The following is a 144179-nucleotide window of genomic DNA, read 5'->3' as shown; positions in this document are numbered from 1 at the left end:
TTATTGAATGTCAAAGGGTGTGGACTTTCCCCAGGGAAGGGGAGTAGCCTTACACAAGACAGCCCCATTCTGTGGAGGGACATTTCTGAGAAGGAGCTGAGCCCGGAGCTTTCAGCAAGCAACATTCCTAGAAGTTGGGAAAATGCAAGCCTTGGGCCTGAACATGGGGATCTGGGCAGCACGCCACAGCAGCCACCACAAGGGAACATAATACAATAGCATGAACGGCAGTGTGACATTATGGTGCTGTAACGAAGGTACAGATACAGTAGAATAAGCATTCAGAAGGTGGAGGGACTGCATCTGATAGGGAGCAAGGAAAGCCTCCTGTGGAGGTTGAGGTCCCTAATATGCACAAGCCTTCCACTCCTACCCCTCCCCGGGAGAAGAGCTAAGGTAATTAAATCACACATTCCCAGCTGATGGGGAAGGAGGATGGAGCAGATGGGAGAAAATGAGATGCCTGCAATTATCTCCTTCCCTAGCACTTCCAGAGTCACAGCCCCAACTGGCAATCACTTCTGACTGCCACAGTTAAAGATTTCCTCAGGTCAGCAACCCCTTATAATGTGGGTAGAGTGATGGCCACAACGGGCCTTCAGATGTGTCCGCTGACTGCCCAGGTAACTGACTGGCTTACCTGATGGATCAAGCTGTGTTTGGTCCAGGAACAAACCGACCCAAGGTCATCCCAGAATCTACAATGCCTCCCATTTTCAAAATTATTTCTTCCTATCAAGTGAGGTTATTCATTCCTTTTTCAAGAGTGACTGTCGAGACTTGTGAAACTAGAGTCACCCTTCTGGGATCAGGGTGGATGAAAGCTCAGGATGTGAGGAAGTACATGAGGCTCCACTCTCTGGCAAAGCAAAAACATTTTTTAGAATCAGTTTTAAGATTTATCCTTCTGTTTGGGATGCCTCCAGGCTAAAGGAAACAGATATTCCATGGATTTACCCCTAGAGAGCAACATGTCCCCTGTCCTAGTTTATATTTCTGCTCAAAAAGCTGCTGTTTAACAGCCGAATAATGATTTCCCTTCTCAGCACTCTGTATACACTTGCACACTGCAACATACAGCTGTCTATGCCAAGGTTCAAAGGCATTGCTTCAAGTAAACAAAATTAAACAAAGCAAAGCACTTTGGCCCTATTCAGATAGAGCCTCATTTTCCTACATGTGAAATAGAGACTGGTCCTACTCAACAATCTTTGATTGCCAGGCCATTCTATGCTAAGAGTCACTGAATTACATTGACCTGAAACAGCTAAACTGAGACTCACTGGAAGGTATAATAGTTATATATTGCTGTGTAATGAATTACCCCTACATTTAGTAGCTTAAAACAACCAACATGTGGCTGGGTGCGGTGGCATGCCTGCAATCCCAGCACTTTGGGAAGCCGAGGTGGATGGATCACTTGAGGCCAGGAGTTCAAGAGCAGCCTGGTCAATATGGGAAATCCTGTGTCTAGTAAAAATGGAAAAATTAGCAGGGTGTGTTGGTGCACACCTGTAATCCCAGCTACTCAGGTGGCTGAGGCATGAGAATTGCTTGAATCCGGGAGGTGGACATTGTAGTGAGCCAAGATCCCACCACTGCACTCCAACCTGGTAAGGCTCAAAAACAAACAAACAACAAACACAACCAACATGTATATGTCACAGTTTCTTTAGGTCAGAAATGAGAGCAGCTCCACTGGGTGGCTCTGCTTACAGTGTCTCATGAAGTTGCAGTTAGGATGTTGACAGGGGCTGCAAACATTTAAGGCTTGGCGGGGTTTGCGGATCCACTTCTAAGATGCTTCAACTTACACAGCTGTTGGAAGGATGCCTCAGTTCTATGCCACATGGCCTTTTTTTCTGTGATATGGTATCTGGCTAGCAATGGAGCAAGTCCTAACTGGAGCAATCAGGCGTGAGAAAGAAAAGGCATCAAAATAGTAAGAGAGAAAGTCAAACTATCTCTGTTTGCAGATGATAAGATTCTATACCTAGAAAATCTACATCTGATAAACAACTTCAGCAAGTTTCAGGATGCAAAATCAAGGTTCAATAATCAGTAGCATTTCTTTACTCCAACAGCAACCAATCTCCAAGCCAAATCAAGAATGCAGTTCCATTCAAAATAGGCACAAAATGACTAAAACACCTAGGAATACAGCTAATCAGGGAGGTGAAAGAGTCCTACAAGAAGAATTACAAAACACAGCTCAAAAAAATCAGGGATGACACAAACAAATGGAAAAACATTTCATGCTCATGGATAGGAAGTATCAATATTTTTAAAAAGGCCATACTGCCAAAAGCAATTTATGGAGTCAATGCTATTCTTATCAAACTACCAATGACATTCTTCAGATAACTAGAAAAAAAACTATTTTAAAACTGATATGGAGCAAAAAAAGAGCCTGAATAGCCAAGACAATTCGAAGCAAAAAGAACAAGGCTGAAGGCATCACGTTACCCAACTTCAAACTATACTACAAGGCTACAGTAACCAAAACAGCATGGTACTGCTACAAAAACAGACAGATTGACCAATGGTACAGAATAGAGAGCCTAGAAATAAAGCTACACACTTACAACCAACTGATCTTCCACAAAGTTAACAAAAACAAGCAGTGGGGAAAGGACTTTCTAGTCAATAAATGGTGCTGGGATAATTGATAGCTACATGCAGAACACTGAATCCGGACCTCTTACTTTTGCCATACACACAAATCAACTCAAGATGTATTAAAGACTTAAGTGTACAACCTAAAACTACAAAATCTGGATGATAACCTAGGAAATAATACTGTGTGCATGGGACCTGGCAAAGATTTCATGATGAAGACACCAAAAGCAATAGCAACAAAAGCAAAAATTGACAAATGGGACCTAATTAAATTAAAGAACTTCTGTACAGCAAAAGAAACTATCAACAGAATAAACAGACAACCTATAGAATGGGAGAAAATATGGGCCTCCCATAGAGAAAACTATGCCTCTGACAAAGGTCTAATGTCCAGAATCTATAAGTAACTTAAATTTATAAGAGAAAAACAACCTCATTAGAAAGTGGGTAAAGGACATGAACAGAAAGTTTTCAAAAGAAGACATACACGTGGCCAACAAGCATATGAAAAAATGGTCAACATCACTAACCATTGGAGAAATACAAATCAAAATCACAATGAGATACCATCTCACACCAGTCAGATTGGCTATTATTTAAAAGTCTAACAAAACAGATGCCGACGAGGTTGAGGAGAAAAGAGAATGCTATTACATGGCTGGCGGGAATGTAAATTAGTTCAGCCATTGTGGGTGGGGTAATTTCTAAAGGAAGTACCATTCAACCCAGCAATCCCATTATTGGGCTTATAACCCAATAATCCCATAATTGGGCTTATATCCCAATAATCCCATTATGGGGTTATATACCCCAAGTAATATAAATTGTCACTTTAATATAATTTATGTATTTAATACAAAATAATAATTATGTAATATGTAATTATGTAATTTATATTTTAATATAATTTATATTTAATACAATTTTTATATAATATAAATTGTTACATAAAGATTTTTATATAATATAAACTGTTACATAATAATATAAATTTTTACATAAAGACACATGCACACGTATGTTAATCACCGTGCTATTCACAATAGCAAAGACATGGAATCAACCTAAATGCCCATCAACAGTGGACTGGATAAAGAAAATGTGCATATACACTATGGAATACTACACAGCCATGACAAAGAATGAGATCATGTCCTTTGCAGCAACATGGAAGAAGCTGGAGGCCATATCCTAAATGAACTAACACAGGAACAGAAAACCAAATACTGCATGTTCTCACTTACAAGTAGGAGCTAAACACTGAGTACATATGAACACAAAGAAGGGAGCAGCAGACATCAGGGACTACTTGAAGGTGGAGGATGGGAGAAGACAGAGGATCAAAACACTACCTATCAGGTATTATGCTTATTACCTGGGCAAAAAATAATCTGTATAACAAACCCTTGCTACATTCAATTTATGTGTATAATAAACCTGCACATGTACCCCTGAACTTAAAATAAAAGTTGAAAAAAAGATAAAATTCAAAAAAGTAAAAATACAAAAAAAGAGAAAAAAAGATGAAGTATTTAAGGCTATAGAAAATAAAATAAAATAAATACCCAACATGCTGCACTTCCCCAAGGCTGTTATGATCCCTTCTAACCTCTGTGATAGGATAAGTACGAAGCCTAGTGATGGCTCACCTCAGAGAAGTCCTTCCTATCAGCCTCTGCATTGGGACCACAAACCCTAGAGAGATACTTTGAGCCCCTAGTGGGTAAGCACAGTTTTGCTCCCTGAGCCCCTGTCTCTTCTCCCATGTTTCATCTATTGAGCTGAACCACATCCCGTCCCCCAGTGGAAAGCAGACTCAACCCCGTTTCTTGGAGTCTTTCTGGGCTGGGTTTTGGAGGCTGCTCCTCCTAGGCCACCATTAGTCACTGTATTCTCTGGGGACCTACCCAACCAGGCCTGGATTCAGCAGGAACATGGACAGCTGGACCTGTAGCTGATTGGCAGTTTGCAGATTGAGCATCAGTGGTTGGTTGCAAACACCAGATAATAGGAAAAGCCCTGTTGATGTTTTTAGGTACCCAAAGAGTTCTCTCTCTTCAACTCCACCCTTGCAATAAACCTTCTTACTTGTATTAAGGCCCAGTTGAGAGCTTCTCTCAGCTTGCCCTCTCACTTTCAAGGGCAATCTAGCACCTAGGCTTAGCAACATGAGGGCTAAGGGCTAGATTTCTTCCTCCATCTTTTGCTTCCTGTCTGGCCCTTACCATGCACAGATCTGGGCTCTAATGTTCTCTAGTCAGACAATTGCAAAGGCCTTTCTACTGTCTTCCAGGTTCTGCTTGGCACACTTCAAACTATACATTACTGATGGCATGCCCCCTCCAGTCATGTGCCACAACAACTTTCAGTGGCTCTTTAATGTGTCTCCCAAATGAAGGATGCATTCTACTCCGTAGGTCTTCCAGCCTCATTCCTACCACTTGTCTTCCTCCCTAGATGGGGTTATCCAGCCAAATTAAACTCTAGGTGAGTTTCCAAACAGATTCTGACATTTTCCCACCTTTGCTTATGTTGTTCTCTCACCTGTAATGTCTCCCTTCCTTACTCTCATTTCTTTTTTTGAGACAGGGTCTTGCTCTGTCACCTTGCTCTGTCACCCACGCACAGTGGCGTGATCTCCACTCACTGTAACTTCTACCTCCTAGGCTGAAGTAATTCTCCTGCCCCAGCCTCCCAAGTAGCTGGGATTACACGCATGCACCACCACACACAGCTAATTTTTTTGTATTTTTAGTAGAGATGGGGTTTCAGCAAGTTGGCCAGGCTTATCTCAAACTACTGATGTCAAATGATCCACCTGCCTTGGCCTCCCATATTGCTGGGATCACAGGCATGAGCCACCGTGCCCAGTCTCTACTTCCATTTCTTTGTCCTTCAAATTTCTCATCGCTTTCACTTCAAGCTATGTCCCTCATGTGCATGTATAAACAATTCTGTCCAAAATTTTAGCAAATCAACATTTGCTAAAAAGACAACACAGTTATAAAAGGACAACACATCATGGTCAAATAGGGTGTATCCCAGAATGTAAGGTTGGTATACCATTAAGAAATCAATGTAATTCACTGCATTCATTTTCTTTTCTTTTTGTTTTTTTTTTTGAGACAGAGTCTTGCTCCGTTGCCCAGGCTGGAGTGCAGTGGCACAATCTCATTTCACTGCAACTTCCATCTCCCTGGTTCAAGCGATTCTCCTGCCTCAGCCTCCCAAGTAGCTGGGATAACAGGTGCTCACCACCACACCTGGTTAATTTTTTGTGTTTTTTGTAGAGATGGGGTTTCACCATGTTGGCCAGGATGGTCTTGAACTCCTGACCTCAAGAAATCCACCCGCCTTGGCCTCCCAAAGTGCTGGGATTACAGGAGTGAGCCACTGCACCTGACCCATTGTGTTCATTTTCTGTTGCTATGTAAAAAATTGCCATTTAGCAATTCAAAATGACTCAAATTTGTTAAGTTTCTGTAGATCAGAAGTTGAGGCCAAATTCTCTGCTCAACATCTTAACAGGCTGAAATCAGAGTTGACCATAGCTGTGGTTCTCATGTGGGGCTCAAGTTTCCTGTCCAAGTTTGGAATTTCCATAGCCTTTTATTATACCTCTTTATATAGCCTATTTCATTTCAGAAATGCTTGTGTTTTTGTCTTATCCCCACCACATTCCCTGTACTGAAGGCTGAAACTGTCCTCTTATTCTCAGTTTTGTGGACCTGAACTAAGAAGTTCAAATGTACTGGTGCTTTCCTTTTTTGCTTGAGCATTTTATAACAGTGAATAAAGAGAGAGTCATCTTCGGTTACATATTTCTACCATTTTGCCACAGTCCTTGTCTGCATTCTTCCCATTTGGCAGTACTTTCCCCCAGTCTGGTAGTCAGCATTTCTGACAGCTGTTTGGCATGGCTTTCAATTAGAGACAGCCATCTGTAAAAGGTACATTGCCATACAGCCCATTATGGCTCTAGAGCTGGCGATGGCAGCAACAATTACAATTATTTATAATCTAGTGGGCCAAAGTATTTTTTTTTTAGAGCTCTTACCTGAACATGGCTCTGCCATTTCTGGATAAAACTTTCATTTTAAGAAATTGCATCAAGTATATTGAACTAGACAAAGACATACCTGCGAAACTGGAACAAATGCCCACACTCCCAACTAAGGGGTTATCCTTTGGCACACAGGTCCAAGTGGTGCTATACTTCTTTCCTCATTTTGGCTGTACTTACTGCTTTTTACTTCCCAGTAATGGGTGCGGGCAGAGAATTCCACTATGTGAGCAGGCAGGGATTCTACCTCCCTTCTCCCACAGAGATCTCCAGCGGGAGGAAGTAAGCCAGTCAAGGAGGGTCAGGTACACAATACTAGTTAACAGCTCAGGCTTTGGAGCCCAGCTGTCTGGGTTTGAATCCCAGGAACCATTTCTTAATATTTTGTACCTCAGTTTACTCACCTGTAAAATGGGAACAATAATAATACTTATCTGAGGCCAGGTGTGGTGGCTCATACCTATAATCCCAAGACTTGGGGAAGCCAAGGCAGGTGGACACTTGAGGTCAGGAGTTCAAGACCAGCCTGGCCAACATGGTGAAACCCTGTCTCTACTAAAAATACAAAAATTAGCCAGGCGTGGTGGCATGTGCCTGTAATCCCAGCTACTTGGGAGGCTGAGGTGGGAGAATAGTTTGAACCCAGGAGGCAGAGGTTGCAGTGAGCCGCGATCACGTCATTTCACTCCAGCCTGGGAGACAGCGAGACTCCATCTCAAAAAAACCAAAACCAAACAAACAACAAGAAAAACCCCAAACTTATCTGATAAGCTTATTCCAAAGACTAAATGACTAAATGAGTTAATTCATTGAAAACAATGACTGACACATAGTAAGTGCTTAGTAGTAAAGGTTAACTACTGTTATTATCTGTAGAACTCTTGTTCGCAACCTGGGTTCTATGTTCAAATTAACTGATTTGAAAGATTTTGAAAAATGCTGAGGCTCAGAACTCCATCCTAGTTCAGGGCTTCTCAGCTGTGGTACCACTGACATTTTGAGCTAGGGAATTCTTTGTTGTGGGGAACTTTCCTGAGGATTGTGAAATGTTTAGCAGTATTCCTGGTCTTTACCCATTAGATGTCAGTAACAAGCCCTCATCCCCAAGTTGTGATAACTAAAAATGTTTCCAGACATTGTGAAATCTTCATTCCCCGGTGGGAGTGCGGGGCGCGGGTAACTGGGAGATCCATCCCCTGAATGGATATCAGGTAGGTTGACCCTAACTGCGATCCACTGCCCTAGATCAATTAATCATCATCTCTGGAGATGGGGGGGGTGCTTGGGCATGGGTCTTCCCAAGGGCAGATCTAAGTTGTGTGGGGCTTGACGCTGATAAAATTTTGTAATTTTTCTGTAAGAAAAATAACAAAGATTATAAATACAAATTTAAGTATGGAAGTGAATAGAATATTAGAATATTTAGAATGAGCAAAAAAAAGACAATAATTATTATTTATATGGAGATTTATATCCCTTTTATTTGAGATCACTGTGGGCAGTTTACCAGCAGAAATTCTTCTTGATCACAACGTGGCTTTCTCTCTCCACCTAGGTCACGTACAAGTTTCAGCACGCACTGGGGCCTGTGTGATTGAGGTATCCTGAAGTCTAAATGTTCTGAGCAAGCTTCATGGTGAATCTACCTCTGGGCCTTCTCCTGCTGCAGCACACTAGCTCTGGATGGAATCCCAGACCAGCAGAACAGGCACGAGGCCCACGAGGCGCAGCCATCTTAATCACAATTTCAGAAAACTTGGCATTGGAACATAGGTTGGAGGTGGGCAGGGAGCACAGCAAGAGGGAATTGAGATTGCAGCCAAAACCCAAAGCCTGGAGTACCCCCCAAGCCTGGAGTGGCTCCAAATTAGAAAAAAACAGCTCCAGCCACTCTGCTGAGCTTTGATTTTCAGCATCAGCACTGACATCCTGGACAGGGTAACTGGGAGGAATTTAGGACTGGGGTGGTGGAAGCCAGGCAGCGAGGAGAGGTATGCCTCACAGGTCGACATGATCACCTTCCATTTTCCTCAGGAACATTAAGTTCTAGGTTCTCCCAGAAACCAAATGAACCAAGCAACGAAGAGACAGGCCACACAGGCACCCAACAGGCATAAACAGGGAGTCAGACTTCAGGTCTTAGATTATAAACTTACTTCTCAGCTCCATGAGATGACATTGTGGGGGACACTAAGCCTGTGATATACTGAACTTCCCACCTAGTCAGGATGGGATCAAGAACTGTATGAGGAGAAGTGGCTAGGACTGTGTGTAGAGGTCCAGAGTGAATGCAACTGGAAATGGCAGAGGATGAGATAACGAGGCCAGAGCTGATCTGGGGTAATAGCTACTAAACAGAGGCTCTCTTTTCCCTGTGGATGGAGCATGGAGCTAGGTAGTTCCCGCAAGCTCTTCATGACACCAGCAGGGGCTGCTCATGGAAGCATCATGGAACTTGCTTGATGTTGATAAAGGGTTGAGGGATTTTTTAGACCCTTGAAATCAAGAGTTGGACCCAACCACCACCAATCCAGTCACCCCACCACCATCTGCATTGGCCAGATACTCATTTTATCAGAACTGGAGATGAGAACTATTTGACTGTGAGCTTTGCTCCTCAAGGTTAGATGGGCAAGCCAAGGATCACATAGGCTATTTCTGTTAATTGCCATCTTTAACACAGTTAATAGAGGGTGTCTATGTTATCAACGTTGTTACTGCTATTGTTTCAGTAACCAAGATTCCTGACAAGTACTGGATGTTCATTCTAACAAGAACAGACTCCTTTCTTCTGGAATTCCCCACAGTGTAGACTTTTGGGTAAGGTTTTTGGGGAGATTGATTATAGCACATGTGATGGAATCCGGCACAAGGCAAAGAGGGACTTTTCTGGTCTCCTCCCCCGCGTAACTGTATTCATCTCCTCATCCCACTTGTGTTGCAGTTATCCCTAGGTATGGTTGCATGTGCTCTAATCTTTATATTATAAACCTTTAGGGAAGAGGCAAACTGCAGATTAAGGTGTGTGTAGTTGATACCCTAGTCAAGCAAGCTATGCCAATGAACCAACAGATTCCCCACTGTGGCTTCAAGTGTTTGTCTAATCACGGGTGTTTGAATCACTCGGCTAACTAGAAAATTAATTTTAAGCAGTGATTTCATCCACTTTGCCATTCTTTTATCAAATATTTAACCGAAATTTATTTATGGGGCCAGGCGTGGTGGCTCACGCCTGTAATCTGAGCACTTTGGGAGGCTGAGGCGGGTAGATCACCTGAGGTCGGGCATTTGAGACCAGCCTGGCCAACATGGTGAAATACCGTCTCTACTACAAAAACAAAAATTAGCCAGGCGTGGTGGCATGTGCCTGTGATGCCAGCTAATCAGGAGGCTGAGGCAGGAGAATCGCTTGAACCTGGGAGGTGGAGGTTGCTGTGAGCCAAGATCGCACCACTGCACTCCAGCCTGGGTGACAGAGTGAGATTCTGTCTGAAAAAAGAAAAAACAGAAAAGAAAAGAAAAGAAAAGAAATTCTTTACGGACATGGGTCCATTTTCTTTTCCCTTTCCTTGCCCACCCACTAGTAATCCTGAAAATAGTTAATAAAGTGGTCCAAGGCCGGGCGCAGTGGCTCAAGCCTGTAATCCCAGCACTTTGGGAGGCCAAGACGGGTGGATCACGAGGTCAGGAGATCGAGACCATCCTGGCTAACAAGGTGAAACCCCGTCTCTACTAAAAAATGCAAAAAACTAGCCGGGTGAGGTGGTGGGCGCCTGTAATCCCAGCTACTCGGGATGCTGAGGCAGGAGAATGGCGTAAACCCGGGAGGCAGAGCTTGCAGTGAGCCAAGATCCGGCCACTGCACTCCAGCCTGGGCGAGAGAGCGAGACTCCGTTTCAAAAAAAAAAAGTGGTCCAAAGAAGGCCGTGGTAGAAAGAAAAGCAACAAGTTTGAATAATTTTCAAGCTGAAACTTCAAACCACACCTTAAGCAATGAGGACAAGTTGCATAACATTAGAAGTATGCTTTTCCTCCCCAAATAACCAAAGTTTTCCCTGTCATATTCCTAATTCTAGGAACTCATGTTTGCTATAGAAAGTTGCTGTCTTATTCTTTCAGGTTTGTTATTTGCAAAGATTAACATTCAGAGGCCAGGTGCAGGGGCTCATGCCTGTAATTCCAGCACTTTGCAAGGCCGAGGTGGGTGGATCTCCTGAGGTCAGGAGTTCGAGACCAGCCTAGCCAACATGATGAAACTCCGTCTCTACTAAAAATACAAAAATTAGCTGAGTGTGGTGGTGCACACCTGTAAACCCAACTACTCGGGAGGCTGAAGCAGAAGAATTGCTTGAACCTGGGAGGCAGAGATTGCAGTGAGCCAGTATTACACCACTGCACTCCAGCCTGGGTGACAGAGCAAGACTCCATCTCAAAAAAGAATAGTGTTTAGATCTTTCTTTGAATTATGTTTATTCTCTAACACTGCCTCTTTCTATACTTTTGCTTTTGACTGTTCCAATACATTTTAGAGACCAGAGGTTTCACCCTACTCCCCAACAAACAAGCTGCTGTATCCACAGCACACTAAATGAAGATTACAAAAGAGTTAGAGAATTGTGCCCCTCATGGGATCGCTTCCATTACTATTTTCCCAACTATGTTGGAGTCAGATCCCAAGTCTGTCAGAGCTAGGCCTGTCTGGCTTTGATATCCACACTCCATCCACTCTCTCCCACTGCCCATTTTCACAGAAGGAACAGGAGGAGAAACAGATGCTAATGATGATTTACTTTTTAGGAAATTCAGTATCGGCTTTTCATACTTTTGAATGTAACTATATATCAAGATATTATTAATAGTTAATACAGTAATATCCCATAAATGCCTGTAATAGCTACCTCCCCAGGGTACAGTGAAGAATAAATATAATGTATATAAAGTGCCTGACACATCAGTGATATTTATTAAATAGTAATTATTATTGATATTATGAATTTACTCCAACTCTGGAGATAGAATGGATTTGAGTCCTAGCCCTGGTTGTGTGATACTGAGCAACTTATTGAAAGTTACAAAGTCTCAATTTCCTCATCTATAGATAGCAGGAAATAGTGCCTACTTCATAGTATTGTGGTAAGATTAAATATGATAATGCTATGATAAGGTAATGAGCATTGTGCCTGTTACATAGTAAATGATAAACATTAGTTATATTAATGTTATTATGAGGCACTTATCATTCTGTTTTTTTCTGATTTGTCCCTAACAGCATCACACGTACTACTTTCTTGTTAATGACTCCACATTCCTTTTTTTTCCATTTGACATACCTATGCTTTTGAAATTCTGAAATCAACTTGGAAGAAATCCATTGGATTCCTTTCTTCTTCTGATCTTTATTGTTATAAGGAAGGCATAGTAATTGTTAGGAATGTTGGTTACTGAAACAACAGCAGTAATAATGTTGATAATATAGACACTGTCTATTAAGCATGCTAGAGATGGTAATTAGCAGAAAGAGCCCACATGATCCTTGGTGCACCATCTAACCTTGAGGAGCAAAAGTCATAGTCAAGTAGTCCTCATCTCCAGTTCTGATAAAATGAGTGTCTACCCAACCCAAATTGTGGTGGGGTGACTGTAGAATCCAACTTTTGATTTCATGGGTCTAGACAACCCCTCATTTCAAGCCTTTACCTTGTATAACTAAGACCAAGTGAGAATTTGAAGAGAGTATAATATGTAATATCTATCTGCTCAGGCAGTATGGATATGAGAGAACTTCAAAACCGGGATTGGGAAGGAATACTGAGCACATACGTAAAAAAAAAAAAAATAAAATAACTCTTTTAGTAGCACATTTGTTAAAAAAAAAAAAACCATTTTAAAAACGTGTTCTCTCTAATTATAATTGCAGTATTAGAGTTAGCATTAGCATTCTGATACTGTGTGTTTGACGGCAAATAAAATAAATAAATAATTATGAAGTTTTACAATTTTTTTTTTTTTTTTTTTTGAGACGGAGTCTCGCTCTGTCACCCAGGCTGGAGTGCAGTGGCCGGATCTCAGCTCACTGCAAGCTCTGCCCCCCGGGTTTACGCCATTCTCCTGCCTCAGCCTCCCAAGTAGCTGGGACTACAGGTGCCCGCCACCTCGCCCAGCTAGTTTTTTGTATTTTTTAGTAGAGGTGGGGTTTCACCGTATTAGCCAGGATGGTCTCGATCTCCTGACCTCGTGATCCGCCCGTCTCGGCCTCCCAAAGTGCTGGGATTACAGGCTTGAGCCACCGCGTCCGGCCACAATTTTTTTTTTTTAGACAAAGTCTTGCTCTGTCACCCAGGCTAGGGTACAGTGGCATGATCTTGGCTCACTGCAACCTCCACCTCCACCAAGCCCAGCTAATTTTTGTATTTTTAGTAGAGACGGGGTTTTATCATGTTGATCATTCTAGTCTTGAACTCCTGACCTCAAGTGATCTGCCCACCTTGGCCTCCCAAAGTGCTGGGGTTACAGGTGTGAGTCACTGTGCCTGGCCAAAGTTTTCTAATTCTATCATCCCATGTGTCCTTAGGAACTGAGATTCTTGGTATGGAATAAAGATGTAATGTAAAAAATGTTATAAATAAAAGAGAGAAACAAACTAAACAACAGCAACAACAACAACCCTATATCCCTAAATCTGAATGAAAGTATCATAAGGCCTAGAACCCTAGAAACAATTACCAATCAAGTAAAAATGAGCACTTCTAGAACCCAGAAAACAGTCTTAAGATACAATTTCACTAAAAGAAAGCAGGCTTTTTGAGGGAAATGGCTGATTCTAGGTCTGAGGCAGGAGATTTACAAAATGAGCCTGGATAGCAAGGAAGCTATTAAAGATTACTAGAGTCATGTCAAAAGGACTTGGGAACTGACTTGAGTCTCTCTCTCAATGGCTAAAGACAGGATGATTGGAGCTTCAAAAAAGTTCATATGGGAACTTCTGGTTTTCAGTCTGGTATGTAGGGAGCTTAGAAGTTGCTACCTTGTCCTAACAACTAGTCAAAAGCTTAAAAAACTGAAAAATCAGCCACTCTTCTTAGATCCATCAGAGAAGTGAGCTTAGAGGGCAAACGACTGCCCCCAAGAATAGAGAGAATGACAGACAGATACAGAAAATCATAACTGGCCAGAGACTCATGAGCAGAAAACACTATGGGAACCAGTGGCTGGGTAGGAAAATCCAAACTGTAATTGATGAATTGCTGGAAGCTCAGTGTGGATAAGCCTGAGAGATAACAATTCCAGGGGGACCCAATAATGCAGAGATTGAGGGTTGGGGGGAGAGACAATATTGTGAGATTTACCTCCTGAAGCTCTACTGAATTCTCACAGTGAGTATCTCAGAAAAATTCCCTTGGGCTTCTGGTAGGGAGAGGGGAGAAAAAAACCACTACAAAATATGCCAGAAGATTCTGTTTCTCCTAACAAAGTCTACCCTCAGGAGAAACTATTTTACCAGAGTCTAACCTGCTGGGGTTTTACCAGTGCTGAACCAATCTGGAGGAAGGGAAGTAGCCACTTCCAGCTCTCCCTAGCCTTCCACATGGTGGAAGAGAAATACCCAACTCCCGTCCCCTCTAGCAATCCTGTCCCATCTAAGGAGGGAAAGAACAAAACAAAACTGAGGCGCACTGGTAAAGTTGATGTTCCAGGGGCACAGGATCACCAAAGACTGAGACCTAATCATAGGACTGTAGGACACTTTCCCTCCTCCCACACCTTACCATTACTTTACTAAAGGCCTGTATAGCACAGTTCCTTTTACTCAGCACATCATGTCTACCCTTCAACAAAAAAATGCAAGTATACGAAATAGCAAAAAACACAGTTGAAGAGACTAAACAAGTGTCAGAGTCAGATGTGGCAGAATGTTGGAATTATCAGACTAGGATTTATTTTAAAACTGTGATTAATATGCTAAGGGCTTTGGTGAAAAAAGTAGACAAAATGCAAAAAAAAAAAAAAAAGATGGATAATGTAAGCAGAGAGATTGAAAGTCTAAGAAAGAATAACAAATTATAGAGATAAAAAGCACTGCGGCCGGGCGCCGTGGCTCAAGCCTGTAATCCCAGCACTTTGGGAGGCCAAAAGACGGGCGGATCACGAGGTCAGGAGATCGAGACCATCCTGGCTAACCCGGTGAAACCCTGTCTCTACTAAAAAATACAAAAAACTAGCCGGGCGAGGTGGCAGGCGCCTATAGTCCCAGCTACTCAGGAGGCTGAGGCAGAAGAATGGCGTGAACCCAGGAGGCGGAGCTTGCAGTGAGCTGAGATCTGGCCACTGCACTCCAGCCTGGGCGACAGAGCGAGACTCCGTCTCAAAAAAAAAACAAAAAAAACAAAAACAAAAAACCACTGCAACATAAATGAAGAATGCCTTTGATGGGCTTATTAGTAGACTGGACACAGCCAAGGTAAGAATCACTGAGCTTGAATATATTACAATAGAAATTGCTAAATCTGAAAAGCAAAGAGAAAAAAAAGACTGAAGAAAAAGACTAAGAACCATGGTACAGGTACACAGGGTGTGACATACATGTAATGTGAATATCAGAAGGAGTAAGAAAAGACAGAGATGAACAGAAGCAATATTGAAAGTGAAAGCATTAATAACAGAATTTCCCCCAAATTAGTGTCGCACAACAAACCAAAGAACCCGGAAGTTCAGAGAACACCAAGTAGAATAAATGCAAAAAATCCCACTGTATCTAGGCATATCATAGTCAAACTTCAGAAATCCAAAGATAAATAAAAAAATAAAGATGTTCTCAGACAAGAAATTGAGGGAATTTGTTGCTAATACGCTTACCTTGCAAGAAATGTTGCAAGAAGTTCTTCAGACGAAAGGAAAATGATACAGGTCAGAAAGAGATTTACATAAAGAAAGGAAGAATGCCAGAGAATAAACAAAAGTAAAGTAAAAACCTTTATTTTTCTTATTCTTAACTGATCTAGCAGATAAGTTTGTTCAAAGTAATAATAACAATAATGTACTTGGGGTTCTTGGTATTTGAATATATAGGCACATCCTTACATAAAAGTGAAATGAATGACAGCAATGATGCAAAGGTGGACAGGAGGAATTAGGATTATTTTGTTATTACTTGCACTACTTGTGAAGTGGTATATTGTTATCTGAAAGTGAACTTGGGCCAGGTGTGGTGGCTCATGCCTGCAATTCCAGCACTTTAGGGGACCAAGGTGGGAGGATCGCTTGAGGCCAGAAGTTTGAGGCCAGCTTGGGCAACATAGTGAGAGCCCCATCTCTACAAAAACACTAAAAACATTAGCCAGGTGTGGTGATGTGCACCTGTGGTCCTAGCTACTCAGAAAGCTGAGGTGGGAAGATCACTCGGGCCCAGGAGGTTCAAGACTGCAATGTGCAGTGAGCCATTATTGTGCCACTGCAATCCAGGCTTGGAGAAAGATATACAATGATAACACCAACTAATAAAAAATGGGAGTAGCTATACTAATTTCAGGCAGAGCAGATGTCAGAGCAAAGGAAATTATCAGAAATAATGTGCACTATTACAAAATGATAAGAGGGTCAAAATAGACAATCTGAATTGGCCTGTTATCTATTACATAAATTGAATCAATAATTAATAACTTTCAACCAAAGTACCAGGCCCAGATGAGTTCATTGGTGAATTCTACCAAACACTTAAGGAAAAAAAATTATACAATTTTTTTTTACACTACTCCAGGATGACATAACAATCCTTAATGGGGATGCACCTAACAACAGAGTGTCAAAATATATGAGGCAAAAACTAGTAGAACTGCATTAAAAAGTAGAGAAATCTACTATTATAGGTGGAAATTTTAACATCTATCAGAAGTGGGTAGATCTAGAAAGCAGAAGTCAGTAAGGACAAAGTTGGACTCAACAGTGTTATCAGTCAGCTGGATATAACTGACACCTGAGAAATGCTTCATCTAATAACAGCAACTACACATTCTTCTTAAGCTAACATAGAACATTCACTAAGATAGATCATATTCTGGGCCATAAAATGCATCTTAACAAATTTAAAAGAATAGAAATCATGCAATGTAAGCTCTCAAACTACAATGGAATTAAACTAGATATCAGTAACAGAAAGTTAGGTGAAAAATCCAAAAATACTTGGAGATTAAACAGTAGACTTCCAAATAACACATGGCTCCAGGAAGAAATATCAAGAAATTAAAAAAATACTTAAATCAAATGAAAATGGGCCGGGCGCGGTGGCTCAAGCCTGTAATCCCAGCACTTTGGGAGGCCGAGACGGGTGGATCACGAGGTCAGGAGATCGAGACCATCCTGGCTAACACGGTGAAACCCCGTCTTACTAAAAATACAAAAACTAGCCGGGCGAGGTGGCGGGCGCCTGTAGTCCCAGCTACTCAGGAGGCTGAGGCAGGAGAATGGCGTAAACCGGGAGGCGGAGCTTGCAGTGAGCTGAGATCTGGCCACTGCACTCCAGTCCGGGCGACAGAGTGAGACTCCGCCTCAAAAAAAAAAAAAAAAAAAAAAAAAATCAAATGAAAATGAAAATACAACTTATCAACATTTGTGGCATGTAAGAAAAGCAGCGCTTAGGCCGGGCGCGGTGGCTCAAGCCTGTAATCCCAGCACTTTGGGAGGCCGAGACGGGCGGATTGCGAGGTCAGGAGATCGAGACCATCCTGGCTAACACGGCAAAACCCCGTCTCTACTAAAAAAATACAAAAAACTAGCCGGGCGAGTTGGCGGGCGCCTGTAGTCCCAGCTACTGGGGAGGCTGAGGCAGGAGAATGGCGTAAACCCGGGAGGCGGAGCTTGCAGTGAGCTGAGATCCGGCCACTGCACTCCAGCCTGGGCGACAGAGTGAGACTCCGTGTCAAAAAAAAAAAAAAAAAAAGAAAAGCAGCGCTTAGAGGGAAATATCTAGCACTGAATACATGTATTAAGAATAAAAGATTAAAAGTCAATAATCTAAGCTAAAAGATTATTTCTAGAAGTAAACCAGAAAAAGAAGAGCAAATTATATCCAAAAACACGGCAAAGAAATAATAAAAATTACCTGGGCACAGTGGCTCATGCCTGTAATCCCAGCTACTTGGGAGCCTGAGGTGGGAGGATTGCCTGAGGCCAGGAATTCGAAACCAGTCTGGGTGACAGAGCAAGGTCCCACTTTAAAAAAGAAAAAGAAAAGAAATAATAAAAATTAGAACAAAAATCAATGGAATTGGAAACAAAATTAATAGAGAAAAATCAACAAACCAGGGACTGTTTGTTTGAAAAGATCAATAAAATCAATAAGCCTCTAGCTAATAGAAAAAGGGACAAGACACAGATTACGTACATCAGAAGTGAAAGGGGGGACATTACTAAAGATCCCATGGACATTCAAAGGATAATAAAGGAATATTGTGAATGACTGTCCCATAATTGACAACCTAGATGAAATGGACCAATTCCTTGAAAGACATGATCTACTAAAACTCACACAAGAAAAAATAGACAATCTGAATTGGCCTGTATCTATTACATAAATTGAATCAATAATTAATAACTTTCAACACAAAGTACCAGGCCCAGATGAGTTCATTGGTGAATTCTACCAACATTTAAGGAAAAAAAATTATATAATTTTGTATAATTGTATAATTATACAATTTTTTTTACAATCTCTTTCAAAACATAGAGGAGGGAATGCTTCTTAACACACTCTATGAGGTCAGCATTGCATTAATACCAAAACCAAACAAAGACAACACAAGGAAAGAAAACTACAGGCCAATATTTCTCATTAATATAAATGTAAAAATCCTCAACAAAATATTAGCAAAATAAATTGAACAATATGTAAAAAGAACTGTAAACCAAGACCAAGTGGAAAGTATCACAAGTGTGCAAACTTGATTCAACTTTTGGAAAGCATTTAAGAGAAATCACATGGCCAGGTGTGGCGGCTCATGCCTGTAATCCCAGCACTTTGGGAGGCCAAGGTGGGCAGGTCACTTGAGGTCCGGAGTTCAAGACTAGAATGGCCAGCATGGTAAAAACCCATCTCTACTAAAAATACAAAAAAAAAAAATTAATCTGGTGTGGTGGCACACACCTGTAATCCCAGCTACTTGGGAGACTGAGGTGAGAGAATCGCTTGAGCCCAGGAGGCAGAGGTTACAGTGAGCTAAGATCATGACACTGCCCTCCAGCCTGGGTAATGGAGTGAGATTCCGTCTCAAAAATATATATATAAAATAAGAAAATCACATGATTATATCAATAGATGCAGAAAAAACATTTGACAAAATCCAACACCCACTCATGCTAAAAAACTCAGGAAACTAAGGATAGATGAAAACTTTCTCAACTTGATAAAGAACATCTACAAAAATTTATAGCTAACATCATGCTAATGGCAAGAAACCCAAAGTTTTCCTGCTAAGATCAGGAATAAGATAAAGGTAAGGATGTCCCCCTCACAACTGCTTTTCTTTTCTTTCTCTTTTCTTGTTTCTGTGGGGTTTTTTTTTTTTTTTTTGATGGAGTCCCACTCTGTAGCGCAGGCTGGAGTGCAGTGGCTCAATCTTGGCTAATTGCAACCTCCGCCTTCCTGGTTCAAGCAATTCTCCTACCTCAGCCTCCCAAGTAGCTGGGACTACAGGTACGTGCCACTATGCCCAGCTAATTTTTGTATTTTTTGGTAGAGACAAGGTTTCACCATGTTGGTCAGGCAAGTCTTGAACTTCTGACCTCAAGTGATTCACCTGCCTCAGCCTCCCAAAATGTTGGGATTACAGGCATGATCCACTGCACCCAGCACAACTGCTTTTCAACACCATACTGGAAGTCCTAGCTAATGTAATAAGAATAGGAAAGGAAATAAAGATATATGGATTGAGAAGGAAGAAGTAAAACTGTCTTTGTAGATGGCATGATCATCTATGTAGAAAATCAAAAGAATTGACAAAATTACCCTCTTGGGTCTAATAAACAATTATAGCAAGGTTGCAGGACACAAGGTGAGTATACAAAAGTGCATCAGTCTTCTTTTTTTTTTTTTTTTGAGATGGAGTCTTGCTTTGTCACCCAGGCTGGAGTGAAGTGGTATGATCTCAGCTCACTGCAACCTCTGTCTCCCAGGTTCAAGCGATTCTTCTGCCTCAGCCTCCCAAGTAGCTGGGATTACAGGCAAGTGCCACCACGCCCAGCTAATTTTTGTATTTTTAGTAGAGACAGGGTTTAGCCATATTTGCCAGGCTGGTCTTGAGCTCCTGACCTCAGGTGATCCACCTACCTTGGCCTCCCAAAGTGCTGGGATTACAGGCCTGAGCCACCATGCCTGGGCTCAGTTTTCTGTATACTAGCAATAAACAATGGAATTTAAAATTAAAAACATATTTATATTAGCATCCTCAAAAATGAAATAGTTAGGTATAAATCTAGCAAAATATGTACATCTATATGAGGAAAACTACAAAACTCTGATTAAAGATATCAAAAAGGAACTAAATAAATGGAGACATATTCCATATTCCTGATTGGAAAGACCCAATATTGTTAAAATGTCAGTTCTTCCCAACTTGATCTATAGATTCAACACAATCCCAAGCAAAATCCCAGAAGTTACCTTGTGAGTATCTCTTATAGAAAGAGACAAAAGACTCAGAATAGTCAACACAATATTGAAGGAGAAGAACAAAGTTGGAGGACTGACACTACCCAACTTCAGGACTTACTATAAAGTTATGGCAATCAAGACAGGGTGGGCCGGGCATGGTGGCTCATACCTGTAATCCCAGCACTTTGGGAGGCCGAGGTGGGCAAATCATGAGGTCAGGAGTTTGAGACATGCCTGACCAACATTGAGAATTGCTTGAATCCAGGAGGTGGAGGTTGCAGTGATCAGGGATCGCGCCACTGCACTCCAGCCTGGGCGACAGAGCAAGACTCCTTTAAAAAACAAAGACAATGTGGTATTGGCAAAGGAGCAAAGGAAGAGACAAATCAATAGAAGAGAATAGAGAGCCTAGTAATAGATCCACTTAAATATAGTCAAAGACAAAGCAGCAAAGGCAACATAATGGAGCAAAGACAGTCATTAATCTAGTTGTCCTGGAACAACTAGACAACCACATGCCAAAAAACAAAAAGCAAAACAAACAGAAAGAAAACCAAAATAACCTAGACACAGACTTACAGCTTTCACAAAAATTAACTCAAAATTGACCAGAGACCTAAATGCAAAACTATAAAATTCCTAGAAGGTAACATAGAAGAAAATCTAAGTGACCTTGGGTTTGGTAATGACTTCTTATATACAATACCAAAGGTACAATACCTGAAAGGAATAATTGATAAGCTGGGCCTCATTAAAATTAAAAGCTTCTGCTTTGCTAAAGATATTTCCAAAGGAACAAGAAGACAAGCCACATACTGGGAGAAAGTATTTGCAAGAGACATGTCTGATAAAGGTATTCTTTGCATATTTTAAGTAAATACTTACTTAAATATTTACTTAAAATAGGCCAGCTGCAGTGGCTCACACCTGTAATCCCAGCAGTTTGGGAGGCCAAGGCAGGTGGATCTCTTGAGGTCAGGAGTTTGAGACCAGCCTGGCCAACATGGTGAAACCTTGTCTCTACTAAAAGTACAAAAATTCAGCTGGGTGCAGTGGCTCACACCTGTAATCCCAGCACTTTGGGAGGCCGAGGCGGGCAGATCATGAGGTCAGGAGATTGAGACCATCTGGCTAACATGGTGAAACCCTGTCTCTACTAAAAAAAAAAATACAAAAAATTATCCAGGCATGGTGGTGGTCACCTGTAGTCCCAGTTACTTGGGAGGCTGAGGCAAGAGAATGGTGTGAACCTGGGAGGCGGAGCTTGCAGTGAGCCGAAATCAAGCCACTACACTCCAACCTGGGCAACAGAGCAAGACTCCATCTCAAAATAAATAAATAAATAAAAATAAAAATACAAAAATTAGTCAGGTGTGGTGGTGTGCGCCTGTAGTACCAGCTATTTGGGAGGCTGAGGCAGGAGAATCACTTGAACCCTGAAGGCGGAGGTTGCAGTGAGCTGAGATCACACCACTGCATTCCAGCCTGGGTGACAGAGTGAGATTCTGTCTCAAAAAAAACCAAAAACAAATATTTACTATTTACTTAAAATGTATTAAGAACTCTTAAAATTTAACAATAAGAAAACAACCTCATTAAAAAATGGGTGAAAGATCTGAACTGACACCTTATTAAAGAAGATATACAGATGGTAAGTAATCCTATGAAAAGGTGTTCAACATCATATGTCATTAGGGAATTGCAAATTAAAGCCACACATCATTAGAATGGCCAAAATCCCAAACACTGACAACACCAAATGCTGGTGAGAATGTGGAATAACAGGAACTCTCATTCATTGCTGGTAGGAATGCAAAGTGGTATAGTCACTTTGAAAGACAGTTTGTCAATTTCTTACAAAATGAAGCATGCTTTTACCATACATTCAATCGATCATGCTCCTTAGTATTTGCCCAAATGAACTGAAAACTTATGTCTGCACAAAAACCTGTAGACAGATGTTAATAGCAGGTTTATTTATAACAGCCAAAGCTGAAAAGCAACCAAGATGTCTCTTGGTAGGTGAATGGATAAGCTATGGTACATCCAGACAATGGAATACTACTCAGTACTAAAAAGAAATAAGCTATCAAGCCCAGAAAAGACAGAGAGGAAACATAAATGCATATTAGTACAAAAAAAAAAGCCGGTGTGAAAAGTTTACATACTGTACTAACTACAATCATGCATTGCTTAGTCACAGGGATACATTCTGAGAAATGCTTCATTAGGAGATTTCATCGTTGTGCAAACATCATAAGTTGTACTTACACAACCTAGATGGTATAGAAAATTGCTCCTAGGCTACCAACCTGTACATCATGTTACTGTATTGAATACTGTAGACAATTGTAACACAATGATAAGTATGTGTGACCAGAATGTCATTAATCCAGCCCATGACTATATATGACATTCCTGAAAAGGCAAAACCACAGAGACAGTGAAAAGATGAGTGGTTGCCAAGGGATAAGGGAAAGGGAAGGATGAACAGGTGGAGCATGGAGGATTTTGAAGGCAGTGAAATTACCCTGTATGATACTATAATGGTGGATACATGTCATTATACATTTGTTCAAACCCACAGAATACACACAAAGAATGAACCTTCATGTAAACTGCGGACTTTGAGTGATAATAATGTGTCTATGTAAATTCATTGTAACAAATGTTCCACTTTGGTATGGGATGTTTATAGTGGGGGAATATGTGAATACGTGTGGACAGGGGATATATGCAAACTCTCTGTATCTCCTGCTCAATTTTGATGTGTCCCTAAAACTGCTCTAAAAACTAAAATGTATTAAATAAGTAAGGGTGATATGTACATGTGAGAGTACATATAACATTTTCCCAACCTTTCTCCCCATCTGCCCCGTCACTCTTCCCTCCTGGCCTGGCCTCTCTTCTCCTGGTCCCACCCCTCACTTCTCATCGCCTTCCCATCCTTTCTCGTGCTTTTCTGTTTCTCCTCCCACCTGCTCCCTCCCTTCATCCTCCTGGTCCCTACCACCCGCTTTGCCCCCACCTCCATCCTCTCTTTTGCTACTTCCCCTTCCACCTGCCCCTTTTTTTCTCCCCTCCAGCCCCTACCCACCCGCTTCTCACCTCCTCCATTCTCTTTAGTCTCCTCCTCGTCCCCCCAACACCAGCCTCCTTCCTTCTTCCCCTGGTCCTGCCCCTCACTTTCCCAAGCCCTGCCATCATTTCTACCTCCTTGCCCCCTTGCTGCTGTCTGGCGGGGCCTGCACCCTTTATTTCCTTCAGTTTCAAATTCTTCAATCCTATCTTGTAAAAAAAAAAAAAAAAGAGAGAGAGAGAATGAGAGTACACATAACACTAATTAGTCTTTAATATACCACCTGCTTTGAAATTGTCTCTTTTTTCCTAATACATAGTGTTGAAATATTGGAACATTAAAAAATACAGAAATAAAATCTAATTTTGAGGCCCCCTTTGAGATCTTAAGGCTCAAACCTAAGGGTCTTGAAACTGACCCAATAGTCCCATAGACAGTTTTTTTGTATAAACGTGGAAATTGACCATTCTGGTCTTAAAGCTGAAACTTCACATTCTTTTATCTGAGTTCCTTCCTCAGGAAAGGGCCCCCAGGTCTCTCAGAAAATATTAAAGAACTGAAACTCACCAGATCATCTCATCCAGACAGTGAGATGCCAGACCCCTCATACATCATGAGTGCTTCCTTACCCCTCCCCATTCCTACCCATAGTTACATTTCTGCCCTGCTACATAAGCCCCTAATTTTAGTTGGTTGGGGAGATGGATTTGAGACTGATCTCCCATCTGTTCAGCTGCAGCACCCAATTAAGGCCTTCTTCTTTGGCAATAATCGTTTGGCAATAATTATTGTCTCTTTCTGTGTGGTGCGCAGCAGGACCTAGATGGAACCCCTGGTATTTTGCTAACAGTCTTCCAAACATCACATGCAAACTCCAGGCCTCCTTTACCCTGTTTAGCTATTGGGGGCTATTCATAACGCTAATTTCAAAAGCTGAAAGTGTTTTCCAATCAAGTCTAGCTTTTCTAAGAACACATTTTAAATCCAAATATTTTTCATTCTGGGAAAAGATAAATAAAGTGTTAAAATTTATCCCACTTGGTACATTCTTACTATATAGTCATGAAAATAAATGTGTTAGAAATGTGTATTTAGACATTGTGTATTAGATAAGTGTAATTGAAATGCTCGATCTTGAAAACGTCACGGTTAGTGACAATGCCAAGTGGTCCAGTATTATGTATAGCATACTATTTTTGCATTTATTGATTTTTTAATGACATTATTTACATAAGGTATAAAAACAACAGGAACTTATGGGGAAGGAAGAAGGAGAGTAGGTGGGATGTAAATGGAAACATAAGGACTTCAACTCTATTTTCAAAGTTTTCAAAATAATATATTATGAAATTTCTTCTGATTTTCTCAAAGGGCCCTAAGTGGTAAAAATTCCTTACCATTGGTAGGGAAAGGAAGTGGAATCCTTTAGTTTAACTTGAACAGGACGGGCATTCTTTGCTCATCCATATTGTCCTTCTGTTGCCCAGACTTCAGGATTAATTCCTTCCTCAAGTAGGGGACAACAAACGGGTGTTCCTTCTCCTATGTTCAGGTGTATAATGGCCCTTGCTTTTGCTAGACTGTCTCTCCCTGACAACAGAGTGGGGCTTTCGGCATAATTAGAAAAGCATGTGAAAAGAGTAAAGTCTCCCAGTCACAACTTAGTGGCTGAGAGAAGTATCTATAGTGACTGGCTGTCCTAGGACCTCTCAGATAATGACAGATCTGGAGGACAGTTGTCTGGGACAGGAGAGTAAGATGGAGAAGGCCATGCCAGTGTCTAGGAAACAGTTAACCTCCTGGCCCTCAATGGTCAAGCATACCTGGGGCTCTGTGAGTGTGATGGCATGGGCTGGCGCTTACCCTGGGCACCCTCAGTCCTGCTGCTGGATCATCTGGCTAGTGGCTTCTGACTCAGAGTACCTTCATCCTCTGGGTCAGTGGGCCTTCCAGTGATTCCCTTGACATAAGGGGCATGGATGAAGGGGCGGCTTACTTCTACTTGGACCATCTTTTTAAAAATGTCCTTGTAGGCCGGGCGCAGTGGCTCAAGTCTGTAATCCCAGCACTTTGGGAGGCCGAGACGGGCGGATCACAAGGTCAGGAGATCGAGACCATCCTGGCTAATACGGTGAAACCCCGTCTCTACTAAAGAATACAAAAAACTAGCCCGGCGACGAGGCGGGCGCCTGTAGTCCCAGCTACTTGGGAGGCGGAGGCAGGAGAATGGCGTGAACCTGGGAGGCAGAGCTTGCAGTGAGCTGAGATCCGGCCACCGCACTCCAGCCTGGGCGACAGAGCCAGACTCCGTCTCAAAAAAAATACATATATATATGTCCTTGTAGACCGCACTGGAAGCAAGCCCTATTAGGCATTCGATTTGCCCAGCTTTTCCCTTTTCCAGAGCTTCCAAAGTCCGCTTGCCTGAGGGCCATGACAAAAGCAGTGGCCTTTTTTAATCCCATTTGTCCTGTTCCGCCTGCTCCTCCTGATCTCTGTTATAAAAAACTGAGGTTGCCAAGTTCAATAGGGTTTCTAAGTTTTGCTCCGGGCCTAAGGCAGACTTTTGATGTTTGTTTTCTAATGTCTGCAGCTGACTGAGTGATAAACTTATCCTTTAGGATTAGTTGGCCTTCAATAGAGTCAGGTGGCAGGGAGGTATGCTTCCTCAATGCCTCCCTTAGTCTCTCCAGAAAGGCAGTAGGATTTCCTTCCTTTCCCTGTGTTATAGTGGACATCATTGAATAATTCATAGGCTTAGGCCCAACAAGGACTCCAAAAGATTGTTAAGGACCTAAAAGCCCAAGACCTAGTAAAACCATGCAACAGCCCCTGCAATACTTCAATTTTAGGAGTACAGAAACCCAAAGGACAGTGGAAGCTAGTGCAAGATCTTAGGATTATCAATGAGGCCGTTGTCCTTCTATACCCAGTTGTCCCTAACCCTTATATTCTGCTTTCCCAAATACCAGAGGAAGCAGAGTGGTTTACAGTCCTGGACCTTAAGGACACCTTTTTCTGCATCCCTGTACATCCTGACTCTCAATTCTTGTTTGCCGTTGAAGATCCTTCGGACCCAACATCTCAACTCACCTGGACTGTTTTACCCCAAGGGTTCAGGGATAGCCCTCTTCTATTTGTCCAGGAATTAGCCTAAGACTTGAATCAGTTCTCATACCTTGACACTCTTGTCCTTTGGTACGTGGATGATTTACTTTTAGCCGCCCATTCAGAAACTTTGTACCATCAAGCCACCCAAGCACTCTTTAATTTCCTCACCACCTGTGGCTACAGGTTTCCAAACCAAAGACTCAGCTCTGCTCACAGTAGTTTAAATACTTAGGGCAAAAATTATCCAAAGGCACCAGGGCCCTCAGTGAGGAACATATCCAGCCCATAGTGGCTTATCCTCATCCCAAAACCCTACTAACTGTTGGATGTGTCTCCCCCTGCACTTCAGGCCATACATTTCAATCCCTGTACCTGAACAATGGAACAACTCCAGCACAAAAATAAACACTACTTCCGTTTTAGTAGGACCTCTTGTTTCCAATCTGGAAATAACCCATACCTCAAACCTCCCCTGTGTAACATTTAGCAATATTATAGGCACAACCAACTCTCAGTGCATCAGGTGGGTAACTCCTCCCACACGAATAGTCTGCCTACCCTCAGGAATATTGTTTTTTTCCGTGGTACCTCAGCCTGTCGTTGTGTGAATGGCTCTTCAGAATCTGTGTGCTTCCTCTCATTCTTAGTGCCCCCATGACCATCTACTCTGAACAAGATTTATACAATCATGTCGTACCTAAGCCCCACAACAAAAGAGTACCCATTCTTCCTTTTGTTATCGGAGCAGGAGTGGTAGACAGTCTAGGTACTGGAATTAGCAGTATCACAACCTCTACTCAGTTCAACTACAAACTATCTCAAGAATTAAATGGTGACATGAAATGGGTCGCTGACTCCCTGGTCACCTTGCAAGATCAACTTAACTCCCTAGCAGCAGTAGTCCTTCAAAATTGAGGAGTTTTAGACTTACTAACTGCCGAAAGAGGGGGAACCTGTTTATTTTTAGGGGAAGAATGCTGTTATTATGTTAATCAATCTGGAATCGTCACCGAAAAAGTTTAAGAAATTCAAGATCGAATACAACATAGAGCAGAGGAACTTCAAAACGCTGGACCCTGGGGCCTCCTCAGTCAATGGATGCCCTGGATTCTCCCCTTCTTAGGACCTCTAGCAGCTATAATATTGCTACTCCTTTTTGGACCCTGTATCTTTAACCTCCTTGTTAAATTTGTCTCTTCCAGAATCAAAGCTGTGAAACTACAAACGGTTCTTCAAATGGAGCCCCAGATGCAGTCCACGACTAAGATCTACTTCGGACTCCTGGACCAGCCTGCTAGTTAATGACGTCGAAGGCACCCCTCCTGAGGAAATCTCAACTGCACAACCTCTACTACACCCCAATTCAGCAGGAAGCAGTTAGAGTGGTCAGCCAACCTCCCCAACAGCACTTGGGTTTTCCTGTTGAGAGGCGGAACGGAGAGACAGGACTAGCTGGATTTCCTAGGCCGACTAAGAATCCCCAAGCCTAGCTGGGAAGGTGACTGCTTCCACCTTTAAACATGGAGCTTGCAACTTAGCTCATACCCGACCAACCAGATAGTAAAGGGAGCTTACTAACCGGAGATAAAGAAATAGCCAATCATCTATTACCTGAGAGCACAGCGGGAGGATAACGATAGGGACATAAGCCCAGGCATTTGAGCTGGCAATGGCTACCCTCTTTGGGTCCCCTCCCTTTGTATGAGAGCTATGTTTTCACTCTATTAAATCTTGCAACTGCAAAAAAAAAAAAAAAAAAAGTTCCTTACCATTTCCCGACCATTTAGTAAGGTAATATTTTCATCTGACTTTAAGCTGCATTTCTATTTCGTCTGACTTTAGATTGCATGCCCTAATTATGGAACTCTGAAGTTTGTGAATTTAATTTTTTCACTTTATCCTTACCACTGCGATTTTATAGGATGTAGCCAGAAAGAGTTTATTCAGAGTTCATCAGACCTAGGGTTAAATCCTAGTTGTATCAGTTGTTAGCTGTTTGGTGTTAAGCAAATTATTTAGTTCTGTTCTTTTGTCTGCAAAATGGTGGTAGCAAAAACATTCCTCTCTGGTTGGTGTGAGGTACTATGTAATAGTGATATGGAAGTGCTGGGAAGGGAAGATTGTGGTCCCTTTAAAGGATACGGAATGGGGGTGGGGGAAGGGAAGCGCTGGGTAGAGGGCATGGTCCCTGGCTAGGGCTCTACTCCAATGGACCTAGGTGAGGACAGGTATTTCCTGCCCAAATGTTGCATTTCCCAAGACCACCCTGGCCTGCCACAACCCCATCCTGTGCCTATAAAAACTCCCAAGACCCTAGCAGACAGACACAGGCGCCGGCACGTCAAGAGGAGCCCATCAGCGGAATAAGACAGGAGTGGCTGGATGGTGAAAAGATGTCAAGGGGAGCACACTGGCAGAAGAGCACATCAATAGATGCTGGCATGCTGATAGGCCATCAACAGGCAGGATGAGGCGGAGGTTTGCCCAGGGCAGTTGGAGGAGATGTGGGGCTGCCCAGCGGCCCGACTCCAGGGGAAAACCATCTCCCTTCTGGCTCCCCCATCAGCTGAGAGCTACTTCCATTCAATAAAACCTTGCACTCATTCTCCAAGCCCACGTGTGATCCAATTCTTCCAATGCACCAAGGCAGGAACCCAGGATACAGAAAGCCCTCTGTCCTTGAGACAAGTTAGAGGGTCTAATTGAGCTGGTTAACACAAGCGGCCTATAGGTGGCAAAACTAAAAGAGCGCCCTGTAACACACACCCACTGGGGCTTCAGCTGTAAACATTCACTCCTAGACGCTGCCTTGAGGTTGGAGCCCCACAGCCTGCCCGTCTGTATGCTCCCTTAGGAGTTTGTGCAGTGGGGCAGTGAAGAAGTGAGCCACACCCCCATCACAAGCCCTGCAAGGGGGACAAGGGAACTTTTCCCGTTTCAACAGTGGCTGGCATAAATCTAGTACTCAATAAATGCTAGCTTCTTTAAGACTGAAATCATATTCTTCTTCAGTCTTTGAACTTTTTCAGATAAATAAATGACTGAATTCCAAGAGAAATATATAGTCTGCAACGTAGTAGGTACACTGAGGCAGCTGGCTAAAAATTTTACAGGGAAGTTTAAGTGATATGATAAAAATTATAGTTCATGGATAAGTATATTTTAGGGATTAAGTGAATATTTCCAAACACATCATTGAAGAGGAAGCTTGCATATTGTAAAATGTGTGATGTAAGTAATTAAGTGGTTTCTACTAGCTTCAAAATGCATCAACTGATTTAGTTATGTCATATGACACATCCTATAGATTACCTGTATTAACTGGGAAATAAATGTTATGATCCAGAGTTACTAAGAATGAAATGGTTGGGGGGAAAGGTGGGAAACTGCCTAAGTTATTAATAAATATGAAGGTGTGTTGTGGTTTTCAATGTAATAGCAGTTGTGGTTAATATGTGATCATATTCTAAAGTAATTAGGCAATAGTTAAATAAGCCCCTTAACAAATTACAATCAATCAGAACATTCAGGAGAGAAGTCTTGTTTTTTTTTTTTTACTATTTTATATTCTGAGGCTTCTTAGAGCAGAAAGTGGCTAGTCAAATATCTCTCGAAGTAGTCAAATATTTCTTAAGTGTGGTCTGTCTCTCCAAGAAGAAGCAAGTGGATATCAAGTGTCTCCAGAGACAACACTTTGAAAAGGACATATCATTTATGTACGATTCCAGTCAGAAATGCATAACCTGAATCTAATCAACAGACAACATCAGCCAAACACACAATAAAAGATGGTATATAAAAGAATTGGTTTTTATTCTTTAAAATATGCCAATGTCATAAAGAACAAAGATAGACTGAGGCACTATTCCAGACTGAAGGAGAAAAAAGGAATGTCATTCTAAATATAAGATGTGATCCTGGATTGAATCCTGTATGGGAAAAAAAAAGTAGCTATAAAAGACATTATTGAGACAATCAATAAAATTGTAATATGTGTTATATATTAGATAAAAGTATTTTATTAATGTTAAATTCACTGAATTTAATAACTGAACAGTGGTTGTGTAAAGAGAATATCCTTATTCTTAGGAAATATACACTGAAGTTTTAAAGGCTATAGAGATGATATGTAACCTACTCTCAATAATTTAGGAAAACTTTTTTTATATATATAATATATATATAATTTAGGAAAACATTTTATATAAATATAATATTTGATATATATATATAGAGAAAAAGATTGATAAAGCAAATACAGCAAAATATTTAAAACTGATTAATCTTGGTAAAGCATATGTGAAAAATTTGGGGTTGTTTTTCCAACTTTTCTGTAAATTTGAGATTATATCAAAATTAAAAGTTAGTTTTAACAAGTATCCCCGAATCACCTGAATCAGAATACTGGAGTATTTGCTACAGATGCAGATTCATGGGACCTGCCACTGACTACTGAATCAGAAATTCAGGGAGTGTGGACAGGAGAGGTTAGAGCCTGGAAATTCTCATTTACAGAACATTCTTGGTGATTGTAATGTATACTGAAGTTTGAAAAATATTGGGGGTGTACTTCAATTAAAAATCGGTTATGACCAGGAGTGGTGGCTCACACTTGTAATCCCAACACTTTGGGAGGCTGAGGTGGGCAGATCACCTGAGGTCAGGAGTCCAAGACCAGCCTAGCCAATATGGTGAAACCCCATCTCTACCAAAAATACAAAAAATAACTGGGTGTGGTGACACACACCTGTAGTTTCAGCTATTTGGGAGGCTGAGGCAGGAGAATTGCTTAAGCCTGGGAGGCAGAGGCTTCAGAGAGCTGAGATCACACCACTGCACTCCAGCCTGGGCCACACAGCGAGATTCTGTCTAAAAAAAAAAAAAAAAAGTTATAATGTACCTGGGTACAGTGGCTCATGCCTGTAATCCCAGCACTTTGGGAGGCTGAGGAAGGAGGATCCCTTGAGCCCAGGAGTTCAAGACCAACCTGGGCAACACAGAGAGACCCTGTCTCAAAAACAAACAAAAGAATCATAATTATAATGCTTTCATTGGCCAACGCATTTTCTTTTCTTCTTAAAAAAATTTTAAAACTCGAAACCTTTTAATCTTTATTCCATCTCTTATTTTTTAAATTTTTTTATTTTAAAAAGAAAAAAATTAAATTCTCTTTTTTTTTTTTTTTTTTTTTTTTTTTGAGACGGAGTCTCGCTCTGCCACCCAGGCTGGAGTGCAATGGCCGGATCTCAGCTCACTGCAAGCTCCGCCTCCCGGGTTTACGCTATTCTCCTGCCTCAGCCTCCCGAGTAGCTGGGACTACAGGCGCCCGCTACCTCGCCCGGCTAGTTTTTTTGTATTCTTTTAGTAGAGACGAGGTTTCACCGTGTTAGCCAGGATGGTCTCGATCTCCTGACCTCGTGATCCGCCCGTCTCGGCCTCCCAAAGTGCTGGGATTACAGGCTTGAGCCACCGCGCCCGGCCAAAAAATTAAATTTTCTAATTGTCCACCTACCCTCCTTCAAGCCAATGCATTTTCTTTTTTTTTTTTTTTTTTTTTTTTTTTTTTTGAGACGGAGTCTTGCTCTGTCACCGGGGCTGGAGTGCAGTGGCCGGATCTCAGCTCACTGCAAGCTCCGCCTCCCGGGTTCACGCCATTCTCCTGCCTCAGCCTCCCGAGTAGCTGGGACTACAGACGCCCGCCACCTCGCCCGGCTAGTTTTTTGTATTTTTTTTTTTTAGTAGAGACGGGGTTTCACAGTGTTCGCCAGGATGGTCTCGATCTCCTGACCTCGTGATCCGCCCGTCTCGGCCTCCCAAAGTGCTGGGATTACAGGCTTGAGCCACTGCGCCCGGCCGCCAATGCATTTTCTTAGCTTAATCAACTAAACGCCTTGAAGGATACTACCAATAGCTAAAATGTATCATGTGTTTATCATGTGGTAAGCACGATACATATTTCATTCAATTCTCACAATAATTCCTACGAATTACTATAATTATACTCCTTACAGATAAGGGAATGGGGTTACATAAATTGCCAAGGTGGTATAGCTATTAAGGGATAAATCCAGGATTGGAACCCAAGGACAATCTGACTCTAGGGCCATACTTTTGCCACTCTGCTTTTGAGCCTTGCTAGGAAACCACATGGTAAGGTTATTGGTTTTGGCTATTATAAAATTGACATGTTATTTATCTCTTTTAAAGTTAGCCTTTAATTGCATATTAAAGAAGGAAGCAGTGGTGCAGCTAATACAATGGATGTTATGATAAGGCATAGAATTCCCCCCCTCTGCGCCCCCCCCACTAATCTTCCATCCTGGTGACAAAGCCTTGGCTCTGTGATTAAGATAAGGCTATACAGCCTGTTGTTTCTTCCTGAGCACTACTATGATTTTCTCATCACAGAGCCTTAGATACTCTTCAGCCTGCAAGTACTAGGCTGGGTGAGATCTGGGTATACCTTCTTTAGAGATCCACCCTTGGCATTGGAGGATTTCTTCAATGAAGTAGAACATCATCACAGTTTTAAACTAGGAAAGGAATTGTCCCCAATGAAACCCAGGAAGTGACTTGACTAAAATAAAAAGTAAGCATTGCCCCAGGGCCTCTTCTGGTACCTCCATTCTTCTGAGTTACAGTTCTCTGCAACAGTCATTCCACAGAGAAAAGCCTGAGGTAGCTCACCGGACTCTCAACAATAAGCCTGTGAACTGAGTTGGGTGAGCATTAGTCTCACTGATAATATGGATAGAGCTGGATTGAAAAACAGCCTCCCAATTCCAGAGGCCAAGCTCTTCCATAAACCACAATGCCTCCTGAATAAAAGAGATCAATACTGAAAGTTTGTTAGAATCATGGTCTCATGTGTTTGTGCAGATTGATAAGTGCAACTCTTGCAGTAAAAAGTAAAAAATATGTTTTTTCAGCTGTGGCCAGCTGAAATGTAATATGTAAAGAGTTAGTAATAATTTTTGTTAGGGGATTCATCTTTTCTAATGAGAAAAAAGAAAAGCTTTCAGCAAAAAACACATCACTATTTTGAAAAGATTGATGAAGCACCCCCAGCTCAGCCCCACCACAGCACAGTTGTTGTAATCCTCCATAAGAACCTTCAGGTTGCAGGTGACATAATCTTATATAAAAAAATCCTAAGAAATCCACTTAAAAACCATAAGAACTGATAAATGAGTTCAGCAAAGTTGAAGGATACAAGATTAATATACAGAAATTATTTATATTTCCATATGCTTGCTATGAAAACTGTGAAAATGAAATTAGGAATTCTATATAATTCTATATATAACAGCATCAAGAAGAATAAAATACTTAGGAATAAATTTAATAAAAGATGTATAAAACCTGTATTCTGAAAACTACAAAATATTGTTGAAAGAAATTAAATAAGACAAAAAAATGAAACGATTTAACATTGTTAAGATGGCAATACTCCCCAGAGCACTATAGATATAACACAATCCTTACCGTAATTCTGTCTGGCCTCTTTACAGAAATCAACCAGCTGATCCTAAAATTAATATGGTAATTCAAGGGACCCAGAATAGCCAAACAATTTTGAAGAAGAAGAATAAAGTTGGAGGACTCACATATTGTGATTTTAAAACTTACTATGAAGCTACAGTAATCAAAACAGTATGGTACTGGCATAAGGAGAGACAGTTCATACAGATTAATGGATAGAATTGAGAGACCACAAATAAGTCCTCACATCTATGGTCAATGAATTTTGACAAGGGTTTTAAGACCATCCAACGGAGAAAAGGTAGTATTTTTAACAAGTGGTATTGGGAAAACTAAATATCCAATGGAGAAAAGGTAGTATTTTTAACAAGTGGTATTGGGAAAACTAAATATCCATATGCAAAAGAATAAAGTTGGATACCCCCCTATCTTGTACCACATATAAAAATTTACTCAAAATGTAGGACTAAAACTGAAAGTCTTAGAAAACGTAGGTGTAAATCTTTGTGATCTTGAATTAAGCAATGCTTTCCTAGATATGACACCAAAAGCACAAACAACAACAAAATATAAATTGGATGTCATTAAAATTAGAAGTTTTGTGCTTTACCCCCAAAAAAGTGAAAAGAAGCCAGGAGTGGTGGCTCATGCCTGTAATCCCAGCACTTTGGGAGGTCAAGGCTAGACGGTCACTTGAGTCCAGGAGTTCGAAACCAGCCTGAGTAACATAGCAAGACCTCATCTCTACCAAAAAAAAAAAGGTAGCCCAGTGTGGTGGTGTGCACTTGTGGTCCTACCCACTCAGGAGGCTGAGGTAGGAGGATAGCTTGAGCCCAGGAGGTTGAGGGTGCACTGAGCTGTGATTGTGCCACTGCATTCCAGCCTGAGTGATAGAGCAAGACTCTGTCTCAAAAAAAAAAAAAAAAAAAAAAAAAAAAAAAAAAGAAAAAGAAAGAAAGAAAGAAAAGAATGTGAAAAGAAAATCCGCAGAATGGGAGAAAATATTTGCCATATATACCTGATAAAGAAATTGCATTTAGAATACGTAGGATATTACAACTCAGCAGTAAAAAGATAATCCAATTAAAACAAAGCATCTCAATAGAGATTTCTCCAAATAAAATATACAAGGCCAGATGCAGTGGCTCACGCCTGTAATCCCAGCACTTTGGGAGGCCTAGGTGGGCAGATCATGAGGTCAGGAGTTCGAGATCAGCCTGGCCAGCATAGTGAAACCCCGTCTCTACTAAAAATACAAAAATTAGCCAGGCATGGTAGGGTGCACCTGTAGTCCCAGCTACTCAGAAGGCTGAGGCAGGAGAATCTCTTGAACCTGGGAGGTGGAGGTTGTGGTGAGCTGAGATCATGCCACTACACTCCAGCCTGGGCAACAAGGTAAGACTCTGTCTCAAAAAACAAAAAAATAGTAATGCAAAATGGGGACATATTAGACCATTCTTACATTGCTATAAATAAATATCTGGGACTAGGTAATTTATAAAGAAAAGAAGTTTAACTGGCTCATGTTTCTAAAGGCTTTACAGAAAGCATGGTGCTGGCATCTGCCTGGCTTCTAGGGAAGCCTCAGGAAGCCTACAATCATGGTGAAGGTGAAGGGGGAGCAGGCATGTCACATGGCAAAAGCAGGAGCAGGCAAGGTGGGGAAGGGTGCCACGCACTTTTAAAGACCAGATCTCTTGTGAACATAGTGTGAGAGCTCACTTATCACCAAGGAGATGGCCCAAGCCATTCATGAGAGATCCACTCTAGTGATCCAAACACCTCCCATAAGGCCCCACCTCCGATACTGGGGATTATATCTTAACATGAAATTTGGGTGGGGACAAATATCTAAATTCTTTTTTTTTTTTGAGACAGAATCTTGCTCTATTGCCCCGGCTGGAGTGCAGTTGTGCCATCTCAGCTCACAGCAACCTTCACCTCCCAGGTTCAAGCAATTCTGCTTTGGCCTCCCAAAGTGCTGGGATTACAGGCATGAGCCATCGTGTGTGGCCAAACTCTATCAGAGGAAATTCCTAGTAACTTTTTTGCTTAATGCGTCTTAAGATGCATGAATTACAACCTATCTAGTTGATCAAAAACTCATAAAGGTGGTTGAAAACAGCTTTCCAGTTGGGGGTCAGAAGACAAGTCCTTTTGTTGAGAGTGAGGAGAGAAAATTTAGATTGAAGTTTAAAGTAAAGAAGACATTGTATTTGAAATGAAACAAATAGGATGGGAAGCTGATCAAGGAGCTATAAAAGGCTTTCCAAGTCACTCAGGGCCTAATCGAGTTTGGAAGCCATATTGTATTGTGTTGCCCTTCTGTACAGAGTTGTGTGATTTTTTTCAACTGAGCCCAACATCCCCTATATGAGTATGACAAAAAAAGAAAATGGATTCAGGGCCATCCCTCATATTGTAGGGCAAGTGTAATATAAAGACTAGGGGAGACTGGGTGCAGTGGTTCACGCCTGTAATCCCAGCACTTTAGGAGACTGAGATGGGTGGATCATTTGAGATCAGGAGTTTGAGACCAGCCTGGCCAACATGTTGAAACCCCATCTCTACTAAAAATACAAAAAGTTAGCCGGGTGTGGTGGCGGGCGCCTGCAATGCCAGTTACTCAGGAGGCTGAGGCAGGAGAATCTCTTGAACTCAGGAGGCAGAGGTTGCAGTAAGCTGAGATCATGGCACTGCACTCCAACCTGGGCAACAGAACAAGACTCTGTCTCAAAAAAAATAGACTAGGGAACAGGTAAGTTAAAGGAAATAGCGAGTTATTAAAGTAACAAGTGAGGTAATAAAAGCCCAGGGGAGAGATAGGGAGTGGGAGAAAGAAGGGTGGGGTGTTTAAGGTAGCAGCAGTGAGGGAGTGAGAAATAGAAGACCAGGAGTCTGTGGTCAGAGGCCTGAATAATGGAGCTTAAGATTTCATAATCAAAGCAGTTCTGGGTGGTGACCAGGTCCAAGGTGACCCTGAGAGTGGATGCTATATAATTCCTAAATCTGTTTCTTTGGAGCCCCTAGATGGTGGGGCGTCCTTTTAGCTTTTTGACTTAATCAATTATGCCAGAGCTGGAGGTTGGATTTATCACCACCTTTTAAAAGTGAGAGAAACATATCTGCCCTTGTCATATATGCAAGTAATCTAAATGTATACTGGTCACAATCATAAGATTTTCAGAATAATTTCATTCATATTATTTTTCATGTCTTTTACAATAAAGTTAATTCAAGCTAAAGTGACTAAATGCTGCAGGATGAAATTGGGCTATTTTATAGTAATACATAATAACATTAAGATGTGCTAATTATTATGTTGCAAAGAAAACATATATGTATTTCACTGATGTAAACAGTGCAAAGAAGTACTCCTGTGGGCTTATTACGGATTAAATATATTAAATTAAATATAGATTAAATAAATATAAATGGAGAAAAAGAAAGCAAAAAAGTAATTTAAGTGTAAATTTTTATTCTACACAAAGCTTTTTTATTATTGTTTGCTTGGCTCAGCCTCTTAATGGTAAAGCCACTAATTAGTTTTATGGTGCAAAAAAGAGTGCTGCAATTAAAAAAGTATTCAAAAGGTCTTCCAAAAGTTCACGAAAAATGCGTATTATGAAAAACTATGCGTGTATTTCAAACCTTTTTTTCACTGAAACAAACTTGTCCTAACTTGTTTGTGCCTGAACAGGATCGAATTTGAGGCACTAAGAAGGCTAACACATCAGTTTGATTTTCTCAAAATCCCAGTGAAAAAATGAAAACAAAAAAATCAGTTTGAAGAGAGCCCCTAGTGGAGCACATTCTGCTAAAATGAAGTAAAAGGGAACATCAAATTTATGGTGAAGCTTGAGTGGAAGAATGTTGAAATCATTGATGCCTTATCAAAAGTTTATGGTGACAGTGCCCCAAAGAAATCAGCAATTTACAAGTGGATAGCTCATGTTATGAATAAGAAGGGTTGAGACGATGTTGAAGACAAAGCCCACAGTGGCAGACCATCCATGTCAACTTTCAAGGAAAAAATAATCTTGTTCACGCTGTAATTGAAAAGGACCGATGATTAACAGCACAAACAATAGCCAACACCATAGACATCGCAACTGGTCTGGCTTACATAATTCTGGCTGAACAATTAAAGATGGCCAGGTGTGGTGGCTCATGATTATAATCCCATACTCTGGGAGGCCAAGGTGGGTGGATCACCTGAGGTCAGGAGTTTGAGACCAGCCTGATCAATATGGTGAAACTCCGTCTCTACTAAAAATACAAAAAGTAGCCGGGCATGGTGGTATGTGCCTGTATTCCCAGCTTCTGGGGAGGCTGAGACAGGAGAATTGCTGGAACCTGGGAGGCAGAGGTTGCAGTGAGCCGAGATCACACCACTGTACTCCAGCCTGGGTGACAGCAGGACTCCATCAAAAAAAAAAAAAAAATTAAAGTTGAGCAAACTTTCCACTCAATGGATGCCAAAACTGTTGTGCTCAGATCAGCTGCAGACAAGAGCAGAGCTTTAGACGGAAATTTTAAATAAGTGGGATCAATATCCTGAAGGATTTCTTTGAAAAATTGTAACCGGAGATGAAACATGGCTTTACTAGTATGACCTTGAAGACAAAGCACAATCAAAGCAATGGCTGCTAAGAGGTTAAAGTGGTCCAGTCAAAGCAAGAGCAGATTAGTCAAGAGTAAAGGTTAGGCCGGGCACAGTGGCTCACGCCTGTAATCCCAGTACTTTGTGGGGCTGAGGCAGGTGGATCACGAAGTCAGGAGTTCAAGACCAGCCTGGCCAAGGTGGTGAAACCCCTGTCTCCATTAAAAAAAAAAAAAAAAAAAATTAGCTAGGCATGGTGGCAGGTGCCTGTAATCCCAGCTACTCGGGAGGTTGAGGCAAAGAATTGCTTGAACCTGGGAGGTGGAGGTTGCAGTGAGCCGAGATTGCCCCACTGTACTCCAGCCTGGGCTACACAGTGAGACTCAATCTCAAAAAAAAAAAAAAAGAGTAAAGGTCATGGCAACAGTTTCCTGGGATCCTCAATGCATTTTGCTTGTTGACTTCCTGAGGGGCCAAAAGAATGACAATGTTTATTTATTATGAGAATGTTTAGAGATAGCTAAAGCTTTAGTAGAAAAATGCCTGGGAAAGCTTCACCAGAGAGTACTTCTCTACCACAACAATGTTTCCACTCATTCCATTCATCAAACATGGGCAATTTTGTGAGAGTTTTGATGGGAAATCTTTAGACATCCACTTTACAGTCCTGATTTGGCTCCTTCTGACTTGCTTTTGTTTCCTAATCTTTAACAATCTTAGGGCACCCATTTTCTTCAGTTAATAATGTAAAAAGACCGCATTGACATGGTTAAGTTCCCAGGACCCTCAGTTCTTTAGAGGTGGACGAAATGGCTGGTATCATCACTGATAAAAGTGTCTTGAATGTGATGGAGCTTATGTTGAGAAATAGAGTTTGTATGTTTCATTTTTATTTTTTAATTCCATTTCTCTATGAAATATTTGCAGTCCCCTCATATATGCTGTTCGTTATACTGATTAAAAAGGTAAAACATATTCAAAGAATGTTAAAGCTATTACAAAACCACAATGATAACCATAAGTAAACAATAATTTCCTTCACTATGTTTAGTGCATGAGTTTAGAAATCTGATAGAACAAATGAATATTTGCAAGTGCGTCCAGAAGCACAGTTCTCATACCAATAAAACCTAGATTAGTAGCTCATGGAAACAACTGGAACACTTACTAGCAGGAGGAAAAAACATTTTAGAGCATATCTAGGTGAAAGATTTTCTTGGCTTCATTTATAGCGAATCTGTGTGGGGTTAGGTGTGGTTGTTAGGCTATAAAGAAGATCATTTTCCTTGGGGAACACATTGATCTGAGGTGGTTGAAATGCCTAAAGGCAGCAAGTTAAAGAGACATAACTTTTCTTTATAGCCTTTGATTTTGGAAACTAAGGCTCAGACCAGATAGTTTATTCGAGCATACCTCGTTTTATTGCACTTCACTTTATTGTGCTTTGCAGATACTGTGCTTTTTACAAATTGAAGGTTTGTGGCAACACTGTGTTGATCAAGTCTTTACAAATTGAAGGTTTGTGGCAACACTGTGTTGATCAAGTCTTTACAAATTGAAGGTTTGTGGCAACGCTGTGTTGAGCAAGTCTAACAGTGCCGTTTTTCCGACAACATGTGATCACTTCTTGTCTCTGTCTCACATTTTGGGAATCCTCACAATATTTTCAACTTTTTCATTATTATTATTTTATATCTGTAATAGTAATCTGTGATCAGTGATCTTTGATGTTACTATTGTAATTGTTTTGGGGTTCCAGGAACCTTGTCCATAGAGGGTAGGTGAACTTAATCGATAAACATGTGTGTTCTGTTTATTCCACCAACTGGCCATTTGCATCTTTCTTCCTCTCCTTGAGACTCCCTATTCCTTGAGGCACAACAATATTGAAATTAGACCAATAACCTACAATGGCCTCTAAGTGAAAGTGAAAGGAAGAGTTGCATTTTTCACTTTAAATCAAAAGCTAGACATAATGAAGCTTAGTGAGGAAGGCAGATTGAAAGCCAAGACAGGCCAAAAACTAGGCCTTTTGCACCAGTTACCCAGGTTGTGACTGCATAGAAAAAGTTATCGAAGGAAATTAAAAGTGCTACTGTAGTGAACACATGAATAAGAAAGCAAAACAGCCTTACTGCAGATAGGGAGAAAGTTTTAGTGGCCTAGATAGATCAAATTAGCCACAACATTTACTTAAGCTAAAGTCTAATTCAGAGCAAGGCCCTAACTCTTTAATTCGATGAAGGCTGAGACAGGTGAGGAAGCTGCAAAAGAAAAGTTGGAAGCTAGTAGACGTTGGTTCATGAGGTTTAAGGAAAGAAGCCATTTCCATAACATAAAGTGCAAAGTGAAGCAGCAAGTGCTGATGCAGAAACTGCAGCAAGTTATCCAGAAGATCTAGCTAGGATGATTGGTGAAGGGGGCTACACTACACCCTAGATTTTCAATGTAGACAGAATAACTTCATATTGGGAGGAGATGCCGTCTAGAACTTTCACAGCTAGAGAGAAGTCAATGCCTGACTTCAAAGCTTCAAAGACTGGCTAAGGCTCTTGTTAGAGACTAATGTAACTGATGACATGGCAGAGGCCAATGCTCATTTACCATTCTGAAATTCTAGCCCTTAAGAATTACACTAAATTGACTCTTTCTGTGCTCAATGGGACAACAAAGTGCGGATGACAATGCATGTATTTATAACATAGCTTACTAAATATTTTAAGCCCACTGTTGAGATTTACTGCTCAGAAAAAAAAAAAAAATCATTTCAAAATGTTCATTGACAATGCACCTGAACATCCAAGAGCTCTGATGGAGAGGTACAAGAAGATTAATGTTGTTTTCTTGCCTGCTAACAAAGTATCCATTCCGCAGCCCATGGATCATGGAGTAATTTTGACTTTCACATGCTATTATTGGAGAGAAATAAATTTCACAAGGCTCTATCTACTATGGATAGTGATTCCTCTGATGGATTGGATTAGGGCAAAGTAAATTGAAAATCTTCTGGGAAGGATTCACCATTCTGCATGCCATTACGAATGTGATTCATGGGAGGAGGTCAAAATATCCACATTCGCAGGAGTTTGGAAGAAGTTGATTCCAACCCTCATGGATGACTTCAAGGGATTTAAATCTTCAATGGAGGAAGTCATTGCAGACATGGTAGAAATAGCAAGGGAACTAGCCTGAAGATGTGACTGAATTGTCACAATCTCATGATCAAACTTGAATGGATGAGGAATTGCTTCTTATGGATGAGCAAAGAAAGTAATTATTTGAGATGAAATCTACTACTCCTGGTGAAGATGCTGAGAACATTGCCAAGATGACAACAAAGGATTTAGAATATTACATAACTTAGTTGATAAAGCAGTGTCAGGGTTTGAGAGAACTGACTCCAATTTTTAAAGAAGTTCCACAGTGAGTAAAATGCTATTTAACAGCATAGCATACTACAGAGAAATCTTTCATGAAAGGAAGAGTCAATCAATGCCGCAAAATTCATAGTGGCCTTTTTTTTTTTTTTTTTGAGACGGAGTCTCGCTCTGTTGCCCAGGCTGTAGTGCAGTGGTGCGATCTTGGCTCATTGCAACCTCTGCCCCTCCAGGTTTAAGCAATTCTCTGCCTCAGCCTCCAGAGTAGCTGGGATTACAGGTGCATGCCACCACGCCCAGCTAATTTCTTTGTATTTTTAGTAGAGACGGCGTTTCACCATCTTGGCCAGCCTGGTCTTGAACTCCTGACCTCGTGATCCACCCACCTCAGCCTCCCAAAGTGCTGGGATTAGAGGTGTGTGCCACAGCGCCTGGCCCATAGTTGTCTTATTTTAAGAAATTGCCACAGCACCTCAACCTCCAGCAACCCTCACTGTGATCAATCAGTAGCCATTCAACATGGAGGCAAGACCGTTCACCAGCAAAAAATTACAACTTACTGAGGACTCATAACTCTTAGCATTTTTCAACAATAAAGTATTTTTAAATTAAGGTTTGTATTTCTTTAAGACATAATGCTACTTTACACTTAATAGACTCACTCCAGCATAATGTAAACATAACTTTTATATGCACTGAGAACAAAAAATATTTTATCACTCGCTTTATTGCAGTGGTGTGGAACCAAAATTGCATTATCTCAGAGGTGCGCTTGTACTTTGGATAAGGCAAAATCCTCTTACATAGACCCCAGTATTTTATTGCTCAAGAGTATATAAATTAGAGTAGTCCTATGTAGAATTTGAATCTAGATTTCACTCTTGTATTTGAATTAATCCATGCAGTCTTAGAAGTAGCATTTCCATCTCTCACTATGTCCTGCCAATTTTACCTCTAAATTTCTCTCAAGCCCATCCTTTTTTCCTCAATTCCACCATCATCACCCTAGCCCAAGTTACCATCCTCTCTTGTCTGGATACTGCAGTAATCTCCTAACTGTCTTATCAATTGCACTTCTTCCTTCCTACAGAAAAAATCAGATCATATAACTATGAGGGTGACCAATCCCTTGGTTTGCCTGGTGCTGCTCCAATTTTAGCACTGAAAGTCTCACATCCCTCAGTCCTAGGCAAACTGGGATGGTTGGGCACCCTAGGATTCTGCTCAAAACCTGCCAGCACCTTCCAGTCATCCTTGGAATAAAACCCTTTATGATGGTCTGCGAGGCCCCATAGAGTGTATCTCTTGCCTACCTCTCCAGCTCATCTCAGACTAGACTCCCCTTGGACTCACCACTGTGGGTGCACTAGTTTTATCTTAATTTTGAGAATTCATTGTGATCTTTTTCACTACATGAACTTTGCCCTTCATTTCCCTTCAGAGGATGTACTTTCTGCCTCTCTTAGTTAACTCAGGTTCATCCTTCATATCCCAGCTTAATTGTGCTTCACTACATTAGGTTCCTGTAATACAAGCTCTCAGAATATTTTGTTCCTTTCCCTCAGGTCATGTACCTTAGTTTGTCATTCTATAATTTTCCATTAGTAGTTTTATGTCTGACTCCCATACCAGCCTGTAAACTCTTTGAGCGTAAGAACCAAGTGTGTTTTGTTTATCACTGTGGATTTGACTCCTAGAATGTGCCTGGCACATATAAAAAGGGGTTCAATAAATATCGACTTCAGTTCCACTGCTAATGCCACAGGCCAGACTTGAGATTTCTGAGGCATTTCCCCACTTCTAATCTATTCACTTTCCAAATCATAATACCCACTAGTGTCATGGTAATCTTCTAGATGTGGATATCCTTCTAGATGTGGATTTCCACGGATATCACTGTGTCCCATATTGGTCTGCTGATGTGCCCCTGTATATACTTAGAAAAGGTACATTTATTAAGAGTATTCTATGCACTAGCACTGTGCTAAATATTTAATATATTTAATATAATTTGCACCTCACAATTACCCTTGAGGGACATTCTTCCTGTTTTACACGAGAGGAGACAAAGGCTTAGAGAGATTAGGTAACTAATCCATTACCACATGGAGTTTGTAAGAGATGCAACCAGAATGGTACCTGATGCATAAACCCTTACATTTTTGTCTTTCAATTGCATGTTTTATTAGTTATAATTAGGCTTGGCTATACATGACAAGAAAGTCCAAAGTACAATAGTGGCTTATGCAAGATAGAAAACTACATCTCTCTCATGGTTTCCCTCTGGTCTCTTCTGTTAAAGAGACCAGAGGAAAGCAGTCCAGGGTTAGGATGACCTGATCATCAGGGATCTACACATGTGTTGTTTGCTCTCCCTAGCTTGTGACTTCCATCTTAGGTCCAAAATGGCTACCTGGGCTCCAGTTTCCTAATCCCTATTTAGTTAACAGGAAAAAGGAAGATGTGTCCCTCACCCTCTAAGGATACCTTAGAGAAGTCACAGCTGACACTTCTGTTTATATTTCATTGGCCAGATTACAGTCATATGATCAGACCTTACTGCAAAAGATTCTGGGAAATGTAGTCCATGCTTTTGTTGTCCATTGGCTGAACTTAAAAAAAAATCGTCTTATAAGGAAGAAAGAAAGAATGGATATTGGGGGAAATAACAGCATCTGCAAAACACATGCTAGAGCAAGTTCTACTTAGGACTTTCAAAATTATCTACAATTTAGTTTCATTCTACGTAATGTTCTAGTTTTCCACCTCTCACTCACTTTAAACCATTGCCACAATGGGCCACTAACCTCTCTGTTTCCTAGACATATCAAACTCATTTTCGATTTTACTCTCCTTGCTTTTTCTCCTACTTGGGAGGGCTTCCTGTCAACCTACATAAATTCTACCCACACTTTACTGATTAGCTCATTAAAAGTTTCCTCTATATTAGCTTTCTGTCCCCCAAATAGAATGGAAGAAGCAAAGTTCTGGGTATATAGCAAACACCTAGTAAATACTTACTGATTAATGTATAAAACAGCGTTACTTAACTCCTTTAATTCTCATGTGGACCACTCCTTTATTCAGGATTTTTCAGGGTTAATTTATACCAGGGGACTTCTGTAGTCTCTCTCCCCATCTCTTGTGAAAATATATGCACCTAATGAATATTTATTAAGAACATATTTGGTTTTATTTTATTGTTTTTGGAGACAGGATCTCTCTCTGTCACCCAGGCTGAAGTGCAGTAGCGCAATCACGGCTTATCACACCCTCAAACTCCTAGGCTCAAACAATCCTCCTGCTTCAGCCTCCCCAGTATCTGGGACTACAGGTGCATGTCACCATGCCCAGCTAATTTTTTGTAGAGACAGGATTTCCCTATGTTGCTCAGGCTGTTCTCAAACTCTTGGCTTCAAGTGATCTTCTCTGTCTTGGCCTCTCAAAGTGCTGGGATTACAGGTGTGAGCCACCACACTCAACCATTAAGTACATATTGAAAGCCCCCATTTCTCCAGGTTATCCACTTAGAGCTCGAACTTGGTTTCAATTTCTGAATTGATGTGGTGGTATTTGCTGTATTGTAAGGCACTACTTCTCAAACTTTATATGCATACAGATCACCTAGGAATCGTATTAAAATGCAGATTCTGATTCAGGAGATCCAGGGTGGAGCCTGAGATTCTGTATTTTTAAAATATTCTAGGTGGGGCTGGGTGCAGTGGCTCCTGCCTGTAATCCCAGCACTTTGGGAGGCCAAGGCAGGAAGATCGCTTGAGGTCAAGAGTTTGAGATCTGCTTGGGCAACATAGCAAAACCCTGCCTCTACCAAAAAAATAAAAAAATAAAAAAATAAAAAAAAATACACAAATTAACCAGGCATGGTGGTGTGTGTGTCTTTTGTCCCAGATACTTGGGAGGCTGAGGTGAGAGTATCACCTGAGCCCAGGAGGCAGAGGTTGCAGTAAACTGAGATCACACCACTGTACTTCAGTACACCACTGGATAACAAAGTGAAACCCTGTCTCAATAAATAAATAAACATAAATATAAATAAATAAAAAAATAAATAAAATAAAATATCCAAGGTGATGCCAGTGTTGGCAGATGTAAATAGCAAGGCTGTAAAGATCCTCAGATTATCTGCCCCAGATCACATGAAGATGCATTTTAAAGCAAAAGATCCCTGAGTCCCACTCCAGACCTATGGGATCAGAATCTCTGAGATGGGACCCCAGAATCTGCATTTTAACAAACTCTCTAGCAGATCTGCATATACACTGATATCTGAGTTTTAAAATAACCCTAGATGATTTTTATGATTAGACCTGTTTATGAGTAGGCAGCTTTTTGAAATAATGTCATTCAATTCAGCATAACATGGAGTAACTGAAACTACCAAAACTTAAGAAATTAAACAATGTATTAATATAACTTGAATGGTTCTAAATTTTTTTAAATCCCATACTTTAAGCTGCAGCATTTTAGCATCACTCTTTTGCCCATAGCTTTGTTTGATTCTTAGCACTTAGAGCAGGAGAACCTCCCCTGCTCCACTTTGCAATTTCTCATGGCTGTAGGCTTGCCAGCAGCTGGTTCCAAATAATTCAGATCTCTACTTCAGCTTATGCTTTGAAGATAAAATTTAAGAGAAACAAAAGGTTTGAAATTGTGTTTCATAAAATATTTCTTGAAGAGATTTCAAGAGAAAATCACTTGTAAAGAAATTCTTTCCTTAACCTTATTCTTATTTCTTTTAACCAATAAGTACCTTCTTACTTAAGGGGGTTATTGATAGCATCTAACAAGATTGTGTGTGTGTGTGTGTGTGTGTGTGTGTGAAAGAACTTTGTCAACTGAAAAGCGCTAGAGAAACGCAAAGTGGCATGACTTTCATTACAACAGAGTATTAGCCAATGGGCTTAGCCCCAAAATGATAAATTAATCTTAAACATACCGTTGGAGTAGGAACAGAGTGAAAAGTTCTGCTCATATCCCTTATGATTTAAGCTGATGTGATGAGAAGCATGGAAAGAGCCAAGCTACACTACAGAAGGCTTGGATAAGAGGGGGAAATTTAACCCAGGTAAGGACAACTATAGGGTTTAGAGGAAACATTAAACACCACTATCAACTCTGAATGTCTTGTTAACCTCTGATATATCAGATCATCAGGGAGTAGGTAGAACCTCCCGAGTAGCTGGATTTACAGGCGGGCGCCACCACACCCAGCTAATTTTTGTATTTTTAGTAGAGACAGGGTTTCACCATGTTGGCCAGGCTGGTCTTGAACGCCTGACCTCAAGTGATCTGCCTGCCTCAGCCTCCCAAAGTGTTGGGATTATAGGAGTGAGCCACCACACTCGGCCAAGTGTGGATGATTTGGCTCACCCTGTCTAAAAAATGTTAAGGTTATAAGCCCTGGAGCATTTTATATAAAAATAATTATTGACGTGAATACAGAAGAGAACATCCACATATATTTCCATTTTTTGTTTGAAGTTAAAGCTGACAACAGTCAGAATGCATGACTCTCTTGGGCTGCTGATTTCAAGCTTGCAACTGTTTCCTAGTAATGTTGGGGGCCTGTGCCAAGTCATTGAAGGTTATTGCTGGTAGGTTTCTCCCTAGACAGGAAATAGTTCATTGGAGCTTTAGTGCAGAAACCAATACAGGTAGGTAAAAATGTTTTTATAATTGCCACTAGGAAAAAGACAGGGCCCAGGGGGTACTCTTCTGCCCAAGGGAACCTCTCCCTGGTTATAACCTAATTTGTTGTGTGTATGTGGACCAGATGGGTGGAATTAAACCTTCTAAGGTATTGTGGTTAGATTGCTAAGGTATTGTGGTTAGATGTGAAAATTACCAGCAGTTCCAAGAAATGTAAGAAATTCTCTTTGTCTTTCAAAGGACCATTCTCTGGTGGTTCAAATGTGGGCTTTTGAAACAGAAACAATAACATCTGTGGCTATAAGGTGGGGTCTGTTTCCCTCTTTTCTCTATTGGGGTGTAAATGAAGGTGTTGAAATTGTTGGCTTCATGTTTGTGTTTTGATGAAGATGGCTCTAAAGTAGTAGGATAGGGGACTAGAAGCTAACTAGTCATTGAAGAAGATCCTTGTTTTCCACAGAACAGTCTACCCTGGAGAACTGGCTGTTCCAACCTTCCTGTTACACTCATTCAGAGCATTCATACATCTCTCTGTCGATGGTGTAATAAAATAGACTATGGAAAAATCTCAGGAGGCTTCCTAAGTAATTGAAAGGAGGCCGGGCAAAAAAGTTGTAGTATAGGCAAGAGGAAGGTACAACTAACTAAAATGAACTTCGAAATGTGAGAAATAAATGCAAGCATCATCTGAAATTGTTCCCTTAAGTCAGCTCTAACAGTTTCTAATCAATAGATAAGGATAGGAGCTGAATTATCTTGAAACTGTGATACAGTGGTCAGAAAGTTAAGAAGATAACCCCTCTCCTACACCTTTGGCACAAAACCAGGGCATACCTATACCTGGAACATAATGTGTTGTACTGTTTGTTGAGCTTCAAGAAAAGTCTAACGAGGTTAGAAGCAGTTAATAGAAGGACATCTGAAAAGATCAAGGAGATTAGGTGTTCCCTATTCCTTTCATGAGGAGATACTGAAATGGCAGAATTCTGCAGCGGACATCCAATGAGAGATGGTGATTAGCAAGCCGAGGGGATAGGCCTCAGAAGAAACCAGACCTCCTCACACTTTGATCTCTGACTTTGGCTTTCAGAACTTCAAGAAAATAAGCTTTTGTTGTTTAAACTACCCAGTTTGCAGTATTTTGTTATGGCAGCTCTAGCTGAGTAACACACATGAGAATACACATGATCAAATGATTTAAAATTATTAAGGGTCTAGAAAAGGTCTGCATACTACTTGCATCAGAATCACCTATGATACTTTTCAAAAAGCAGGTTCTCAGGTCCAGTGGACCTGAATTATTAAAATGTTCTGGTATGATACCTAACAATCTGTCTCTTTGGTAGACACTTCAAGTGTTGTTTTTGTACACTAAAGAGCCAGAGGTCCTGCCCAACCTCTGGCTCTTTTCTGAGCCTGAAAATGAATTCTGGGCTTGGTACTAATTGCATTTCATCAAGTGCTGCTGTGTCTGGTCCTCTGGCAGATGGTCCCTGATCCAGGAATCACATGTAAATCCCATTGTAGGTTCTCTCTCTCCAGGTGTCAGCCAACGTTTATGCAGCATGTGGGAAAACTGAATGGGATGGACCAGATGGAATCCTTAGAGTTTATTCTTGATTTTGGAAATAAATATGTGCCTCACCTATCTTACTTAAGAATATAATGACATATTTTGAACAATAAAGTATATATATTATCTCTCTCATGAGATTTATTTAAAGATCTTACTACCTTGTCAATAGAGAATGCAAGGAATAGAATGGGGCGTATCTTTCCTTCACCTGTGGACCTAAGAGGAACTGAAATGAGAGAAAGTTGAGAGTCCACAGCAAACTCTGTGATGAACATTTTCAAAGCAGGCAGAATACGTGGCATTCTGATTCAAATATGGCAGTTCCCTAAGGAGTGTAAAATCTGCCTGCCCCATCCCCTCCATTTACAAATGTGCTTAAGGGACATAAGGTTTTATAAACAGGGTTTTTAAAAACTGAAATTTAGGCAGATCATTTAAGAATGTTCAAGGGGTAGGTCAATGGACTATTTCTCTATTTTCTTTCGGGTGGTCCAGCCTTTGAACCAGAATGCAGCTGTAGTATCCCAAGTGACGGGGTCTGCCAAGGAGTTCCCATGTCCACCGTTTTTTGTGGTTTAGGTTTTTCTTTTTTATTGGTGGGGCGGGGGGCGGGTGAGTACTTACTTAATGCTAGGCACTTGGCTGTTTTTTCCTTCTTGACTAGCCAGATTTCAGTTTCTCTGTGTTGGCTATTCATTCCCACTGAATTTCTTGGTGGGGTGGTGGGGGCGGGGGCGATGAATGGGAAAGTGGAATTGCCATTAATGTTGCAGGTGCTTTCCTGAAACAAGACTTTTGACCCTAAAAAGAATGAATTTGAAACTCTAGACAATAATACTCTGAAGAGGTTAAGAAGAAAAGCCATGAGTGCAACTGGGTTTCATTAAGAATGATCAAGAAGACATTTAGTCTTCAAGGAGACAGGTTCCTAGTTTGGGCAGAGAAGAGAGCCCTAACAATAAAACGCGGCCGTGTTGGCTGAAAGGGGGCACTCAACTGAAACCAAGGCACTCCTGGGGTGTGAGGATGGGTGTTCATTCCCAGACCTTTCCGAGCGGCCCTTTCCCTCAGTATGTTCTGGACTCATTGAGGTCCTGGCCAAGCGTCCAGGTAGCCCCGAGGGCCCCGACTCCCTGGCGAAGGGGTAGGGGGCGCGGGCCAGGCGAGGCAAGCGGGCCAGGCAGCGGCGGCCGCGCTTTCCGTAGAGGGCGCTGTGGGGGCGGCTCCGCCGCAGTCCCGACTCCCGCCGCTTCCTCCCGCCGCCCCTCCCCGCCAGTCCCGGCGAACGCGGCCGGGCCCTTGGGAACCGAGTCTCGGCGCCACCGGGGAACGGCCGCGGGCCGCGCCACAGCCGGAGCGGGGCAGGGCCCCGCCGCCGCCTTCTTCTGCCGGCTCCGCCGCCGGCCATGCATTCTTCCGGCTCCTCTGACTCCCAGAGCCCCGGCCGGGGCCCGGCCAGCCCGAGGTAACCCCCGGCTCGGCGGTCGCAGGCCCCGGAGCGGCAGCGGAGCCGGGCCAGGGGAGGCGCTGGGGGCGGGAAAAGGGGTGTCGCCGTCGCGTGGCCCGGGCAGGCGGCAGCGGCCTGAGGGACGAGGGCGCGGTAGGCCCCGGGGAGGAGGCGGGGGCGCGGGGCATCCGCCTGCCTCCCCGGGACCCGCCCCGGTGACAGGTCCGGCCTCTGAGTCCCCGCCGTCCCTCTGTCCGCAGGCAGTCGCGAGGGGAGTAGGGCGCCAGCGCGCCCGCTCGCGCCGCGCCTCGGGCCGCCTGGGTCGTCGCCGCGTCCATGACCGCGACCCCTCGGCGGGGGACACCCGCCCCCGCGCTCCGCAGCAGCCCGCCGTCCGCGCCCGCCGAGGTGAGCCCAGCGCGCGGGCCGCGCCCGCCACCACGACCCTTCCACATCCGCGGAAACCGCTGCAGGCTCCACCGGCCCCCGGCGCTGCGGTCGCCTCTTCTCTGCTCCTTTCATCATCCCTCGCTTCCCTGCCCTCTGGTCGGAGAGCTCATTCTCTTCATCCCCAGTTCCTTGGCTTTTACCTCTTTCTGGCTTTTGCTCCCCTCCCCCTACTCCTGCCCTTCCTCTTTTTCGCCTTATAACCCCCTACTTTCTTCCTCTCACCTTTTAAGCTTTTTTTCTAGGCCCCCCCATTTTTTTCTTTAAAAATAAAAAAAAGGACCCTATTGCTACAAATGAGAATTTTGAGGGTAACTCTTCGCTAGAGCCAGAGACCTTTTAAAGGACTGCATCAGTGTGCAGGAATGGTGGTGGTGAGGAGACCGAGGTCCTCAGTATTTGGGAAATCTGATCGAGAGGACTCTGTTTCGGTCATGTCACTCGTGTCTTCAGTTTGGATATCCTGAGGGTGTCTGAAGCGAGTGGATCTATTTTTCTAAGTCCAATAGACGACCGCAGTGAGACACAGTGCGGGGACGGTCACCAATTACTGAATGGGAATTGTGTTATCATTTGCTAAATATATTGTGACATACTCCGTGCCTCGGTGAACAGCTCCCTTGACCTTGTGCGGCTCCTCCTCCCTAGCTCTCTGTCCCCCTCTGGAATTTCCTCTGAGAGATCACCGAGGTCCTACACCCGGAAAGCTTCGACCCTCGCTTTTTTATTTTGTGCTGGGGGCAATTTCTATGTTGGTGACTGTTTAGATATGTTTCATGCATTTTCCTTTTTAAGTGAATTTTTCTTTCACCCCAGAAAGACAGGACGGAGTCCAATGTGAGAATGGCTATGACTTTGGAAGAAGCTCCGTGGCTGGGCTGGCTCTTGGTGAAAGCACTGATGAGGTTTGCCTTCATGGTCGTCAACAACCTGGTTGCTATTCCATCCTACATCTGCTATGTAATTATACTTCAGCCCCTTCGAGTGCTGGACAGTAAGCGGTTCTGGTATATCGAAGGAATCATGTATAAATGGCTTTTAGGAATGGTGGCTTCCTGGGGATGGTATGCTGGATATACAGGTAAGAGTGAGAACACTTTTGTTTAATGCATAAGAAAAGATTTGTCAGGAGCCATGATTAAATATATATTACACTTTGGGTTGAGGATGCTTTCATGTCTTCACTGTTAAAAAAAATAAAAAGAAAACAGTTCTATTGGGTTTCTCTTCAGAATCTCAGGAAGACTGATGTTTTCAGAAGTATAATTTCACAATTGTGTATTGGTAAATTTCAAAATGTTTTTACTGTGATTGACATACATTGATGAAAACTGGTCTGCAAAAGCTCTGGTAGAGGAATAGGAGTGCATTGCATAGGACTCGAGAACTTATATAATGAAGATGTAAGATATTTCATCTATTTCATGGAGGATGCCCTTGGAAATGTAGAAAAATGATGGAACCATATTTGTGCTAAGATAGTTTAATAAGTTTCTTCATCATTTAATGTGATATTGTACTGTTACCATTTTGAGCAAGCAAAATGGCTTTCTTTTCTCTTATGTATGTTTTGTTTACTAGAATCTATATTTTATCTCATAAATCTGAGAGTATTAAATATAAAAAATAAAGTTAACTTTGTTAAGCTAATTTATCTTCTGAGTGTCTTTAAATAGATTGTGATTTCTGCCTTTAAATTGCATTTGGGGAAGCAAGAGTAACACTATTCAGAAGTGGACTTTTACAGAACTAAATGAGAAGTGTTTATTTTCTGAGGTAAACCTTGTATGCTTTGAGAACTTATGCCCTTGCTGTGAAAATTCTGTATCGTTTATTGTATTTATTTGATTTTTTTCCCTTAAGAATTAAGATAATGAAAAAAATCATAGAGGTTTTTTGCACTTGTCAGATGTGGAGGCTTTTAGCACAGAAATTTCTACCAGGCAGGCTCCTTGGAGATCATGCAGATGCTGTGGTCAATGGAGGCTGTAGTTCATAGCTTGGCAGAGTGAGGAGGGGTACTCCCAGGGTCAAGCAGTATGGCAGTTCTCCATTTGAAATTCTGTCTCCCTCTTTCCTACCCAGGCTGCACCTGCACGTTTTATCCACACACACAAGAGAAGGACTGATAGTGTACAGCTTTTGTGGAGTCTGACAGACTCTTGCTATGTCTGAGTGCTCTCAGTTGCCCCAGATGAAACCTTTTCTCCTTCCAGCAGTGCCATTTATTATTATACAAGAGCTAAAGCCGCTGGGATAGTGTATGCATTGCTTCCTTGTCATCTGTCTTGTTGAGATTCTAGTGCTTTTTGGATGTAGTAGGTGAGCTTCTAGCCCTTTTTTACTACTTGGTGGTAGCAATAGCAGTGATAGAGAAAAAATGAAGTTCTAGTCTATGGTGCTGAATTCTTACCTGAATTGCACTGCCGTCTTAGAGTTGCTTGGCTTGGTATAGTTTGAGCATTCCCAAATATATGTTATATGGTACTAGTGGCTTTATTCTTGTATAGTATGCTTAAGTTTGCTTGTTTTAAATTAGCTTATAGTGTTTTCAGAAACGTGTTCTAGAAGTTCATTCTGCTAAACAATGAAATTACTGAAATGTTTGTGCTTGTGTATAGTGTATTTAAATGTTAGCATGATGGGAAGGTAAAATTAATTTGGCATTGACCTTGAGATTAGGAGTGCAGTGGCGCTGCTTAAAGTCAAGTTAGTTATCCTATGGCCATAGCATTTTTAAGCATGTATTTTTAAGCATATTTTCTTGGGGTGTCTCTTCCTTGCTGACTATAGAACTGTGTAATTTCTTTTGCCACCTGCTTGGAATGTGGTCTTGGCATGATCTGCATATTTTAGTCTCTCTGAAGCATCTGCTCTTCTTCAGGCTACTGAATTTTGACAATTTGATCAGTTTGTCTCATTTAAATATAGACTGTTTTAATATATGTATTTTAAAAGGTTTTCCTATAGGTAGAATACTTGATTTCAGAGGGCCTGGTCATAGTCTGATCATAACAGAAAATAATCAAGAAGTCAAACAAATATAGGAATGAATTTGGTTGAAAACCTCAGCTGAGTTTAAAGAAGCACATCTAAGCAGAGGTTGATGAACAGGTGTACCCATAAAATAATCTCAGGGGTTATATTAGCCTTTCTTTAGATACTATATTTCACTTCTTCCCTTTACATCAATAGGAGGGTGGGCTTGTGAAGTTCTTTTTTCCCTATGCCCAAGTTTCACAGATGGAAAATTGAACATTGCCAAAGGAATTCTGCTCAGCAGATTAAGTATGTTCACGTTTTAGAATAAAAATTGCCAAAACTTTGTTGTAAAACCACTTGTGAGGAAACCTTAAATACTAATTAAGAAGCTAAAAATTGAATATTGGTATATTGGTATAGAATATATATATATATTTTCCAAATTGTGACATTCAGTGTAATATGAGTGAATTATTCAGCTCTGCTGATGAGGACTTATGCTGATTATCTAACCTACACAGCCCCATATAGTAGCCACTGGCTGCGTGCCACTATTTAGATTTAAATTAATTAAAATGAAATAAGATTTAGCATTTAGCTCCTCAGTCACACCAACCACATTTCAAGTGCTCAGTACTAGGTGGCTAGTGGCTACTGTATGGACAGTGCAGATACAGAACACTTCTATCATCACAGCAAGTACTGTTGGACAAAGCTGATATAGTAAGCATGGTTTTCTTTTCTTAGAGAAACTAAATGTTATCTTTATTAAAAAATCTTTCCTTAGTTCTAAACAGATTTCTTTTGTAAAAGACAAGAAGTTTTATTAAACTGTCTCTTAACTCATCACAAAAATGAGCCCTTTAAATTCATACATGCTTCTTGGATGGTGAATGGTGAGGCCAGTAAGCCCAAGAACATAAATGAACATTCTTGTACTTTAGTTTGCATTCTCAGAGCTGGGGAACTGTCTGTAGACACAGAAGATGGAAAAGGAATTTTGTGGTCTGTTTCTGACTTTAAGTTACACATTTTAAAAAGTACTGTGAAGACACTGGGGTTTGTTCATCCCTGGCTTGCTACTAAAGTAGTAATGATTATTGTTTTCACATTTTCCTTTTTTTTTTTTTTTTGAGATGGAGTCTTGCTCTGTTGCCCAGGCTGGAGTGCAATGGCGCAGTCTCGACTCACTGCAACCTCCACCTCCCAGGTTCAAGCGATTCTCCTGCCTCAGCCTCCTGAGTAGCTGAGACTACAGGCATGTGCCACCACACCCAGCCAATTTTTGTATTTTTAGTAGAGATGAGAGTTTCACTATGCTGGCCAGGCTGGTCTCGAACTCCTGACCTTGTGATCTGCCCACGTTGGTCTCCCAAAGTGCTGGGATTACAGGTGTGAGCCACTGTGCCTGGCCTGTTTTTACATTTTCTTTAGTAGGAAGTGCTGTACAGATATCTCATGCTGAAGAAACATTTTATATTGCCTTTGTCTTAATATTTCAAGGGCAAACCAAAAGAGATACTGCTTAACTAATGATCCACTTCTGCATGCTTTATTTGGATCTAGGATAAATCAGTACCCCACTACCCCCACCCCAGAGTTTAAGTGACGACTGGCAAATTTGAGAGAAAGGTTTCATACCAAACAAAATATATTCTATTTATTTAAAATGGTTAATTTTTATTTTCATTTACTTATTTTAGTAAAGGAATTGTCATCCAAACACATTTAATTAAAGTCTCAGCCAGGCACAGTGGCTTATGCCTGTAATCTCAACAACTTGAGAAGCTGAGGTGGGAGAATCACATAATCCCAGGAGTTTGAAGTTACAGTGAGCTGTGATCATGCCACTACACTCCAATCTGGGCAACAGAGACCCTGTCTCTATTAAAAAAAAAAAAAAAAAGACTTGCATGAAATACTTTAAAAATATTTATTGTTAATAGAAACTGCAGAATTTTTATTTTTATATAGGATGAGAGTCATGGGCCAAAGTCTGACTGGAAGGGAGCTGGGGTGCCAGGGGACTTGCTGCCAACCTGTTTTTATGTGGCAAACAGTTTTCCTTAAATTGAGAATTATTTGGGGAGGCTTTAGGGAAAGCTGATGGAGATTACGTTTAGTTACCTCCTACTCCCCAACTGACAGCTGCTATGTCTTTCTGGGTTATTTGATTATTTGATAGTGTCCTGCTTTTCGAGGAGGGATACATATTCATTGTGTGACAAAAAATAATTTTTAGGAATTTTTTCTGACCTTGAAATTCTACAGAAAAGTTTCAAAAATGTATTTCGAGAGCAATATCTTGTAACCTCCGAGCCATAAAACCAATTTAGTATGTGAAGATGAACATTTTAAGAATGTGAAATAAAATAGAATTCAATAGAATACATTAGAAGTGCATGTGTTTATACTGAGTGGTGCTGCAGAATGTGTTTTTTACTATGAGTACAGTCAACATTTGAGAGGCATTGTTCTAATGGAAAGAGCACTGCGATTTTGGAAAACTCTGGGAGTCGGTGGTCTAGCTTTAACTTTAAATCTGTTCTCACTGATAGGGATGAGATACTTACCTACTCTGTGCCCACTGGTTGGATCTTCTTTATAACCCCAGGGTCTGATTTGTTACCTGATGCTCACAGAGTACTCAATAAGTGTCTAGTTCTTGAATGATCCTTTCTTATTTTTTTGTGAGACAGTCACACTCTGTTGCCCAGCCTGGAGTAGAGTGGCACAGTCTTGGCTCACGACAGCCTCTCTCTCCCAGGTTCAAGCGATTCTCATGCCTCAGCCTCCCGAATAGCTAGGATTACAGGTATCCACCACCAAGCCTGGCTAATTTTGTATTGTTAGTAGAGACAAGGTTTCCCCATGTTGGCCAGGCTGGTCTTGAACTCCTGACCTCGAGTGATCCACCTGCCTTGGCTCCCATAGTGCTGAGATTACAGGCGTGAGCCACTGCACTAGGCCAAATGTTCTTTTCCTTTCCTGGTTCTGAGATTCCCTAGCTGCCTACCTTTCTGAAAGGTCTATTAGCAAGGTCATTGCAATCCACAAAATATGAAACCTTGAATCACATCATGTTTAATATATGTAATCTCTTACAATACATTCGTTAATTTTTTTTTGAGAGACAGATTCTCACTCTATTGCCCAGGCTAGAGTGTGGTGGCGAGATCATAGCTCACTGCAGCCTTGAACTACTGGACTCAAAAGGGATTCTCCTGCCTCAGCCTTTCGAGTAGCTGTGACTATAAGTGTGCATCACCGTGCGTGGCTAATTTTTTAAAAAAAGTTTTTATAAAGATGAGATCTTGCTGTTGCCTAGGCTGGTTTTGAACTCCTGGTTTCAAGGGCTGCTCCTTCCTTGACCTCCAAAAATGCTAGGATTATAGGAATGAGCCACCATGCCTGGCCACATTTACTCATTTAACACACCTTTATTGAACTTCAGTTATCTGTGGGAACAGGTACACTGGAGGTACCTGATAGGCACAAGACATAATCACTGACTTTAAGGAGCTCACAGCAGCCTTGTTGGGGAGACTGCACCAACAATGAAAATATACAGGGGTACAAAGGGAGGTAAGAGGAGGGGCTCCTGATCTAGCCTCAGTGGTGGGGGCTGACAGGGAGGGAATAGGGGATTTAGTGAGAGGCTTCGAAGGAATTTGAATTCCTTTGAATCCTTAGTAATTATAATTCATTTAAAAGATGCAATGTGTATCTTTGTGGTGATGATATTAGCTGAGATTTATTGAAAAATAAACCAGGCAGTGACCAAAGTGCTTCAGTCACTTAATGATCACATAAATTTTATCAGGGTGGTACTGTTATCACTTCTCCTTTTGTTATGGATGTTGAAATTGAAAGAGGTTTCACAGTTACTTCCCCAGAAGCATTAACTGGATTGATGTTGCCACAAGTTGATTTTTGTATTTAAAGAGCCAATACTGACCTTTAGGTAATGTTCCTAGAGTGTTTCTTAATTTTTACTAGCCACATGCCCTTTTGCTTTTGAGGCATGAAATCTCTTTCTGAAGATACAACTCTTTAACATCTGAAAGCAATATCATAGCTATAGATTTCTTCAAGAGGTTAAAAACTTGGTGCTTCAATGGAAATGTTGTAGTATAATGGAAATTTCATAAAATCTAACTTCCTTAAGGTTCTCTACTCATGTGGAGAACAAAAACTCCACTGGAATTTTGGTTTTGGTGCTTGAAAGTGGATTATCATCAGAGTAAGGAGTTACTACATGATGTTAGGTTGACAACTGATTTTTTTTTTTGAAGTCTTGCTCTGTCATCCAGGCTGGAGTGCAATGGCAAAATCTTGGCTCACTGCAACCTCCGCCTCTTGGGTTCAAGTGATTCTCCTGTCTCAGCCTCCTGAGTAGCTGGGTTTACAGGCATGGACTACCATGCCCAGCTAATGTTTTGTATGTTTAGTAGAGATGAGGTTTCAGGCTGGTCTCAAACTCCTGACCTCAAGTGATCCACCCGCCTCAGCCTCCCAAAGTGCTTGGGTTACAGACGTGAGTTACTGCACCTGGCTGACAACTGATCTTGACATAAATCCAGGAGAGGAGTTTTCAGTACAGTGTTTTGATTTTGATATGGAAAATATATCATGAAAGGAAATATTTTTCTTCTCCATCCCTGTGATAGGTAATTAAAGGTAAATATTACTAAATGCTGTAAACTCAGCAATCTAGTGGTACTATACATTTGATGTCTGGTCTTATTTCAAAGATAGTTTATAATTGAATAATTTATTTTAGATACTTATTTTGAAATATGTATAATGTTGCATACACACACCTTCACATACACTATTACAGAAGCTCAGGGGGCAGTATTTGCAATGTTTGTAGTAAGACCTCAAGTTCTGGAGTCAGAAAGAGCTGGGTAGAGTAATTTTTGGTTTATTTTTGTTTGTATTTGCCTGGCATATCTTTGCCAATCCTTTTGTTTTCAAACTCAAACTTTTATAATTTGCTTTGATTTGGATGTGTCTCTAGTATATAGCATGGAGTTAGGTTTTGCTTTATGAGTGAATTTGAAAATCTCTGTTAATATGAGTTGAATCCATATTTATATTTATTCATATGTCAAAAATTTATCATGGTTCTGCCATTGTATTTTATGTTTTCTATTTATATATACATATGAATGTTAAGTCGTTCACTGTGTAGTATCTTTTTCTTTGCTTTTCAGTTCTGATGTTTAGGAAGGTTTGTATTTCAGTCTTGTTACTTTAATATTCTTAGTTCTCTATTGATAGTAACCATTCATTCTCTTCTATAACCAGAGGTAAAACTTTTTAATCCTTCTCTCTTCCCCTTTCTCTTCTTCCTCACCCAATCTTAGTCAGTAATATTCATTTAAAATAGCATATACATCTGTGCTGTTATGTATACTTATGCTTCTATTACTTGAGCTTTAAGACTATGCACTGCTGGCTGGGCGTGGTGGCTCAAGCCTGTAATCCCAGCACTTTGGGAGGCGAGACGGGTGGATCGCGAGGTCAGGAGATCGAGACCAACCTAGCTAACACGGCGAAACCCTGTCTCTACTAAAAAATACAAAAAACTAGCTGGGCGAGTTGGCCAACGCCTGTAGTCCCGGCTACTTGGGAGGCTGAGGCAGGAGAATGGCATAAACCCGGGAGGCGGAGCTTGCAGTGAGCTGAGATCCGGCCACTGCACTCCAGCCTGGGCGACAGAGCGAGACTCCGTCTCAAAAAAAAAAAAGAAAAAAAAAAAAAAAGACTATGCACTGACTCCCAGCCATTACATCAAGGTAATCAGTAAGCTTATTATACTTCTCTCTGCTTTCTCCCTTCTTTCAATTTATGTTATTTGAATTTATACAGTGTTATAGCCTATCATATTTGCATTCTGTTTTATCAACCTCATTTCCATCTGTTTTTGTATTAATTCTTCAGTTGAATGTAATGTTCACCCAGGTACTTTGCGCGGAGTCATTCTTTGGTTGGCTGAAGTTTATCCTCCAGCAGTTTCTCAATAAGGGCTCAGGGGAACAAGATGGGGATATTACTCTTACATCATTTTCAGAATTTGTCTTTTGTTGCTTTATATGTTTTTTGTTTTTTGTTTTTTTGAGATGGAATCTCACTCTGTTGCCCAGGCTGGAGTGCAGTGGTACGTTCTCAGCTCACTGCAACCTCCGCCTCCTGGGTTCAGGCAATTGTCCTGCCTCAGCCTCCTGTGTAGCTGGGATTACAGGCATGCACTACTACGCCCGGCTAATTTTTGTATTTTTAGTAGAGATGGAGTGTTGCCATGTTGACCAGGCTGGTCTCGAACCCCTGGCCTCAGGTGATCTGCCCACCTCGGCCTTTGAAAGTGCTAGGATTACAAGTGTGAGCCACCATGCCCACAGCCTGTTGCTTTATGCTTGAAGGATAACTTAGCAGGTTATAAAGTCCTTGGCTCACACATTGTTTTTTTGAGTATCTTACAGGAATTATACAAATGTCTTCTGGCATTAAATGTTATATGAAGCCAGATTGAATTTTTTCCTATTATTAATGATTTGGTCTTTTTGCCTGTCTGCCAAAAGGGATTCTCCCTTTATCTCTCATATCTAGTGACTTTATTCAGATATAGTGGTATTGACTGTTTAGCTCAATTTTTAATAGTACATGTATGCCTTTCTAATATTTAGATTCAAATGTATTTTCATTTCAGGAAAGTTTTCTTTAATCATATCTTTAAATATTTACTTTGTCTCATTGTTTTGGTTTTCCTTTTTGGAGACCTTAGTTATATGTATGTTGAATCTCCTTTTTTTTTCTTACGTCTTTTGTATCTATTTTTCCTTTAATCCTTTTAAACACTTTTTCATTTGTTTCTTTCATGTCTCTTACTGTATTTTCTGCAATGTCTCTTCTTTGTTCACCTGTCAGTTTCTTCTTCATTTCTGTGATGGTTTTGTTTATTCTTCTATTTTTTTGTTGTTGTTGTTTAGTTTTGCCAATTCATGCTTCCCTATTCCTGTTATCTAGACATTTCTCTGTTGAGTTCTTGTATTTCTTATTTGTGGTCTTGCTCATAGTGATGATGGCTTCACTGATTTTCTTAAAATCAAGCAAAATTATTCAGTTATAAATTTTGTCTTCTCCATTGTAATTTTTTTTTAGTGTCGGTACATTATCTGTCATTTTTCTTAAAGTATCTCTCAGTCAGTACCATGCCAGTTACCTTTTTTTCCTTGTGATTTAATGAATTGGATTTACCTCAATCTGTTATTTGTAGGAGGTTTGGGTGGGGCCAGGGTAGATTTCCGGATTTCTGCCTCAGAGGTAGTCTTTTTCACATATGAAACTGGGTGTGTTTCTCTGTGTTGCCACAAGTCTTCTGCCTCTCCAAACCAGAACAAGTCTAGAAGGCATTTTGCCACTAATTCTGAACTTCCCACTCCTTCCTTTGCAGCTATGATTGGACATGGCTCCAGCATGCCAATGCAAACCACCCCCCCACCCACCTTTTTTGTTTGTTTGTTTGTTTTGGGATGGAGTCTCACTCTGTTGCCCAGGCTGGAGTGTAGTGGTGCAGTCTTAGTTCACTGCAACCTCTGCCTCCTGGGTTCAAGCGATTCTCTGCCTCAGTCTCCCGAGTAGCTGGGACTACAGGCGTCTGCCACCATGCTTGGCTAATTTTTGTATTTTTAGTAGAATTGGGGTTTCACCATGTTGGCCAGGCTGATCTCGAACTCCTGACCGCAGGTGATCCACCTGCCTCGGCCTCTCAAAGTGCTGGGATTACAGGCGTGAACCACTGTGCCCGGCAACCCTTTTCTTAAGGAAATGTATTGTAGCTGTTGCTTTCTGAGATCTGCCACTGTCAGGCCCTCCTCATCACATGCCACAGTGTCTTTCCCTATAAGCTGTTCTCCACCGCAGCATAGATTGCCTGCCTTGTTTGATCTCAGCCTTGCTCTCAGGTACTTTGGTGGTTTTATTTTTTAGGTTTAAAGTTTTTGGCTTTTTTGGTGGTTGTTGTTGTTGGAGACAGGGTCTTGTTCTGTCACCCAGGCTGGAATACCATGGTGCCTTCCAACTCACTGCAGCCTGAAACTCTGGCCTCAAGTGAGCCTTCCCACCTCAGCCCAAGTAGCTAGGACGACAGGCATGTGCCACTATGCCTGGATAATTATTTTAATTTTTTTGTAGAGATGGGATCTTACCAGGTTGCCCAGACTGGTCTCAAACTCCTGGCCTCAGGCTGTCCTTCCACCTGGCCTGCCAAAGTGCTGTGATTACAAGCATGAGCCACCGCACCTGGGCTGGGATTTTTATATTTTTGTTTTTCTCCTAGGTTTTCTGAAAAAGCAGTTTTGTGCAGTTTTTTCTCCTTGTTGCTATCTGTATTTTCCCAGAATATTCATGCCTATAATGCTACTATGTCTATACCAAAAAGTACAACACAAGATTTTTGTTTAACTAATTATAATTCAAATAGCACTGTCAGCATCCTATTGTACATTGGTTGATTATTAGAAAATGGAGAGCAATTTTGCCATCTAATTAATTTTCTTTGAGGTTTGTTCAAAAGCATAAAGTAGCCTCCAAAATGTATTTCTTTTGTCTCCCAGTGGTTTCCAAACTGTTTTGATTCTTAGACTGCTTACCAGTGGCATATGTTTAAGACATCCACTCTATTTCCATTTGGCTGCAGTAAGAAAATGTCATCAAAATGAATGGAAGGAGTGAGTTACCTTTGGTAGCTTAGTAAGGAATATGAAATAAATGTGACATTAATACAGTGAAGCTCTAGGGTCTGGTCTGCCTTGAGAACTTTAAAGATCACTAGTGCCCCCCAAAGTTTGACAAATATTGTTACATATGAGTTTATCATTCCTAATCTAAACTTAGGATTTACTGAATACTTAGGCTTTGTTTTAGGAGTTTCTTTTCAGAGTTTGCAAGTTAGTGGCCATATTCAGAAGCTGGTGTGTTTTATTTAGTCTTAGCACTAGTTTAACTTAAAAAAAATTAGTTGTCAACATTTCAAATTTGGGAGATTTCACAACACGTGAAAACAAATGCCACATTTCCAGCTATTCTTGAGAAATTAGAGATCTGGCCATGCTGAGCCCTCGTTCCTGCATAGTAACAATTTGCTGGAGCTGCGTGATGACCACCCCCTTTACTGTCCAGTTTATCCAAGATCCTGCTGCTTCTTGTCTTGTTTTGGGCCTACTTTACTCATTAAGAGTACTTGCTTGGATCCCAGAGACTTAGGTGATGTTCATTCCTAGCTACTTGGGAGGCTGAAGCAAAAGGATTGCCTGAGTCCAGGAGTTCAAGGTTGCAGTGAGCTGTGATTGTGCCATTGCACTCCAGCCTCGGGGACAGAGTGATATCATATCTCTCTAAAAAAAAAAAAAGAAAAAAGAAAAGAAAAGAACCGCTATGAATCCAGTATCTAGTGCACATTTTGCATGTGCTTTTAATTAGAAATTTGTATTATTTGACACTAAGGGAAAAAAATTATAAATTTAAATACATCAAGATGTTTCTGAATCATAAAAAGACAAAACTATGTTCAGTACACCTTTAGTGTTACACTCATATGTACATATATATTTTTTCATTGGGATATAATTCACCTACCATAAATTAATCATTTTAAAGTATATAATTTAGTGGCTTTAAGTATATCCATACAGTTATGCATCCATTACCATTATCTAATTCCACAACATTTCATCACCCTCAAAAGAAACCTCAAACGCATTAGTTGTCACTTCACGTTCTCTCCTACCTTTAGTTCCTGGCCACCACTAATCTATGTTCTGTCTCTATGCTTTTGCCTATTCTGGACATTTCATATAAAGAGAATTATATACAATATGTGTCTTTTGTGTCTGGCTTTTTAAACTTAGCATTATGTTTTTAATATTCATCTGTATTATATGTCAGCACTTTATTCCTTTGTGTGGCTGAGTAATATTCCATTGTGTGGATAGACACACATTTTATTTATATATTCATCAGCTGAACATTGGGTTGTTTCTGCTTTTTGGTTACTGTGAATAATGTGGCTATGAACATTCATGTAGAAGTTTTTGTGTGAATATATGTTCTCAGTTCTTTTGGACTAGGAGTTAAATTGCTGGGTCATATGGTAATTCTGTGTTTAACTTTTGAGGAGCTGCCAGACTGTTTTCCATAGCAGCTGCACTATTGTACATTCCCACCAGCGATGTAGGAGAGTTGTAATTTCTCCACATCCTCACTAACACTTGTTATTTTCTGTTTTGTTTTTTTTTTTTCTTTTTATACTAGCCATCCTAAGTGGGTGTTAAGTGGTATTTCACTGTGGTTTAGATTTGCATTTCTCTAATGACTATAATAATCTTTTCATGTGTTTATTGGCCATTTGTATGTCTTCTTTGGAGAAATGTCTATTCAAGTCCTTTGTCCATTTTTAAATTGGGTTATTTTTCTTTTTATTGTTGAGTTATAAGAATTCTTTCTGTATTCTGTAAACTAGACCCTATCTATTTTTTCATTGGTTATTTATGCTTTTAGTGTTCTGTCTAAGAAACCATGGCTTAATCCAAAGTCATGAAGATTTATATCTATGCTTTCTGTTGATTGTTTAGCGTTTTTTTGTTGTTGTTGTTGTTTTTGTTTTTTGAGGTGGAGTCTTGCTCAGTTGTCCAGGCTGGAGCGATTCTCTTGCCTCAGCCTCCCAAGTAGCTGGGATTACAGGCGCCCACCACCATGCCTGGCTAATTTTTGTATTTTTAGTAGAAACGGGGTTTCACCATGTTGGCCAGGCTGGCCTCAAACGCCTAGCTTCAAGTGATCCACCCACCACAGCCTCCCAGAGTGCTGGGATTACAGTTGTGAGCCACTGCACCTGGCTGAGTTTAGCTTTTGTATTTAAATCTTTGATCCATTTTGGGTTAAATTTTCCACGTAGTGTGGGGTAAAGGTCCAAACTTCATTCTTTTACGTGTAGATATCCGGTTGTCCTAGAATCATTTGTTGAAAATGATTTTCCACATTGAGTGATCTTGGTACCCTTGTTAAAAATCAATTGACCATAGAGGTATGGCTTTACTTCTGGACTCAATTCTATTCCATTGTTCTGTATGTCTATCCTTGTGCCAGTACCACACTATCTTGATTAGTTAGTGTAGCTTTGTAGTAAATTTTGAGTGTTAAATAATTTTGTTGTATTTTAATTTTTTAAAAATTCATAATTCTGGCCAGGCACAGTGGCTCAAACCTGTAATCCCAGCATTTTGGGAAGCTGAGGTTAGGAGTTTGAGACCAGTCTAGGCAACATAGCAAGACCTTGTCTCTACAAAAAATTTAAAAATTAGCCAGGTGTGGTAGTCTGCACCTGTAGTCCTAGCTACTTGGGAAGCTGAGGTGAGAGGATCACTTGAACCCAGGAGTTTGAAGTTGCAGTGAACTGTGATCTTACCACTGCCCACTATACCCTGGGCAGGAGAGCGAGACCCTGTCTTTGAAAAAAAAAAAATCCTTGTCCTTTTTATTATGTATTATGATTTTAATAATAAGGCTAGTTCATGACATAGAAATACTAATTTAAAACAGTTTTGGATTTAAAAGTGTTTACTGAGTTAGGACAATGTTTTTCAAGAATTAATGTACATAATTGGGTTAAATGACCCTTATCTCCAGGTTGAGGAAATGTTTACTAATTATGTGTTTCATTGTTAGGAATAGCATTAGTTGCTCTTTACTCTCTTTAAAAAGCTGGACATCCGTTGTAGAATTGTGTTTATTGTGTGACTGATCAATCAAATTTTTATCGACTGCCTACTACCAGTTAGCAAAGTTATTGATTTATAAATACTGGGCTAGAGAGTGTGATGTAGATTAATTCCTACCAAAAGAACTTTTGGCATAGTTTTTATTCTGGTTGTTTTTGATGGATTTTTTTTTTTTTTTTTGAGATGGATTTTTGCTCTTGTTGCTCAGGCTGGAGTGCAATGGCACGATCTTGACTCACTGCAACCTCCGCCTCACAGGTTCAAGTGATTCTTTTGTGCCTCAGCTTCCTGAGTAGCTGGGATTACAGGCATGCACCACCACGCCTGGCTAATTTTGTATTTTTAGTAGAGGTGGCGTTTCAACATGTTGGTCAGGCTGGTCTCGAACTCTGGACCTTAGGTGATCCGCCTGCCTCTGCCTCCCAAAGTGCTGGAATTACAGGTGTGAGCCACCACACCTGGCAATGGATGGTTTTATGAATAGTTGAGTTTGTTATGAACTGCATGTTCAAAATGCATTTGTGACAAGTTTTTTGAAAAACAGAGATCAATATATACATTTCCCCCTAATATGATGGTTCCATTTATTAAAGTTAATTGAGGTCCTTGAAGGGAAGAAAATTAATTGGAGTCTAAATTTATAAGTATAGGTTACAAGGATAAGGAACAAGAATGTCATTTGGAATAATTGTTGCAGGCTATTTTATATGGTTGGGATAGAACTTGTTTTTGTATATCAGACTCTGAACTGAGCAGCCGTTATAAAGTGTAAATAATCATTCTAAGCTGTGTTAAGCCTCAGCTACTTGTATATAGATGTATTTTCAACAAATAATAGATACTGCAAAATAAGTATGATATTAGAGGTAGCATGATGTGTTGGGAAAAAACATTGATTTTTGAGCTAGTATGAGGTTGGATCCTGTTTCTACCACTTGCTAGTTGTATCTTTGAGCTAGTTGCTTAATTTCTCTGAGCTTCAGTTTCATCATCTGTAAAAATGGAGGTTATGAAACTTGAATATAAAGTGAAACATGGTGTTTGGTACTCTATAAATGATAATTTCATTATTATTAGTATGATCATTATTATATTAATGCCTAGGAAAAGAATTATGTTAACCTTTTGGGAAAAGGCATGTGTAAATGAATAAAAACTAACCTATGAGGTAGTCTTAGAAATATATCTGAGGCTACTCAGGCCTAGCTAGTAGTGTAGCTCAGTCGAGTTCTTGCTTTAATCAATCAACAAAAATAATTTAGGGCATAGTCTAAATAAAATATTAACTAATTAGATTTTATGTTTGTAAATTTTGCAGTGCTTCAAAGCAATTTATTAATTCAGTCACCTATTCTAATGCAAACTTTTGAGTGCCTTCTCTGTGTCAGATATTGTGCTGGTGGCTGGGAGTACAGTGGCAAACAAAACAACATAGTTCCTGTTCTTAAGAAGTTTACAGGTTAGTGTGGGAGACAGACAACAGGAGTCACGTCATAACCATGGAATCACATGTGGAAAGGGCTAGGAGAGGATGAGACAGAGGACTTGATCTTGAGACTAGTGGTACCAGGGAGGGGTGCCCTTGAGAAAGGGACCTTGAAATTGAGACCTGAGGAATCAGTAGGAGTTGGCCAGGTGAAGCTAGGAGGAGGGACAGCATGCACAAAGGCAGAAAAGAATTTGTCATGTTTGAGGAACAAAGGGAAGGCCAGTGGCTGCAGCAGGGAGGGAGTGAGGGGGAGAGGAGCTTAGTGTTTGAGGGAAGCTGGTGAGGCCAAATCCTTTAAAGCCTTGTAGTGCATATTAAGGATTTTGAAATTTATCTTAAGAGGAAACCATCAAAGAGTTTTAAGTAAGGGAATGATGAAATCAGATTCTTATTTGTAATTCTACTCTGCAGCTTTGTAGAAATGAACTCAAGAGAAGCCAATGTGTGTGGCCAGGAGACCCTATGGAAGATTCTCACCTTATCAGGTGAGGGTGATAGTTGGTTGTCTAGTGATGATGGCAGTGGAGATGGAAAGTGACCTGATTGGAGAGTTTTACAGGAGGGAAAATTGTCAGGACTTGCTTAGAGATTAGACCTGGAGGATGAGGTAGAGAGAGAGGTGACCAGGATGCCCCTGAGGTTTCTGGTGTGAGCTGTTGGGGGGATGGGGAAGCTCAGAGAGGAGGTAACATTGAGAGGAAATTTTTTAAAAATTTAAAAATTTAGCATAGGGTAGATGAAAAACATCCAAGTGAAGCTATGAAATTGACATGGATGTGCAGTCTGGAACTTGTAAGGGAAACTTGAGCTAGAAAGAGAAATTGGCAAATTATCCATGGTGTTTAAAGCTGCGATCACCTAGGGATATCTCGGTATGAATTGATGAGAGGCCCAGGATTAACTCGTGAGGGAATGCCACCATTTGGAGGTTAAGAGAGGAAGATTGGAAGAGAAGAAGTAGAAGGAATGCCAGCCTTAAGAGTGTGGGGTCACAGAATTCCACAGTGTTTCAAGGCAGGGACCTGCTGAATGCAGGTGAGCATTTATTTACATTTTCCAAGATGAGAGCTGACATATCTTTTATTGTGCAAGAGCCGCTTCATTGAGGTGGTAGAAGTGTAACTAGACTAGAGTGGGTTGGAGATGAATGATGAATGGGAGGGGACAAAATGGAAACAAGAATGTATGACTTTCCAGAAGTTTGGCTGTGAAAGAATAGAGGGTGATACTGGAGGGAGTGATATAGGGTCAAGGGAAGACTTTTTACATTTTTTATTTTTAAGGTGGAAAAGTCTAGATCCTGACCCACTTAGGGTTGTACCTGATGAAACCAGGATCATTTACTTACACAGGTAGTATATTAGGAAACTCTTCTTGGTGAGGATTGAATGAACGAATGCATATCAGCACTCCAAACATGGAAAGCGTTTAAATGTTGACTCTGTTGGCAGAATCAGGCTGAGTGGTCCAGAGCCCCCATGGATCTGGTCCTGTTCCAAGCTCTTTAGTAAGGATGCTCTCCTGCAACCCCTCTGCATTTTCTCAGTTTCATTCTTCCTCTCCCCAAAATCTTTTCTTTCGTTTCTTTGAAAATTTCTACCTGCCTATCTAACCCCATGACACACTTCCACACTGCTCCAGTTTCCACTCTTTTCCTCCCTCTGAACCTCTTTGGCATCAACTCTGTAATTGTGGTTCCTAACTATTGGGCTGAGATTTCCTGCAGTGCTTCAGAGTTATCTCAGGGGGTCAGGAATCCATACGCATATTAAGTGCCATCTGTGGATGAATAAATAATGTGTCTTGTAAATATGTGCTAATGTTTTTCAAATGTATGTGGCTGCTGTTTTGATTAATAAGAAATCCTTTAAAAGCTTTTAAACTTTGTTGTTACTTTTATTATGGATGTTTTCACTCAGTTCTAAAATAACTGATATATTAAGGCTGGACACATTTTTTGACCTTAAAAAAGAATGTTCATACTTGACAAGGTTAGGAATCATTGCTCTACAACATTCAGAGTTTTCCTTCATGTTCTTGACTATTATCTTTTCTTTTCCTGTCTCTTTAACAGACTTGTAAATTGCTTAAGGGCAGAGGTTGTGGTTCTTTCTTCTTCCTTGTACCCTACTGCAGAGGTTGGCAAGCTACAGCCCTTGGGCCAAATCCAGCTCACTGCCTGTTTCATAACTCCCCTCCAGCTAAGAAGCTTTTACAGGTGAACATTTGCAATCAACCTGATGCTAAGAGAACACTAACTCTGAACTCCAGTTAAGCAAAATGTTCTTCCTGAGAAATAATTCCATTCTTTTCATTAGAACTGTATTATATAAATTATATTCAATTATTATTAATTTTTTATTTTGAATTTTGTCAATAAAATTCTCATAGAAATTGTTAGAAAACAAATTTGTTTTATAAGTACCTACATAATACCCTCATTTGCCTCTTGGCCTGCATATCTGAAAATTTTGCTGTCTGATCCTTTATAGAAAAAGTTTGAGGACCCCTGCTTCGTAGTCATAGTTTTTTTTTTTTTTGAGATGGAGTCTTGCTCTGTTGCCAGGCTGGAGTGCAGTGGCACGATCTCGGCTCACTGCAACCTCTGTCTCCCGGGTTCACACTATTCTCCTGCCTCGGCCTCCTGAATAGCTGGGACTACAGGCGCCTGCCACCACGCCCAGCTAATTTTTTGTGTTTTAGTAGAGACGGGGTTTCACTGTGTTAGCCAGGATGGTCTCAATCTCCTGACCTCATGATCTGCCCACCTCGGCCTCCCAACGTGCTGGAATTACAGGCATGAGCCACCGCGCCTGGCCCGTAGTCATAGTTTCTAACCTTGTTTAATATCTGAATTATTTGAGGAGCTTTAAGAAAATATACATATTTATAAGCATAAATATATATATTCCTCTACCCTGGAGATTCTGAATCAGTACATCAGGAGTGGAGCCTGGGAACTTATATTTTTAACAAATTATTGAATTGTTTGGGAATCACTTCCTTTTAGTGCATTCATAGAGTTGAACCCTGAGAGATAATGAAATGAATATTGAGTTAGTTATATGTCAGAGGATAAATTCTTACTTCAGCATTTATTAACTATGAGACCTTATCCAAGTAACTACTTGTTTTGCTGGTTTAAAAATTTTTTAGTTATTTTGTTTATAGACAGTTTTGCTTACTTTCTACAGTGGTAATTCTTTTACCTTTGGAGGTTTATTAGAACCTCTTTCAGAATCTGACAAAAGTAAATAGCCCCTCCGTCTAGAAGGGTGCACCCGTGTTAGTTTCCTGTGACTACCAAAACAAATTACTACAGGAGTGCTTAAAGCAACATAAACTTATTCTCTGACTGTTCTGGAGGCCCGACATTCAAATCAAGGTATCTGCAGGGCCGAGATCCCCCCGAGAGGTTCTAAGGGAGATCCCTCACCTCTTCCAACATCTGGGCTGCGTTCCTGGGCTTGTGGCTGCATCACTCAGCCTCGGTCTCCAGGGTCACATTGCCGCCCCTTCCTCTCCATGTATCTCTTACAGAAAGACTCTTGTCATTGGATTTAAGGTCCATCTGGATAATCCAGGATAAGCACTTCCTCTCAATATTCTTAACTTAATCACATTTTTTATCATATAAAGTAACATTCACAGGTTCCAAGGATTTGACATAGATATCTTTGGGGTTGTGGAGGGGTACATTTTTCAGCTTTCCATAGAACCTTTGCACGTGGTCACAGTTTTACAGTTTCAAGGAGTCACAACTCTGAAGTCCATTTATGGATCCTATGGACTCTAGGTTTGGGCTCCTTGCTCAGTGAGAACCTTACACCTATAGTGTGTTCTAGTTAATCTCTTTATTCTTTCCTGTCTCTGTGTCATATGCTTACATTCATCATCCCATTGATACCATTTTCAAAATGATGTTTTTTTCTTGTAACCTTAGATTTTTCCATGTATAGTTTGCTGTTTAGGTTAATTTCTCTGATTCCCTTAGGAACTGTTTATCCTTTGATAAGCTTCTTGTTAAAAAGAAAGCCCTCCCTAAGCCTTTTTACTTCATTCTGCAGTAGGGAGACTAACTTCTGTGCCACCACAGATAACCAGTAATGCTTCTAGTGAGAATAAACACCTTGATTGAGTATCTGCTGTGCCAGGCCGTTTGACAAGTGCTTACACGTGGCTTGTTATTTAATATTGAAAACAATCCTGTCGAGGGAATGTGGTATCAGTGAGCAAATGAAGGTCTGTGGAAGTTAGGTTACGTGCACAATGTGAGTGATAGAGCTGGCAAGAGCCAAGCTAGTCTTTGAGTGAAGGTCTCGTCTAAAGCCCGTGTGTTTTCATTATACTATGAAAACACAGCACACTTCACTTTTAGTTAAATGGTTAGTAATCTCATTAGACAGGGGCTACCTCTGTTTTGGTTTCACTGGGTTCTAGTCACATGTACAGTGCTTACTTATAGTATTACTTTGCACAAGTATCTTCTCTGATCCTTAGCTTTAAATAACACTAATATCTGGGTGGTATGTCTTTTAGAGCTGTTGTAGAAATTGAGAAAATATAGATTGAAAGCCCCTCCAAATAGAAAAATTTTGCTACTATGTAGTGTAAATACAATTAATTGGTTTCTCATTTTAGAATATTCTTAATACTTTATTCTTTTCCTTTTTTAGATTTCAAGATTTGGGAATGTGGCCAAACCTCAAACCAGAGGATACATTAACCCCAACTATGAATTTATTTGCTTAAAACCTCTTAGATATTTGGCTGTTGTGAATTCTTACATTCTGCTTTCTGTTCTTTTAAGGGGCATCCCCAACTTTGTGTAGCTCAGTTCTACTTAAGATATCTACATTTGTGATAACTTTCTGAGCAGTTCTCTTTCCTAGGTCAGTTTTTAACTCCTCTCATTACCTCTTTGCCATGGGTTTAGCTGGTGGCTTGGAACTGTGCTCTGGAGACTTCCTCTTTTCTTGTCTCCCTCCTGTAATTTATTCACACCATCATTTATCTATAGTCTCTTCTGCAGGGTTAATATCCCATCTTGCTGCTTCATCTCACTAGTACTGTCTCCTTCTATCTTTGCTCTTATCCTGCAGGATATGAAGATACACTCATCTTTTTTGTTTTTTAGGCAGAGTCTCACTCTGTCGCCCAGACTGGAGTGCAGTGGCAGGATCTCAGCACACTGCAACCTCCACCTCCCAGGTTCAAGCAATTCTCGTGCCTCAGCCTCCTGAGTAGCTGGGACTACAGGTGCGCACCACCATGCCTGGCTAATTTTTGTATTTTTTGTAGAGACAGAGTTTCATCATGTTGGCCAGGCTGGTTTTGAACTCTTGGCCTCAAGGGGTCCACCCATCTTGGCCTCCCTAAGTGCTGGATTACAGGCGTGAGCCACTATGCTCAGCCAAGATACTCCCATCTTTAAAAAAAATCCACATTTAGCAAACTAGCCTCCATCATTCCCAACAGCTCTTCATTCCTTTCATCTGACCCATATGTTATCAGTTCCTTTTACCTACTGGCTTTCTATTGTTTATAACATAACATTAAGGATTCTGATGCTCTAATAACCTGTCCCAAGCCTGTCTTATCTTTTGGGTGCTCCCTCCCTTTATGCTTTCTGCTGCAGTGTAGAATGTCCCTCCTATCAAGACCCAGTCCTTTTGTTTGGATTTCATTCCTCTCTGCTTGCTCATAAACCTTCCTTCATTGTCAATGTCCTCTTTCTTTAACTTTCATAAAAACTCTTGACTTTCCAATACTTTTAAAGAATTGGAGGATATGGTAGCCTGGGTCTATGTTTCCAAATATCAGCAAGAGACTGGAGCTGAATAGTGTCTCCCCACTTTGGGTGGTGAATGTTCTCTTTATTTAAACACAGTCCCACTGCTCCCTGTTGTCATATAGGAAGCCTACTTCCCTCTATTGTCACCTGTGTGGTGATAAAACAGGAATTTTGTATTCTCTGGCCTAAAGTCTGGTATCTGACTTTTAAAAGTAATCCTATAACCTGAATTTGTATTTATAGATATAATCTTATTTCTTCTTGTTCTCAGTGCCAGCTATCTCCCCCAGAAGTTTACTACCCGGGCACGTTCTCCCTGTCTTTGATATCTCTTCCCTTCGTATTTCAGCTCACAATGACTTCTTTTCCTAGCTTCTGTGGTACATATTTTCGTGTGTATTGTATTATTTCACAGTTTGTTTTTTATTCCCAATAAGTGAGCAAACTTCTTGAAGACAGGGATTGTATTAGATCAATTAAAAAGTTGACTTAAGTTTTATATGGAAGAAAACATAACTTTAAAAAACAAAAATCACACAGCTAAGTGAGATGCTGGCGTGATGATGGGCATATGAGATGCTGGCATGATGATGGGCATGAGAGCTGAATATGACAGGGAACAGCATATTCAAGATTCCGGTCTATCCATACTCCAGGGCATACATCTGTTGACTGGAAAGACAGACAAATTGTGTATACTATTTAAAATGTTTATCTGTTTTAATTTTTCTTTTTTGCTTCCACCCTCTATCTTCCCTCATGTTCTACTTTCTCTTGAATTACATTAATTACTTCATGATAGAATTCTAGTATACTTTAATATCTTCTGCAGTGGTAGAACCCTGTGTCTCTCTGAAGAAAATAAAACCAGTTGAATGAATGAACGTATCAATAAGTGCTTTGGGGGATAGTGAACAGGAGGAGGTGTAAATTAATTATATTTACCATCTGTGTTTTTCTTTGCAACTAATTCAGTCAGAAAGGGAGGAACCATAGAGTTACGTTTCTTCTGCTTGACTTAAAATATCTCAAAATTCCTTTCCGGCTCTAAATTTCTTTAAGATCAAAACCCTTACTATATATAATAGTTCAGTTCTAAAGCTTTTTAGAGCTGTGTTAGCAAAACAGAGAGGTATCCATGTTGTACACGTATTCCTGGCGATTTGGTATAATCCTTTACCTTTAGGAGATGTTAGAATTTCCTTTTTTCCATTTGCTCATTTTAGGAATTGTATTAGTCTGTTCTTACACTGCTAATAAAGACATACCCACGACTGCTAATTTATAAAGGAAAGAGGTTTGAATGACTCACAGTTCCACATGACTGGGGAGGCCTCACAATCATGGTGGAAAGCGAATGAGGTGCAAAGTCACATCTTACGTGGCGGCAGGCAAGAGAGAGCTTGTGTAAGGGAACTCCTCTTTATAAAACCATCAGATCTCGTGAGACTTATTCACTATCATGAGAACAGTGTGGGAAAGACCGCCACTCATGATTCAATTACCTCCCACCAGATCCTTTCCACGACACATGGAAATTATGGGAACTACAATTCAAGATGAGATTTGGGCAGGGACACAACCAAACCATATCGGGAATCTAAGGCAAATACTGCTAAATTTCATTACTTAAAGTTTTCCTGGTGTTATAAAATTAAAGGACCTTTGATTTACATTTGAATCTCTGAATTCAGTGTAGTGTCCTATTGCTCAACTTATGCATAAATGAAAGGAGCTATTTGAAAGGATGAGACAAGAAACCTTTGAGCAAGTTGGGGATTTTGTACAGGTGGAAGTGCTGTTATTGGGACATACTATAGAAAGAAACTTAAGATGTAAAGTCTTAGCTACCTCAACTCTGAGTGATTTAACACAATTATTATTATTATTATTATTATTTTTGATATGGAGTCTTGCACTGTCACCCAGGCTGGAGTGTAGTGGCGCGGTCGCGGCTCACTGCAAGCTGTGCCTACCAGGTTCATGCCATTCTCCTGCCTCAGCCTCCTGAGTAGCTGGGACTATAGGCGCCTACCACCACACCCAGCTAATTTTTTTTTTTTTTTTTTTGTATTTTTAGTAGTGACGGGGTTTCACCATGTTAGCCAGGATGGTCTCGATCTCCTGACCTCGTCGTCCGCCCGTCTCAGCCTCTCAAAGTGCTGGGATGACAGGCGTGAGCCACTGCGCCCTGCCAACACAATTAATTTAAACCAGGCTACTTTGGGGGAGAGGTTGTTAGATAGTAAATGGAAGCAAATAAACATGAAACAAAAGGAGTGCAGTCCATTTAGTAATGTCTCCCATTATTACTTTGATCTGGAGGAAAAAAGATATTTACTATTTGGCCCATCACAGAAAAAGTTTGCTGAGTCCTGCTCCAGGGTAAATATCCAGAAGTGGGTTTTCTGAGTCACATTGTAAATGTATGTTTAACTTCATGAGAAACTGCCAAACTCTTTTCTGGAGTGGCTGTACCATCTTGCATTCCGTCAGCAATGTTCCAGTTGTTCTCTACCCTCACTAGCTCTTGATATTGCCAGTATTTTAAAATTTTACTCATTTTAGTAAATGTATGAAGGTAGCTTGTCGTGTTTTTAATTTTCATTTCCCTAGTGGCTAATGATATTGAACATCTTTTCATATAGTTATTTGCCATCTGTGTGTCCTCTTTGGTGAAGTGTCCAAGTCTTTTCTTCATTTTTTTAATTAGGTGGTTTGTTATCTTAATGCTGAGTTTTGAGAGTTGTTTTTTATTTTTTTGTTTGAGATGGAGTTTCGCCCTTGTTGCCCAGACTGGAGTGCAATGGCATGATCTTGGCTCACTGCAATTTCCGTACCCCCGCCCGGGTTCAAATGATTCTCCTGCCTCAGCCTCCCGAGTAGCTGGGATTACAGGCATATGCCCAGCTAATTTTGTATTTTTAGTAGAGACGGGGTTTCTCCATGTTGGTCAGGCTGGTCTCAAACTCACGACCTCAGGTGATACGCCAACCTCAGCCTCCCAAAGTGCTGGGATTACAGGTGTGAGCCACTGCGCCCGGCTGAGAGTTTTTTATATACTCGGGATATAAACCCTTTGTTGGATATGTGATTGCATATTATTTTCTCTCATTTTATTCTCTTAACAGTGTCTTTTCCTCATTAAAATGTTTACATTTTGATAAAGTCTAATTTACTGACTTTTTTTAAAAAAATTGGGCAGCCCCCAAGCCAGAATAGGTTGAGAGAGATTCCCCAGTTCATTGATGTTATTTTCTTCTATGGATTGTGTTTTTCGTGTCATGTCTAAGAGTACTTTGCCCAAACCCAGGTTATGGATATTTTCTCCTGTGTTTTCTTCTAGGAGTTTTATAATTCTGCATTTTACATACATCTCTGTGATCCATTTTGAATTAATCATTGTATAAGGTGTGAGGTTTAGGTCAAGGTTCACATTTTTTTTGCAACATTATTTGTTGAAAAGACTATTCTTTTTCCATTCGGGGGACTTTACATCTTTGTCAAAGATCATTTGACCATACTTACGTAGTCTATTTCAGGACGCTCTTTTCTGTTCTGTTGATTTATGTGTCTGTGCCTTCACCAATACCACACCATCTTAATTATTGTAGTTTTATGGTAAGTTTTAAAAATGGATAGTGCAATTCTTCCAACTTTTTTTTTTTTTTCAGTTATTTTAGCTAGTCTAGTTTGCTGACTTTTCTATATAAATTTTAATAACCACTTATGTGCAAACATTTTAAATGCGGTTTTGACTAGATTTGAGTTCTGTTTATAGATCAAGTTGTGGGTGAATAGACATTTTTGCTATGTTGAGTCTTTTAATCCACAACCATAGTATGTCTCTTCATTTTGGGCCTTTTTGATTTCTTTCTCAGTGTTTGGTAGTTTTGACTATATAGATCTTATTCATGTGTTGGATAGGAGCTTTTGTAAATAGTATTTTTTAAAAATTTCAATTTTCCCCCGTCTCTACTAAAAAATACAAAAAACTGGCCGGGTGCGGTGGCTCAAGCCTGTAATCCAGCACTTTGGGAGGCCGAGACGGGCGGATCACGAGGTCAGGAGATCGAGACCCTCCTGGCTAACACGGTGAAACCCCGTTTCTACTAAAAAATACAAAAAACTAGCCGGGCGAGGTGGCGGGCGCCTGTAGTCCCAGCTACTCAGGAGGCTGAGGCAGGAGAATGGCATGAACCCGGGAGGCGGAGCTTGCAGTGAGCTGAGATCCAGCCACTGCACTCCAGCCTGTGCAACAGAGTGAGACTCCATCTCAAAAGAAAAAAAGAAAAAATTTCAATTTCCTGTTGTTCTTTTCTCGTATATATAAATATGATTGATAGTTATGTCAGTCTTGTATCCTGCAACTTTGCTAAACTCACTTATTAGGAATAGGAGCTTTTTGTAAATCATTTAGGATATTCTACATAGGCAGTCATGTCATTTGTGAATAAGAATTTTATCTCTTCCTTTCCAATTTTTTGTTTCTTCTTCTTAAGCTAGCTAGGACTTCTGGTACAATATTAAGAGCGATGAGAGTAGACATCTCTGCCTTGTTTTTAATCTTAGGGAGAAACATTCTAAATACTACTAAATACTATGTTTGTTGTAGTTTTTATGTCTAATACTTTATCACACTGAGAAAATTTTTTTTACTCCTAGTTTGCTGAGAGTTTTTATTATGAATGGATACTGAAATTTATTGAATGCTTTTTCTGCATAAATTCATATGATCATGAGACTTTCTTATTTTAAAAAATTTTATTTGTTAGATTTTTGATTCAGAGAGTACATGTGCAGGTTTGCTACATGAGTATATCACATGATGCTGAAGTTTGGGCTTCTAGCCCAGATAGTGAAAACAGTACCTAATAGGTAGCTTTTCTATCCTTTCCTCCTCCCTCCATGCCATTCCTTTTTGGAGTCCTCGGTGTCTACCGTTCCCATCTTTGTGTCTGTGTGTATCCAATGTTTAGGTCCCACTTATAAGTGATGACATGCAGTATTTGGTTTTCTGTTTCTGTGTTAATTCACTTAGGGTAATGGCTTCCAGCTGTATCCATGTTGCTGCAGAGGACATGATTTCATTCCTTTTTTTTTTTGAGACAGAGTCTCGCTCTGCCGCCCAGGCTGGAGTGCAGTGGCCAGATCTCAGCTCACTGCAAGCTCCGCCTCCCGGGTTCACGCCATTCTCCTGCCTCAGCCTCCAGAGTAGCTGGGACTACAGGTGCCCGCCACCTCGCCCGGCTAGTTTTTTGTATTTTTTTAGTAGAGACGGGGTTTCACCGTATTAGCCAGGATGGTCTTGATCTCCTGACCTCGTGATCCGCCCGTCTCGGCCTCCCAAAGTGCTGGGATTACAGGCTTGAGCCACCGCGCCCGGCCTGATTTCATTCCTTTTTTTTTTTTTTTTTTTTTTTATTGCTGTGGAAGGTTTTCTTCTTTAGACAGTTAATGTGGTGAATTATATTGATTGATTATTTTTTTTTTTTTTGAGACAGAGTCTCACCCTGTTGCCCAGCCTGGAGTACAGTGGCTCAGTCTCTGCTCACTGCAACGTCCGCCTCCTGGGTTCAAGCAATTCTTGTGCCTCAGGCTTCCAAGTAGCTGGGACTACAGGCATGCACCATCACACACAGCTAATTTTTGTTTTTAGTAGAGATGGGGTTTCACCATGTTGGCCAGGCTGGTCTCAAACTTCTGACCTCAAGTGATCGCCCACCTTGGCTTCCCAAAGTTCTGGGATTACAGGCATGAGCCACTGTGCCTGGCCTGATATTTGGATATTGGACCAGCCTTGCATTCCTGGGGTAAACCTAACTTGGTCACGGTATATATTGTTGGATTCCATTTGCTAATATCCTATTGATGATTTTTGCCTCTGTTCGTGATGGTTTTAGTCTGTAGCTTTTGTTTGCTTGTCTTTTTCTCGTTTTGGTATCTGGGCAATGCTGGCCTCATAAACTTGAGAGCATTCCTTCCTTTTCTGTTTTCTAGAAGAGATTGCATAGTTTGTATTATTTCTTTTTTGAAATGTCAGGTAGAAAATGCCAGTGAAACCACCTGGGCCAAATTATTTTTTGGAAGGTTTTTGACTATAAAATCAATTTCTTTAATAGAAATTGGTTATCTGTTCATCTTAGATGAGTTTTGATAGTTAGTAATTGGTGGTTTTCAAGGAATTGGTCCATTTCACCTAAGTTGTCAAATTTTGTTTCTAAAGTAGTTCACAGTACCAATGGTCCCTGACTTTTCATGGTTTTACTCACAATTTCTTGACTTTATGATGGTATGAGAGTGACATGCATTCAATAATGCTTGTATCCATACAACCGTTCTGTCTTTCACTTTTAGTACCATATTCAGTAAATCACATGAGATATTCAACACTTTTTTATAAAATAGGCTTTGTTTAAAAATGCATTTTTGACTTGCTGTATTTTCAATGTACAATGGGTTTATCAGGAACCCCATGATAAATCAAGGAACATCTGTTGTGATTTTCATTTCTGATATTGGTGATTTATGGTTTTTATGTTTTGTTGTTGTTGTTGTTAAAAATTAATTCGATAACTTGTATTGGCCTTCTCAAAGAGTCACTTTTGCTTTCATTGATTTTCTCCATTTTTTTTTTTCATTTCATTGATTTCTGTGTTTGCCTTTGACTTTTGTATTTTGTTTTTTGATTCTTTGGTATTTAGTATTCTGTCAATCTGGAACTTATTTACATCCCCCCAATTTTAAGTTTCTCTATGAATTTATTCAATGGCTGGCTTGAAGAACATTTTTAAAAGTCTCTATGTCTTCTACAACGTGCAATTATGTGACCACCACCACAGTTCCATTACCTCCTAAAGTAAATTTTTATACTTTTGATTTATTTGCTTTGGTGACTTAACATTTGTGGGTAGGGATATTTTTACTCTTTATTTTAGGAAAATCATGGTACTTTTTGTAACACACACCCATTAGTTCTTTGATTTGTATACTTATTGGTCTAGCATTTTACTATAATCAATAGCCAGTAGCCAACATTAGAGAACTAACTAATCTGTGCACTTACATGTAATAAATTATTATGTGGCCATTAAAAATCATATTGTGGGAGAATAATGACAGCCAATTTTGTATGATATATTGAATTTCAAGTTGTATAAACCAGAATTTAAGAATCATTCATTTTTGATTTTAAAAAGTATATGTATACACAGAGAAAAATAACTGGAAGATATAGTATAAAATTTTAATAGTGTTTTCTTATCCTTGGATAGTGAGATTTGGGGTAATTTTCTGCCTTGTGTTTTTCAGTATTCTGATTTACTACAATGAATATATGTTGTTTTAATATTCAGAAAGCCTTATCTTTTTAGAAACCTATTTAAAATAATGTTTTAAAAATAAATTTTTGTCGGGCATGGTGGCTCACACCTGTAATCCCAATATTGTGGGAGCACAAGGTGGGAGGATCGCTTGAGCCCAGGAATCTGAGACCAGCGTGGGCAGCAAAGCAAGACCCTGTCTCTACAAAAGTAAAAAAAATTAGCAGGGCATGGTGGTGGAGGCTGAGGCAGGAGGATCACTTGAGCTCAGGAGGTTGAGGCTGCAGTGAGCTTTGATTGTGCCACTGCACTCTAACCTGGGTAGCAGAGCAAGACCCAACCTCAAAATTAAAAATAAAAATAAGCCAATTTTGAGGGCTGGGTATGGTAGCTCACGCCTGTAATCCCAGAACTTTGGGAGGCCGAGGCGGGCAAATCACCTGGGATCAGGAGTTTGAGACCAACATGGCCAACATGGCAAAACCCCGTCTCTACTAAAAATACAAACATTAGCTGTATTTCATCATGCATGCTGGCGGTCTCAGCTACTTGAGACTGTGGTAGGAGAATTGTTTGAACCTGGGAGGTGGAGGCTGCAGTGAGCCAAGATTGCACCACTGCACTCCAGTCTGGGTGACAGAGCAAGACTGTGTCAAAAAAAAAAAAAAAAAGAAAGAAAAGAAAGAAAAGAAACTGAAAAATAAATACATATTCTAGTTTGTATTTGAATTTTATTGTAATTTTGGTAGTGTCAGTATTTGGAGTTTTTCTTTATTATGAATATATAAATCTACTCAGAGCTGAGCTATGTATAAAACTGTTTACTTTTACTTTCTTGCACAGAGTTGTTCCTAGATTTAATAATTTTTGTTTCTTTTGCTTACTTTGGTATGAAATGATCACTAATTCACCCCCAAGTGCTTTTCATTTTTAGATCTCCTTTCAAGTCATTCAGATGCTTCTCTGCCAATTTCATCTTTTTTGGAAAGTCTGTTTGGGAAATGCCTAACTTGCTCCAGTTTGGACTGGTTATCCACTAAGTCTGGTATACAGCTGACATCCTGATTATCTTTCTTCCCTATCATCCTCTCTCCTTGGTTGTGTTCCCAATTTCTTTTTTCACATGTCTTTATCTTTCTTGGTTTATTTCTCATTTTAGGGAAGCACATCATCCAATATCTTCATGAGGGCAAGAGGTTAATTTTTCAAAATGTCACACACTTGAAAATATTTTTCTCTGCTTGCACCTGATTGATTATTTTGCTGGGTGGAGAATTCTAGGTTGGAAGTAGTTTTTCTTTGGGATTTTTTTTTCCGTTTTTTTTCTTCCCCCAAGTCAAGTGCAGTAGTGAGGAGAACAAGTTCAGTCTTTGTGAACAATCAATTGAAATAACTCACTACCTTTCTCCAGGATTTTGAAGTCATTATTATTTTAATAATAATCTCTACAATATTTTTTGCTTTCAGTAGCTATTGAGAAATTCCAAGTTAATCTGATTCCTTATCCTTATATGTGTCTTCTTTTTCCTTTCTGACAGTTTATTGGATCATCTCTTTTTTTGTTTTGAAATTCCATGGGGATGTATGTCTTGGTATAGGTCTGTTTTTATCCACTGTGCTAGCTATTTGATGTCCCATGTCAGAGTGGAAATCCACACCCTCAAATGCTCTTTAACTACATCTTTGATTTCTTTTTCCTGGAACTCTTGTTATTTGAAGGCTGGATTTTGTGGAATTGTCTTCTAATGTTCAAGTCTTTTCTCGTTTTTCATCTTGTTTTTAAATCTCCTGTTTGGAAGATTATCTCAACTTTATCTCTCGGTTTTTCTATTGAGACTTTTATTTTTACAATTATGTTAATTTCCTGCAGGTCCTTTTTTTTCTTATTCTTGTCTCATGGTTATTATCATCATCTCATCCCTTACCTCAATATAGACATTAATGCTGGTCTCTTGAAGTTTTCTTTTTTGTGTAATGCCTGTTTCCTCAGATTCTTTATTTTTCTGTTTGCTTTGTTCTCTTTCACATTAACAGCCTTTTTCAGGTCTCTGGCAATATATGACTATGTAGGTAAGGAAAAACATTTCCTTTGCCCTCAGGTTTCGCAGCTATGGCCTGTTTTGTTAGCCTAATTAGGCTAACAAAAGACAGATTGACAAGAGAAAAGGATACACATTTTATTTGACATTAGCATTTTTTATGTGGCACAGGGGGCTTCATAGAAAAGAAGTGAAAACTCCAAAGAAGCATTTAGATTCAGGATTTTATATACTCCTTCCTTCCTTCCTTCCTTCCTTCCTTCCTTCCTTCCTTCCTTCCCTCCTTCCCTCCTTCCCTCCTTCCCTCCTTCCCTCCTTCCTTCCTTCCTTCCTTTTGTTTCTTTTTTTGATAGAGTCTCACTCTGTTACCCAGGCTGGAGTGCAGTGGTGCAATCTTGGCTCACTGCAACCTCCACCTCCCAGGTTCAAGCAGTCCTTCTGCCTTAGCTTCCCGAGTAGCTGGGACTACAGGTGTGTGCCACCATGCCTGGCTAATTAAAAAAAAATTTTTTTTAGTAGAAATGGGGTTTCACCATGTTGGTGTCAGACTGATCTTGAACTCCTGACCTCAAGTGATTTGCCCTCCTCAGCCTCCCAAAATACTGGGATTACAGGAGTGAGCCACCATGTCTTTTCTTTTCTTTTCTTTCTTTTCTTTTTTTCTCTTTTCTTCTCTTCTTCTTTTTTTAAGAGACAGGGTCTCACTCTGTCTCCCAGGCTGGGGTACAGTGGCGTGATTATAACTCACTGTAGCCTTGAACTCCTGGACTCAAGTGATCCTCCCCTCTCACCCTCCCAAGTAGGTAGGACTATAAGCATACATCAGCATGCCCAGTTAATTTCTTTTTAAAATTTTTTTTGTGGAGATGAGGTCTTGCTTTGTTGCCCATGCTGATCTTGAACTCCTAGACTCAAGCAATCCTCCCACCTCAGCCTTAGTACTGGGATTACAGGTGTGAGTCACCAAGCCTGGCTTTATATCCATTTTAACAAAGGGTAATAAATTGAAGAGAAATGACTGGATGAAGGAAACGGGTTTGAGCTTCTAAGGGTGGCAAATTGTAGGAAAGTGACTAGGAACTACATGGGGGAAACTAATGGAAGGAAAGCATTATTTTAGTATGGTTTGCTGTGCAGACATTCATCACCGTGTTGACTCCCCATTCGTGGTGATAAGAATATTATTTTCTTCCTAGTATCAGGAGGGTAACTTTCGCATGGGGAGTGTATTCCTTATTTCAAGCCAGAAGTGGGGATGACGTAGAGCCCTTCACACATCTGCTTTTCTCATCCCCTTCAGCTGTCTGTTCTTGTTTTAAGAGTAAGGGATTAAAATGTTGATTTGTAGCCAAGCAAGTGGCTGTGGCTTATCAACATTGAGCCTCATTATAGGGTGATCTTATTGGAATGTTTCACTGGAGAACCCCAAATGTCAATATTTTTAGGTCTTTCCTCTTGAGGTGATCAGATTTCCTAGAGGAGATTGTTCCAAACTCTTGGCTGCCATATCCTGGGAGCTTAGTGGGTGAAGGGGAGGGAATCATAGAGATGGATCTTTGTTGGCAGTAAACACATGTTTGTTTAGTCCTAATGTTGTCAGGATGATTCTCACTTGTTATTTAACCTCACCCTGATTTTACCACAGGCTTGTATTGACATAATTTTAACTTAGTTCTTCTCAAAGGAGACTGGGGTGGGGTCAGGATGTTTGGAATTACCTTTTGGATTGTAACAGACTATTGGCCAGGCAAGCTAAAAGTTTTGCAATACTGGTGAGCTGTAGGAAGAATTGCTTCACCCAAAATGCCACTAGCTCCCGTTTTGAAAACAGTACAAGTTTAACTTAAACCAAATCTTAATGCCAGTGAAAGTTAATTCCCAGTTATTATCTTTAACTTTCCTGCTGTTCCCTAATTCATGCTTGACAGTGGTGTTTCTGATTTTAATGATATTTGAAATTGGAATTCTAAAGATTTCTTTTACATAGGTAGGCAGAGTGGAAGCAAGAAGACTAGTTAGGAAGTCATTGCAGAAGTCCAGGCAAGAGTTATTGGTGGCTTGGATTAGAATGGTAGTAGTAGAGAGGGCCAGGCATGGTGGCTCATGCCTGTAATCTCAGCACTTTGGAGGCCAAGGTGGGCGGAGCACCAAGACCAGCCTGTCCAAGATGATGAAACCCTATCTCTACTAAAATGCAAAAAAAAAAAAAACTAGCCAGATGTGGTGACGCACACCTGTAGTTCCAGCTACTCGGGAGGCTGAGGTGGGAGAATTGTTTAAACCTGGGAGGTAGAGGTTGCAGTGAGCTGAGATTGTGCCACTGCACTCCAGCCTGGGCAACAGAGGGAGACTCTGTCTCAATAATAATAATAATAATAAATGGTAGTAATAGTAAGAAGAAAAATAGAGGATCCGAATGTATTTTGAAGGCAGAGTCCACTGGACTTAGAGATGGATTGAATGTGGAAGATTAAGGAAAGGGAGGAATGAAGATAGTCTTAGATTTCATCTTCAGATGACTGGGTGAACAGCAGTGTTCTTTGCTAAGATGGGGAAGACTAGGGAAAAGAGCCAGTTCTGTATCAAGCATATTATATTTAAGATAATCCCATCTGGGCCCAAAGACAATGTTGATTTTTTTTCTTAGATACCTTGCCCCTTTAGACTTGGTTATTATTCAACTGTCACTGAAAAAAATACTTGATTATGGCCGGGCGCGGTGGCTCAAGCCTGTAATCCCAGCACTTTGGGAGGCCGAGACGGGTGGATCACGAGGTCAGGAGATCGAGACCCTCCTGGCGAACACGGTGAAACCCCGTCTCTACTAAAAATACAAAAAACTAGCCGGGCGATGAGGCGGGCGCCTGTGGTCCCAGCTACTCGGGAGGCTGAGGCAGGAGAATGGCGTGAACCCGGGAGGCGGAGCTTGCAGTGAGCTGAGATCCGGCCACTGCACTCCAGACCGGGCGACAGAGCAAGACTCCGTCTCAAAAAAAAAAAAAAAAAAAAAAAAATACTTGATTATTTGGCTCTACCCCTCCTTGTTGTTGCCATCCACTATCCTTTTTTGTTGAGGATTTTGGGACTTGGCTTGTCCACCCTATTCCCTGGCATAATCATGGGCAACTTTAGGACCTGCAAGTGCAGTTTATCCAAGTTCCTGTCCTTAACGTTTTTTGACATCAAGCATGTCAGCAGTGACAATATGATATTGTGGTTAGGAGTAGGTTCCCCTACTTCCTCACTGTATAAGTTTGAAAGCAGTGCTTAACCTTTTGTGTCTCATTTTCTTCATTTGCATATTGGGGATGATACTATCTGTACATTTGGAATTTTGTGAAGATTAAATCAGAAAATAATATAAATTATTTTCTATTACTAATTCTAGTGCATGGCATATAATAAACATTCCATAAATGTTAGCTATTGAGATTATTACTTATACATCTATTTAATAATATCTGCTACTATTAGTATTTTAGTTATGTGACCCCTCCAAAAGCTACCTCTTGAGCCTTGCCCTCTCAAATTTTAACCTCTTAAAATTTAAGTGCCAAAGGGATACTGACTATGATTTCCTAGTGTGTACAATGTACTTGCTTTAAAAAAAAATAAAATTAAACATCAGCACTTCAATTCCAGTGGTTCTTACTTAGAGATATGTATTAGAAGGATTTTCAAAAGTCTGGGCCTTCCCTTGGGAAGCTTGACTAGAATGTTGTGGAGAAAGGGATGACATTAGCATCTCTATGTATGATTGCCCTCCCTCCATCTCTTTTCTACGTAGTCAGCTGTTTGTTTGCAAGACTTCTTTCCCTCACCAGTCTCTCCTCCATTAATGAGTACTTTAAGCCACTCTCTCATGGCCACTCTTAATTAACACTCTCCCTCGGATGAATCCAATCAGGTCTGCCTCAAACCTGAACTGCTGAAAGCCACAGTTCTCCAGCTATGTGAAATTCACTTATGATTATTTTGGCTCTCTAATTTCTTTTGTTTGTTTGTTTGTTTGTGTGTTTGTTTTTAGAGAGAGTGCCTATATATGTCACCCAGACTGGAGTGTAGTGGCATGATCACAGCTTACTACAGCCTTCAGCTTCTGAGCCCAAGAGATCCTCTGCCTTAGGTCCCTGTGGTCTCTAGAGTAGCTAGGACCACAGGTACATGCTACCACACCCAGCTAATTTTTAAATTTTTTTATAGAGACAGATTCTCACTTTGTTGCCCAGACTGGTCTTGAACTCCTGGCCTCAAGGGGTCCTCCTGCCTCAGCCTCCCAGAGTGCTGGGATTACAGGTATGAGGCACCGTGCCCAGCTGGCTCTTTAATCTTTACTATTAGACTGATTTTCGTATGACACAGTAGGCTTAGGGCTCTTTTAGTTACTAGTGATTCCAAAAGTGACTTTAATCCCATTACTCAGGATCTCTATGGTACTATCAATTAGATCTCCTTCATTTTTGCAACATGTTTAAGTAGCATTAATGATATTGTTTCATAAGTGAGAAAATGAAGGCACAGAAGGATAGAATAGTATGTTGCATCAGCTTGTGGGCATAATAAGCAACCTTTCTTCTCTCGGTTAATTCTGTTTTGTGGGCCAGTATAAATGGCTTTAGTGTCACTGTTTTACGGAGTTTTTGATGGGTTGTTGTTTCTGTTTTCTTTTTGAGATGTGAACTGTCCAGATTAATTCTAATCTGTAACTTTTGGGAAAAGTATATTGATGTACATGTTAGAGTGTGTGTGTGTGTGTGTGTGTGTATGTGTTGTGTGTGTATGTAGTAGATGATAACCCTTAGCTTTGGTTTTCAATAACAATTTTAAAATTTATTACAATTAGAAAATTTTTCCTCCAGTTTTTATTCAGTTGTCCTTTTTCCCTTTGGAAGTAGTAGACCTGACCCAATTCTTTTTTGAGAATTCATTTCATAGAGCAGCGTGTTAGAATATTTTTGTTCTTCTAATCAAGTGCAGTGTAAGAACTGGCAGGCATCCATAGCTTCTTTTCTATCCCTTGGTGAAGATATTAGCTTTATTACTCTATTTACTGGTCATGGGATAGCAGGGCATAATCTGAGGAACATAGCTACTTCATCTGTGTAATAAATTGCTCATTTTAATCTTGATTTTGTTAGTCATTTAACTTTCGAACAGTTGTCCTTAAATGATGCTCTAAAAGAAGAATACCATATATATTGGAAATTAAATTTGTTACTGAATAAAATTAGGATTATTGTAAAATTCAACATGACCTTATTGCTACCTCAGGATAATTTCTTGGTATAACGTTGATCCAAACTGGGTGTGGTGGCTCATGCTTGTCATCCCAGCACTTTGGGAGGCTGAGACAGGAGGATTGCTTGACCCCAGGAGTTCCTGACTCAAAAAAAAAAAAAAAAAACAGAAAGAAAGAAAAAAAGAAGAGTTGATCTAAGTACCTTCATTTTGTTTTGTTTTGTTTTGTTTTTTTTGAGACAGAGTCTCACTTTGTCACCCAGGCTGGAGTGCAGTGGCTCAATCTCGGCTCACTGTAACTTTTGCCTCCCAGGTTCAAGCAATTCTTGTGCCTCAGCCTCCCAAGTAGCTGTGATTACAGACATATGCCACCATACCTGCTAATTTTTGTATTTTTTAGTAGAGACAGAGTTTCATCATGTTGGCCAGGCTGGTCCCAAACTCCTGACCTCAAGTGATCCACCCACCTTGGCCTCCCAAAGTGCTGGGATTACAGGCATGAGCCATCACACCTGACCACCTTCCCTTTTTTGATTTAGCATGCTATGTGAGTCTTGGTAAACTGACATTTGGTCTGAAAATAAATTTTGACTAAGTTCTGGTTGAGAGATAAAACATGTAGTGGATTAACTCTTAATAATTATACTTTAAAGTATAATTTCTGAAAGTATTTAGAAGTGAACATTAAAAACCATTTATAATACATAATGTTAGATTATATATAGTGTTCTCAATATTAAAAGTATAATGCAATTCTTTCCCTATACTTGATAAGAAAAGAAAGACTATAATTTTGGGGAAAATAGAATGGAAAGGGAAAAGAGAGGATGGGAAAAATTGAGGGAGGGATTATATTAATTCCTTAGGGCTGCCATAACAAATTACCACAAACTGGATTTTACAGCAGATATTTATTCTTTCACAGTTCTGGAAGTTAGAAGTCTTGAAATCAAGGTGTCAGCAGGGCCATGCTCTCTCGAAAGACTCTTGGGGAGGCTCCTCCCTTGCCTCTTCCAGCTTCTTCTGGTGGTTGTCCACCATCCTTGATGTCCCTCGGCTTGTAGGTGCGTCACTTCAATCTCTGCCTCTGTCATCACATGGTGGTCTCCCTGTGTGTCTCTCTGACCACATTTTCCTCTTCTTATAAGGACTCCAGTCTTACTGGATTTAGGTTTAGGGCCCACCCTAATCCAGTATCACCTACCTCATCTTGATTCACAGATTCTGGGTAGACATGAATTTTTAGAATATACTGTTCAAACCAGTACAGGGAGATCCAAATTCAATTTATATTTTCATATTTAAACCAGTCACACTTACTAGATTTATCTGCTTTATATAAAGCAAACAGGTAAGATATATTTTATGTAAAAACGTATTCTTATTTGCAGTTATATTGACATATATGCCTTCCCACTGCATGGGCCTAGGTATCTAGTATTTTCCACTCATGCAGCACAGACTGCGTTAAAGGACTATTTGGTTATGAGACATCTATTAATACAGATGGAGAGCCAGAAAACTTTCCACATTACCCACTATTTATAGAACCAAGCTAGTCTTTCTTGAGTTTTAACTGCTGTTCACTTTAGAATAATACTTGAAATGTTTTTATTTATTTTATGTCCACAATACCTAACCGTGCCTGATGCTGATTTATTGAATGAAGAATGTATTAATGAAAGAATGTTGTGCATGTGTGTGTGTGTTTGTATGTTTGTATGTCCATGTGTCTCCATTGGAGGGTTGTCAAGAGGGGCATATGGGGAGTTTCATTTGGTTAGTATATTCTCTGTCCTTTTTAAAAACATAACTAGGCTGGGCGTGGTGGCTCAGGCCGGTAGTCCCAGCACTTTGGGAGGCCGAGGTGGGTGGATCACCTGAGGTTGGGAGTTTGAGACCAGCCTGACCAACAAAAAAACCCCATCTCTACTAAAACTACAAAATTAACTGGGCATGGTGGTGCATGCCTGTAATCCCAGCTACTCGGAAGGCTGAGGCAGGAGAATTGCTTGAACCTAGGAGTTGGATGTTGCGGTGAGCCGAGATCGTGCCATTGCACTCCAGCCTGGGCAACAAGAGCAAAACTCCATCCCAAAAACAAAACAAAACAAAACAAAAAAACCCACAACTAATGGCATCCCTCATCCTATTCTACACTTTGCTTTTATTACTTAAAGTATATCATTTCATATTAGTACATAAGTGCTATGTTTGCATAATACTCCATTTCATAGATATAATTTACTTAGCTGGTCTCCCTTAAAAATGTTTTTAATTGTGGTAAAATATGCTAACATGAAATTCACCTGAATTTTAAAAATTCATCTTAATTTTTCAAGTGTACTTTATTTTTCAGTCTTGTTAAGTATATGCACATTGTTGTGGAACCAATATCTAAAACTTTTCCATCTTGTAAAACTGAAACACTGTACTCATTAAACAACAATTTCCCCTTCCCCCAGCCCCTGGCAACCACCATTCTACTGTTTCTATGAATTTGAGTTAGCCTCTCTTTCTAGTTGTTTTCATCTTTGCTTTTACAATCAAGGCTGCAATGAGTAGCCTTGTGTACATGTCATTTTGCACATAAATGAGTGTATCTGTAGGATGCATTTCTAGAAGTAGAATTCCTAGGTGAAAAGGTTTGCGCATTTGTTAATTTTGAAATATAGTGCAAAATTGGCTCTCAATAGGTCTCCCTATCCCTATTTCATCCAGAGCTTTTACACACAGGTGGCTTGACTTTTTTCCTTGTAGCAGTGAGTGAGATAAAGATAGAGTAAAAGTGAATACTAATATAGAATCGGCCTTTGGTAATTCATATCAAAAAATGCTAGAAGCTTCTTTGCGGAATTCTGATGTTTGAAAACTGAGGCTTGAAATAAATTTACTGCAAAATGAGGTGGCCGAGTGCGGTGGCTCATGCCTGTAATGCCAATACCTTGAGAGGCTGAGGCTGGTAGATTGCTTGAGCCCAGGAGTTTGAGATCAGCCTGGGCAACATGGCAAAACCCTGTGTCTACAAAAAAAATACAAAAATTAGCTGGACGTGATGACACACACCTGTAGTCCGAGCTACTCAGGAGGCTGAGGTAGAAGGGTCACTGAGCCCAGGGAGCTTGAATCTGCAGTGAGCTGTGATTGCACCATTGCACTCCAGCCAAGGTAACAGAGCGATCCTGTTTCAAAAAAATTAAAAATAAATAAAAAATGAAATGAGGCATAACTACATAGAAATACCAATGTTTCCCTTAGAATGTACCAATGGATTTTGGTGCAGTGACTTTTCATCTGATAACTTCAAATAATTTGGCATTTTTATTAGTTTTCTTTTTTTAAGGTGAAAGTATGTATTATTATGTCTGAATATTTTCTTATAAAATAGAATCTGAAGGGTTGGGAACCACCTGTCATTGATGATCAGTATTAACAGTTTGAAATTTGTTTTTCTAGACTTTTTTCAGTGCATTGAACAACACATAGATGGTATTCCTGCTTTAAAAAGATGGGATCATGCTATATTTACTGTTTTGTGATTTGCTTTGTTTAGTTGATAATATGTCTTTTTTGGGTTAGTGAATAAGAGATATCCTCCATTATTTTAATGGGTTTATACTCTCCTATTACATCATAATTTTCTTGTCCATTCCCTTGTTGGTGAACATTTAAGTTGTGATAAACATTCTTTATACATATATCTTTGCTTATTTGAACAAAAGTTTCTGTAGGATAAATTCTAGGAAATAGAACTTCTAGATCAAAGATATGACCATAGCTGGGCATGGTGGCTCACGCCTGTAATCTCAGCGCTTTGGGAGGCCAAGGCAGGTGGATCACTTGAGGTCAAGAGTTTGAGACCAGCCTGGCCAACATGGTGAAACCCTGTCTCTACTAAAAATACAAAAATTAGCTGGGCGTGGTGGTGTGCACCTGTAATCCCAGCTACTTGGAGGCTGAGGCAGGAGAATTGCTTGAACCCGGGAGGTGGAGGTTGCAGTGAGCCGAGATCGCACCACTACACTCCAGCCTGGGTGACAGAGCTAGACTGTCTCAAAAATAAGTAAATAAAGAAAGAAAGAAAGAATGATCATTTTATATTTTAATGTATATTTGGGGGCTCTATAAAAGTTATATTAACATTCTGATTTGCATAGGAAATAAACTTAGTTGTAAACTTTTGGATGTTTTAGCTAGGTGACATATCATCATTAATATACATCATTTTTTCTAATATAAGGTTTGTGATATTATAAAAATCTTTAAAATGACAGCTTTGAAACTTTTTATTCTTACAGTGATGGAATGGGGAGAAGATATTAAAGCAGTTTCAAAAGATGAAGCAGTGATGTTGGTGAATCATCAGGCAACAGGAGATGTGTGCACACTGATGATGTGCCTCCAGGACAAAGGACTGGTAAGCTACCCTGAAGGCAGTAGGTAGACATCCAGAAAGGAAGGTTAAAAGGAATCCATTCGGCCAGACATGGTGGCTCACATCTGTAATCCCAGCACTTTGGGAGGCTGAGGTGGGCAGATCACGAGGTCAAGAGATTGAGGCCATCCAGGACAACATGATGAAACCCCATCTCTACTAAAAATACAGAAATTAGCTGGGTGTGGTGGTGCATGCCTGTAGTCCCAGTTACTCAGGAGGCTGGGGCAGGAGAATCACTTGAACCAGGGAGGTGGCGATTGCAGTGAGCCGAGATCATGCCACTGCAGTACTCCAGCCTGTAGACAGAGCAAGACTCCATCTCAAAAAAAAAAAAAAAAAAAGGGAATCCATTCAAATATCTTACTGTGCTTTGAAATATAGACATAGACTTTAGTATGTATACTACTTTCAATAAAAATTCAGAAAATATTAAAAGGAAAAATATATCATTTTAAGTCACCCAGAAGTGGGATGTAGAGACTTAAAAAAAAAACTGGGACAATGTGAATTGTATTTCAATAAGACTGTTTTAAAAAATAGTAACTGGGATGAAAGCAGGTTAATATAGTTCAAATTGAGGGCTATCTGGAGATGAAGCAGTGGATTGCCAGTTTGAAAAATACGAACACAAAAAGCTGCCTTGGCCTGGCACAGTGGTGCAGCTTGTAGTCCCAGCTACTTGGGAGGCTGAGGCAGGAGGATCGCTTGAGCCCAGGAGTTTGGGCTGTAGTTCTTTATGCTGATAGGTGGTCTGCACTAAGTTGAGCATAAATATGGTGATCTCCTGGGAGAAGTGAACAACTAGCACAAGAAGGGTGAACCAGCCCAGGTTGGAAATGGGGCAGGCCAAAACTCTTGTGCTGATCAGTAGTGGGATCATGCCTGCGAAGAGCCACTGCACTCCAGCCTGGGCAACACAGCAAGACCCCATCTCTAAAACAAAAGGTTGGGGGAATATTGCTTATGATAGAATAAATATTTATAAACTGAGTGGATTTAAAAAATAATCAGTCTTTAGCCTTAAACGAATTATCACCTTAGAAGTTAAAGAGGTTATGTTCATAGAAAACTAAATAAATATAAAGTGTATAAATTAATGGAGTTAATGTGTGACCTAATAGTAAATAATCAAATCAATGGAAGTTCATTAAGGGCTTAGTAGTTATGATCAGTGACTATAAGAAGTGTAAACACCATCCTATAAGATACAGTTCTTCTCATCAGGGTGCTGACAGCCTAGTGGCAGGTGGAAGAAGGGTATCACAAACAATGCTTTTTTTTTTTTTTTTTTTGAGATGGAGTCTTGCACTGTTCCCAGGCTCTAGTGCAGTGGTGCAATCTTGGCTTGCTGCAGCTTCTGCCTTCTGGGTTCAAGAAACTCTCGTGCCTCAGCCTCCCAAGCAGCTGGCACTGTGGGCATGGGCACCATGCCTGGCTAATTTTTGTATTTTTAGTAGAGACGGGGTTTTGCCATGTTGGCCAGGCTGCTGGTCTCAAACTCTTAATCTCAGGTGATCCACCCACTCTTGGCCTCCCATAGTGCTGGGATTATAGGCATGAGCCATAAACAATACTTAATTGCCAAGTGAGATGGCTTCAGTGGAGGGTAAGTTCACCATGTCCCTCATGGACATAGAAAACTTTATGAAGGGGAGAGGACATAAACTTGGCCTTGAAGGATGAGTAGAGTTTAGTTATGTAGAGTGGTAAAGCAAGGACTTCTTTCTTAATGAAACAATCTTGGCAAAAACATCAAAGTGAGAATAAGCCCTGGTGTGTTTAGGTTTCAGAGATTTTGATTCACTAGGTTAGGGTAGTGTCAGAAAATGAGAGGAGATTAAAGAAAAATATGTTTTATTATTGTAGAATCTGCTTTTCTTGTCTGTCTGAAAAGCAGTGGCATAATCTTGCTGGATTGTGGAATACATTAAATCTTTTCTTATATTCAGGATCTTGAATTGTTAAAAGAGTATCACTGTGTAGATATATTTGCATTTATAATAATATTTATTGCCTGTCCCCTAAGTTCATGACATTAAAATTTTGCAAAACTAGTTGATTTGGCTTTCTATAAAAGAGACTGTCCAATTAGTTAGCATTGTTACTCGTACAGATAGGATCATTACATTTATAGTGATTATCCTGAGGGCCTACATTGTCCTTAAGTGGTTTTTGAATCTCAAAGGGTGATTAAAATGGTCAATATAAATATGTCTAACTGTATTCTAACACCAGTTTGGCATAGATGATAACTGTATCAACCAGAATATTAGGTAATTTAAAATTCCCCACTCATGTGGACAAAAGAAAATTTGGTTGGCTTGTTTACCTTTATAAAAATGTTTAAGTCCCAAGTAATTTTTTCATTTCAGATTAGTTAATACTGAGCATTCTAAATAATGCTCTGATAATATTGAATAATTTGAAATCTAGAAGAATATTTTACTTTCTTTTATAAAGGAGTAACAGAAATATAAGGGTGGAAGCATTATAATCTCTCCCTGCTGCCTAATAATTACAGAGCAATATTAATTTGTATTCACTAGTAGGAATGTTTACTTGATTTATTTTATACTTTATGGATACGTTCGAAGAAGGAAGGCTATTGTGGGCCAGTTAAAAAATATTACTTTGATGGTAATGTAATTATAACATAGCTTTTTGAATTTAGGGGATTTCTTAAAGCCCCCATTAGTTTCTCAGTGGGAGTACTATTGGTATTTTAATAGGACAACAGTGTTGCTGAGAACTGTCCTGGACATTGCCAGATGTTTTGTGTACCCAACTGCCACACAGTAAATGCTAGTAGCACTCCTTAGTCCATAGTAAATGCTAGTAGCACTCCTTAGTCCACAAGGACCAAAATTATCCTGCAGTTTCCATACTCACCCAATGGAGAACCATTGACCTTATTATAATTTCAAAAGGAAAAAAGAGTGCAGTAATTTGTTTAAGTCTCTATACGGTGTTCTGATATGTAAAAAATCTGTGCATTCAGATACAGAATAATTGATATAGATTGATTTTATCTCTTAGAAATAATGAAAAAGTTCTGAGTGACAGACCTACCAAACATTGACAGAGTTGATTTAGGCAGCTTATGTTTACTCATCCTTCTTTTGAAGAATATGAAACAAAGGATTAATTGTATTTTCTGAAAGTGTTGGTCCTTTTTTTTTTTTTTTTTTTTTTTTTTTGAGACGGAGGCTTGCTGTGTTGCCAGGCTAGAGTGCAGTGGTGCCATCTCAATTCACTGCAACCTCCGCCTCCTGGGTTCAAGCGGTTCTCCTGCCTCACTCTCCCAAGTAGTTGGGACTACAGGTGCCCGCCACCACGCCCAGCTAATTTTTGTATTTTTTAGTAGAGACGGGGTTTCACCATGTTTACTAGGATGGTCTCAATCTCTTGACCTCGTGATCCGCCGGCCTCAGCCTCCCAAAGTGCTGGGATTACAGGTGTGAGCCATTGTGCCTGGCCTGGTACCTTTTTAATACGTGTCTGTGAATTGTCTTGGCCTTTTATGACAATTTATGATAAAACTAAGAATTTTTATTTCTGTCAAAAGAACTTTATTAAATGTTTTATAAACATTTATTAACTTACAACATTTCCCCTAAAATAAGTTGGAACAGAGCTATCTTTACAAATCTCAGAAAATAGTTTGGCTATCTTTACTGAATTTATGTTTTAAGTGACCCTTCTAACTGAAGAAATAAATCCATCGTGAATGAAAGATTAAATATAAAAGCTAGTTATTTGGCACTTAAAACCCAGAAGTCAATAAATTACAACTACACTTCATAATGTGTCTAAAGCTAAAATGCTTTATAGGTTGAATCCACTGCTTTTTGTTTGTTTTGGGGACACTTTTCAACAAATTTCATTTAGTCCAAATCTCAGTTTATTTAAACAAAGTACTGTAATCATCATTTTAAAGATTTTAAAGCAAAACAAGATGGGATGCTGGTGATTATCTTACTCTATATTAATTGTTTGAGGTATTCTTTCTTGGACTGGGCATATATCTTCATTTAAAAAAATGATTTAATATTGTAAAGGTGATGGAGTAGGAGTTGTGTAGCTGGAAAACTAAGGCAGAAGCTGTAATATATATCATCTGTGGGCTTTTATAATGCTTTTATAAAAGCAGCACATGGATATCAGTGTTTTAGTTTTTTTCCATATGTGTAGGTTCACATAAATTGGTTCTTAGAGATGATGTTTACATCTATTGTTCCCATGGGAAACCAAAGTAGAGCTTACTGCATTCTTGATTGAAGTTGCAGCTTTCACTTCAGTTAAGGCTTATAACAAGGAATGCTATTTCCTCAGCAGGAAAGAACAATTAACCGATTCATTAATTAGATCCTGTTTGTACTTTTAAATTTTTTTTTTTTTTTGATAGGGAGTCTCTCTCTGTCACCCAGGCTGGAGTGCAGTGGCTCAATCTTGGCTCACTGCAACCTCTGCCTCCCGGATTCAAGCAATTCTCTTGCCTCAACCACCCAAGTAGCTGGGATTACAGGCATGCACCACCACACCTGGCTGGGGTTTCATCATGTTGGGCAGGCTGGTCTCAAACTCCTGACCTCAAGTGATCCACCTGCCTCTGCCTCCCAGAGTGCTGGGATTACAGGCGTGAGCCACTGTACCTGACCTGTATTTTTAATTTTTAAATTTGCATGGAAGAAAGTCTTCTGCCCTTGATATAGGTATTAACTCTTATCAGCAGTGGAGAATATTTTTCTGTTTAAGGACTAAGGCACTACAAATATTTTTATCCTGGCAAAGAACATGATTTTGCATACACTAATAAATATTCTTCATAATAGAATATGTAAATCATTCTATTATATTAATTTTTAAATGTTTTATTTTGGACACTAACTTTGTATACTTTGCCATGAAGCTACACTCAGATTCTATAGAGCTATAAGTGAATGTTCATTAAATATATAGTCTTCTTTGATAACTTAACCATTTTGTTGTATTGTTTCAAAATAATTTTGCAAGTTATGTAAGAATTACCAGAGACTTTGTTTGGGGTAGAACAAATTTGAAACCATTAAGTCCAAATTTAAGAAGTTACTTGAATTTCATTTTTTATATAGTGATACATGTACCTATGACTTAGGACTCGAAGACTTGGAATCAAGACCTGTAATTTTTCATGTAGACACTGTTAGTAACTGTGCTTTGTTTGTAGAAATAGAGGTAGATTTAAAATATTTTGGTTAATTAAAAGTATACTTGGATGATTATATTTAAAGCTTGGAGACTCGGCTCAACTATAGTCACGTTTCTTCTATCCAATATTATTTCTTGCTTTTCAATATTTTAGGTTGTTGCTCAGATGATGTGGTTGATGGATCATATTTTTAAGTACACAAACTTTGGAATTGTTTCTCTGGTCCATGGAGACTTCTTTATAAGACAGGTAAGTAATAAGCACTTTTTTCCCACAGTGATAGCCTGGTCAAATTGATTATTGATTATAAAAAGAGGTATAACAAAACCAATTATAGTAGGTAGGGCTACTGCTAACTGGTTTCAGGGAGCTCTGGTTTTTTTTTTTTTTGGAGACAGTTTTGCTCTGTCACCCAGGCTAGAGTGCAGTGGCACCATCTCGGCTCATTGTAACCCTCCACTTCCTGGGTTCAAGTGATTCTCATGCCTCAGCCTCTGGAGTAGCTGGGACTATAGGCATGCCACTACGCCCAGCTAATTTTTGTATTTTTAGTAGAGATGGGGTTTCACTGTGTTGGTTAGGCTGGTCTGGAACTCCTGACCACAAGTGATCCACCCGCCTGGGCTCCCAGAGTGCTGGGATTACAGGTGTGAGCCACCGTGCCCAGCTCAGGGAGCTCTTTCTCTGAATCTTTGTTCCCTAACCATTTATTTCAATCTCAATTTGAGTGTGGATAAGTATTAAAATACTTAAAATGCAAACATTCTAACCTCTACTCTTCTCCCATTTAGAGGGTACAATTTAGTTTAGTAAACATTGCCCACTATTCAGTTTCTTAGCTATGTGAATTGGGCAAATTATGTAAACACTCAAGTTTCTTTGTTTTCCAAACTTGAATAATATGTAGTATCCCCCACAATGGTGGTTGTGGGGATTAAATGAAGTAATACCTATAAAGCACTCGGAACAATGCCTGCTACCTTTATCATCATTTTTATCTTAATTACTACTATTGTATCACTATTATTTTTATTTATAAGGCACTGTTGTATAATATAGTAGATATCTAAATTACGAGTAGGCAGATTATTAAATAAATTAATAAATAATAAATAAGTTAATGTAATAATAATAATGGGAGGTGTTTTGGGAATTCATAGTGGGAAAAATAAGTATATCAGTTTTATGTGAATCCAGAAAAACTTCAGAGGAGAAGATGATACTTGGCACAAGTTTTAAAGAATAAGTATGGATTTGATGGAGGAAGGTGTATTGGAAAGTCCTAAGCGTTAGGAATAGTTTAGGTAGGAAGAAGAATGATAGCCTCTTATCAGCACTACATTATTTTCTTGACTTGTTACTAGTATTACATGCTTTATTTTCACCAGAATGGATGACTGAAATATGATATGTAAGTGCTTTTATGTATGACAATACCACACTTATTTGGTGTTTACATATTTAACAACCTGGATTGTGCTGTGCTTCGCACATAATAATTACTTCATAAATAACTGGTGAATCTGATTAAGCCTTTTCCAAGAACCACAAATTCAGAAATAAGCTGGAAGTGAGTAGAAAAACTTCTAAGTTCTGTGAAAATAGGTATCACAAGACACCTGTACTTTACTCCAGACAGTTTTATGTACTGGACATTATATCTTTTTTTTTTGGAAACATCCTTTATTCTTCTGAGCAGAGAAACAAATATAAGCATAGCTTGGAACCACAAGAAGTGGCAATTGGGAGTAGACACAAGGTCAAGACAAAATAAACTGATCAGGACAACTTAACAACGATCCTAGTGTAATAGCTCAGAGAAGGCAGCAGAACCAACAATTAGAAATCTTAGCAGTCTCAGGGATCTGAAAAGCTAGCTGAGCACCTTACCTCATTTCCAGCTTTAGGAAATAATTGAATTTATAGTGTAGTGTAACAGTTGACCCTAATGATGATCCTCAGGCATCAAGAAGAGGCGCCGGGCTCTGTGGCTCATGCCTGTAATCCCAGCACTTTAGGCAGATTGCTTGAGGCCAGGAGTTTGAGACCAGTCTGGCCAACATGGTGAAGCCCTGTCTCTACTAAAAATACAAAAATTAGCTGGGATGGTGGCACGCACCTGTAGTCTCAGGTACTTTGGAGGCTGAGGCAGGAGAATCGCTTGAACCTGGGAGGCGGAGGTTGCAGTGGGCCGAGATTGTGTCACTGCACTCCAGCCTGGGCAACACAGCAAGATTCCATCTCAAAAAAAAAAAAAAAAAGAAGCTAAATTATACTAGATTATCAGTGTACTTTTAGATAAAAGTCGAAAATTAGGTACTCCAAAATATTTTCTTGTGATTACTATGTGAAGTTTTGCATACATAAAGATTATATTTCAAAGTATCTAGAAAGTTTACAAATTTATTTCTAAAGAGCAACATTTTTTTCTCTGATAGACTAGTAATAAAAATCTATAACATGAGGGGAAGGAAGGGAAAAAGCATTAATGTTTAAAAGAAAAATTCTCTTGAGACTTTACTACTAGACCATTTTGACAAGCTTTTCCAAGAATAGTAAAAATATTTTATGTATAATCTTGAGAACTTAATAGCTATCTTAATCATAATCAGTTCACCTCAGTAAACTAAGAAAATGTCTTACATGTTTTCCATTTGGGATACATTTGATCTAAAGACTGAAAGCACACTAATTATTCTGAGGAGCTTCTGTAATTTTGTTGGCTGGAAAGTATTGGCAAATTGATCACACTGAAAGAACCTTTGTGATGTGTAGTTGTAAGCTTTGGGCCTTCCTACAAATTTTTCTAGATTCTTCTTTTTAGACTTCAGGTCATCTTCTTTTCTCTCTTTCCCTCTCAACTAAGATACAGTCCATTAGAATGTCTTTTTAGCTTTACTTTCACATTTTTTCCCGAATGTAACTACTTATCATCAATACAATATAATTGAATCTCGTCAAATTCCCTTGTGTGCAATACTGCAAGTCTTCTAACTTATTATCTCCTGTGGTCTTTTGGTCACAGGAGCCAGCAGATTTTCTTTATTTTTTCTTTTTCTTTTTTTTTTTTTTTTGAAACAGGATCTCACTCTGTCACCTCAGGCTGGAGTGCAGTGGTACCATCGGGGTTCACTGCATCCTCGAACTTGTGGGCACAAATGATCCTCCCGCCTCAGCCTCCTGAGTAGCTGGGACCACTAAATGTGCCACCACACCCGGCTAATTTTTGTATTTTTTGTATAGATGGGGTTTCACCATGTTGCCCAGGCTGGTCAGACTTTTAAACATAAATAAGATTATAACACTTCCTTATTCAAAACTATCCAAAGATGTCCCCTCCAAAACTACTTACCATGCATAAGGCTCTTCTCATTTGGTCTCCACCTCCCTCTGTAGCTTCTCTTCCTACCACTGACTTCCTTGTTTATCACATTTCAGCCACACTGGCCTTGGTGCTGTTCTTTGAACATGCCATACTCATTCCCACCAAATAAATGACCTTTGTCCTTTTCGTTCTTGTCACCTGGAATATTCTGCCTTGCATCTTCACATGACTTATTCCCTCACATTTCATAGTGGGTTTCATAGTGGGTTTCCTCATAGTGGTTTTCTCTGACCCTCTTGACCCTTTCTATCCTTTTACTGTTTTCTTCCTAACACATATTACTAGTAGAATTTCCACTCCACGTATACCATCTTCCCAAACTAGAGTGTAAGCTCCATGAAAGTCTCTTATTTCCTCCTCTATGTCTAGTGCCTAGGACAGTGCATGGCACATAGCAGGCACTCAGTAAATAGTCACTGAATTGATGAATGGCTGAACTTTCAAGGGCAATCAGAACAATTTCCTTTTCCTTCAGAAAGACAGATTTATTTGTATAAGTGCTAATAACTTCTCTCTTTTTACCACTGTGGTCAAAAAGGGAAGTAAGGTGAGGGGGGAGGGAAATCACTATTCTATTCTATGATTGGATTTTAATTTAGAAGCTGTAATTTCTATTTAATTTTATGGCATTTTAATTTTGGACGTACCTGTACTTATTACAATGTGTGTGTGCCTTCTAGGGAAGATCTTATCGTGACCAACAGCTGCTGCTTCTCAAGAGGCACTTAGAAAATAATTACAGGAGCAGAGATCGAAAATGGATTGTTTTGTTTCCAGAAGGGGGCTTCCTCAGGAAGCGGCGAGAAACAAGTCAGGCATTTGCCAAGAAAAATAACTTGCCATTTCTTACAAATGTTACTCTGCCAAGGTCTGGGGCAACAAAAATTATTTTGAATGCACTTGTAGCACAACAGAAAAATGGAAGTCCAGCAGGAGGAGATGCTAAAGAATTAGGTATGATGGTTTTTAGCATTTTTTACCTTGTTGGAGTTAAAGGATTTTCTGGAGTTACAGAAGATGATCAGTGTTCTTTTTTATATTTATAATTTTTGTTAAAAATAATGCTTAAGGAGAAGATGAAACTGTAATTTTTAAAAAATGTTTCCATTTACAAAAGTAGTCTATGCTTTTAGTAATTTACTCAAATAATACAGAAATGCATAAAGTCAAAGATGTCTTTCTCCTGTCTTACTTATATGGAGCCATTCCCATGGCTGCAGTAAACATTCTTACAAATATCTTTACATATTGGTGGAACTATTTCTGTAGTACAGATTCCTAGAAGTGGAATTGCTAGACTAAAAGATATAACTATAGAAATGACATGTTTGAAAAATTAATCTTTTCATTTCTCAGATAATATTTTCATTTATCAAATTGAGAAAGCTTTTTGGTCTTCTTTTTGTTTGTTTGTTTTTGTTTTTTTCCTGGATTTTTTTGGGAGACAGTCTTGCTCTGTTGTCCAGGCTGGAGTGCAGTGGTATGATCATAGCTCACCATAGTCTTGAATTCCTGGGCTCAAGCGATCTTCCCACCTCAAACTCCTGAGTAGCTGAGGTTGTAAGCACATGCCACCATGCCTGGCTAATTCTTTAGTTGTTTTGTAGAGATGGGGGTCTCACTATGTTGACCAGATTAGTGTCAGACCCCTAACCTGAAGTGATACTCCTGCCTTGGCCTCCTAGAGTGCTGGGAGTATAGGTGTAAGCCACCGTGTCCAGCCTTGTTTGTTTTTATTACAGAGAACTAATTTAATGCAATTTGATAGTATTAAGAGCATTAAGTGTTAATAAATGACTCAGTTATTCCACTGCAAATATTTATCAAAAGGAAATAATCTGAAATGCAGGCAAAGAAGTTTATTACAGATTATTTATAATAGCCAAAACATTGGAATTAGCCAGAAGTGAGAATGGATTAGTAATTATCAAATATCCATACAACGGAATACAACACAGCTGTTACAAATTATGTTTATGGAGTGTTTGTATTGGCTTGGAAAAATATTTATGCTCTTCTGTTAATAGGGTGGGCAAACATACAACTCTTCTGAAAACAATTTGAATTCAAGTCTGTAAACAACGAGGCAGTAGGAAATGCATGAAAGGAAGGACACCAAAATGTTAGCAGTGATTGCTTTTCTGAGTTGTAACATTATGGATTATTTTTCTCTATTAATGCTTTTCTGAATTTTCCGTTTTTAAAAATAATGTGTACGTATTACCTTCTCACCATCAAAAAGCAAATCATACTCAAAGATGCAACTATCTTGCAAATAGCCTGGTAAATTACAAAGTTTTGCAGAAGATATTTGTGCCCATAGCATGGAGACTGTTTTGAACAAGTTACCTAAGATACTACTGTGAAAGTCTGGTTATAAGTTAGAAAGCTGAAAGGCATTCACTAGGCCTGTTTCCTTTGCAGTATTTTGCTATTTCTTTTCCTATTCTTTAAATAAAATAAAATAATAATTGAAATGATTGGCCCTCAGAAACAATATGTTTTTAAATGGCAATCAGGACCAGACATAGAAATAATGTCTGTGATTTAACTCAGATTTAACTGAGTTTTCCTTTTATTTGTTTTTCCCAAGCAGCTGCTTGGCAGTCAGCTCTCTTAATCTTCCATCATCTATTAAAAAGATAAATTGGAAGAGTCTTTTAATAGAAAAGGAACGTTCAGAATAGTTTCACTGCTGGAGAGACACTGTGGCAATGGCAGCCAAGCCAAAGCTTGAAGGCAAATGTCTTCCAAACAGGATTAGTTGCACTAATAAAGACTGCTGTTTTAAAATAGTTCCACCCAGGCAATATCCTGTGGTGGTCTAGATCTCAAATGTAGGGACAATTGTTATACTGATTGCATAATAGTGAAGAAAAATCGTTGTTTTCTTTTAGAGAGAGCTAGTTTATGTTTGTAACTAAAGCAGAGTAGTTTATTTTTTAATCCTACCTTAAAGTTTTTCATTCTACCTGTTTAGAAGAAAAACCATAAGTATACCTGAAAACTAGTTTTACCTGTATTTTATTATTCTTTTCCATGTTTTGGTATTTTGCATTTTATTTTCTTTTGTGTTTATATTAACTAGCATTTTATTCCATATATACACAAACCATGCCTTTGTGTTTGTTTTAATATGTGATCCATACACATATGCCAAAACTTAATTTTGTTACCACATGATTTAACAGATATTAAACTGAATTTTGGTGTTTTTTCTCATCATTTAATTATAAAAATTTTCAAACATACATAACAGTTTAAAGAATTTTGCAGTGGATATCTGTGAGCTGACTAGATTATCTCTTCATCATTCTATCCATCCATTAGTCCATCTTCGTTGTTTCATTTTTTAATGTGTCTAAAAATAAGCTTCATTAGTATACTTTACTCCTAAACATTTCAGCATGCATATCATTGGTAGCTTGTTAAAGTGTGTTTCTTTACATAAACTCAGTTCATTTAGCAATATGTTATTTAAAACTTTTTTTTACTTGTTTTACAAGTATATTTTTCTCCTTCACAATGTTGTTCTAAAATCTTTACAGAATTTAAGGCCAGTTTTAAATTATTTGACATACAAAAGTAATATATCATTGATTCCTAATGCACATTTGGACTTACGCTTGAAAATGAGTTTTCTTTTTTTAGGAATTTCTTACATACTTCAAATAAAGAATGGACCATTATACTCTTAAAGTCTGACCATCAGTATCCTCTGTGATGATTCTGCTCTCAGTTCTCACTCACCTTTGTACCCCATGCTGGGATAAAAACAGTGTGCAAAGGATCAAACTTAGCAGAACTTACCATCCCGTCTCCACAACAGTAGTCACCAGTTGTACCTTCCAAAAGGCAGGAAGCTTTATTGCTTTATGTGTACATATAACTCTTGCTAAAACTGAGGGAGATATTTTGCTTTTTATTTATTTATTTTTTATTTTTTATGTATTTTATTTTTTGAGACGGAGTTTCGCTCTTGTTGCTCAGGCTGGAGTGCAATGGTGCGATCTCAGCTCACTACAACCTCCACCTCCTGGGTTCAAGCGATTCTCCTGCCTCAGCCTCCCGAGTAGCTGGGATTACAGGGGTGTACCACCACACCTGGCTAATTTTGTATTTTTAGTAGAGACGGGGTTTCAAACTTCCTCTCTCAGGTGATCTGCCTGTCTCGGCCTCTCAAAGTGCTGGGATTACAGGCGTGAGCTATTGCGCCCGGCCTTTTTTTTTTGAGACGGAGTTTCGCTCTTGTGCCCAGGCCGGAGTGCAGTGACAGTGATCTTGGCTCACTGCAACCTCCACCTCCTGGGTTCAAGCGATTGCCCTGCCTCAGCCTCCCAAGCAGCTGGGATTACAGGCACGCGCCACCATACCTGGCTAATTTTTTGTATTTTTAGTAGAGATAGGGTTTCACCATGACCTCAGGTGATCTGCCCACCTCTGCCTTCCAAAATACTGGGATTATAGGCGTGAGCCACTACGCCCAGCCTCAAGAGCAGCAACCAAGTGTGTCCATAAAGAATGCTTAATTTTGTTGCCATGTTCCAATATTTATTAATGCCTATCCTCAGTATCACAAATCTTGGTGTTTATTATATTATGTTATAACATATTATATTATGTTATATTTAGTGAATGATTTTGTTTTGTTTCGAAGTCTGTTTTTTGTTTCTGTGATGTGAGTTTAGCTTCTGACCTTTTCATAGGTCAGTTTTTTATAGGAATGTTAAATATAAATTAGATCTTCATAGTGCATAATTGTATCAGATACTTGAATGGTGCATGTCCAGTAGATAATAGTGTTCCTGGGCCGGGCGCGGTGGCTCAAGCCTGTAATCCCAGCACTTTGGGAGGCCGAGACGGGCGGATCACGAGGTCAGGAGATCAAGACCATCCTGGCTAACACAGTGAAACCCCGTCTCTACTAAAAAATACAAAAAAACTAGCCGGGCGAGGTGCGGGCGCCTGTAGTCCCAGCTACTCGGGAGGCTGAGGCAGGAGAATGGCGTGAACCCGGGAGGCGGAGCTTGCAGTGAGCAGAGATCCGGCCACTGCACTCCAGCCTGGGCGGCAGAGCAAGACTCCGTCTCAAAAAAAAAAAAAAAAAAAAAAAAGATAATAGTGTTCCTTGTTTCGAGGTTCATCCATTTTATAACACAATAAGTGATGCTTAATTTCTTCTAAAGAACATTATAGAACAGCAGCACTAAAGTTCATCCTTAGAATTTTTCTTAAACCAGAAGGTATATTGATATACCTTACACTGGTCAAGTAATCTATGTTATTTGCTACAGATAATATAAAAGTTGATTTAATTTTAAGTCTTTTTTTCTTTGTTCTCAGACAGCAAATCAAAAGGCCTCCAGTGGATAATAGATACGACGATAGCTTATCCCAAAGCTGAACCTATAGATATTCAAACCTGGATCCTTGGATACAGGAAACCAACAGTCACACATGTACATTATAGGTAAGAATTCTATATTAGTACTCAGTATATATCCAACAATACTACCTCAGGACAGTATGAATGTCTTAATATTTAGTTTTTAATCATACAGTAGAAATAGTTGGCTCAAGTTCATTCTTATGCTGCATTTTTAATATTAAAATATCATTTGAAGTAGGTATTTCACTCAGTTATAGAGATCTCTAAAAGTGATATTCTAGAGGCACTATGTTTATTCGGTTGCCTGACACTTGAGTAAAAGTTAACTTAAAGGGCAAACATCAAGGATAAATATATACTCACTTGGCTTAAGAAGGTATGTATTAATAGAGATATTACAGAAAAGGAGTCCTCATCCAGAACCCCAGATGTTCTTGGATCTTGTGCAAGAAAGAATTCAGGGCGAGTCTGTAAAGTGAAAGCAAGTATATTACAAAAGTAAAGGAATAAAAGAATGGCCACTCCATAGACAGAACAGCCCCGGGGGCTGCTGATTGCCCATTTTTATGGTTATTTCTTGATGATATGCTAAATAAGGGGTGGATTCTTCATGCCTCGCCTTCTTAGACTATATAGGGTAACTTCCTGATGTTGCCATGGCATTTGTAAACTGTGATGGCGCTGGTGGGAGCATAGCAGTGAGGATGACCAAAGGTCACTCTCGTGGCCACCTTGCTTTTGGTGGTTTTTAGCTGGTTTCTTTACTGCAACCTGTTTTATTAGCAAGGTCTTTATGACCTGTATTTTGTGCTGACCTCGTGTCTCCTCCTGTGACTTAGAATGATGCCTTAACTATCTGGGAATGCAGCCGAGTAGGTCTCAGCCTCATTTTACCCAGCCTGTATTCAAGATAGAATTGCTCTGCTTCACACACCTGTGACAGAAATTGAATTTGTTTTTAAATCAATCCACATAAGATTTTCTGAATGATTAAATTGGTAATTTAGCTATGACTTACACTTTTAAATTTTTAACATTTTAATATGTCATTTGCATAAACAATAGTAAAAACATTTATTGAATATGTATGCTAGCTTCTTGTTTTTTTATTGTAGTTTTTTTAAGGAGTTTATATAAATATGATAGGTATTTGTATGAAGCATAGGCTGATAAGGCCTGTTGGGTTTTGATCACTTTTATAGGCCTTTTAGCCTTACTGTGTTTCCATGTGAAAGACCTCAACCCCTGGCAACTACCTTACAAAGGTGAGGAATTGGTCCCAAGGAACATCACAGTTGCCACAAAAGCCCTCAGTTCTAGAGGAAAACAACTCAAATTACGTACCATTGATAGTACATAGGTAGCATATTTTTATATGTGTAAACCATCAGAGTTTTATTAATACAAATGTAAGTACAGAGTTGGAAGAATTTGAATGAAAATTAAATTCTGAAATTTAAAATTACATAATTAATAGTTGGGCTTTTTGATGTGTGAGGGATGACTATAAAATTACAGTTAATTCTGGTGTGTGGCTTACACTGAGTAAGGTAAGAGTGTAATTCTTCGTGTCTCTTTTCTCAGTCGACTCTTTCCACAGGTTTCCCTTTTACTTAAGTTATTGAGCACTTACTCTGTATAAGGCAGTATGCTAGGCCCTGGAAGAATTGCTCGAGGAACAGTTTTATTTCCACATATGTGAAACATAGCAAACCTTCAGTAAGTTTTTACATTGTAATCTATGAATGAAGGACAATGTTAATGGCCAAGCTAGGAATACATGGCTATTGGATGTATGACTATATGTGCATTTGATATATGTGCATTGGATGTATATAGATCTTCCTAGCAAATCATACCCCAAAAAGAACTGAGATGAGGAAGAAAACATTGTGTTGTATGGGCATTCTAGTATAGATGACCCTGCTTTTCTTTTTTAATCAATAAATGGAGGAAATTTTAGTTTATAATCAGGAAAAAAATGAATCAAATCATAAAGGATCATAGAAATGGAAGAAATGGCCTACTTTTAGCAAGATTACTTTAACAGGCTCTTACATTCACTTGAAACAGAGTTTCTTAGTGCTGGGGCTCATGGATAGACCTCAGAGAATTTTATAACTGAATAAATGAAATTTTGAGAATGTTTATACCTTTCTACAGAGAAAGTTCATAGCTTTCACTCTGTTCTCAAAATTATTTATGACCTCAAGAAATTAAGGACCACTGACTTAGAGATGAAAACCTCATAATAGATAGAAGATGAGGAATGGTCAGTTTGATACAGAAAAATACTTCTAATAAAGAAAATTTAATGTGTTAAACTAGTAGAGATTAAATCATGTTATAGAATCATACTCCAAGATATTAAAGTACAAATTATGCCTGATTATGAATATGCACATACATACAAACCCTAGGAGTCTTGGGACAGGTGAGGAGATATACTTTTCTTCCCAGAAATTTAATGAAGATTATTGTCTAACCAATATTGGACAGGAGAGGAAGGACCTGTGTTCAGAAATGGAGAGCAAATGAAAAGAGCAGGAAAGAACAGAGGTGTCCTGGTGTCAGGATAGTACTGTGCTTTTGCAAGAAGCCTGTGAGAGGGGATATGGGCCATGTCTTTAGCAGCTCTGAGGAATATAGTCTCTATCAACTATAGAGTGACTTCTCATGTATTGTTCTTGGCCATCAGGACACCATGGTGCATAGGGAAAGAAACAGTGGTTTTAATTTAGACTTTTTGTTCATTTGGTTATATCTTTAAAATTTTAAACAAGGACAAGATGTTTCAATAAAAGTTGTAAAATGCAGCATTAGAAATCACATTATATATATAAATGTTAATAATATAAATAATTGGGATTAGATCCCTTTCTCTTGTAATGTGGGGAGGTTGGCAAGAAAAACTGGGTAGTATCGGCCGGGCACGGTGGCTCATGCCTGTAATCCCAGCACTTTGGGAGGCCGAGGTGGGCAGATTACCTGAGGTTGGGAGTTTGAGACCAGCCTGACCAACGTGGAGAAACCCCGTCTCTACTAAAAAAATACAAAGTTAGCCAGGCGTGGTGGCACATGCCTGTAATCCCAGCTACTAGGGAGGGTGAGGCAGGAGAATCGCTTGAACCTGGGAGGCGGAGGTTGCGGTGAGCTGAGATGGCGCCATTGCACTCCAGCCTGGGCAACAAGAGCGAAACTCTGTCTCGAAAAAAAAGAAAAACTGGATAGTATCAACTGCTTAAAGTGGGGAGTGGGTGTCCAAAGCATAGGAAAAGGTGGTCTGGAAACTATAAAGTTCACTAAAAAAATAGTAGTTTTGTTCATTGTTGGTTTATCTTCACCTATAGGGAGATTTGAAAAACTATTCATGAAAGTTTTTTTTTTTTTTTTTGCAGTTAAGCGTAATTTCTCCCTTTCTGCAGTTAAGCATAATTTCTCCAGAACTCTAGAACTATTAAACCATATGGGACCAGCCAATTTTGTTTCACATGATGTAGAAAGGATTTGTTTTCGTCTTAGCAGACTTAAAAAGATAAATAAATAAAGCATTCCTCATTCTTGAGAATTTAATTAAAGTGATCACTTAGTGATTATGGTATATAACTGGGCAAGTCAGTACTGTTGCTGGTTTGTGTTTTTTGAGACACAGCTTCACTCTGTCGCCCAGGCTACAGTGCAGTGGGCACTGCAACCTCCACCTCCCGGGTTCAAGTGATTCTTCTGCCTCAGCCCCCTGAGTAGCTGGGATTACAGGCACATGCCACCATGCCTGGTTCATTTTTGTATTATTAGTAGAGGCGGGGTTTCACCACGCTGGCCAGGCTGGTCTCGAACTCCTGACCTCAGATGATCTGCCAGCCTCGGCCTTCCAATGTGCTTTAGCCACGCACCTGGCCTGTTGCTAGTTTTTTAGTGTAATCTTGGGAAATGTGACATATGACAGTCAGAAAGTAATCCATCCTGCTCAACTTTTATTAGATCCCACTTAAGATATTTCATGTATTTTAATTTCTCCGTTTTAAAAGAAATAATGTGATTGGTAAAATGTTATCTATAGAGTTGACAAGCATGAGAAGCCTAGAGAGTTCTGTAATTTAAAAAAACAAAAAAGAGAGCTAACATAGATGAGTCCTAGAACACTAGTACCACTTAAAAGGCAGTTTATTATGGATCAAACCAAAACAAATTCATAGCTAGTAGTAATTAAATGAAACACAATTTTTTTTTTTTTTTTTTTTGAGATGGAGTTTTGCTTTTGTTGCCCAGGCTGGAGTGCAATGGTGTGATCTCGACTCACTGTAACCTCCACCTCCCGGGTTTAAGCGATTCTCCTGCCTTAGCCTGCCGAGTAGCTGGGATTACAGTAGGCACGCGGCACCATGCCCAGCTAATTTTATATTTTTAGTAGAGATGGGGTTTCTCCATGTTGGTCAGGCTGGTCTCGAACTCCCGACCTCAGGTGATCCACCCACCTTGGCCTCCCAAAGTTCTGGGATTATAGGCATGAGCCACCGTGCCTGGCCGTGAAACAGAATTCTAAGAGAAACTCCCAGTTGAAAGTACAGATTAAGAAAAAGGTTAACAATTCATAAGTATTAAATCTATAATAAGTGTATATATATTTGAGATACTTCTATTATATTTTAGGTAGATTTCATAGAGGGCAATAACTGTGCTTCCTATGTAGTACATCTTGGTATCTGCTGAGAGCCACAAAAGATGGCTCTGGGTGGCTGGGGTATTATATTGTTATACGATAGCATTCCTTACCATCAGAATTCAATTGGGAAACAATATAGTTAGCATGATTTATTTAACATTAATCAATGGTTTGTCTATTTATTTATTTATTTTGAGACAGAGTCTCGTTGTGTCACTCAGGCTGGAATGTAGTGATGCAATATCGGCTCACTGCAACCTCTGCCTCCCGGGCTCAAGCAATTCTCCTGCCTCAGCCTCACAAGTAGCTGGGTTTACAGGCACCTGCCACCACGCCTGGCTAATTTTATTTTTCCATAATACATTTATTTTCACTTCTTACAAATTATAGTCCAAGCTGCCAAATAAATTCCACTACCTGTTCTGTACCTCATTGGAACATAATGTGACAAGCAAGTATATGGAGATCTCTGAGCAAAAGTGGCATTTTCCCACAAAGTAACTCCCTTCATACTGTGTTAATAAGTTCTTTAAAAAAAAAAAATCTTTATTTAAATAGAAAAAGAATATCTAGATTGCCAGAATGTACAGCAGAATGTTTTTCTTGATTTGAAATTTCTGTACTGACAGGAAAAAAGCATAAGAATGTAATAACTTATTTTAAATACTCTGAAACTGTTTATTTCTTCCAATAGCAGTTTTCTCTATTAATTTACTACTCAGGCTTATGTTGGTTTTTAGGATTTCTAGAAGACATGACATGTTATATATGAAACACCATAAAATACACATTATTTTTACATAAAATACTACTGAAGTACTTAAAATACCACATAGATGAGAAAGTAAACATTTGTGGCAGAGTTGTATACTAGAGCCTGTCTTACAAATAGGTAGTATTGCTGTGTTTCAAAAGTTGAACTTTTAGGGCATGCATTGAGAGCATATTCCTCAGAAAATTTGTGGCAAATGGTGATTAAGTGCTCAGGCAACTTTGCTAATGCTGGGATTCTGGTGGCCAGAAGTTGCCCCGACTTTGGCGGATGCATTGTTGTGAGATGCAAATGATGTACAGGTAAAAGGGTCTTTTAGGCTGTGCACGGTGGCTCATGCCTGTAATCCCAGCACTTTGGGAGGCAGAGATGAGCAGATCACTTGAGGCCAGGAGTTCGAGATTAGCCTGGCCAACATGGTGAAACCCCATCTCTACCAAAAATACAAAAATTAGCTAGGTTTGGTGGCATGTGCCTGTTACTACTTGGGAGTGAGACAGGAGAATCACTTGAACCTGGGAGATGGAGGTTGTGGTGAGCCGAGATTGTGCCACTGTACTCCAGCCTGAGCAACAGAGCACGACTCTGTCGCAAAAGAAAAAAAAAAAAAAGGCCGGGCGCGGTGGCTCAAGCCTGTAATCCCAGCACTTTGGGAGGCCAAGACGGGCGGATCACAAGGTCAGGAGATCGAGACCATCCTGGCTAACCCGGTGAAACCCCATCGCTACTAAAAAATACAAAAAACTAGCTGGGCGGGGTGGCCGGTGCCTGTAGTCCCAGCTACTCGGGAGGCTGAGGCAGGAGAATGGCATAAACCCGGGAGGCGGAGCTTGCAGTGAGCTGAGATCGGCCACTGCACTCCAGCCTGGGCGACAGAGCGAGACTCCGTCTCAAAAAAAACAAAGACTTTTAAAAAACACAAAGCACCTTGTAAATATAAAGCACCATTATTAAAATATATAAAGAATGATAGATTATTGATAAGTCCGGTATTTATAAATCAGCATTCTCCATATATTGGATCTCAGTCATTTATTGCTTTAAAAGATGCTTTTTAAAGAATGCATTTATTACCAATATTATTTATTGTTTAGGGAAATATTTTTTATTAGCTTGCATACAACTACATTATTGAACTTTTTCAAAAGTAATGCTTATTTTAAAAGAACTAAGACTTATCTAAGGGAAACATCTGAGAGTAAAGAACTTTTTCCTCTTCCTGACTTCTTTTTATTTCTGTCAAACTGGAAGACAGCTTATTCCTGCTAAGCAACTAGTGGGCACAGTGCATTGCTGTTCAGTGGTTAATAGGAAAATTAAACGTGATTAGATTTTAATTACAGGGAGAGTATTTATAGGGGTAAAGACAAAAGTAATGTCTGTCCTTAATATAAATGTCTATTTCACTTTAGTTAGGCCAGTGAGTTAAAGAAAATGATCCTTGTGCAGAAGTAGCTTAATTTTTCATGTTTAAAATCTTGAGAAGAGATATAACCGTAAGTGTAGTGGCATAGATAGATTACTAAAAGCAGAGGTGTTGTTTTCATGTGTAACTTGATTAGGACTTTGGTTACTTGGGAGAAGGCATTCAAGTGTGAACTTTGGGAAATAACTTATTTTAATTTGGGGAGGGGGAATTAATTTAGAAAAGAAATATTAATATTTTTTAAAGATACATATGCTGTCTAGCAAGAGTAAACAAACATTAACATTTTGACATATTTGCTTTAGGGTATTTGTAATTGATAAAAGAAATGATACGCCATTTCAGGCCAATCAGATTTGGAAAAATCAAAGATGGTGACTTGGACACCAATATGGGAAAAGGTGATCTCTTATATACTGCTAATGAGATTACAATCTGGTGTGATCACTTTGAGGACTAGCTGACTATACTTATAAATTGAAAATGCACATACTCTGTGATCTGGCAATTTCCATGGCTGGGCACATACATAGCCTACATTAGTTTGCAGAGTATTATTAAAATTACATCTGCACAGTGAGAATTATTGTCAAAGAGATGAGGGAAAAGTTATTTGTGAGAAAAATTACCAACACTTAAAAACAGAGAATAATATTTTGTAATTTTATGCCTAACCCTGTATGTATTTTTGATTAATATACCATTTTGGTCTTTCCTTCTGCTTTTACCCTTACTCCCTAAGACAACAAAACAAAAAAGTCATGAGTTTTTATATGTTTTAGGGGCTGTAATTTCAGAAATAGTTATTCCTTCAAAATCTTTTTATTACAGAAAATTTCAGACTTGTAAATGAAATCTCATGTGCACATCACACCCCCTCAACAATTACCAACTTATGGTCAATGTTACCTCCTGTATGTTATTTTCAGACCCCAGTGGATTATTTTGAAGCAAGCCTCAGACATCATATAATGTCATTTGTAAATATTTCATTATGTATTCTCTAAAATGTAAAAACATGAAAGACCTGAATATATAAAAAGAGAATACGTATTGTGTGTTCATAAGGTGAAGACTCAATATTATAAAGATGACAGTTCTTCCAGATTAACCTATAAATTTAATGTAATTCCAAACAGAATTCAGGATGATTTTTCAAGAAACTGGACAAAAATTTGGTTATAAAATTCATTTGGGAGAGTAAAGATAAATGAATAGCTAAGACAGTTTTGAGGATGAACAAAACAAAGGAGTTCTTCCTACTAGATGTCAAGTTTAGTTACACTAATGTAATTAAAACAGTGTAGTTATAGGAGAAAGTCCAGATCAATGGAGAGATTAGAAAGTTCAGGTCAAGATTTATTTGTGAACTCACGTGTGACTGAGTAGCCCTTTCCTATCAATGGAGAAAGGACAAACTATCCAATAAATAGTTTTGGGACTGTTGATTCACAATACGGGAGGAAAAGCTAGAATTTCACTCCATACCATATACCAACATTAATTCCTGGTGGATTTTATCTCAACAACAATAATGGGAGCCTAAAGTATTTGGGTGGGTGCAATGAACTGTGCCTGTATTCCTAGCTACTCAGAAGGATCGCTTGAGCCCAGGGGTTTGAGGCTAGCCTGGGCAATAAAGTATTTGAAGAAAATATAGGAGACTCTTAATGTCTTCAAGTAGGGTAGCCCTTCCTTACAAGACACAGAAATCAGAAGTCATAAATCATTAAGGAAAATATAAATATGAGTACATCAAAACTAAAAACTAGGCTGGTCACAGTAGGTCACGCCTGTAATCCCAGCACTTTGGGAGGCCTGAGGCAGGCAGATCCCTTGAGATCAGGAGTTTGAGACCAGCCTGGCCAATGTGATGACCCCATCTGTACTAAAAACACAAAAAAATTAGCTGATATGGTGGTGAGCACCTGTAATCTCAGTTACTCGGGAGGCTGAGGCATGAGAATTGCTTGAACCCAGGAGGCGGAGGTTGCAGTGAGCTGAAATAGCGCCACTGTACTCCAGCCTGGGTGACAGAGTGAGACTCTGTCTCAAAATAATAATAATAATGAAAATAAATAAGTAAATAAAAATAAAATGTCCAATTAAAAAAAAAATCTAAAAACTAGAGTGTTCAAGAGACACAATAAAGTGTTTGAAATGCACATAACAAAAATAAATATTGAGTATATAGTCATGTGTCACTTAATGACAGGGATACTTTCTGAGAAATGTGAAATTAGGTGATTGCATCATTGTACGAACATCATAGAGTGTACTTAGACAAACCTAGATGGTATAACCTCCTACACACCTAGGCTGTATGTCATAGCCTGTTGCTCCTAGGCTACAGACCTGTACAACATATTACTGTAGTGAAGACTGTAGGCAATTGGAATACAATGGTAAGTATTTGTGTATCTAAACATATCTAAACATAGAAAAGGTACAGTAAAAGTACAATATAAAAGTTTTTTTGTTTTTTTGGTTTTTTTTTTTCCGAGACAGTGTCTCTCTCTCTGTTGCCCAGGCTGGAGTGCAGTGGTGCGATCTTAGCTTACTGCAGCCTCCACCTCCCGGGCTCAAGCAGTTCTCCCACCTCAGCCCCCCGGGTAGCTGGGATTATAGGCATGCGTCACTATGCCCAGGTGATTTTTGTATTTTTAGTAGAGATGGGGCTTCACCATTTTGTCCAGGCTGATCTTGAACTCCTGGGCTCAAGTGATCCACCCACCTTGGCCTCCCAAAGTGCTAGGGTTACAGGTGTGAGCCACGGTCCCTGGCCAGTACAAAGGATTCTTAAAATGATACGCCTACCATATATGGAGCTAGTAGGGCTGGGAGTTGCTCTGAGTGAGTCAGTGAGTGATGAGTGAATGTGAAGGCCTAAGATATTACACTATACTACTGTAGACTTTATAAACACTATATAGGCTACACTAAATTTATTTTAAAAATAAAGTAATTGTGCTATGTCATTACAATGACTGTGACATCACTAGGCAACAGGAATTTTTCAGCTCCATTATAATCTACGAGAACCATTGTCATATATGCAGTCTGTCGTTGACTGAAATGTCATGTGGCACATGACTGTATATGTAAACAGCTCAACAGTTTTTACAAATCAATAATATTTAAAATGCAGAAGAAAATGTACAAAAGACACAAAGACTTTTTGTTATTTATAGAAATAAAAATATATGAAAAGATCAGAGAAATGCAAAACAGGGCAAAATACTATTTTTTTCTTATCAATATCAAATATTGGTGAGCTTTTAGGGAAATTAACACACAAAAAAAATCCATGCAGCCAATCTGAAGAGCAGTTTAGCAGTATTTTAAATTATCTACGACATAACAATTCTACTTGGGGCTATATATCCTAGAGAAAGACAGGATATTACTGCAAGATATTTTGTAAGAGTAAGAAATTAGAAATAATCTAAATGTCCATTAGTAGAGGGATGACTAAATAAAATATTGTGTATTCTTTTTTGTTATTTTTTTGCTCAGAGCAGAGAGCATTAAAAATATCATGTATTCTTCAAAGGAATATACTAAACAGATTTTTATTTCTGAGTGCTTGACTCCTTCACTAGTATGTCTAATAGCCCTCTCGTCAGAGGCATTTGAACTGGAGCAACTCCATCTTGAGTAGCGGCTGGGTAAAATAAAGCTGAGACCTACTGGGCTGCATTCCCAGATGGTTAAGGCATTCTAAGTCATAGGATAAGAGGTTGTGGCATAAGATACAGGTCATAAAGACCTTCCTGTTAAAACAGGTTGCAGTAAAGAAGCTGGCTAAAACCCACCAAAATTCAAGATGGGAACAGGAGTGACCTCTGGTTTTCCTCACTGCTACACTTCTGCCAGCGCCATGACAGTTTACAAATGCCATGGAAACGTCAGGAAGTTTCCTTATATGGCCTAAAAGGGGAGGCATGAATAATCCACCCCTTGTTTACCATATAATCAATAAATAACCATAAAATGGGCAACCAGCAGCCGTTAAGGCTGCTCTGTCTATGGAGTAGCCATTCTTTTTTTCCTCTACTTTCTTAATAGACTTGCTTTCGCTTTAGTCTATGGACTCACCCTGAATTCTCGCACAAGATCCAAAAATCCTCTCTTGGGGGCCGGATCAGGACCCCTTTCCCATAACACTCTCTCAAACTGAACTGTGGATTTTCCTAAAAATATGTGCTCCCTCATAGCCTTTACCATCTCATTATTGATAACAGCCTCCATCCTTCCTGTCACTCAGATCAGAAGCCTTGGGGTCATCCATGGCTCTTCTTTTTCTCTCATATTCTGCATCCACTCAGTTAGGAAATCTTTTTGCTTCTAAATTTAAATACATATCCCCTGACCACTTCTTTTCACCCTGGTCCTAGCCACTATCACCTCTATCCTGCTCCTAGATTACTACATAACCTCCTAATGTGTCATCCTATTTTTACCTTTGTCCCCTGGTGAATTCCAACATAGTATCCAGAGTGCTCCTTTTAAAAGTCAAATTGTGTCAATGCTAGGCTCCTTTTAAAAGTCAAATTGTGTCAATGCTAGGCTCAGAATTCCATCATGGCTTCCCATCTAAAAACCCCCGAAGTCTTACAGTGGTATCTAAGGCCTTATTTGACCTCTTCCTTCTACTCCTTAGTCATTCCCCTGTGTCTATACTGGCTTTCTTGCTGTTACTGAACATCCCAAATGTATTCCTACCTCAGGTTCCTACTGACTGTTTCCTCCTCCACAAAGAGTCTTCCCTTGGAAATCTGTATGAAGATCGCCCTCACTGCCTTCAGACCTGCTCAAATGTCCTCTTTCCACCCTACTTCAAATTGCAGTTGTTCCCCTCAGTCTAGTATGCTTAAGTGGATTTGGGATGATTTTCTAATGATATTTCTTGTATTTGAGAGTTATAAAAATGGTATTCAAAGCCCATTCCATAAAGATAATGTCACACCATTGATACCAGAATTAAGCTCTGAAAACCACACAATAGAGATGTGTGTTTTGTCACATATTAACATCTCTGAAATTGGGAGACATCTTAAAATCAATGTAATAATGCATTGGTTATAATTTAATTGCACAATTGGCAGGCAGCACTTCAAACAAAAGTCTAAACGGTAAATACTGTTCCTTTCCCCGCCCCACAAAAAAAGGGCAGGCAGCATAGTGACTGCCATGTGGTTAGAGTTCAGCTGTTAACAGTGGGTGCCTCTGGGGAGGGACTCGTACTTTTCACTGTACTATTTAAGTGTTTTTTGCAATATGCATGTATTCTTCAATTAAAAATAACTAATTGAAAAAAGAAATTGCCCACAGAATTTGGGATTTTGGATTAATAACTATTTGAATAATTGCAACAAAAGCATTTTCATCTGGTAGGTATAAAAATTTAATAAGTTCACATTTAAAATGCATACCATTTAATAAGATACTAAATAGATTTTTCCCTTTTAAATCAAGGATATTGAAATACTCAAATTACATAGTCTAGATTTTCATATTCTAGTGTTTTATCCATAATTTAAAACTGAGCTTTAAGAGATTTTAATTTACATAATTATTTTTTGACATAAAAGAACAAAGTAAAATAAAATTAATATAGTAGGCTGGGCACAGTGGCTCATGCCTGTAATCCCAGCACTTTGGGAGGCCGAGGCGGGCGGATCACCTGAGATCAGGAGTTCGAGACCAACCTGACCAACATGGAGAAACCCCGTCTCTACTAAAAATACAAAATTAGCCAGGCGCAGTAGCACATGCCTGTAATCCCAGCTACTTGGGAGGCTGAGGCAGGAGAATCGCTTGAACCTGGGAGGTGGAGGTTGTGGTGAGCCAAGATTGCGCCATTGCACTCCAGCCTGGGCAACAAGAGCGAAATTCCGTCTCAAAATAAATAAATAAATAAAATAAAATAAATATAGTAACAATCAGTTATTCAACATATTGGGGACCAAGTTTTAGATCAGCTTTTTGTAATAACTGTGAGTAACTCAAATAACGTATATACCCTTGGATACAATAATGATGTATGTTCAGGTCTTTGCCACCCTCAGCCCCAGCCCCAAAATTACTTATCTAATGATAATATTGCCTTTAAAGATTTTTGAGCTAATAGTTGCATTTTTTTTCCCCTAGTAGAAGGAAACAGTGTCCTATCTTTAGTTTTTCTTATGCTAGGATTTTTCTCTATCATTGCTGATAATTATTGATAATGTCATCTCTACTTCAGCTATCTAATAATTTTCTTCTTGTCTGCTTTTCTTATCATTGCTTGTTTATTATTGCTTTGCCTCCATATCCTGCTTTTCCCTAGAAAAGTCTGTATGTTTTTTGCCATCAGCCACTGTTCAGAGCTACCAATTGGAAAATGGAAAATTACATATTAAATTTAAACAAGCTTTTAGTTCTGCTTCGCTGTTGTTATTAATGTTCACTGCCTAAAGGTTTTTATTTTCCATACCAGCAGGTTTTCCCCCTTTCCTTTAAAAGCAATTAATAAAACTTTTCAGGCTGGGTATGGTGGCTCATGCCTGTAATCCCAGCATTTTGGGAGCCTGAAGTGGATGGATCACTTGAGGTCAGGAGTTCAAGATCAGCCTGGCCAACATGATGAAATCCCATCTCTACTGAAAAAAAAAGAAAAAAAAAAATTAGCTGGGCATGGTGACATGTGCCTCTAATCTCAGCTACTTGGGAGGCTGAGGCAGGAGAATCGCTTGAACCCAGGAGGCAGAGGTTGCAGTGAGCCAAGATCACACCACTGCATTCCAACCTGGGTAACAGAGTGAGACTATGTCTCAAAAGAAAAAAACAGAAAAGCTTTTCAGTTTGATGCTATTCAGGATGGAGACATGAAATAAGTGGTCTCAATTGAGGTTTGGCTATATTGTGAATCAAATTCTGTGTTTCTGTAATGATGTTGAAGAATCAGGTGAATCATCATTACAAATAAGGTAAAATTTCCATTCTCTAATTAGAAGATATGCCTAATTTCAGATATTTAGAAAAAGTATACGTGAAATAAGTTTTTTATGTTACCATAGTAAGTCCGGGTTCTCCATAGAAACAAAATCAATAGGACATATAGATGGTCCCTGACTTACGGTAGTTAACTTCATGATTTTTTTGACTTTATGATGGTGTGAAAGTAATAGATATTCAGTGGATACCACAGTTTGAATCTTGAATTTTGATCTTTTCCCAGGCTAGTGATATGCGGTACAATAGTTTCTTGAGATACTGGGCAATGGCAGTGAGCGGCAGCTCCCAGTCAACCACACGATAATGAGGGTAAACAGCCAATACTCCACAGTGTACTGTGTTGCCAGTACTTTTTGGATATTGTGTTTTGTGTTTTCACTTCCCATCATCTCTACAAAATGCCCATCTGTGTGAAGTTAAACACTTTATTATAGAATAGGCTTTGTGTTAGATGATTGCCCAACTGTAGTCTAATGTAAGTGTTCTCAGCACATTTAAGGTATGCTAGGCTAAGCTATGATGTTCAGTAGTTAGGCATATTAAATGCATTTTTGACTTACAGTGGGTTTATCACAATGTAACCCCATTGTAAGTCAAGGATCATCTGTATAAAGATACATAGAAAGAGATTTATTATGAGAAATTGGCTCATGTGATTATGGCTGCTGAGAAGTCCCACAGTCTGCTGTCTGTAAGCTGGAGGCCTCGGAAAGCCAGTGGTGTCATTCCGGTCCAGGCCTGAAGGACTGAGAACCAAGGGAGCCAATGTTGTCAGTTCTAGTCTAAGTCTGAAAGCCCAAGAACTGGGAAGCTGCTGGTGTAAGTCCTGGTCCATGTCGAAAGGCCTTGAGAATTGGGGTACTAACTCTGTAAGTCGCAGTCTCAGTCTGAAAGGCCAGGAACCAGGAGCACTGATGTTGAAGGGGAGGAGAAGATGGATGGCCCAGCTCAAGCAGAGAGAGTAAATTTGCCCTTCCTCCACCTTTTTGTTCTCTTTGGGCCCTCAATGGATTAAATGATGCCCTCCCACACGGGGGTAGGGAGCATCCACTTTACTCAGTTCATCAATTAAGATGCTAATCTCTTCCAGAAACACCCACACAAACACACCTAGAAATAATGTTTTACCAGCTATCTAGACTTAGCCCAGTCTAGACTTAGGCCAGATATCAAAAATCAACCTATACACATAGAACTAAAATAATAACAGATAAAGCTAATTTACTGGGATATTATCAGTAGATGAATGTGGACATAATATGATTTTGAAAAGGTTGTAATTTGGTAAGTAACTGGAAGTAAACATTGGAAATAAAGAATTCTCTCCCCACCTCCTTGACTCTTTGGGGGTTCACCATGTCTTTTTCACTTTTAGATCTCCTTAAGGTCTAGCAAAGTGCCATTGTTATTCCAAAAATACCTCTTATTTTCTAATACAGTTTTGTGGAAATATTATGCCCCCAAATACAAAAATTCCTAGGGTTTTAATTTTAATTGAACAATGGTTAAACATAATTCTCACTGATAATTGCTGTTTATCTTTTACTTAGTTATTGAATCTGAGAAATGGAAAGACTACCTAGATCTTTTTGTCTAACCTTTTCATTTAACTTATTCTCAAAATTTGAGTGAAAAAATGACAGAAAAGATAGATATGGATAGAGAGAATGATAAAGTAAAGCAAATGTGAGAAATATTAACATTTGGGGAATCTGGGTGAAGCGTATGAGAATTTTTATACTATTTTTACAACTTTTCTTTGAGTCTGAAATTATTTCAAAATAAAAAGTTTAAAAACATCATTAGACACATGAAAAGTGTAATAGTGAGTCTCTTAAGCAGAGAAACCAATGTCAGATTTTGCTTACTGGAGAGTTCACTTCTGCTCAATCAGCAACCTTTTGTTAAGCATCTTAGTGTGTGTCTCAAAGGATATACAATGAATAAAGATATAATAAATTCCAGTTCTAAAAATGTCATCTCATGGTTTATATCTCCAAATGGCATTTTGAGGGCTCTTGACTGTTGCAAGGAACAAGGCTCAAGAGGAGGGCTCAGTTTTCCTTGACTGAGAAGGGGAAGCAGTGGCCTAGGTGCTAAGTATTTGCCATCTTCCTATCTCAAAAGTATCTGCTGGTATGTCCCTAGGTTTGCTACTTGTATAGTCTTTGGAAATATCTGCTTTGGTTTATTTCCTGTATTAAAGTAGGTAAAAGTTTATATCTGAGTTTCTGAAATTTATTTTCAGATAACTGAGTGGTTTCTTTTTTAAACTGTTCTAATAGTTCCAGGGGGAAGCTATAAATATTACATTATAGTATGTTATTAGGCCTAGCAGCTTAGCTCAGGATAATGGCTCAAAGTAAAACTTCTGGGAATTGAATGCTGGGAGATATTCTGATATGTTAAATTTGATAGTTTCTGTTTTTGTCCATAAATCTATTTTTTGTAACAAGTAGTTTCTGGATTTCTGTGTTGTTCTTGCCACACTAACCCTGGTAGTGTCCGTGAACATTGATGATTATCTACAGGTGACACCACATAAAGTTTTGTGCTTACAGATTACTGTAATTTAATTCTCTTCAGCAAACCTGAGTTCCTACTAAGGACTAGGCACTGACTTATACACTGGGTGCAAAGCTGAAAATAGTGCAGTCTGTTAGACAAAACAGGCACATAGGAAAATAAATAGAACACAAACTAATAGGTGTAATCATAGACATAGTTACAAAAGACAGAGTTGGCACTGAGAAGGAATTTTTTTTTTTTTTTTGAGATGGAGTCTCTCTCTAGTCGCCTAGGCTGCAGTGCAGTGGCACGATCTCAGCTTGCTGCAACCTCTGCCTCCTGGGTTCAAGTGATTCCTGCCTCAGCCCCCCATGTAGCTGGGATTACAGGCACGTGCCATCATGCCTAGCTAGTTTTTGTATTTTTAGTAGAGACGGAGTTTCACCATTTTGGCCAGGCTGGTCTCGAACTCCTGACCTCAGGTGATCCGCCTGCCTTGGCCTCCCAAAGTGCTGGGATTACAGGCGTGAGCCCCAGCACCCGGCCCAAGAAGGAATTTTTAATTACCTAGGAGAGGAGAAGGAGGAAGCTGAAGGAGAAGAGGACAATGGTTTAAGATAGTCAAATCCTTACCTGCCATAATAGGAAACCAACAAATAAATTTTAAATAGGATAATCTGGAAATAGTACTATTAAAACATTTGTAATCTATATGGAAGTAAGTAGCAAAAGAAAGAGAGGGGTTGTATCTGAGAAACAAGTGTCTGAGGAAGGAAAGTATAGGGCCATTATTTTTTGTTGTCTACCCTGTGGTATGCTTTGACTTTTGGAAATTATATGCATGTGTTACTTAACAAAGTAAAAAAATCCTATATCTAAGTTTATTTTCTATTGCTTTAATAAAATATTTGAGACTGTGTAATTTATAAAGAATGTAAGTTTCTTTCTCACAGTTCTGGAGGCTGGAAAGTCTAAGATCAGGTGGCTGCATCTGGTTGGCTTCTGGTGAGAGCCTTGTGCTGCTTCATAACATGGCAGAAAGCATCACAGGGTGAGAGAGGAGCACTGAGAGCCAAAGTGGCTTTTAGAACAGACTCACTCTTGTGATAACTAACCTCCTCCTTTGATAACTCATTAATCCATTAATCCATGAATCGATTAATCTATTCATGAAAGCAGAACAATCATGACCAAATCACCTTTTAAAGGCCTCACCTCTTAATACTGACATTGGAGATTAAGTTTGAACATGAGTTTCAGAGACAAAACACATTCAAACCATAGCATTCTTCTTACTCGTTTAGGCCAAATTCAAGTCATATCTCTTTTATATGTCCTGTGCCATAAGTAAATACACACATTCCCTTATTTAAACTCACACAGTAGTTCTCTAAAATCCTCGCACCGTGTTTATCATATTCTGGTTGTTACTCTTCTTTTCCTTCTGCTAGATGATTAGCTATTTGAAAGCAGGAACTGTTTATTTCAGAATCTCCTTCAGTACTTAGTTCCTTACACAATCTTGACATAATTGAATTGAAGGTTTAGCCATGTTGTTTGTCAGCTCACATTTTGGAGTCTTGGCATAAAAATTCAAATGCTCCAACTCCAGTATAGGGGGTGCCAGCTGCTAAGTATTACTTTACATTTTTTTGAAAGTGTAATTTCATCTAGTGCTTCTAAATCTGACTGGATTTTGGTAGTATAGTCTCTATTTAAGAGCACATTCTGCGGGAGGCTGAGGCAGGAGAATGGCGTGAACCCGGGAGGCGGAGCTTGTAGTGAGCTGAGATCCGGCCACTGCACTCCAGCCTGGGCGACAGAGCGAGACTCCGTCTCAAAAAAAAAAAAAAAAAAAAAAAAAAAAAAAAAAAAGAGCACATTCTGAATTACTGATAATAAGAATGTTCATTTCTTGAAAATTAGGAGCTAGTTTTTCATTTGGGCAGCTATTGGTATTGTAAAGGTTTATTTCTGGTGTATACGTGTTTACTTATTTAAATCCCACAAGCACTCCTCTTGTTTGATTTCAAGAGGACTGGTATTCCATGTATTTAATCCTTTACCATATTAGGGGATTAGTCGCTTTAATATTTTAATCCCATGGTGACCAATCAGAGTAATAGAAGTAGATTGCTCTTGAGGGAGCATTTGGTCTGCCCTCCTGGCTGTCTCCTAAGAGAAGAGAATATCCCAGCTAGTCTGGGCAGATGGTGGAGTAGGTTCTCTTTCAACACATATCCCCACCCCCATGTTCAACCTTATTGAAGCGATAGATACTTCACCAGCATTCTTTTGTGAATTCAACTGGTAAACCCAGACTTCCTCTGTTTAATTCAGCCTTGTTTTTAATGTTCTTCTGTTTAATTCAGCTTTATTTTTAATGTCAATTTTCTCCTTATAAAGATATTTTAGATACTATTTTGAGATCTCTTTTAGCCCTATGACCCTTGCTAAGTTATCCTTAAGTTGATTAGACCTGATTTTATATTAACAGAAACTAAATTAATCTTATAAAATAATTACATACTGCAAGTATTAGCTGATATGATTCAACAAGTTTTTATCTGTCTTACAATGAGTACCTATTCTGTGCTAACCAATGGGACTATGGCCTTCTTAGACCAGAGGAAACTTTATGGAGGCTTTATTTCTATTAGGCTTTAGAAGATGGTAGATAGAATTTAGGTAGGTAGAGATGGGAAGGGTAGGTGGGTGGGCATTTTGTGCAGTAGTAACTATGAACAAACACACAGAACTATGGAAGTATAGCACACGTGTAGGAAACAATAAGTAGTCTGTAATATGCATGCATAAATTGAAGCTCTGGGAAATACGGTTTGAAAGTTGAGTTCAGATTTTGGTATACCTTAAAAGCCAAGCTAACTATTTGTATCTCTAAGTAACTCAAAGTCCAATTCAAACAGACTTTCACAATAAGGGAATTTATTAGGTCACATAACTGGACTTCGAAAATAGGACAGGATGATGTACTTAATCTGGTGACTCAAACTCTGTTTCTCCCAGGTCTGCTTTCCTCTCTGAATTGGTTTCATCCTCAGCCAGTAGCTGTGAGGAAATGTAAGACCTCACACTTCCATGAAGATAAAGACAAGAAAAAAATAGATTTTATTTTTCTTGTAATCCCTCTTAAACTTTTCCCTGAAGCCCCTACAGAACTTTCATTATCATCTCCTTGGCCCTAATTGGTTATGAGCCCATTGCCACACCCCAATACTTGTCATGAAGAGAATGATATATGATGACAGGTCTGACATGGGTTATTAATGAGAAGGGTGCCGAGACTACCAGAATTGGCTGATAACAGATTGGCAGACATTTGCTTTTGATAAATTTATTTTGTTTTTTAAAGAAGAGCTAGAGAATCCTTTCCCTTGGTGAGAGGATTCCTGCAAGTGGTGGCATGCATAGCCTTTTATATTAAACAATGAGTGTCAACAAAGCAGAAATAGAATAGTTTTAGGAGGCAAAAAGTAATGCAAGTATTTGGCTGCTACTCAGGATGGTAGAGGTGAATAGTTAAAAGTGCTACATGGCTGCAAAAATGTGTTAAGACCATATTAAATTATCTAAAAGTAAAAACTCAGTAATTTGTAATACCTTTCACTTAAGAAAAATCTGATTTTTAAATTTTAAGATATGCCTCTAATATCAAGGTGAAGTTAATTGACCTTCCTAAACATCCAGACTTTTAAGGACATTTAAATTGGAGGAAAGAGAAAGAAACCATTAGATTTCCTGAATAGTTAACATCTCTTGTGTTGCTCTGAGCACCCTTGTGTTTAGAACCGTAATGTATTAACTAGAATTGCAGAGCTTTATTCTGCTCGGAGTCTGCCCCATGCATACATAGTTCAGAGGTCATCAATTTTAAGAGGCGAGAAAATAGAGTGTGCTTTTAAGTATGCACCCATTTACTTTTCTGGACCTTTACTTTTTAGTACTGCTTTGTACCAAAATTATTATAAATGTAGGCACCAAAAAACAATGGTAGTACTTAATTATAGATACTTTATGATTCAGAATGTTTTTATTAATGAAGATTAATGTTGAAATGAAAACACAAGATATCTGTCTTCTTTTTTGAGAGGGGCAGGGTGACGGAGTTTCCCTCTTGTTGCCCAGGGTGGAGTACAGTGACGCAGTCTCAGCTCACCGCAACTTCCTCCTCCCGGGTTCAAGTGATTCTCCTGCCTCAGCCTCCCGAGTAGCTGGGATTACAGGCATGTGCCACCATGCCTGGCTAATTTTTTGTATTTTTAGTAGAGATGGGGTTTCTCTGTGTTAGCCAGGATGGTCTCGATCTCCCTACCTCAGGTGATCTGCCCACCTCGGCCTCCCAAAGTGCTGGGATTACAGGCGTGAGCCATCACGCCCGGCCTGATATCTCTATCTTAAAGAGACTTCGTGGATGAATTTCCGTGAATACGTCTCCCGTCAGGCATAGCCCAGTTAGTTAAGAAACACTATTAGCCGTCTTCTATACCTAAACGAGAGCCTTCTGACTTGGTAATACTCCAATTTAAAAATCTTTCCATAAGAATCAGTCTCACAAATTGCTAATGAAAATATAAATTGGTACAATCTTTATTAAGGTAATACAGCAATATCTTTTAAAAATTACTACTACATTTGACTTTGACATAGCAATTTCACTTCTGGAAATTTATCCTTTAAAGTTACATATGAATGAACATTTGTATAATGCTATTTGTTGCCACATTGTTTCCAATAAGAAAAGATGAGAAACTGTTTATCAGTAGAGAATAAGAGGAATTTAATGTTTACTATGTATTAAGAGATTACAATGAAAATTCAAAAATATTGTTAGCAGAATGATAATGAAAATATTATCTATCAAAAGTTGTGAGATGTAACTTAATCTATGCATAGGAAGGATTTATAGCCTTAGAATGCTAATATTATTATAGAAAGTAAGAAAACTAAAAACCAGTAATCTAAATATTTATCTCAATAAGAAAAAGAAAAGCAAATTAAATCCAATTACAGTAGAAAGCAGGGAAAATGAAGCAGAATGTTGAAATAGCAAACATATGGTAGAAGTAGCAATATCAGAAAATTATGTTTCTTTGAAAACACTATTAACTACATTACCAATATCAAGAATGAAAAGGGGGATATCACTACAAATCTTACAGTTACTAAAAAGAGGAGCTGGGTATGGTATATGTGCACCTGTATTCCCAGCCACTCAGGAGACTGTGGAAGGAGAATCCTTTGAAACCAGCCTGGGCAACAGAGGAAGACCCTCTCTCTAAAAAAAATAAAACAAAATAGTAAAAGGACATTAAACACAACTCTTCCAGAGCATAGAAGAAGAAAGGATACTTCCTAAGCTTGTTTTATTGGGATAGCATAACACTGATACTAAAACCTGAACTAAAGAGATTATAAGAGAGGAAAATTTACAGGCAGACCTCTTACATGGTTACAGATGCAAGATAAAATCCAGCAATATATATTAAAATGTGTAATGTTATATAGTGACAGCATACATCCTAGGATTGAAAGTTTGGTTTAAAATTCGAATCAATCAAAGTAGTTCATCGTATTAACAGAATATAGGGAAATATTACACAAGCATTTCAATAGATAAAAAAAGTTTTAATAAAATGCAACTCTCATTCATGATAAGAAAACACTTTTAGCAAATTGGAAATAGAAGGGAATGTCTTCTATTAAGGTTAATCTGATTAATGGTATCTCTAACAAATTTTACAGCAAGTAATACACTTAATTGTGTTGAATATTTATCCCTGAGAGATTAAGAATGAAAGAGAAGGATGCTTATTATCACTACTTCTATTGAACATTGTACTAAAGGTTCTTTTGGTTTTTTTGTTTTTTTTGTTTTTTGTTTTTTTTGAGACAGAGTCTGACTCTGTCGCCCAGGCTGGAGTGCAGTGGCGCGATCTCGGCTCACTGCAGGCTCCACCTCCTAGGTTCACGCCATTCTCCTGCCTCAGCCTCCTGAGTAGCTGAGGGACTACAGGCACCCGCCACCATGCCCGGCTAATATTTTTGTATTTGTGATAGAGATGGGGTTTCACCGTGTTAGCCAGGATGGTCTCGATCTCCTGACCTTGTGATCCGCCTGCCTCGGCCTCCCAAAGTGCTGGGATTACAGGCTTGAGCCACCGCGCCCGGCCAGCTGTTTGTTCATTTTTTTGATACGGAGTCTGGCTCTGTCACCCAGGCTGGAGTGCAGTGGTGAGATCCCAGCTCACTGCAACCTTCATCTCCCAGGTTTGAGCAATTCTCCTGCCTCAGCCTCTCAAGTAACTAGGACTACAGGCGCACGCCGCCACGCCCGGCCAAGTTTTTTGTATTTTTAGTAGAGACAGGGTTTCACCATGTTAGCCAGGATGGTCTCGATCTCCTGACGTCATGATCCACCCGCCTTGGCCTCCCAAAGGTGGGATTACAGGCTTGAGCCACTGTGCCAGGCCTTTTTTTTCGAGACTGAGTCTCACTTTGTCACCCGGGCTAGAGTGCAGTGGCGCCATCTCGGCTTACTGCAACCTCTGCCTCGCGGGTTCAAGCAGTTCTCTGCCTCAGCCTACCTAGTAGCTGGGATTACAGGCGCCTGCCATGCCCAGCTAATTTTTGTATTTTTAGTAGAGACAGGGTTTCACCATCTTAGCCAGGCTGGTCTTGAACTCCAGACCTTGTGATCCACCCGCCTCGGCCTCCCAAAGCGCTGGGATTACAGATGTGAGCTGCCACGCCTGGCCTGAAATGTTTTTATGATGGTATGCAGCATTATAATTTTCAAACCCTTAGTAAGTAACCAACATTCATTTTGCCTAAACCCAAAATAGCAACGGAGGCCCCTTTAAGAATGACAAGTGGTAGGCCCTGGCCAAAGATAGCAAATCATCTTAGATCTTTCAGAAATAACAGGTGAACTTTTCAGAAGACATAGTAGATTGAACTCATGTCTACTTCCTGCTCTCCTAAAACCCCCATAAAATAACACTAAATGGGTTTTTAAAGGTGTAAACCCACAAGGATGAGAACACCCTGAAAGACAATGGCAGCAAAAGTTGGGAAGTTGGAAAAAAGAACGAGCAGTAAATAACATAACAGAACCCCAAGCCAACTGTGGGAAAGCCATAAGCCAACCTTGTACCATAGAACTTCCAAAAGTCTGGCAGCATCAGCACCTGTGGAAACGAGGTTGAAAGCATTACTAAACTTGGGAAGACTGGTTGAAATCTGTTTAAGAAGAACGCAGATACCCCAACCCCTACCCTATATCCCACAGCTGGGTAATTACTTTTCCCTACCCTGGCAAACATTGGAGGTTTACTCTGGAGAGGGAAATAGGGGCTCTGTGGACTGAGGAACAACAGATACAACTGAGGCAGAGGTCCCATAATGAAAACAGCATGGTGAAGTGATGTCAGTGTACTGAGTTCGAAGATTCCCAGCCCTCTTATTTCACTGGTCACCGGAAAGCTAGCAATCGGGCCTTCACTCTCTAAGCAGGAAATCAGAGGATCTTTCTCTGGGGAAGCGGGTGAGTTTAAGAGAAGATACCAATTTAAATGGTCCGGCGAAGATAATACTGAGTGAGGGTAAACAGGCGACAGGCTCCACTCATAAACTGAGAGCTTTTAATCAGCCATTCAGTCCCGTATCTGTAAATGTGATGGAACAACGAAGAATGTCAGATAACTAATAATCTAACAGACCTGAACTCTTGAAAGATAAAGACTAAAGCAAACACAAGAAGGTGACATGGAGGACCAGACTACACAGGGCAAGGTCTGCTTCTAGAATTCCTAATAGTACATGGGGGTTCATTAACCTTTTTCTGTCCTCTTGCAAATGTTTAAAAATTTCCATTATAATTTAAAAAACTTATTATAAGCATAAGATATTGTAACAATAAAACAATAATAGCATACTATAAAAAAGAAACAGAACAATAAGAGCTCTTAAAAATTAAAAAGACCTGAGTGTGAGCAATTTATTAATTTATAAAAAGCAAAAAAGCAAAATAAAAATAAAATACAATAAAGGAAATTAAAATGCCATAAAGCATTTAGAAGTTAAATAAGAAATCTCCCAGAAAGGAGGTCAGAAAGATAAGAGATGGAAGAAAATGATTTTTAACCTTGAATCCTATATCTAACCAAACTATCAACCAAGTTTGAGAACAGAAAAAAGACGTTGACAGACATCCAAGATTTCAAGTGCTCTTTCTCAAGAAACTGCTAAAGGATGTCCTCATCAAAAGTAATCAGTGAAAGAGAAAGACATGAGGTATAGTTAACATTCTGTTCGATTTAGGAGTGCAGGGACTCACCAGGACAATGGTGAAGGGACCTCCTAATGTGAGACTACAGGAAGCATCTGGGTGAAATTTCTTTTTTTTTTTTTTTTTTTTTTTTTTTTTTGTTGAGACGGAGTTTCGCTCTGTCGCCCAGGCTGGAGTGCAGTGGCCGGATCTCAGCTCACTGCAAGCTCCGCCTCCCGGGTTTACGCCATTCTCCTGCCTCAGCCTCCCGAGTAGCTGGGACTACAGGCGCCCGCCACCTCGCCCGGCTAGTTTTCTGTATTTTTTTTAGTAGAGACGGGGTTTCACCGTGTTAGCCAGGGTGGTCTTGATCTCCTGACCTCGTGATCCGCCCGTCTCGTGAAATTTCTTTAGGAAGGTGAAATTGAAAGGATGTCTGATGCAAGGGGATTGCTTAGGAGAAGGATTTAGACCACAGGTCTGCCTGCCCACTGCCTGTTTTTTAAATAAAATTTTATTTGAACACAGTTACTGTGTATTGTTTATACATTGTCTCTGGCTGCTTTCATACTACAAAGACAGAATTGAGTAGTTGTGACAGAGATAGTATAGCTTGTGTCAACTTTAAATAAGATTCAGGAAATATGTCAAATGTAGAGATTATTAGAGCACAAAGCTTGAGAACAGCCACCCAGGAAGCATAGATTCCAAAAATCGGAAGTCAGTATTCCAAAGTGTAGAAGTTTGGGGTTGTTTATATAGACAAGGTTTAGGGAAGCTTAACAAAATTTCAACACCTTTCTACATAAGGTTTAATGCATAGTTACAGTGATCTGATTGGGCAAGGTGGTCTTTTTCTTTCTGGAAAGGTATATTTAGCATTCCACACCGAAGGTGTTACCATCATGAGGTCTTTTGTACCATCTGGTCTGAGTTAGGTACAGGACAATAAAGGAGGTGGTTAATCTATAACAAAGGTCAGAGATTAGAAGGGCAGGAGGTCTGATCTTTGGTGTCTCCTAGTCATTTACAGAACAAGAACAATGAGGAGGAGAATTAATCTATGAGAAGCAGAAGTTGCAACTACATGCTACGTGACTCAGATCAAGGTCACATCTCTCTCAAGATTTAAAGTGTTTTAGGGGTTCCAATAGCTTTTAAGTTTTATTTATTTTCATACCTGCAAAGCGTAGAATATTTTCTGTTTGGCCCTTTAAAAAAAAACTTATAGACCTGATTTAGAGCATTGATTACAGACAATTGCCTGAGAGCTTGTGGTTGAATTTGTTACATGTACATGGAAAATTAAGCAAAATGAAAAGTGATACATAATTGCTCAATCCAGGGAAAATAAAAAATTGGTAAAGAAAGGAAAAGTAGCCATGATTTACTCTGTGGCTTAGCAGTGAATATATTCACATGATCATATTAATACAAATGCCTAATATGGAGCTAACTGAAATTACTCTACAACTGTATTGGGAAGATGGGAAGAATGTGCATATGTTATGGGAATAGGAAGAGGAAAGAACTTCATCCTCATCTTCCATAGTGGGAAGTCAGTAGAGAAGGCCTAAAACAGAAGAAGCATGGTGGTAAATACCAAGATAATCAGCTAAAAGAGGTGATAATCAATTCTGGGGAGGGCAGAAATGAAGGGAAGAGGGACAGGACTCCCATTTTTCATACAAATATGTTTTTTGCTGACTTTTTAAACTGTGTGCCTTTATACCTTTGATAAAGTGGACAAAATAAAATCCCCTACTAAATTGGAAAACAAAAAATAAAACTATTTTTCAAGGTCAGCAAATACATAGTCCTCATGCTGCCTGTCCCCTCTCAGTCCATGGGTATCACGAATCACAATAGTATTTCCTGGTGAGTCAGGACATGGTCTCAGATCTTGAGAATAGTGTTCCAGTAGCCACTCCCAACCATTCATGAAAGCAATATCTCTGATACTACTAATATTACCAATTTGGGCAGAGTCTCTGTGCTTCTCAGACTTTCCCACCAAAAGAACATTGCCTGACATTTAACTAAATGACTGAACATCCTGATTTAACTGCATTTTAAAGCTTCATCTGTTCTAAATACCATTTCTACTTAAACCCACAAACATGGGAAGACATAGTTATTCTCTGTAGTTATTCATAGATACAAGGTAATTTAATAGTATGTTTTCAGCATCTAACACTGGACCTAACACAGTAGGCTAGTAAATGTTTGAATGAATGCATAAATGAACTCTGTTGTATAATCAACAATTTTTAATAACCAAGATACCTGAAAAGCTGAAGAAGCCAACCCTTGTTAAAGCAAAAGATGATAACACAATTTTATTCAGCTTTTCATCATAAGTTGTGGTTCTGAATAATTTTGACTTCTGAATTAAAGTAGTTTTTGTTCTTTTCTTCTAACCCTTAAAAGGATCTTTCCAATTAAAGATGTACCCCTGGAAACTGATGACCTTACCACTTGGCTCTATCAACGGTTTGTTGAAAAAGAAGACCTCTTATCACATTTTTATGAAACAGGTACACAGTAACCTTTAAATAGTTGTTAAATTGTAGCAACAATAATGGAAGCCTCTTTTAAAGAAAGCTGTTTGCATATTAGATCTTGAAACTTGAAAATGCACTCCGTAAATTGCTTGTGAGAAGCAAATCCCCTCATGAATCAGCTTACCCTGGGGATTATCAGTAAGGACAAAGACTATTTGAAATGCTGAAGAGTGTTATCATGATGACCTTAGGTAATATTGCTCTATGAAGTGATCTAGCATTCCTTTCCAGAAACGAATTTAAAGACATCTGTTTACTTTGTATTTCTTTTATTATTAAGATATATTTCATAAAGCATATTGCCTTTTGAAAATAATGTCAGTGTTATACAACTACTTTTTTGACAAAAAACAATTTGTAAATAGAGGAATCAGCATAAAGTATGCTATTTCAGAAATTATTTCATGTCAATCTCATATAATCCTGGGTCCTGACCACTGTGGGAATCTTTAGGGATCCAGCAGAGACAAGGCAGCTAGAGTGCCTGTTCTCATGCAGATTATATTCCAGTGGGAGACGTGGCAAATACGTCTGCAGAAAGAAAGAGAATCGGGATCATGACCAATTGGGAAAAGTTCCAGGAAGGAAATAAACAGAGATGGGAAGCGGGGGAAGGGGAGTATTTTTTCTGATATGGAAAGGATGCACATGAGTCAGCTATTCACTAAGTGGAGGAGGAGAGCATTACAGGCAGAGAAAAAGCAAAGGCTCAGAGGCAAGAAGGGGCTAGGTAGTATGGAAATTGTATTTCAAGTAAAATCTCTCCTCTGGGGCCCTGGAAGGTCACTGAAGGTGCTTTAACACACACATGTACAACTCTAGTTAAGCTAATATTCAACTTTTATTCCAGGAGACCTACCACTACAGAGTAAAACAAGCTAATATTTCTGTCTTGTCTTTTAGGAGCTTTTCCACCTTCCAAGGGCCATAAGGAAGCTGTTTCCAGGGAGATGACCCTCAGCAACATGTGGATATTTCTCATACAGTCTTTTGCATTTTTGTCAGGCTATATGTGGTACAACATCATTCAGTATTTTTACCATTGCCTGTTTTAGGAATTGACGTGGACTTGTCAAGGTCACCATAGGAGTTGAGACTTTCTTTCAAAAGTGTGCATTATTTTACATGTGCAAATCAGAATATATTTAAAAAAAAAAGCAAAAGAAATTCAATGGATGGATTAATATTTATCCCCCTTTGGGATATTTTAAAACTCTACTAAAATGAGGATTAGTAATATAATGACCTGCTAATATATTTTAAGAACATGTTTTAAAAAGATACACTCTATCACATATTTAAGCAAACATCACATTTGGAGAAGAGGAAGTCATAAAATCATCCTAGAAGACTATCTGAGAGAAATTCTGTTGCCACCAGTTACACTTGACAATTTAGTTGAAACTCAGAAAGTTATATTCATCCCTCTTACCTGTAGTCTATATTAGGGCAGTACTCTAGAACGCCCACATTTCCACCAACTCAGTAACCTTGAGGGGAGCTGATTGGCACCTCACGAACAGCTCTTTCCCTGTCATTTGCAGTAACAAACTCCAGTCTTCAACAGCTAACTGAGGTACATTGTTGGCATTCTGTGTGGGGGAAAAGCAGTGTCCACTGGACCCCTTCTGGTACTGGATGTTTTCTTTACAAAGGCTAGCTCGATCCAACACTGTGTTTACATGCACTCGTGCTTTTCCTTATCTGATTTCTCATTTTGTATCAGAGGCATATCATAAATTGATAATTTTACAAAATGCACTTTTTTGAGATGCAGATATAGCAAAGAATTAGTAATACAGCCTGAAAACAAATGGGAGCATAGTAGTGTGTGAGGTTCTCGAGAACTGTCTTGTCACTGTGTGTTTATTTGCCTGCCGATGCTCTCCAGGACCATCCTGCCTTGGACACCACCCTGACGTGACGCCTCTGTTGTTCAGAGGCTTTATTTTTTCCATTTTGACATTGGCACTAAATGCATTTGGGGATGGTTGAAACAAATTAATATAGAACATTTAAATGATCAATTTAAGGGGAAATAGGCTAGTTTATAGAAAAATAAGAGCTAGTGGCTTATAATGGTGACAGGTTCTCCTATGGCACCCCGAGGACCTGTGCAGACAGTGGTCTGTTGAATCATCACATCAAGGAGCTGCCCCTGTCAGGGTGAGTGTAATTAGGAAAGAGACCAGCACAAAAAGCTCCCCTAATCACTTCCAGTTGCTTTTTCTTTTTTTTTTTTTTTTTTTTTTTTTTTTAAGACAGTCTTACTCTGTCGCCCAGGCTGTAGTGCAGTGGTGTGATCTCAGCTCACTGCAGTCTCTGCCTCCCGGGTTCAAGCAATTCTCCTGCCTCAGCCTCCCAAGTGGCTGGGACTACAGACACCCACCATCGTGCCCTGCTAATTTTTGAACTTTTAGTAGAGATGGGGTTTCACCGTGTTGGCCAGGCTGACCTCGAACTCCTGACCTCAGGTGATCCACCTGCCCCGGCCTCCCAAAATGCTGGGATTAGAGGCATGGGCCACCTCGCCCAGCCTCCAGTTGCTTTTGAAGAGGGTAAAGTCAAGTTTCTATTTCTAGAAAACATTTTTTAGGAATACGTTGCTATGTTTGTACAATTTACCTCATAAGAGAACCACACCCTTCTCTAAAAGTGCTGGTACTGCATCAGTAAGATGAGGAGGGTTTTTGTTTGGGATTGTAAGACTATTAAGATCCTAGTAAGTCAGTGATAGTTTACTGTGATATGAGCGTTGTAGATTCCCCCGTTGTCACTAATCACACAAATAACAATTTTGAGAAGTAGGCTATAAAACAAAAAACAGTTAATGTTTTCTATTTTAAAATAAACCAAAAAAACAGAGAAGATATGAGTTTTCCCCAGTTATGTGGGAAAGGTAAAGCGACACCAAATACAAGCCCAGAGCAGCTTCATATTTAGGATAGCTCAGTGCGTATGTGAAAGAGAATGATGCATTAACTGAAATACCTCACTGAATATTATACTACCACTGGTAAAATGCAGAAGACAGTGTTAATGTGTTTGGTTTGGGGACTGGTTGTTATAAAATCCAATTTTTTTGAAATCTAAGCATTTCATTATGTGTTCTACAGTGACAGTGAGTAAGTGAAACCAATCTCAATTTAGAGGTATGGATGATGACAGAAAGCCCAATAGAAGCTTAATGATGCTTCTGTTTGAGGCCCAGCAAGCACCACTAAATTACTGGATGAAATGAAATTGTTCACTTGAGGGATTAGTCAACCATCTGGGGGAGAGGTTGCTCACTGTCAAATACAGCGTGCACAGTCCTAGCTGACAGACCCTTTCCTCATTGCTACAGCAAGCCACAGGGTAGAGTGACCAGTTCTCCTATCCAAAAATAAATGCGAACATGCATACATAAATGTGGCTGAGGGCCACTTTTGACATCACTGTGCTCCAAAGGAACATGATATTGTTAAATATACTGTACACATTAAACTATCCTATAAGATGCTTTACTTTTCAAGTGCAGTATCATTTTCACAGTCTCCAGGGTGGCAAATACCAATAGATATGTGAGTTAATTTTTGAAAATATTTCTGTGAGTTGTAAATAGATGTGTATTTGATGTGCCCTATCCCTCTTTGATTATTTAACATGTTCTCTCTCTTCTGTTTGCAAAATATGTTTGAAAGCATTGGTAGTGCTTTCCTTATCAGTAACTGGAGTTCTTCTGCTTGCACTAGAGAAGGTAAAGAGAGAATCAGTGTTCTTATATGGCAATTTGGGGAAGCAGCAATATGCCACTGTACAAAACTGAAGAAAAATTCCTGATTTGTACTTTGTGAAGGGAGATGAAAGGACGTTTAAAGTGTATATATTTTGTCAAGAGGAAAGAAAATAAAACTATGCCAGTTTTATATCAGTAGCTTGTAGAAGCTCAGCTCTTCTTGGTCTTGGCTAGACTGCCTAGATTCCCACGGCAGACAAGGTTGAGAATCCATTACTGGAATCTTGGTATTGATGAGTTACAATGATGGAGATCTGCATGACCACAGGCAGGTCCAGTCACTACAAAAGTGACCAAGCCAGCAGGTCACCCTTAACTTCAGAAACAATTATTGGTGGTGAACTATACTTAAATGGCAGAGAGACCTATAAGTAACGGAAGGTAAAGAAAAATTACAGAAGGGAAAATAATGTGTTGGGTAAGCAAACAAATTCATTGAGGATTCCAAAAGTATATTAAAAAAGAAGATAGCTGTGAGTTCAGATCTGTCATATTAGTCTTTAATATTACAGCCAATCCTTAACTTTCCACTGTAAAGGAAGGATTACTAGATTAATTAATTTCTGGATAGATAATCTGGTAATAAATGATAGGTAAATCAAAAATTACTTTTATTTAAGAGCTTGAATTCTTATTCTCATCAGACTTATTTTTTTCTAGGAATGCTTACTAATTAAATGGTTTAAGTTGTTTCTTAGGGGTTTTTTGCCTATATATTTATGACTGTGTTAATGAGTAGTGAAATTATATGGAAAGACAAACAGCTATCAGGAAGAGTAAATACAGAAGCCTGAATAATCTATGGGTTAGAAAAGCATCCCTGAATAGTCAATAGTTGACAGTATTGGCTTTGTTCTCAAGTCTTTTTATGAAAATGAAATCTGAAATCACCAAATGTAAACCTGGGAACATTATTCTAGCGTTGCTATCTTGGATTCATGTTAAGAATGCCTCTTCATTCTTTGCTCATGTTGCTCACTTCTTGTGGATTTGTCTGAGTGTTTTTTGACAATCACTTCCCTAAAGACTCTTCTGAACTAGTTGGACCTGGTTAATCATACAGAGTAGCCTTTAATCATGGATAGTCTTCTTGGATTATTTTTATATTTGAAAAGAAAATGTTTTATTTGCACTACTGAGTAGGAAGAGTTAATTGTTTTTTTGTTTTTTTTTTTGAAGTCATTACACAGGACTTCACTCCAGAGTTACCATTATGAGTGTGTTCAGCTCTGGTCCACAGAGGATGGATAAAAATGGTTTGTTAGGTTTTTTTGCTCTGCAGTGCTATGAGCCTTATATCTGTTAACATGAAGAACAAAGTCAAAAGCAGCAGTGGGCAGCAGGAGGGGTAGAGACTAATATGTTTGGGACCAAAACCATCTAAGTTAGAGATTTCCAGATCACAGAAGGGCTGGGTATTCTCTGGAGCAGTCATTGGTTGGTGCTTTATTGTAATCATTTTGCACCACTCCCCAACAATTAGGAACTGGACCCTGGGAATAAGCTGAGGGTGCTGAACTGTTGGGGAAGGGTGACTGTAGCCATATGGAAGATAAAATATGGGTTTTTCTGCAAAATTTCCATCTGAGGGTTTTTACATTTAATATTTTTTTAAGACAGTTTAAAGAGCAAATGTTTTTTAAGTGTATTCTAGTTGCAAAGTATGCACACATATCTTGAATGGCTTTATTTTTATTGTGTAAAACTGTTGAACACATGACTGTGATGCACACATTCTTTACATGTAAGGAGTCTATGCATTTTACAGTAACTTATTTTATGATTGGGTGATGACACAGTTATACATTCAACTGCCATTATTTTTAATAAGTGCTTTCATTTTCTTTACAATTATTACAAAATTATATTTATTTTATACAGATGAGTTTTCATTTTCCTGATGCTGTAATGTTTACTTCAGCTTGTTGACCTTTCTTTGTGTTATCTGCATGTTGTAACGTGTGATAAGAATGAATGTAAAGGCTGTGGCAACTGTAATTAATTTTTGTAAAGGGCTGGTCACACGTGGATCTGGTTTATGAATGCATTTGGGGTGATTTTAGTAACCAGATCACCTTTCAGAAGTTTAGATGTGAACACCAAAAGAAGCATTTTCTCAACAAAAACTAATAGCTGGTTCTATTTTTTTTAAACCTAGAAAAAATAAAGTTGATTTTTTTCAAGTAAAGTGCTTTTAATTCTTAGTAGTGGGGAGGGGGCATGTGTGTTTTACCAGAGCTATTTGGGCATTAACATCTGCAGGCAGGTACTTAAAGCTCACTGTGGCAGTTGGATGCTGCAAGCAAACTGAAAAACCAAATGAAAAAACATCAGACTTCCTTCTTTGGTTTAAAAATATTTCCCCCTTTCTCCCCATTCTCCAATCCAGTGGTGTGCTGGTAAATGTTTAGCAGTCCACTCTTCTGGGAAAAAATTATGTATTCAGCTATACATGTTTGTTATAAATTTTGCTGATAGCAAGAACATATAACACAATTAACAATAAGATATAAATACTTTATTGTAAATCCCATATAGCCAATTGATTCTCACAGTATACTTAGTTGCTCAGGAAAGAACTAAAATGCTTTTTTAAAAGGATGCTTAATTGCTTTTTGCTGAACTACTACAGTCAACCTATGATTGATTGTATTTCAACCATGATTTGAAAAACAGCAGACTGTCCTAATCTAACTCATTTCCCAATGAATTTATTGTCATTCAATCTGATATGTGCTCTACTGTTAACACTGTTTCTTACCATAGTACGTATTAGACTTATTAAGCCGAAACCACTTTTAGCTTTAACATTAGTTGTAAATTTATATGATTCCATTTTAATAACCAGTGCTTAACAACTGCAGGCAAAATTCTAAAATGTAACCATTGGCTCTTGGGAGCCAGTAGGGGCTGTATCCAGCACACCACTGCCCCATCATTTTTTTCTTAACTATTAGTGTTGAATAAACTTCTCATAGTTAATGTACTTGCTGAACTCAGGAAATTCCTATCACTGACCCTGGCAAGGGCTTTAAAGGGTAGGAAAGCCGGGCGCGGTGGCTCAAGCCTGTAATCCCAGCACTTTGGGAGGCTGAGACGGGAGGATCACGAGGTCAGGAGATGGAGACCATCCTGGCCAACACAATGAAACCCCGTCTCTACTAAAAATACAAAAAACTAGCCGAGCGACGTGGCGGGCGCCTGTAGTCCCAGCTACTTGGGAGGCTGAGGCAGGAGAATGGCGTGAACCCGGGAGGCGGAGCTTGCAGTGAGCTGAGATCTGGCCACTGCACTCCAGCCCGGGCGACAGAGCAAGACTCCGTCTCAAAAAAAAAAAAAAAGGGGGTAGGAAAAGCATTAATGTCAGTCCTACACAGCGAACTTTTGATTTTGAAGAATGTGATAGAAAGAAAACGTTTACTGAAATACATGGGAAGCTTGCATATTTCTAAAGTCGGCTTTATACTTTCATTTCTCAAAGCTAAGTAAACTGTGGTATAGGCATCTCTAAGATGTTAGCATTTAAAACATCAATTGTTTAGGTATTTGTAGACCTTATTTGATCCCACTGAAAATTTTAAATATTAAAATATCTTGCACAATCTACCAAATGAGTTAAATCGTTACAGTTGTGTCTACCTCTTATTTTTCTATCTGTATTTAGGCTGCTGTTTTGGTGAGATTCTAATTTCTTTTTCCCCTGGAACTACTTTCTGTGGAAGACAAGGAACAGACTGGGGACAGAGGCCTGAAAACAAATTGGAGGCACTCAGAGATCTATTGCTGACCAGCCCTATTCCTCATGAGTTGGGGGGGGGGGGGGGGGGGAGCCATTGTTTTTAATTTCCACTTAATATGAAAATGCTTGTTTTTAAAATGTTTTTTCCTGCTGAACAACTGTATTTTTAAAAGGAAAAAAATTCTCTTTTGGCTCTAAGAAGTCAGCTGTATGAGCGGGCGTGACCATATCATAACATGCTGATATGATAGAAATCAATAAATTTTTACCTCTCAGGATCTGGGTAACCTTGTTCTTAACTCTTAGAGGCTTGAGTAACATAAACCAAGTCTCAACAGTTCAGATCACATAGAAACAGGCACACACATGGAACGTGGGAGGAGGGTTGGCTAACCGCTGGAAATGAGATGGGCCCCTTTCATAATCAGAAAAGCACTCTCTAGTAGGTACAAAGGAAGAAACTGGAACAATGTTTTCTACTGGTGAGCAGGGAGCATATCACAGAGCTCATTTCTGAGTTTTTCCCTGGAAAGATTTTAGTGCCCCACTCTGGAATACTTTTTGCCTTTTGGGTGTGGGAGTACTGGAGATGGAGATGGTAAAGTTCTCACTGTTCACTTACCCGAGGCAAGAGAACACTCAGCCATTCTTTGATTGTAGCAGCTGTCTGTGTGGTGTCATTGAAAAAAACCTGGCACTAGGATACTTCCCTTAAAATATCAGTGGTTGCATCTTTATTCCTTTGTTTCGTTTTTGATGGAAAAACTCCCTGAAAGGGGTCTTACCTTCAGTTTCTTACCAGTGGACACTGTATCAGGACCAGCTGATGGACATTTGAGGGAAACGCAAATAGGTACCTAGAAGTGGAGAGATCAGAAGAACTTGGAGTGCTAGGAAGAGGAAGCCAGGAGTGTTAGAAGACAAAAGGAAGACCAGAGGCTGCTGTCCACAAACAGGTACACACATCCTTGATACACAAAGATTTCCAAGGAAGAAATCAACTTCCATGAGAACTCTGACCTAAGAGTGCCTTCCCTGGGGACTCACCTGTAAAAGATCCCACCTCCCATTTCAGATAATTGCCCACTTTACTGAGGAAAGGCAAAGGCATACCTTAGCCAGTAGGGATACCCCTCCAGGGTGACAAAGGGACAATTCAAAATATTGATGACACAGAAGCTTCTTTCAATCAAGGAATCTTAGCCCACAATCAGGCTTTTTGTCTTTCTCTGATTTATGCATGTTTCAGTAAGGACAAAGGATGGCATCAGAAATGATGCATTTGGGCCTGCATTGGCTGTATTGAATTCTGATATATTTAGTGTGGGACAGTGACAGCAATGGCAGCTCAGAACTCACAGAAGTAGAAGGTACCAAGGCTTCTTATGGCATAGGTTCAAAACTGGCACAGAGTCACTTTTGGTGCTACATTCCTTTAGTTAATATGTCACAGAGCCAGTCCGGATTCAATGTGGGAAGGTCTATAAATGGATAGAATACTATCAAATACTGAGAGGCATGTTTCATTGGGAGCTGTCTTTGAAGATCAGCTACCACAGTTAAAAAAAAAAAAATTCCTAAGCTATTTGAATAAAGAACACTAGATGGGTCTAAAAGAGTTCTTGCCCTTTGGCAGGCTTGCCCATAATTTCCATTAGTTAGAAATATTTTGAGTTCCTAAATGCTTTAAGAGGATTAGATTTGTTGATCCATCCCTCATACATATAAGTCACATTAATCAAATGGACACCTAGCTAAAAGAATAGAGGTTTTGTTTGGACATAATCTTTATATTATTTTTGGCACTGATTGATGCATGATTCATTGGCCCTTAGAATTTCAGAGCAAGTAGTCACCTTGTTTTGGGTTGCAGATTTCATTCTGATACAATTTTGGTACATTGCTGGTAGCATCAGATGGCTACTTAGTAGAATTGTGGGGACTAGAACCAGCTTTCTTTTATTTGCATTCATGTATTTTCCCCAAAATGGCATATTGCTTTGGTTCAGATTTATGTATTTCATAAATAAGAGTTAACTCTAAAGGAACAAGTATACTTGTTAAAAGGGTGATAGATCTAGAAGCTAAAGCTTCCATAACATCCTTATCCTCAATTTTAATAACCCCGAAACCCCAAAAGATAATTTTTATAAATGTTCATCTCAGCTGCTGCAGAGATACAATTAACCATGAAAAGTCTTGAAATTAATTATTTTTATTTTTTTGGATGTGGAAGTGAAGTGCATTTAAAAAATTTTGCCCTATATAGTAGAAGATAAAAAGAACATTTTTATGTTAGACCAAAGGGGATACAGATTTCAATCTCATAATAGTTCCTTTCTTTTCTGAATTCTAGGTGTGAAACTAGAATGGGTAATAAGTTCTAGGCCACGATTGCCACTAGTGCCAAAATATCCCTCTGTCATGGCGCCATCAAGTTTTAAGGGCTTGTCCAAGTAGGAGCCCAAGAGCAGCAGAACCAGGGACTTGAATTCGACCTTGGCCGAATTTCTTATCCTCTCAAACTCACTCTCTTTGTGTGTTAAATGGGAAACGCTCAAAGACTTCCTTCTTTCTTCCTTTCTGTCTTTCTTTCTTTTCTTTCTTTCCTTCCTTCCTTCCTCCCTCCTCCCTCCCTCCCTCCCTCCCTCCTCCCTCCTTCCTTCCTTCCTTCCTTCCTTCCTTCCTTCCTTTCTTTCTTTCTTCCTTTCTTCCTTTCTTCCTTTCTCTTTCTTTTTTGAGATGGAGTCTCTATAACCCAGGCTGGAGTGCAGCTGCACAATCTTGGTTCACTGCAACCTCCGCCTCCCAGGTCCTGGTTCAAGCAGTTCTCCTGCTTCAGCCTCCCAAGTAGCTGGGACTACAGGTGCGCACCACCACGCCTGGCTAATTTTTGTATTTTTAGTAGAGACGGAGTTTCACCATGTTGGCCAAGCTGGTCTTGAACCCCTGACCTCGTGATCCACCCACCTCGGCCTCCCAAAGTGCTGGGATTACAGGCGTGAGCCACCGTGCCCGGCCAAGACTTCTTTTCAGTATTAAGTGAGATTGTATACAGGAAGCACATAGGACACCAGCACATTATACCGAATGTGCAGTAAGGAAACTGTTTTTATCCCACCCCAACTGGGTTTAACAGAGGATGTAAATTATTCTCATATTGAGATGTGCCTAAACTCCAAGTGATGTGTTCCATGGATACCCAATGCAGTGGTTCATGCCTATAACCCCAGCACTTTGGGAGGCCGAGGCGGGAGGATCACTTGAGCCCAGGAGTTTG

The 144179-nt window shown here is 39.5% G+C and overlaps 1 protein-coding gene across 5 annotated transcripts; it reads left to right on the top strand.

Annotated features, from left to right (window-relative positions):
• Nucleotides 1-50429: 50429 nt before the first annotated feature.
• LPGAT1 (lysophosphatidylglycerol acyltransferase 1) lies at nucleotides 50430-139343 on the top strand. 5 transcript variants are annotated; one of them, XM_033199564.1, is made up of 9 exons: nucleotides 50430-50687; nucleotides 50930-51077; nucleotides 51933-52197; nucleotides 92062-92180; nucleotides 97543-97638; nucleotides 101455-101728; nucleotides 106118-106244; nucleotides 133249-133355; nucleotides 134286-139343. In XM_033199564.1, the coding sequence occupies exons 2-9, from the start codon at nucleotides 51006-51008 to the stop codon at nucleotides 134435-134437; spliced, it is 1212 nt and encodes a 403-aa protein (XP_033055455.1). In that variant the 5' UTR covers nucleotides 50430-50687; nucleotides 50930-51005; the 3' UTR covers nucleotides 134438-139343. The 5 variants fall into 5 exon arrangements, with proteins under 5 accessions (XP_033055455.1, XP_033055456.1, XP_033055454.1 ...); XM_033199565.1 differs by having other exon boundaries at nucleotides 50467-50687; nucleotides 51937-52197; nucleotides 134286-138759; XM_033199563.1 differs by lacking the exon at nucleotides 50430-50687 and having other exon boundaries at nucleotides 50811-51077; nucleotides 134286-138759.
• Nucleotides 139344-144179: the final 4836 nt, after the last annotated feature.

The sequence above is a fragment of the Trachypithecus francoisi genome, unplaced genomic scaffold (genome assembly GCF_009764315.1).
Source record: "Trachypithecus francoisi isolate TF-2019V2 unplaced genomic scaffold, Tfra_2.0 Lachesis_group5, whole genome shotgun sequence".
In the NCBI taxonomy this organism is placed as follows: Eukaryota; Metazoa; Chordata; class Mammalia; order Primates; family Cercopithecidae; genus Trachypithecus; species Trachypithecus francoisi.
This window is presented reverse-complemented; position numbering and strand designations above follow the sequence as displayed.

What these genes read in the sequence shown, in the direction of transcription:
- LPGAT1 (XM_033199564.1), top strand. Translation starts at nt 51,006, where the DNA reads ATGACCGCGACCCCTCGGCGGGGGACACCCGCCCCCGCGCTCCGCAGC. An exon ending in GTCACACATGTACATTATAG is followed by an intron (nt 106,245 to 133,248) that starts GTAAGAATTCTA and finishes AACCCTTAAAAG; the next exon opens with GATCTTTCCAATTAAAGATG. An exon ending in ATCACATTTTTATGAAACAG is followed by an intron (nt 133,356 to 134,285) that starts GTACACAGTAAC and finishes CTTGTCTTTTAG; the next exon opens with GAGCTTTTCCACCTTCCAAG.